Raw genomic sequence first — 144,179 nt, 5'->3', positions numbered from 1 at the left:
TTAAATTTGATTAATATTTTATTTTATACAGAATATAATTATCAGCTTCGCATGATCTTTCGAATTATTTTAATTCATTTCTACTTTTTAAGGCAGACGTAAAAATGCCTTTTGAAAATATACTTTTCATTTTTTTAAACATTTTATTCTTCCAAAAATATATCATTGTGTATCAAGATATCAACCACTGTATCAAGATATATCACAGAGTAAACAAAAAATAAATACAATTTAACATTCTTATAAACTTCATCATACTTATTTTTTTTCTACGTAGCGTTGATGAAAATAAAATATCAGTCAAATTAAGAAAAATGTAGGATCCTTCAATAACCAATAAACGGCAATTCCTAATATCGTTAAAATAATACAATCAGTTGTTTTAAGAAATGCATTGTGCTTTGTCATATTTGAAGCCTTATTTTGATCAAAATATTAAAATTGAATAAATTCATAATATATTGGGCAACCGTTGAATAAGATTGCTATATTTTATCTCATTGAAATGTAGTAATACAAATCAGATATTTACAATAAGTACTTTTCTCTATAAAAAGTATGAGTGATTTTTATTTTTTCTTCCTTTTCTTTACTGTTTGCATAAAAGAAAGCTATCTCTTAAGAATTGTTTAAACTTTCTTTTATGAAATTTTGCTGAATTTTCTTTTCCTTTCCTAGAATTAAAGTGTGAATGGCTTAATTTAAATCATTCTTTTTTAAAAATAAAATATTAATCTTTTTCCTGATTTCAGACCCTGAAATTGCATTTTTAAAAATTTATAATTTCAGCTGAATTTTACAAAAACATATATTACCTGTAATTAGAATCAATGAAAGAGCGATGCACGTTGTGGTCAAGATTCCGATAAAGCTTAACCAAAATGAAGAAATCTTGTACAGAAAGAAAATTTCACTATAATAAAAGAAATCTAGTTACTATACACGTAACATCTTGCTATCTGGTCAACAATTAGCACAAATATTGAATTGCTAATAATTATTTTATAGAGTTTGCTATTGCTTTCTGCAAGAATATTGCTTTTAATCTGTATGGTGAAAGTGGATATTATTTAATATATAATCCAATCTATCATAGTCCATATCTGACTTATAATCTATTATCTAATTATCTGTTTATAAAATTCTAAATTTACTTCTTCATTATTAAAATTAAATCTGAATCTAAGTTATCTGTTAAATTATCTTTAAAGTAATTCTAAATTATCTATTATATAATTTTAAATTAACTTTAAATATAATTTCTCCAAATTTTGCTTGAAAATACTGTGGGACATAAGAAAAGTATTAGTGAAAGTGTATGATAATTAATTAAATAGTTATTTTTTATTTGTTAAAAATTGATCAAAAATTAGGGCTATGAGCTTTAAGGTTTATGCGATAGAAATAACGATAATATTTGAAATAAATAAGTGAAAAAGTTTTAAAAATCTTTTTTAAATAAAAGATGGTTAGAAAAATTCTCAAGCAAAAGAATTATTATATGGGACTTAAATTTTTTAAAATAAAATTTCATAAAACTTAAACTTTTTAAAATAAATTCTTCCCCCGATAATCAATTAATGCATCGATAGTTTTATTTTTCATTCTGTTTTTACCTCTCAAGCTCATGTACGGCATATTTCCATTATTTTCTTTTCGCGGCAATCAAAGAAAATAATGGAAATATAATGGAATGCCGCTTTTTGAGAATGTGTTTTATCTCTTCCCCCCCCATATATATATATATATAATACACACACACACACACACACACACACACACACACACACACACACACACATATATATATATATATATATTATGGGTTTTATGAGATTTTTGTTAGATTTTAAAAATAGATGAGTTCAAAGAAATATTTTAAGCAGATGATAAAATGTGAGAAACTGTACATTTTATTTTCAATTTGAAGAAGATCTAGCGTAAAAATGTCAAAAATAATAAATTATTCAATAAAAATATTATAATTGGAAAAGGCATATATATATTACGAAAAAGAAGTCAATTAAGCAAAAAGACAGCCATATGTGCCTTTTAAGACGGAAAACAACCTCTGATTCCAAAATGAGACTTGCATGAAAGAAAGACTAAACACTCAAATTCATTACTCTTGAATATTTCTCAGAATGAATGTTTATGTCTGTCAGAGCTCTGGACGTTTCGTTAGATTTGTAAGTATTCATTAGAGCAATGAAATAGCGGCTAAACACTCTATTTTGTGATTCCGATTTTTTTTTCAAAAATCGGACTTTAATTACCCTTTTTTTAATTTCAACCTCCCTGAACTAATAGGAAACAACACAAGTTTGCCATACTTCCAGTTTTCCATCAACTCAATAATAATTTACAAGTTACAATTGTAAAAAAGATCTGTTGAGGTATTTTTAATATCGCTTGGACGAAACCATTTTGAGTAAAAAGTGTTTGTTGCCTTTATCCTTCGTTTGAAAATATTATGAAAAGTCTTATTTTGCTTTTCTATGTGTCTTTTTTTTGTTTTTCGGTTATTGCCGTTTTGGGCATAGAACTGATGAAAATTTTTATTTTCTTTAAAAGTCTTCCAGGAGGGCTGAGATATGAGGATGAGAAGTTTCCAAAATGGCAGTTGATTCTGGCCCCGCCTGAGTGGGTACATAAATGGTGTGGGGTCAAATATCCCCAATCGATGACGGGAAGTGCTTCTCATGGGAAGGGGTTGTACCGTGGCCGGTGATGATCCTTAGGCCACCCCAGATCGCCAGTGCTGTCGCGGCGACCTGGTCATTCAGATTTTTTCCGTGTGCCTCTGGGCGGGTATGAATAGTCAATACGTGATTTTCTTTAAAATTAATAATAAAATAGAGCATCGAATAGGCACAATTGATTTTCGAATAATTCCAAAAAAAAGTATATATAATCCTTAATAAATGAAATCGGCTTTTATAAATAATTATGGTTATTATTATTTAATGCATACCTTTCATAAGGCTTCTCAACTTTCTCTAGCAGGCAGCTTCCAACTTCTGCGCACGATGAATTCAGGCTACCGACCATTAGTATAGAAGAATTTGAGTGCAAACAACCAGATACTTCTAGAGGAAGTGGAGTACTTCTGTAACCACTGAAGAGTATGTTGAAACCTATCCACCCGGTTATAAGACTACCAATGACAATACTAGCTACAATGACCTAGAAGATGTGAAATGAAGCATAATTATGAATAAATTAATAGAATTTTACTTTAAATGTTGCTGAAGATATCAATATAATTTTTAGGAGTTAATATTATATTATTTAGGTAATTCTTTTTCACCGGAGGAATCGTATAAGAGTAAACTTCCTCTTCTGCGACTTACAAAAAGAAAAGAAATAAAATAAAAAAATAAACGGGGAAAAATGCGGATATATTTTTTCTTTGAGTTTCAAACCCAGTGAAGTATAAAATATCAAAATTCAGAAATTAAGGAAGTCAATTTTTTAATTTATATAATAGTTTGTATATATTTCATATATAATTGTAAAATTACAATTGATAATAATATAAATGCAAAAACATTTCATTGAACGAAATCAATTCTAATATTTTGAGATATGAAAATTTGATACACTGTGATGTAAAAGTTAACACAATGAAAAATTTCAAAATACTTTTTGTCAATTTTCCTAACATGATTTCAGTGTAATTTGATACATGTATATGCACAATATTAAGGCAAGAAAAATTGTAGTAAGCACGTTGCAAATTATTAAGAAATTTAAAACAAAATTAATAATTTCCCAAAAGTTTAGAGAAAAAGGAAGTTAAATTGAGATAAAGAGGATTAAAAAACCTGACTGAACATCCCTTTTTTTTTTTGCTGATAAATTCATAAACACGAGATTCCATCGCATAAACTAAATCTTGCATAGTTGGATACCATATATCCTGTCTGGAGCTGTTTTCATTTATAGAACTTTGTCTACCATTATTATAAACGTTGAGACTTATGATGCCCCAAAGACTCGCCATTGAGTTAAGATCTGGGCTCGATGCATATATCCTTTCTAGAGCTGTTTTCATTTACAGAACATTGCGTACCATTATTATAAACGTTGAGACTTATGATGCCCGAAGGACTCGCCATTGAGTTAAGATTTGGGCTTGATGCTGACCAACAGGGTGTCTTTATATTCTAAAGATTAAACTTGTGTGTTATTTGCAGGTTGGATCTAAGCACTATCTTGTTGAAATTCCACTTAGGTCCATCTACAAGCTCAAACAATGGCAGCTAGTTGTCTTCCAATTTCTTAATATAATGCTGTGTTTGGTGATCACTGGTAAAGTGCAGAGATCATTGTAGTAAAATGCTCATAATGAAGTCTTCACTGAGTCACTGTCTTCTCTGAGATTGAAAACAATCGCCAAGGTATTCCTCATCCTTCATCCAGGATTCCTCTTTCCTTTCATCGCTACCTATCCTTGTTTGCAATTTCGACCTGTATGATATATGATTTTGATACCAAAGTATTCATTGTGACCTATATTATGGCTTCAAAGTTGATTTTTTTTTCATTTTGTATTGGGCGATTACTCCTGTTTCCAAAATTCGTATCATATCCTTTGATACCGAGACCACCGGTGACCTTGGAATTTGACGAATAATTATTAGTTGGGCATTCGCCAGTCTTTGGATTTGACGATAACAATGCTTATTTGTCACCCTTGGCTTCATAAAACTGCTTTTTGCTTTTCGATAAAACTCGACATTGGATGCATCTCGAAATATTGTTTGATCGATTAATTATAGTTTAAATTTGCAAAACGAACATACTTTTAACTTGAAATTAATAAATTTTCCTAACCTCAGCATTTTGGATTTCTTTCAATCGTTGTATTTCGACTACTGCGATTGAAAAAAAAATTGTTTGCTGAACTTAAGTATTGAAAGTTTGTGATGCCATTTCCTTTAAATTTGTATATTTTAACAAAAAATAATCAAACTCGTAATCATGTCTAAATTTTGGAACAAGTAGATTTACGTTTACAATAATTTGTATTACAGCCAAATAAATAAGACTTTCAAAATCCTGATTTCACAGTTCTAAATTTTAAAGCTGAATGACGTTAGTGTTTTAACTTTTTCTCGGCTGTTTTATCATAGATAGACCTGAATAATCCCAAAAAAGATTGTTGATGTTGTGTTATAAAATTTTTGACTTGCTGTAACCCAATGTAGTTTTCGTAAGTGTTTCTATAAGAATGACTGGTTGCTAAGATTGGTATGATAGCTGGCTTCTCCAGTACAAAGTATTATCTTCAGTAATTAGTTCTTCAATAAGTTTGTTTAGAATTCTATTAAAAATTTTATTTCATATTAAATTAACTAAATCCAAAGGGCCAAACATAAACAATATAAAGACTTAGTAAAGGGCAACATTCAATTACGACCTTCACTTCAAAAGCATCCAATCTACACGCTGTCAATATTTGTTTCCCTTCTTTCATTATCCGTCCACCACCTGTCAATGTTTGTTCTTCGTCTGTCAATATTTATTCTTCACATCTCATTGATGGAATCCACGAACTGATAATGTTTGTTCCTCTTCTTTCATTGATGGCATCTTCCACCAGTGTTTTTATTTTTTCCTGGCGATTGTGTATTTCATTCAAATGCCAAAGCCAAATGCTTGCCAATAATGTAAAGGAATGTGTCCTTCATCCATCTGATTTTGTAGATTGGTTTATTCACTCTTCATCCAATTGGCCTGAATTATTATTCTCTTAGATATTTTCGAAAGAGTAACAACTGAACTATTGCTTGTGTTACTGGTTTTGATCTCTTATATATTATTTTTAAACCATTATCACGAATTATTTTTATTTAATTGTACGTGGTAAGTTGCATAATAAGTTATTGCTTTTGAGTCTGTGACTCAATGCCATGATTTAAATTTCCAAATACTTCGCTGTGATTACATAAAAGTCATCTAACAAGATAGAATTTATTATGACAGAGTTCAGCATGAAAAATGAAAGATTATTTTGTATGGAAGCAATACCCCAACCTTGTCAGAGGCCATGTGGGATACTTCATGGGGCCGGCGAAGAGCAACCCCACCTAGCATGAAGCAACAATTATACTAGACACTTGAAAATAATTAGAAAGAACACCCCCTTAGAAAGAACACCATATTGGTCTTTTTACATTAGGAGAGAACTAAAGACAAGAGCTTTGAAAAATTATCCGTAACAGAAGATTAAATGACTAGAAGTTTTAAGAGTTCTTCGATGTCAAGAGACATCCAAATACTTGGCCATCTGAATCTGTGTTTTCGCCATAGTGCACAGGTTTCGATCGCGAGATTTGTAGAGCTTCTTTTGGTGCCACTCTTACAAGTTGAACATTTGTCCAAAAAATTGCTTTGATGTGCAGAAAATATACCATGTCCAGTGTATACTTTGTTAAGGTAAAAAAAACCACCCTCACTTCGGTTAACAGAAACGTTTTTAAAATGATGATAGATAGTTCACTCCTTGATGGAATTATTCCATGTCTCCTGCCATTCCTTAATTATTAGTTTTTTAATCTCATTTCTGAATTTTTGAATTTGAATTTTGAATCATTGGATTTTTGGAATTTGAATTTTGGAATCATGGGAAATTATTTTATATAAATAATTTAACCTAAAAATTAATATTCGAGCTAAAGACAGGAATTTTAAGAAAGGTTATGCTTCAAAATATTGGAAAGGATTTATCTCAAATTGTCAAAAAAGAAAAGAGAAAGCCGAAAGACAAAATATGTTATGGTTTGACATATTTTCTATGTATTCAAAAGTGTACTATCTTGACTAAGTTGTCGTGTAACTAATTTATCAGTCCTAAATATTCCCGATAACAAAAAGTTGATGAATACTGAACATTGGAAATGACTACCTTATCAGAAGCTTTCCTTGTTAAAACTCCAATGAGGAAGATGGCTAAAATGGGTCCTTCAAAAATAGCATTAGAAAGCATCCCAGCTGCTAACATGCTGTCCATTTTGGATATAGATAAACTGAAGCTGATGAAGATGACGCCATATACAATTGCTAAACATAGAAGTATATTTCTATGACAACGTTGCACAAATTATTTAAGCCACTGAAAAAATTTTAAACATGTTTTTATAATAAATATTTTATTGTGGATTAACACAGAATAAGCAAGTAATGTGTTTATTTATTTTTGATAAAGAGATATCAGAATTTTATAAAATTTCTTTTATTAAAGTTAAAAGTCTATACTAGACAAAAGAGTAAATATTAAATAATCGAATTTAATATGTATTTTCAGATAATAAAATTTATGATAATTGATTTTTTAATTAAATGTGTGCGTCGGATGATGTATACACATTATGGGATCAAAAATATTATGGCAATTTTATATTCACGCATTTTTCTGAATACCTCTAGAAAAACTGGAACTTTTTAAAACTTCTGTTATGTAAACAATATACTTTTACTTATCTAAAAATTTGGTCACAAAGACATTTAGGGGAATGTCCAGAAATTTATAAGTAAAGAAAGTATTTGGACTCACTTCGTTTGATAGAAGGCAAATAATGGTATGAAGTTTGTGAAATTAGAAACAGTTTATTCAGTGTTTAAAATTAGTATTATATACTGGATGATATTATTACAAATCTGTAATTTTGCTATCCGACACGGCGTGCTGAGCTTGGCGACCGTTTGGCGAGTTGGTGATGAATTTGGCGAGTTTGGCGACTGAATGGATAACACCAGAAAGTTCGAGAAGTTTCATGATCCATCCAGTAATAACAGAGATACACCCAGGTACGCCCTGATTGGTCTGAAGTTTCTAGTCCCGCCTCCCGGAGCTATAAAAGACAGACCTCTGAAGCGAAGAAGAAGTCGTGTGTATCGTCAGAAGTTGTGTGGATAGTCAGAGGCGGTGTGTGGTGAGCAGTCGGAGTCGCCGACAAAATAAGGTATAGGAGGATTAGACAGCAAGAAAGCTGCTGAACTATAGCAATTAAATGTGCTGCGCTATTACAATTGATTAGCGATATTTTTTGTAGAAGAAAAATTTTGTAACAATATAAAGATTAGTTAACCAAAAATTCCAAATTTTTCCGCAAGTGTTTTGCTTATAAAATGCAGAGCTTATATTCAAATTATATGAAACTTGTATTGAAAACTTATGCGACAAAATATTATTTAAGAATTCTATTCAAATCTTAAATGAATCTTATTAATACACGAAAGCCCATGAATATTTTAGTAATTAAGCTGTAAGCGGCCATGCTCGAAATATAGATTATTTTTTTTTAATTTTAAGGCTAGTCATATATAGGCCAACTCACATAAGAATTGCTATCAAAATAATTAATGAAAATAGAGATATTACTGTTAAATTTCATTTGCTCTTGAATAGAAGCAAAGTTAAATACAAACTGATGTTCACACATTTTTTCACAAATTAATTCCATGGATTGGTAAAATCCTAGATGGGCCCACCTCTTGGCGACTTATTTGAAATCTCGCCAAGTTGACTACTAATTGAATATTTGCTTTTATTATTTTTCAATTAAAAAACGATACTTGAATAATTAAATATAATAAAAAATAAAATAAAAATAAATAAAACAAAAAACTCCATCTAGGTTGCCACACTGGCGACGTTATCGTCACTCGTTTGGCGAGAATTCAAAGAGACGCCAAGAGGTGGGCTGTGGTAGGATCCACCCGATGGATTTTTCACAAGTTGATATTTTTTAAACTTGAATTTTTGAAGAGCTGAAGTAGTTCTATAAAAGATTAGAAACATACTAAATATCCCTTCATACTTAAGATAATACCATAAATTGTAGTGAATTACGCATCATAAATAATAGAAGATTTTATTCTGTTATTCCTCTTTTTATTTGCACAAACATTATTCTAACTTTATGAACTTGACTTCGAATTTGAAATATCTTGGCATAATTGTGCTTTTTATTTCCTACAGATATATCAATTACTAATTTGAAGTGACAGCACCTATTGTTGCAATAACACATTGTTTGGTCTTCGAGGAAAGCTGTCCACTGGTATTTAGAATGTTTCTGCAAAAATTGCATTTATTCTAATAAAAGAAATGTCAGAAATATGAAAGTCGTAGTCTAGGTCGAAATTCCAATTCTTTCCACAGGCGTTGATGAATCTGATTCGCTGACCCAGAATAAGTATTTTAATTCAATAAAACACATGAGGGGTTAAGTAGAATGTCAAATTCGAGTTAGATAACGTCTCAAATCAGTGACAACGCTTTCCTGTTTTTTTTTATTTCAAAAATTATGGGCTGCTGTTGTGCAAAATACTTTTAATTGTGCTTTATATTTTTAATCAAAGTGCACCATGTCAGCAGTATAGTGTCTGTGAAAATAGTAGTAAATAAAGTTATAAAGTTTTCTGTCAATTAAGATGTGCAATTTTCAGCAATTTATAATATGTATTTAATTTATAGATATGATGAAGGAATATATATTATTTTTTAAAATCTTTTATAATATTAGTTTAAATATTCGAATTCGATTCATGTTTAAAGAATATTAAAATGTGAAAATCTCCTCATCATTTAACTTCTCTTTGAAAAGAACCGAAATGCAAGTCACTCTATAGTCTATGGCTTCCTGAATTTTAAGAGTATTGAACTCGAATTCTGATATAAACTGGCGCATATGTCTAGCTTTGAAATTTTTAAAAGAAAAGCATGCAGTATTTCATGTATGTATGGTTAAAATTTAATTGCTATGAAAAGAATATATAATTTTTTTCATCTTAAAGCCCTTCTTATATTATCAATTTTTAAGCAACTGATTTATTTTTAGCAAGACTTTAAGCATGGGACATCGTTGCCGAAATCGAGTATCTTCAATATTATGAAAGGATGATCCTATAAAAAAACATTTTCCATTTTTTTTTGCATTAAATTTTAGAATATTATTTTGAAATTACTATTATCATATCCTTAAATGATAACAAAAATTCACAGAATTCATTAGCGTCTAGCAATACAATTTTGTAAATTTCTAAATTTGCTTGTATTACTGATATTACAGTAATAAAAGCAAATTTGCTTGTATTACAAATGAATCAATGATTAAGGGTGATGTTTATAAGTTAATTTCATCTCTATTTTCTAATTTTATGTTGAATAAAAGATTTAATATGAAGATCTGATAATCATCAAACTAAAATCTGACATGAATCAATAAATTTTGAATAAAAATCTGACTCACCTAGAGCCTTGCCTATTAAAAGTGAGCTTTTCTCAGTCAGTTTTTCTGAAAAAAATGGTTGAATAAAATCGTAAAATGTAATCATTGCCAACGCATTTTGAGCTGAAGATATTGTGCTTAGAGCTCCACTGAATATACCAGCTATACAAATACCCGTTAATCCTGGGACTGAATGAAATCGTGTAATAATGAAATAAGGGACTAACTGAAAACAGAAAAAAAATGTACTTAAAATATCAATTGAAAAGTTTATCTTTAATGTTTAGATTTTTTGTTATATAATATACAAACTATTATATAATATATATATGTATATAATGATATATCTTAATTTAATTTAAATCTTATTTACTTTCCTAATTTTTATTTTAAATTAGCCCAAGTTACTTTATTCTAAAAGTTTCGCTTATTTCCTCATCCAAATCCTATTTTTTATTTAATTATTTCTAATACGCGCTTTAAAAAATTTTTGATTCTATATTTTCCACTTTACGATCAAAGGGATAAAAATCTATGAAAGAAATAAATTCCTTTTAAACATTCCTATGATTTCTTTTTCTAAGTCGAAATGTGTCAAAGTAATCCCTATCAGAATCTCTAAATAAAATCCTTAAGGGACAAAAAATTATATTTAATTTGCTCTTATATCGCTATGTAAACAGACGCATCTCTTTGTCGTCAATTTTCCCTGTTCTCAAATATGTCTGGTGATGTAAAATAATTTAATTCTATTCCAAAAGTACATTCTGTTTGCCACACATTTGCAAAATTATATTTACAATATTATATATACATCTATATTATATCATATATTATACTATCTTAAATTTAAAATAAAGTGCTAAGAGAGCTGCAGTTTCAGTGTGAATATGCATTTTTATGTTTTGTGTAAAAACTGTGCATTAAAAACATATATTGTAGCATTAGTTGCAAATGCACCATTGTTTGAGAAACCCTGATATAGAGAGCGATGCTTCTAGTTGAAATGGGCGAGTAACGATTTTTTTTATTGTCGATAATTATCTCCAAATATATATGCATTCCTTGATTAATTATTTACACAAAGCAGTTTTCCTTCCCTGAAATTTATCTAGAAGATTCTCGGAAACTATCAACAAATTATTTAGAAAATATTCATTTTTTTTTCAGATTTTGATCATTTTAGTGCTCTTTCCAGTATACCACAATCTTGAAATATAAGAAAAATCTTACTTGGTCATGCTTTTTTAAGCCTATTTGGGGGTCCAGTACAGGATCGCACAAATAGAAAACAGCGTATAAAGCAACACCAATCCAGGCACCAATAAATAAGCAAAAACCGACTGGAAGCATACTCCAAAGAAGTGTTCTAAAATGGTAAAAAAATATTATTATACTTTCTGCTGTACAACTACAAAAATTAACTACATTGTATTGGAAACTACAACAAAATATATATTTGATTAAACTAACGTAATTAAGATAAATTGTCCTCTTTGGTAACCAGTTGGTTTGTCAAAATTATTAAATGTGAAAAATTTCAATGGAATTTTTTAAGCACGGACAGATATAGAAGATAATCCTGCTAAATGGGATATAAACTCATGAAGTGGTTTAGAATACTATGAAAGTTTTATATGAATTACCAAAATTCTCGGTTTACTCATCAGTGAAGATGTTTTTTCTTCAAATTTCTGACTTCGCAACAAGTCTTATAATGAATTGAGTTTAGAATGCAATTAGGAATTTTTCACATTGAGCAACTAGTAATTTGCACTTAACTCTATTGTACAATAAGAAAAATGCAGAATATTTTTTTTTCATCCTTGCCGAAACTATGAAGAAGTGAGATGCAATAAGAAAAATCGAGCATGTAATTTTGACTTTTTCACTTTGACCGACTGGTAGCCGAGTTGTATAATACAATATTAAATACATTAAATGAATTAACAAATGTACTCAAATATTCAATTGGTATCATTAAAAAGTATTTTTTTAAATTTTGAAATGGCATAAAATTAATTTTTGAATGATAACATTTGCAGAAATTATAGTAGAAAAACTCTAAAATTCAGCTTAATTTTTAATTAATTGTAACTCTAATTAGAATTTCTAAAAAATTGCTCCCAGGCACACATTTTCACTCTCCAAATTTGGTAGCTATAGGCCGAACGGTTTGACCTGTTTTGCACCTTTCTTATTAGTAGAGATAACAGGAAATCATAACTTCATGTATATTTGTGCATCAAAGGTGTGACGGAGTTGAATTATATTAAAAGGTGAAATAAAAATTAATACACATTTTTTAAGTTACCTTTACTTATAATTATAACTTTACTTTACTTATAAATAAATTTAACTTAATTTGTACTTCACTTATAATTATAGAATTAAATTGCAACATTTTAAAGTTTATTACCTTTGCATACAATTCAAAGTTTTTAGGTACAGGCATTTCACTCCCTATTGAACCAATTCTTATTACATATGATATTTCAGTATAAGTTTACTGTAGAAAAGAACGTTCAACTGGATTAAAGCAGTTGAGAGATTAAATATTACAAGCAGTTGAAATAGAAATTATGAAAACCTTTTTTCAGTCAAGTAACTTTACTTACGATTGAGCTTTTTTCTTTTCACCCATGCAAAGAGATCTCTGGATAAAGACTTGACCAGTACCGTAAAATCCAAGGGCTATGCTGAAACCACTGATGAAGACATTCCACGTTGTGTATCTTTGAGTTAAATCGAAGCTGAAACTTTTAAAATTAGGGCGTTAGTTAAGGAAATAGTGAATAATCATAATGAAATTTATGATATTCACAATATAAATGCACACAGATTGAAGATTTGTAAATAAATACAAAGAAAACGTCATTCTGTGTAGGACCATTTTTCTGAATTATATAGGGAATAACGTATTATTTTACCCAATCTTTATTTTCGAAAACATCGGTCCTAGATATGTGCTTTTGATAAAAAAAAAAAAAAAAAAAACATTTTTAGCAAACATTTATGTTTTGGTATTTTTGAAAGTAAAAAAAAAATCACTTAAAAATATGAATTTTAACTTTTTATATAAATTTCTGTTACGATAGTGAAAAGAATAAAGAGAAAAAGGCGTACCTCCATAACTTGCTTATTTATTATTGCATCTTAACAAAAATGATGCCGATAATAGGCTTGTTTATATAGACAACTGATTATCCAAGTTAAATAACACAGATAATTAATTAGTATCTCAAAGTTTTTCCTTTACAGAATCGACTCATTTAGAACTGAAATCATCTGATCTGAAAATATCTTTAATATTTAGCCAATTGCGATATTACTACGGCCGTTAAAGCTATTTTTTCACAAATAGTGGATCGACAAATACAAATAAATTTAATATGCGGTCCTCTAAAAGACGGTGTTGCAGATCGGCTGTGGGAACTTTGCAATTTCTGCGGATATATCATAAACTGTTCGGGATATGCGCACAATTTTTTAGTTTCTTACATTTTAACATGTCACCTTACTTCCATGCAAAAATTTTGGTATATTGCAATTCACTTTTGTCCCATTTTCATGTTTAAAATAAAAAAATGTATTAAATTAGTATGTATGTGCATTTGTTTCGTGATTTAATGAAATGATAATTTTCTTTTGAGGAGTAAAAAGATTTTTGAGAAATACATACTAAAAATATTGTCGGAAGTTGTAAGATTAATTTAATATTGTATGCGCCATTTTTCAAAATTCTATAACTCGAAATATCAAAAGAATTCCATAAAAGTTGACTACAAGGTTAATTTCACGTCGACAAATTGATTCAGTAAAAAAAGTGGAATCTCGTGACAATAATAATAATATTTAATAACCCCTTCGCATACAATGACGTGTCTGACACGCTCATCGAATTATAGAATATTTAGTGTTATGTCTGCAATTAAATGACAATTTTAAATATTTTTAAAATGCAAAAAATCACTTAGAAACACTAAAATATCTCATACGCTCCTTATATTACTATGAGAATCAAAATAACAATGAATATTTAAAATAGGATATGTCTTCTAATTAAGAAATTCAATAAATTCGTATGTCAAAGGGAATTGGTATGTCATTAAATACATAGTATTTAATTAACAATGCTAATTAAATGCAACCTAGAAATATTAATTAGTTATCTAACTATGTTAATTAATTTTGTTAATTAACACGGTTAATTAATTTATCTATCAAACAATGCCTTCGACCATTGCATATACACCTACGTTGAGAAGATACGATAATAAAAAGCAAAGTTACAGAGGTATTCTTTTTTTATAACTTTACATATATTTATATGTAGTAAAAGTCTACATGGATCCTAAATAATAAAATATAAAACGTTTCTCTTTTACAGAAGAAAAATTGACATAGATATTTCAGAAAAAAATTTGAATTGACTCAATTTAAATTTAAAATTCCGATGTCCGATTTTATTTTGTGCATCAAAAATTTCAAATTTAATACTCAGCGACACTCTGAAAATAAAAAAATAAATAGGATACATCTATGACAGACAATTGAGAAAATAAAGGCAAAGTAAAGATAAATCGCTGCTCTCTATAGGAAATTCAAATATTATAAATATTTAAAGATGGATCCCTTTTCAAAAACATCTTATCGGGATAAAACCTTCCATTTAGTTCGTCTACCTTCATTTTATTTTTAAAGCTTACACATAGCTATGTAATAATGATTACATTGTTGCATTTAAATTGTAACAACTTATTTAAAAGTTAGATTCATAAACATATAAATGATACAGATATGCTAAAAACGCATTATGTTCCTTTTGAATAATTTTATTTTTAGCTAATATTGTAATATAACATTAACATTTGTACGCTCTGTAAAAATTTTGGAACGAAAACATCAGTAGATTGCAGTGAGGTTTTTGTAAATTGGATGAAGATTTTGGATCATTGGTTTTTCTGAAATGTTATACTCTTTAGAAACAGATAATTTTTTCATTAGACTAAAGTAAGCACTCAACTTGTATTGCTAAGGGAGTGTAATTTCTTGACTGTAATGACAAATTCTAATAATTCTTACCTGAAGAAATTTAATCTTCCACCAGCAAGAGTACGCGTATAGAATTCTCCTAACCCTATTTCGTGAATTCCAGTGAAGATTACAGCAAATATACAGAAAAATGCCAGTATTTGTTGAAAAACATCAGTCCACAGTACAGCTTTTAAACCTCCCTGGAAAAAGAAGAATAGCAGTGTAAATTTATCTAAAAGGAAAAAGAAAGATTTTTAACGGATGTTGAATAGATGCTGAATAGATGTTGAATAGAACCGAATTTGATGACTAACTTGGTTACAAAATGGAAGGCTCTCGAATAAATGAGAATTTTTGCGATATATCTATTGGGATTCGGGATTCGTAATTTCTTCTCGTACATTCGATACTCTGTCACAGATAGGGATTGCAATACCGGTATACCGGGATACCGAATACCGGTATTTTGAGCCATTTGTACAATTTCGTAATACCGGTATTCACAAGTTTAAATACCGGTTTTTCGGTATTTACTAGAAATTTTTTAAATTGTCTCCACTATATGTTCAGGTATCGCGAACATGGCAAAATAGTATACGTTTTTTGTTTTTATATCTCCATAACGGGCGAAATTAATTAGCTAATTAATGGCTTAATTAACTGCTTAAATCTAAATTAGCGAAACGTGGATTATCCCTGAAAGAAAATATTGTATCCATAACGACTGATGGGGCAACAATTATGAAAAAAGTTGGAAAGTTGATTGGTGCAAATCAGCAGTTGTGATATGCACATGGAATTCAATTAGGAGTAATAGATGTGTTATACCGAAAAAAAAAGAACAGAAGAATCCAAATAATGTGGATATAGAAATTTCGGATTCCAACTTTGAAAAGAGTAAGAGTGAGAGTGACATTGACAATGAAGATAATGACAATGTAATTGTGGAAGAAGATATTGCTAATGAGAATGAAATATTAACCTATCAAGAATTGCTTCCTATAATTTATAAAGTTCGAAAAATGGTTAAGATATTTAAACGTTCCCCTATAAAAAGGATATTTTACTAAAATATATACTAACTGAAAATAAAACAGAATATATGTTAATATTAGATTCTAAAACACGTTGGAATAGTTTACTACTAATGATGGAACGATTTTTGAAACTGAGAAATCCAATCCAAAAAGCAATAATCGACTTAAACCTGTAAATGAATTTTTCAGATAGTGAATTCGACTTAATATCCAGAACTATATCAGCTCTATTTCCAATAAAACTGACTATTGAGGCATTGTTTCGGAGAGATTCTAATTTATTAACAGCTAATGCAACAATAAATTTCATGTTGCAGTCACTGAAAGAACAGCACACATCACTATCTGAAGAATTATATATTACATTGAGAAATCGCTCAGAAAAAAGGCATACCGAAATTGAAAATGTCTTATGGTATTTACATAATTCTAATGATTTTAAAAATGAAAATGAAAAGAAGAAAAGAAAATAACGAATTCAAATCTGATTAATTTAGAGTACAGTTTCTTAAAAAATTTTTCCCACAAACCTATCCACATTTTGAATTCGGTTCAATTGTCGAAGATTATGATGTCACTACTGTCGATAGTGAAAAGGAATTGTCTCTTGAACAAAAATTAGAATTAGCGATAAATAAAAGAATTTCAACGAACCAAAATACAATACAGAAATCAGCTATATCCAAAACCATCCGACGAGAAATCGATTTATTTGAAGATGAGGGGTTTAGAGGTAAATACTTGGAAAAAGTACATCGCGCATTGCTAACAGTACCACCAACTAGCGTAGATTCCGAAAGAGCGTTTTCGACAGCTGGTAATTTTTACACAAAATTACTTTTCAAGCTTAATGGCAGTACAATTGATGCATTATGTTTTTTAAGATCACATTTCAAAAATTTGTAATAGTACCACAGACTGAATAGTGATATTTATACTTTTTTTGTGATTTAAATAAATAAGATGTTTCTTTACTTTTTTGTGAGTATATACTGTTATTATTTATAAGTTACAAATTATTTTTGTGATATTTACACTCTCTAACAAAACTGGCAAATAAAACAAAGAAACACATGTGTTTTCTTTCTTTTTCTAAAATTTCTAATACCGGTATTAAAACCGGTATCCCGGTATTAAGATTTAAAAAATACCGAATACCGGTATTGAAATTTTGGTCCGGTATTGCAATCCCTAGTCACAGAGTCTATAAAACTAAAGACAGCTACAGTCAAAGATAATTAGAGAATTCTGTCTTTAATATCACATAACTTCTCTCCAAGCACATGTACTGTTGTTGCCGTTACAAATAAAAAAAAAGACTGTTTGTGTTCTGTTGATTTTTGCAATAGCTATTTTTATTTACGCTTTGGCTATGTTTTTGTTTTGTTTTTTTGCCTGGAATTTCGTGCCGTTTTGTTTAATAAAACATCGTTATCCTCTATCGAACTTGTTAGATCTTGTTTATAAATAACATATTTAAAAGAAACAGTCGATATATCAAACAGAGAGGTAGTACCAGCCGCTCACTGAGATCATAAACAAAACTGCTTACTTTAAGTTTTAAATTCATAAAAAATGGAGTGAGATAAAATTGAAAAACATTTTTAGGACTTTCAGCTGAGCTACACCGAGGAAATTTGTCAAAAAAATAGAAAATTTTGATTAATTATGAAAACTATTACTTGTTTAATATTTAATATTTTTGTTTTATTTTCACATTTGATATTCTGCGTTTAATTTGACCTTGTTGAAGGAATTGGTTATTCGTTTTTGGATATTAACTTTACCTTTTGAGTTTGTTTAAGTTTTTATTGTTTCTTTTGTATAGCTTGTGTAATTCGATATTTGTGTAATGTTTTGTTTGTTTTGTAATTGTATTTTTGTATTCAAATTCCCCTCTTGCCATATCAGTGGCTTCTACCTGCTGGATAGATTTGTCAATGAAGTCAAATGAATAAATAAATTCAGACTTCCCATTTGAAGTATGACCATCTATAGTACGTTGATGGATGCTTATCTAAATATTTGAGTTGCCTTTTAATAATTGTTTCAAGTGCTTTCAAACAACTTAGTAAACATCAAATACTAGAAAAAAATTGAGTGAGTGTATTAGCACGAATCTGTCATTTTGCTTAACTGTGCAGTTTGTTGCATTCTAAGTAAGAGAATTATAATTAACAGATACAATGAATGTTGAATGAATCCGGTTTTGGTGAAGAATCTTGTGATAAAAATAGAGATACTCGAAAATACAAGAATTATGGCGATATATTTGTTAAAAATCTCCATCGAGATTTGGGTGTGATTTTTTTTTATTTTTAAATTTTTTGTTTACCAGTTAGAAAAACTATATAAGAAAGAGGTTAAAGCGAGTCTATTTTCTCTTTGCATTGTTCATCGCGAAAATTCTCTCTAACTACATTGTTTTAGTTATTACATTAGCGATGTGTTGCGTGCTTTATATATTTGATTACTGTCTTTGCTGTCTTTGCTTACATTTTTGCATTGTTTTGGCCTGCTGTGTTCTTGTGGAAAAAATAAAACTCGGTTGTTGAGCTCATTGGACCACTCTCGCGTATTCACTGGACGAATTTTACAATTAAATACTAAGTGATGAATACATTTTTATGATCATTCTAGAAAAATTACTTCATATTAAAGAAAAATATGTTTTTCTGTACTCACCAAAAAGCAATAGAAAGTGCAAACGCCTCCACATAAAATAATGGCTAATTCCACAGAGATATTGCTGACAGAATTTAAAACTAAAGCCGGACCATAAAGTATACAGGAAGAATACATTATCTTTTGAAAGAAAAAGAATGGCTATTTAACACATCATTCAATAATATATATATATATATATATATATATATATATATATATATATATATATATATATATATATAATATAAAATAATAATAATTCCATAATTAACTTCTTGCTTACCATTTTCATGCTGTACATAAAGGATACTGCATATCTCGTTAATTTGCCGAATCGCATTTCGAGATACTGAAAATGAAACATGTTAAGAGAAGCTGTTTTGTAAAATAAAATTTATCCAAGATACATTAACTGATTAGCTAATTTCAGGGAAGTTAGAACTAAAAATAAATTTTCATCCAATAAACTACTCTAAATGATGTAAAAAATAAGATTATTAAATATTTAAAGGGACAATATCTCTAAGCACTATTTCAAAATTTCGCTTAGTAAATAATTATAAGCTTCAAAATTTCTAGTATTATTTTTGCTGTTGAGTTCACGAGGGGGGGGGAGGTATTTTTAAATGATTAATATGAACGTTATCATCATAATTAAACTAAATTTTAATACAGTTTCGTCTGCATACTTTCAAAAGAAAGCGTTTTCACATGTGTGTGTAAAAGAGGTAAATATATGTTCAGTATACATGGAACCCAAAAATTAAACCCAACATTATTCTGCTGTGGAACGTAGTATGTGAAAAATAAAAACCTTTTAAAGAAAGTAAGTATACTAAAAGATGATGTGCTTAAAATGTTCCTAGGGAATTTTCTACATATTTACAATAGTACAAATTTTAAAATTTTCTATGGGACAGCTATTTTGCTATCATGAATAGATTTGCAAGGGAATGTGACTCAAAATATACATATTGAGTTGATATACCATAATTCATATAAAGAGAAATATTTGACATTTTCTGTTAAGGAGTTGTTTTCATATTTAGAAGTGTAATGTTTATATATTCTTTGGATATCGGCAATAGAATTTTGTTTTTGTGATAATTTAAAAGCATCTTTAATGTTTCAATCTACTAGTTTAAATCGTTTGGTACTTCAAGCATTATAAAATATTTGCAGCCGAAATTTCTGCTTGAAGTGGAGTCTTTTCTCCAAAAAATATTCAAGAGAATTGAAAGGTTTGCATAAATTCAATCTGAGCCAGAACATGCTTGTTTTGCCCATACATCAATGAGCTTTCGTTCATTGCTCTATGAGTGAAAGGGATAAAATTTCCACTGGTTTCGTTAGCAAGTAGAATGGGGTGCCCAACTATAGCAAGACATAGAAACAGAGCTTATATTTATTTAAATAAGATAATATAATCGTGTGTCTTCTAGTACTAAAAAAACTGATTAAAGTATTAAAGATTTATTTAAAAAATATATATTTAGAGTATATTTTTTTTTTATCTTTAAAGCTTTATAGATAATCTACCAGAAAAAGTAATTTTTCTCATTTAAAATTTCTTCATTGTCTTAAGTATCTTATAATATCAATAATAAATTGTATATGTCAATATCAAAAACTGAAACATGTAGAAATTTATCGACATTTAGAGAATTGAGTTTATAACCATACACAAATGAATTTATAGAAGGAGGACAACCTAAAATATAATTAATGGTTTCGTATATATTTAATATTTCGAGTATATGATTTTGTACTATTGCATCAATCTTCAATGAAAAATATCGCAAAGATTCTACAAAATTAACTCGGCCTTTTCTATTTCTATTTTTTAGGCAAACGTTAAGGAAAGATGATTACTTGATGAAAATATTACACTTTTTAAATTCAGCATTCTTAATTTTACATTTGTTTTAATTCAACATAATGTAAAGTAATGTTATTCATCAATCGAATTTTAATATTTAAAGTTTCGATGGATATGCATCTTATTAGTTCGAACTTATTAATTCACAAGATTATGTGCGTCTTCAGTTGTTAGAAGGATTTTGAACAAAATATTTGATAAACTTTTAAACTAGAAGATTGTTTTGTTTTCTCCCTATTACAAGCAAAAATAATTAAAAAAATCCATATTTCTTCCAATATCCACTTTTAGCTTTTTAACCTGCATATTATTGTTTCATTGTTGTTATAATATTTCAATCGTATTTGCATAAATATTTAAAAATACAATTATTTTATAACATTTCTCAAGATCTTATCTACATACTTTAAGCATGATATTAGTTAAAAATTGGACGTATCAAGATATAAAGTATGTATAAAGCTACTTTACCTCATAAACGCTTGAAATTTTACATTGGAAATACACAGGAACAAAAACGTAACACGCAGTAATCATTCCTAATATCCATGGGACAAATATTGTGCCCATTGAAGGTCCAAATTTGTAGGCTTCAGATGAGGTACCTAATATCAAAATGGACGATACTGTTGTAGCAGTTATGGACATTATAACAGGTATTTTAGTTGCAGATCTTCCCGCAAAAAAATATTCATCCATCGTTTTTTGACGACCTCTAGAAAATCGAAAAAAAATTCCTATGGCAGAAGGAATCAAAAGGGACATTATAATAATAATAGAGTCAGTAATTCCAAGATGTTGATCAAAGTTCATTTTCGTTTGAAATTCGAAGCGTGAATGAAAGCGTGAGAATGAAAAAAATTCTTAGTGATGTTGATGGCTATGCTTCTATCACACCATGTAATCAGAGCAATTATCGAAATTCATACAATGCTTATAAAAGGATGAGCTTTTAAGGAGGTCTTTGTTATTTTTAATGAACATGCCATAAATTGCTTATAATTGCTTGCATAAATTCTGAAGGATAAAGCCTTCATTTACTACGAAATAAATATGAGTTGCGTTTATACTCCCTCTTATTGAAGAAATAATGAGCATTCCTTGTTATATTTATGAAAAAAAAGTGTTTCAAGGGACTGCTTTATGGAAATGAGTTAAGATCTTACTCAATGCAACTGCATTATGTAACATCATAACTAAGTATTACATTTAATCTGAAAATTTGCAGTTGAATCTAATATCTGCAAAGTATCTATTTTTTGGAAATTGACTTTTTTTTGCATTTATCGTTTTTTTAATGACATTAATCACAAAATGAGGCAGAGTGTTTCCTAAGTTGACTCTTGAAAATTACAATCCAAAATATAACGACAATCCAAAATATAATTATCTCTTATCAGCATTAATCTTTGTACATAGAGAGTTTGAATAAACACGTATCCTTAATAAGACAAAAATAAAAAAATATATAATTAAAATTAAATTAATGAATTTTAAGCTAAATTAAGAATTTTTTCACTTGATCGTTATTACAAACTAGCAGCCTTTGGTGACCCAATGGATCACCGGGAGCGTTGGGTATATATTATTTCAATAAAATGATTTAGACACAACTTCATCTCCATAATTCCGACAAACTGTAATAAATTGTATGTCGTGTCGTTTTAATAACCATAACAAAATGGCATTATTAAAAAAATAACGATCCGATTCATCTATCGTATAATTTCCGCAATATTTTAACTTGATTCTTTCATTCGTCTTGTTAAGTAGACAAATATTCAAAGCAATTTTTCTCCCTTATCATTCAGCAATAGGAATAAAACTCGCGATTGAATTTAATGAAACAATGAAAATGGTTTGAATTTCTGGGGCAAAAATGTAATTAGTTGAAATTAGACTAGAAAATTATTTTAAAAATTTGCAAATTCTAGGAAAATTTGCCCTTTTCTTAAATTAATATCATTACAAAAATAATATTTCAAATTTTGGAATTGCATCAAATGTATTTTTATGCAATAATATTTTGGGAACGTATCACAGAACCCTTCCACTTCAAACCAGATTTATTTTTAATGAATTAAAAGTTTAAAAAAAATTGCTCCAAGGTAGATGGACATTTGTATCATCCAAGATATATACAGAGCAATTTTATTAATTGTGTGCTAAATGTTCTGGTCTGAAAAACGTGAACATGCATGCTCAATGAAAAGATAGCAGATAGTTATCAAATAAAAGTATTTTTTTAAATTCTTCTAAATTTGCAAACAGATGTTTTAAAATTCAGAGTTAATAAATATGTTGAAGTAAACAGATCGTTGCATTAAGAATTCTAAAGGAAACAACCTGCAACTGATATCAATCTACTTTTGAACAAAAATATTCTGTAGAGTATTTAGGAAAAAATTTCAATGTATTATTTCGTTCATTTTATTACGTTTAAACTTTTATTTGTTTAACAAGTCAAAATAAGCAGTGTTTAAACGATCCAATTATATTACGTTATATTTAAATAAGATAAAAAAAATATAAAAAAGAGACATAACTTATACAGATTTAATAAGGATTTCATTATATAAATAAGTAATAGTAAAAAACGTGAAACAAATAATTTTAATGTAACAAAAATGTAAGAAAGAAGCCACAATTTTTAATGCTATAATAGACTTTAAACAGAATGCAAAGAATTCTATAAAATATATTTTCGAACTACTAAATCCAGGAAAATAAGCAAAAAAGATAGTTTTCCTTCAGAATATTTTATTTACTATTTAGAATATTTATTGAATGATATAATTTACAATAATTTGTATATGAGATACATACAATTCAAAATGAGATTAATGATTTATGCAGATTTACAGAAAATTCACATCAATTTAAAACTCCAACAACTAAAATCTTCAAGTGACATTTACACAGACGAATTCGTGATGTTAAGACGTTTTGTTTTCTGTCAAATGTAAAATTTCTATTTCTGATGACTTTTTCATGAAGAAACGTGCAACAGGAGCTAGGCATTTGGAATCTGAAGGTATAACATTTTTATTCCATCCTGAAGTGTAAGACAAAATGAAATTTTTGAAAAAAAAAAAGAAACGGTAACTATTGATAGCATTGATTTTTTTGATAAATAAAAAAATTTGCTTATAAAATTATTCCTCATTTTTAAAAATATTTCTTAATAGGAAATGAAAATCAGATATTAAATATTTAGAGTTTTATCTGCTGAGAGAGTCATTTAGTTTTAAAGACAAATTAAATAACTATAATGAAATATATTTATCGGCATAATAAATAAGTACAGCTTTTTATAAGAATAACTTTCCATAAAAAATTACTTTTACAATAATTTTTTGAATTACTTATGCAATTACTTTTATAATTATTTTTAAAATTACTTATACAATTATTTTTGAATTAATTATACAATTACTTTTACAATTATTTCTTGAATTACTTATACAATTACTTTTAAAATTATTTTTTAATCACTTTTATTCAATTAATTTTACAATTATTTTTTAAATTACTTATACAATTTTTTTTGAATACTTCTATGCTCTTATTTCGGTTGCTTATTACTTGCTTAGATGCTAAGCCCATATGTCATCAACTTTCTTCCTCTCATCTAAAATCATTCTGTTAAATCGTAAAAAATATTTTTATTAGTAGATTTCTTTTGTTCTCAAACAAAAATAATGTTTAGCACGTTGTAATTTCATAAAGCAAATACTTTTTTGCATTCATTTCCATCGATATACAATTTCACATGCATATCGATAGAAATGAATTTGATTTTGTATTTGTTTTCAATTATTCAAATCATGTTTTTTCTTATTCCTCATATAAATTGCTCTTATAATAAACCGAATCTTCTTTCTCTAACTTTGAACACGGGAAGAAAACCACTTAATTTTATATCCGAAGAAATAATGAAAACACTCGAATTTCTTTGCTCAATAAAAAATAAAAAAATGTTGAAAAAAGTTGTGCAATAAATATTTTTAAAAACTGATAAAATTCAGAAAACATTTTTATGGTAAATGATTGGTGTTATTAAATAAAAAAAATCTGTAATTTTAAAATGGTGTAAAAAAGTTTTGTGTTCAGTAATGTGCAGCAGACTAAATTTTTTTCCAAAATTATGGAAATTCATTTTAACGTTCACAATTTAATGAATACATAAATAAGGAAAAGTGGTCTACGAAGATTAAATCTTTAATAATTGCTTATAGTTTATCAAAAACACTAACGCATTGGCAAAAGTAATTTTATTTTTATGTACTGTACTGGAAGACTTGAAAATTTATAATAGAGAAAAGAAATTTAAGGGATAAAAACATTGTATACATTTTAAAACAAACTTCATGATGTCTAATATAAAAGCAGGAATCATAAAATCATATACTTAGTAGAGTATGAATGCATAAAATCAGCAAATTATGAAAAGAAAGCGCAAGTTTAATCATTTACAAAATTATTAATTTTAATGATTTTTGTTTAATGAATACATTGATGAAAAAAAGGTAGATCGAAGATTAATTCTGTTTTTAGTTTTTAGAAAATTTCAACGCATTATTAAAATAATTTATTTTTTAAATAGTGTACTGGAAAATTTAAAAAATTATAATAGGAAAAAATTTTAAAAATAAAAAAATTGTGCACTTTTAAAAATAAATTTTCTGTTTCTAACATAATTGTAAGAAACATAAAATCTTTTACCTTCTATAACATAAATGCATATACTTTTAAAATCAACAAAAGGAGAAAAGAGAAAGCGGGCTTAATTTTTTCCAAAATTATTCAAATTCGTTTTAATATTTATTTTTTAATGAATATATCGATGAAAAAAAGCAGACCGAAGCTGAAACAATCCATAATTATTCTTTTTAGTTCACTTAGCTCTAATGCATTAGTAAAGCAATCTAGTTTTTAATATACTGTACGGGAGAGAACTAAAATTTCTCATAAGAAAAAAGAAAGTACAAGTATAAAAATATTGTATATATTGTAAAGAAAACCTTATAATGTCTAATAAAATTACAAAAACCACAAAATCATATATTTCGTACAATAAAAACACATATATATTTAAAATCAACAAAATATCAAAGGAAAACATAGGCTTGAAAATTTCCAAAGATATTTTAATTAGTTTTCTGTTCATTAGTTAATGAATATTAATGATATACTAATGCAAAAAAACTTTGATCTAAGACATATTAATTATCAAGGATTGTTTTTACTTTTAGCAAATATCCAACGACTTGACAAAGTAAATTATTCCAGATTAATAAAAAAAATTAAATAATTAATTTATATTATAAGTTAATATAAATTATTCCAGATCAATAAATTATTATTATTGTAGAAAGTTTTTATTTTTAATTTGACATATAAGTCAAGAATCTGTTGCATTAGTTATATTGTATAAATATTAAAATCAAATACACATTACCTTAAACAATATAACATTGTATGAGAGTTTAAATATAAAAAAGAAAAGTGTCAATGAGATTTTACATAGATGTACTCCATTCATCAAATTTGAAAACTTAGAAGAATGAAATAATTCCAGATCAGATATTTCTTTCTTTTTTTATACTCTTCGTTTAATCTACACATCCTGATTTTCACTCAGCTTTCTCAAGGTCAATTAACTCTTCTGATCAATGAACGACGCTATGTTCAACTTAGATAAACCAAACGAACTTCGAGGGTCCATTTCCTTTTTCGATAGCAATCAGTAGAAAAGTCTCTATCAGTTTTCAAATAAATCATAAGGTCTTCCATTTGTAGGAAATAAAAACGTGCATAGCAGTTATTGCAAATCACCATTATTTTTTATTAATTGAAAATAAATTACTTTATAATTCCTATTATATACAAAGTAAAAAAGTTGGAAGATTTTATTTAGTGAATAAATAAAAAAGAATAAAAATGAAAAAAAAAAAATCCGGCTTGAAGACTATTATGGGTTACTTTCAGAGGAGGATATAAATAAGAATTTTTTGTGTGTGTGTGTGCTGTCTTATTTTTTTTATTACCTTGAGTATTCTTGTGGAAAAATATATATACTTTAAATTGATCTAAACATTTTCTAAAAAAATTAAGTTTTTGTACTGTTGACAGTAAAAAATAAACATCACGTCACATGAAAAATGAGTTAACATACTTTGTTTTAAATTTCTGTGATAACTTTTGATTTAATTTTTGATATTTAATTTTTTTATTTGAAATGAAATATATATGGTAATCAAAAATTTAAATTACTCTAAACAAAAACGTTTTGTCAAAGTATATCTTCGTCTTCCGCTTCATTGATGGTATCTTTTTCCGATTCTTTATTTATACATTCCTTTTTATTCATCCAAAAACGAGTAACAGGACTAAGACATTTCGAATCATGAGGTATCACTGTTTTATTCCAACCTAAAATTAGATTTGAAATAATATAAGGACCATACGAAAATATGAATGTAATTATTAACACAACAATACAAAATTGAAATAAATAATTTCTTGAAAACATTTTATTTAACTAAATTTTATTTATAATTTGCTAGTTTGATTTTTCTCTCACTTATTGATTTTTACTTAATAATTTTGAAGTTTTTAATAGTTGAGTCTTTTTGATGACAGTGTAATTTTTAATATTTCCAAGATTTATTAAATTACATGCATAGAATTGATAGATTGATTTGAACACAATTTTAATTTTGGCAATAAATTTGAGTAAAAATTAATTAAAATATGAAGATAAAAAGTAAATAACAAAAAAATTAAAGTGTTTTAAAATAATATTTTTATTTGAAAACTAAAAATGATAAAATAATTTTTGTTTAATCAACATTTTTTTAAAGTCAAATCAAATTATATAAACATAAAACACTCTGAAAGGAACGAAAGAAATTACTTAATCTGAATAACCTTAAAGAAAGTTCTTTGAGAAAATCATTAAAAATAAGAACATATTTTAAATTTGATTAATATTTTATTTTATACAGAATATATTAATCAACTTTGCATGATCTTTCGAATTATTTTCATTCATTTTCTACTTTTTAATGCAGTAGTAAAAATGCCCTTTGAAAATATACTTTTCATTTTTTAAGCATTTTATTCTTCACAAGATATATCATTTAGAACACAGACTAAACAAAAAAAAAATGAAATTTAATATTCTTATAAACTTCATCAGTCTTATTTTTTTCTACGAAGCGTTGATGAAAATAAAAAAATAAAAAAATCAGTCGAATTAAGAAAAATGTAGAATCCTGCAATAAGCAATAAAAAGGAATTCCTAATAGTGTTAAAATAATACTAGCAGTTATTTTAAGTAATGCATTCTGCTTTGTACTATTTGAAGCATTATTTCGATCAAAATATTAAAATTGAATAAATTCATAATATATTGGGCAACCGTTAAATGAGACTGCTATATTTTAACTAATTTAACTCATTGAAATGTAGTAATACAAATCAGATATTTACTATAAATACTCTTGATTAAAAAATTATGAAAGATTTTTAATTATTTTTCATTTTCTTTACGGTTAACAAGAAAAAAAGCTATCTCTTAAGAATTGTTTAAGCTTTTTTTTTCATAAAATTTTGATAAATTTTCTTTTCTTTTCTTAGAATTAAAGTGTGAATGGCTTAATTTAAATAATTATTTTAAAAAATAAGATATTAATCTTTTTTAATGATTTCATGCCTTGAATTTATATTTAAAAAAATTATAATCTCAGCTGAATTTTACAAAAATATATATTACCTGTAATTAGAATCAATGAAAGAGCGATGCACGTTGTGGAAATGGTTCCTATAAAGCTTAACCAAAATGAAGAAATCTTGTACAGAAAGAAAATTTCACTATAATGAAAAAAATCTAGTTACTATACATGTAACATCTTGCTATCTGATCAATAATTAGCACAAATATTGAATTGCTAATAATTATTTTATAGAGTTTGCTATTGCTTTCTGCAAGAATATTGCTTTTAATCTATATGGTGAAAGTGGATATTATTTAATATATAATCTAATCTATTATAGTCCATATCTGACTTATAATCTATTATCTAATTATCTGTTTATATAATTTAATTTTACTTCTTCATTATTAAAATTAAATCTAAATCTAAGTTATCTGTTAAATTATCTTTAAGTTAATTCTAAATTATCTATTTATATAATTTTAAATTAACTTTAAATAAAATTTCTTCAAAGTTTGGTTGCATATACTGTGATGCATAAGAAAAGTATTAGTGAAAATGTATGATAATTAAATAGTTATTTTTTATTTGTTAAAAATGGATCAAAAATTATTTTATGCCTTTTGTGTAAAAATATTTTAGATATCGTCTCTCAAGAAATAAAACTGCTTATCTCCATTTGTCAAATTTTAAAAGAGCAATTGCAGGGAAATTAAATCTTCTCAAACGATAATGAATATTTCATATTTCTTTTTTCCCATTTGAGAAGAAACCATGGTCTAATGTTATTCTAGGTGTGAAATTTATCAGAAATATTTGCTACTGGCTCCCAAAAATGCAATTTTTTTAACTATTATAAAACTTTGAAAATTGAAATAAATGGTGTTGGTTATTAAGAAACAAAAATTTATATTATTTTATGTATTTCCTTTTGAGATACTTCTAACAATGCTTAGTTAATTTTTTTTATCATTTCTTAATAAATATTAACAAATTTTAGCTTTTGGTTGTTTATAATAATCTTTCATATTACTATAATTTTTTAAGAGGAAACATTTTAAAAATATTTAAAAATGTGAAGATGTTATAAAGTGGTTTTTACAGGAGTCGATTGTTTCCATGCTTTCAACCTAAAAAGTTTATATACATTTTGTAAAAACAACGGAACGAAAAATGTTGAATACAAAAATGCGTTCTAAATAATCTGTTTTAATATTAAAGTCACGATTTGCCATCTATTGATCTAGACAAAATATTTTCTCCTCAATCAAAGCTGCGTATATAAGCTAGAATAATATAAATTTAAGGACTATTTTATTTTTTTCTTTCTTTCTTATGTACAAAGTGTAGACGTAGTATTTAAATCGTTATATAATTCGAAGTTTTCGAAATCGATTCCGGCAAAATCTCGAGTTCGTTATAAAATTCGAACTACAGATTTTGCCGAATCTCCACATTTCAAACTTTCCTGAGTCCATAAATCTCATTTTTGAATTTGCCTATCTGTCTTTTTGTGAACATTCTAACTAAAAAAAAACGCTTTAAACTAGACGGTTGAAACGGTTTCATGGTTCGGTGAGACTGGTTTGTCCCATGTTAATTTCTTCCCCCGATAATCAATTAATGCATCGATAGTTTTATTTTTCATTCTGTTTTTACGTCTCATGCTCATGTACGGCGTATTTCCATTATTTTCTTTTCGTGGAAATCATGGAAACTAATGGAAATATAATGGAATGCCACTTTTTGAGAATGTGTTTTATCTCCTCCCCCCCATATATATATTTAATGATGTTTTAACTCTAATTTCAATTTAATTAATTTTCAAGATTTTATCTTAATTTAGCCCATAGTAACTTCATTCTAAAATATTTCCTTATTTCGTGATCCAATTCCACTGTCTCTACTTAATTAATTCAAGAGAAGCTTTGTTAAATTGTTGAATCAGCTAAAATCTAACTTTCCCACACTGCGCGTGAAGAGATAAAATACCGCTGATCAGGCAAATTCTTTTATAAAATCTCCCTGTGTTTCCCCTGCCTTCTCCGCGTGTGTAACGAAAATCCCTATCGAAATCTCGTAATACATTAGCACTGTAAAGAAATATTTTCCCTATCAAAATCATCGGTTATATAAGACAAGGGATAAAATGTTCAAGAGCTTTTTCCTCATTCCTTTTCTGTGTGTAAATCGCTTGTACATATGCCTGCTTCTTCAAAATGAAATAAAACGACGTCACGAAATTAAAAGTATCTTCACTGTCTTCAAACTGCATTCTGCTTCACATAAAATAATGCTTATATATATATATATATATATGGGTTTTACGAGATTTTTCAGATTTTTCTTAGATTTCAAAAATAGATGAGTTCAAAGAAATATTTTAAGCAGATGATAAAATGTGAGAAACTGTACATTTTTTTTTTCAATTTGAAGAAGATCTAGCGTAAAAATGTCAAAAATAATAAATTATTCCATAAAAATATTATAATTGGCCAAGGCATATATATATATATTACGAAAAAGAAATCAATTAAGCAAAAAGACAGCCATATGTGCCTTTTAAGATGGAAAACAACCTCTGAAATGAGACTTGCATGAAAGAAAGACGAAACACTCAAATTCATTAGTCTTGAATATTTCTCAGAATGAATGTTTATGTCTGTCAGAGCTCTGGACGTTTCGTTAGATTTGTAAATATTCATTAGAGCAATGAAATAGCGGCAAAACACTCTATTTTGTGATTCCGATTTTTATTTTCAAAAATCGGACTGTAATTACTCTCCTTTTAATTTCAATCTCCCAGAACTAATATAATTTATCACAAGTTTGCCATACTTTCAGTTTTCCATCAACTCAATAATAATTTACCTATTAAAAGTGTAAAAAATATCTGTTGAGGTATATTTAATAACGATTGGACGAAACCGTTTTGAGTAAAAAGTCTTTGTTTGCCTTTATTATTCGTTTGAAAATGTTATGAAAAGTCTTATTTTGCTTTTCTATGTGTCTTTTTTTTTCGGTTATTGCCCATTTGGACATAAAACTGATGAATTTTTTTATTTTCTTTAAAATTTTTCAACCACGGGAAGAAGGCTGAGATATGAGAATGAGAAGTTTCCAGAATAACAGTTGATTCTAGCCCCCCGAGTGGGTACATAAATGGTGTGGGGTTGAATATCCCCTACCGATGACGGAAATGCTTCTCACGGGAACCCATAGGCCACCCGAGATAGCCAGTGTTGTCGCGGCGGTCTGGTCATTTAGATTTTTTCCGTGTGCCTCTGGTTGTGTTGGAATAATCAATATGTGATTTTCTTTAAAATTAATAATAAAACATAGCATCGAATTGACTCAATTGATTTTCTAATAATTCCAAAAAAAGTATATATAATCCTTTCTGAATGAAATCAGCTTTTATATAAAATTATGTTTATTATTAATTAATGCATACCTTTCATATGGCTTCTCAACATTCTCTAGCAGGCAGTTTTCAACTTCTGCGCACGATGAATTCAGGCTACCGACCATTAGTATAGAAGAATTTGAGTGCAAACAACCAGATACTTCTAGAGGAAGTGGAGTACTTCTATAACCACTGAAGAGCATGTTGAAACCTATCCAGCCGGTTATAAGACTACCAATGACAATACTAGCTACAATGACCTAGAAGATGTGAAATAAAGCATAATTATGAATAAATTAATAGAATTTTACTTTAAATGTTGCCGAAGATATCAATATAATTTTGAGGAGTTAATATTATATTATTTAGGTAATTCTTTTTCACCGGAGGGATCGTATAAGAGTGGACTTCCTCTTCTGCAACTTAAAAAAAGAAAAGAAATAAAATAAAAAAATAAACGGGGAAAAATGCGGACATATTTTTTCTTTGGGTTTCAAACCCAGTGAAGTATAAAATATCAAAATTCAGAAATTAAGGAGGTCAATATTTAAATTTATATGATAGTTTGTATATATTTCATATATAATTGTAAAATTTCAGTTGATAATAATATAAATGCAAAAATATTACATTGAACGAAATCAATTCTAATATTTTGAGATATGAAAATTTGGTACACTGTGATGTAAAAGTTAATGAACAAAGAAATGAATAAATTCAAAAATTTCAAAATACTTTTTATCAATTTTCCTAACATGATTTCAGTGTAATTTGATACATATATATGCACAATATTAAGGCAAGAAAAATTGTAGTAAGCATGTTGCAAATTATTAAAGAATTTAAAACAAAATTAATAATTTGTCAAAACTTTAGAGAAAAAGGAAGTTAAATTGAAATAAAGAGGATTGAAAAACCTGACTGCACATCCTTTTTTTTTTGCTGATAAACTCATAAACACGAGATTCCATCGAATAAACTTGCATAGTTGGATACCATATATCTTGTCTAGAGTTGTTTTCATTTATAGAACATTGTGTACCATTATTATAAACGTTGAGACTTATGATGCCCCAAAGACTCGCCATTGAGTTAAGATCTGAGCTTGATGCTGACCAACAGATTGTCTTTATATTCTAAAAATTAAACGTGTTTTATTTGCAGGTTGAATCTAAGCACTATCTTGTTGAAATTCCATATAGGTCCATCTACAAGCTCAAACAACGGCAGCTAGTTGTCTTCCAATTTCTTAGTATAATGCTGTGCTTGGTGATCACTGGTAAAGTGAAGAGATAATTGTTATAAAATACTGATAATGATTGTTCTAAAAGATTTAAAACAATCACCAAGGGATTCCTCATCCTTCATCCAGGATTACTCTTTCCTTTCATCGTTAACTATCCTTGATTGCAATTTCGACCTGTATGATATATGATTTTGATCCCAAAGTATTCATTGTGACCTATATTATGGCTTCAGAGTTGATTTCTTTTTCATTTTGCATTGGGCGATTACTCCTGTTTCCAAAATTCGTATCATATCCTTTGATACCGAGAACACCGGTGACCTTGGAATTTGACGAATAATTATTAGTTGGGCATTCGCCAGTCTTTGGATTTGACGATAACAATGTTTATTTGACACACTTGGACTCATAAAACTGCCTTTTGCTTTTAGATAAAACTCGGTCGATTAATTATAGTTTAAATTTGCAAAACGAACATACCTTTAACTACCAATTAATAAATTTTCGTAACCTCAGCATTTGGATTTCTTTCAATCGTTATATTTCGACTACTGCGATTGAAAAAAATATTGTTTGCTGAACTTAAATATTCAAAGTTTGTGATGCCATTTCCTTTAAATTTGTATATTATAACAAAAAGTAATCAAACTCGTAATCATGTCTAAATTTTTGCAACAAATAAATTTACGTTTACAATAATTTGTATTACAGCAAATAAATAAGCATTTTTCAAAAGTTTTTCAATATATTTAAAGACTTGTAAAATCCGTATTTCACATTCTAAATTTTAAAGCTGAATGACGTCAGTGTTTTAGCTTTTTCTCGGCTGTTTTATCATAGATAGACCTGAATAATCCCAAAAAAGATTGTTGATGCTTCTGTTATAAAATGTATGTCTTGCTATATCCGAATGTAGTTTTCGTAAGTGTTTCTGTAAGAATGACTGGATGGTAAGATTGGTGTGATAGCTGGCCTCTCCAGTACAAAGCATTATCTTCAATAAATAGTTCTTCAATAAGTTTGTTTAGAATTCTATTAAAATTTTATTCTATATCAAATTAACTAAATTAAAAGACCCAAACATACATAATATAAACACTTAGTAAAGTGCAACATTCAATTACGACCCAATTCACTTGCTTCAAAAGCATCCAATCTACACTTTGTCAATATTTGTTTCCCTTCTTTCATTAATGCGTCCACCACCTGTTAACGTTTGTTCTTCGTCTGTCAATATTTATTCTTAACATCTCATTGACGGCATCCACGAACTGATAACATTTGTTCCTCTTCTTTCATTGATGGCATCTTACACCTGTGTTTTTATCCTTCGCTGACGATTGGGTATTTCATTTAAATACCAAAGCCAAATGCTTACCAATAATGTAAATGAATGTGTCCTTCATCCACTCTTTTTAGCAGATTGATTTATTCACTCTCCATCCAATTGGTGAGAATTATTATTCTCTTAAATATTTTTGAATGAATAACACCTAAACTATTACGTGTATTACTGGTTTGATCTCTTATATATTATTTTTAAACCATTATCACGAATTATTTTTATTTAATAGTACGTGGTAAGCTGCATAATAAGTTATTGCTTTTGAGTCTGTGACTCAATGCCATGATTTAAATTTCCAAATACTTCGCTGTGATTACATAAAAGTCATCTAACAAGATAGAATTAATTATGACAGAGTTCAGCATGAAAAATGAAAGAGTATTTTGTATGCAAGCAATACCCCAACCTTGTCAGAGGCCATGCGGGATACTTGATGGGGCTGGCGAAGAGCAACCCCACCTAGCATGAAGGAACAATTATATTAGACACTTGAGAATAACAAATGACCCACTTAGAGAGAACACCATATTGGTCTTTTTACATTAGGAGAGAACTAAAGTCAAGAGCTGATAAAAAATGTCCTTAACAAAAGATTTAATGACTAGAATTTTTAAGAGTTCTTCGACGTCAAGAGACATCCAGTTACTTGGCCATCTGAGTCTGTGTTTTCGCCATAGTGCACAGGTTTCAATCGCCTGATTTATAGAGTCTAATTCGGTGCCACACTGACAAGTTGAGCATTTGTCCACAAAAAAATGGCTTTGATGTGCAGAAAATATACCATGTCCAGTGTATACTTGGTTAAGATAAAACCACCCTCAATTCGGTTAACAGAAACTTTTTTTAAATGATGATAAATAGTTGTCCCCTTGATGGAATTATTCCATTTCTCCTGCCAATTCTTAATTATTATTTTTTTAGTTTCATTTCTGAGTTGAATTTTGGAATCATGGTAGAATATTTTATATATATAATTTAACCTAAAAATAAATATTCGTGCTAAAAACAGGAATTTCAAGAAAGGTTTTTCTTCAAAACATTGGAAAGGATTTCTCACAAATTGTGAAAGGAGAAAAACAGAAGGCAGAAAGACAAAATATGTTATAGTTTGATATATTTTATATGTATTCAAAATTGTACTATATTGACTAAGTTGTCGTGTAACTAATTTATCAGTTCTAAATATTTCCAATAACATAAATTGAAGAATACTGAACATTGGAAATCACTACCTTATCAGAAGCTTTCCTTGTTAAGACTCCAATCAAAAAGATGGCTAATATGGGACCTTCAAAAATAGCATTAGAAAGCATCCCAGCTGCTAACATGCTGTCCATTTTGGATATAGATAAACTGAAGCTGATGAAGATGACGCCATATACAATTGCTAAACATAGAAGTATATTTCTATGACAATGTTGCACAAATTATTTAATCCACTGAAAAAATTTCAAAAAATGTTTTTATAATAAATATTTTATCACGGAGTAACACAGAATCAGCAAGTAAAGGGTTCATTTTATTGTTCAAGAGATATCAGAATTTTATAAAATATCTTTTATTAATGTTAAAAGTCTTTGCTAGACAGAAGAGTAAATATTAAATAATCAAATTTAAATATTAAAAAAGATTTAATATGTATCTTCAAATAATAAAAGTAATGATAAATGCTTTTTAATTAAATGTGTACATCGGATAACACACATTATGTGGTCAAAAATATTCCTGGAATTTTATATTGAATCGAATTTGAAATATCCTGGCATCATCATGCTCTCTTTATCCTACAGATACTATATCAGTTACTAATTTGAAGTGACAGTACCTATTGTTGCAATAACGACTGTTGCTTTTTGAGGAAAGCTGTCCACTGGTGTTTGGAATGTGTCTGCAAGAATTGCATCTATTCTTATGAAAGAACCGGAAAGAAATGTTAGAAAAATGAAAGTCTTGGTCTAGGTTGAAATTCCAATTCTTTCCACGGGCATTGATGAGTCTGATTTGCTTACCCAGAATACGTATTTTAATTCAATAAAAACACATGAGGGGTTAATTAGAATGTCAAATTTGAGTTAGATAATAACGTCTCAAATCAGTGACAAGGCGTTCCTGTTTTTTTTTATTTCAAAAATTATGGGCTGCTGTTGTGCAAAATATTTTTAATTGTGCTTTATATTTTTAATCAAAGCGCACCATGTCAGGAGTATAGTGTCTGTGAAAATAATAGTGAAAAATATTATAAAGATTTCTGACAATTAAGATGTGCAATTTGTTGAAATTTATGATATGTATTTAATTTATAGACATGATGAAGGAATATATATTACTTTTTAAAATCTTTTATAATATTAGTTTAAACATTTGAATTCGATTCATGTTTAAAAAATATTAAAATGTGAAAAACTACTGATAATTTAATTTCTCTGGAAGTCCGAAATGCAAGTCACTCTATCGTCTATAGCTTCCTGAATTTTAACAGTATTGGACTAGAATTCTGATATAAATTGGCCCATATGTCTAGCTTTGAAATGTTAATAAGAAAAGCATGCAATATTTCACGTATGTGTGGTTAAAATTTAATTGCTATGAAAAGAATAAATATTTTTTTTTCATCTTAAAGCCCTTCTTATATTATCAATTTTTAGGCAACTGATTTATTTTTAGCAAGACTTTAAGCATGGGACATCGTTGCCGAAATCGAGTATCTTACATATTATGAAAGGATGATCCTATAAAAAAACATTTTCCATTTTTTTTTTGCATTAAATTTTAGAATATTATTTTGAAATTACTATTATCATATCCTTAAATGATAACAAAAATTCACAGAATTCATTAGCCTCTAGCAATACAATTTTGTAAATTTCTAAATTTGCTTGTATTACTGATATTACAGTAATAAAAGCAAATTTACTTGTATTACAAATGAATCAATGATTAAGGGGATGTTTATAAGTTATTTTCAGATCTATTTTCTAATTTTATGTTGAATAAAAGATTTAATATGAAGATCTGATAATCATCAAACTAAAATCTGACATGAATCAATAAATTTTGAATAAAAATCTGACTCACCTAGAGCCTTGCCTATTAAAAGCGAGATTTTCTCAGTCAGTTTTTCTGAAAAAAGGGGTTGAATAAAATCGAGAACTGTAATCATTGCCAACGCATTTTGAGCTGAAGATATTGTGCTTAGAGCTCCACCGAATATACCAGCTATACAAATCCCCGTTAATCCAGGTACTGAATGAAATCGTGTAATAATGAAATAAGGGACTAACTGAAAATAGAAAAAAAAAGTACTTAAAATGTCAATTGAAAAAGTTTTTCTTTAATGTTTAGATTTTTTGTTATATAACATACAAACTATTATATAATATATAAATGCATATAATGACATATCTTAATTTAAATTAAATCTTATTTAATTTCCTAATTTTTATTTTAAATTAGCCCAAGTTACTTTATTCTAAAAGTTTCGCTTATTTCCTCATACAAATACCGTTTTTTTATTTAATTATTTCTAATACGCACTTTAAAAAATTGTTGATTCTATATTTCCCATGCTACGATCAAATCATAAAAATCTATAAAACAAACACATTCCTTTCAAACATTCCTATGATTTCTTTTTCTAAGTTTAAATGAGTCAAAGAAATCCCTATCAGAATCTCTAAATAAAATTCTTAAGGTAAACAAAATTACATTTAATTTGCTCTTATATCGCTATGTAAACAGTCTCATCTCTTTGTCATCAATTTTCCCGTGTTTAAATATGTCTCCTGAGGTAAAATAATTGAATTCTATTTCAAAAGTACATTCGTTTTGGCCACTCATTTGCAAAATTATATTTACAATATTATATATACATCTATATTATATCATATATTATACTATCTTAAATTTAAAATAAAGTGCTAAGAGAGCTGCAGTTTCAGTGTGAATATGCATTTTTATGTTTTGTGTAAAAACTGTGCATTAAAAACATATATTGTAGCATTAGTTGCAAATGCACCATTGTTTGAGAAAAGCTGATATAGTGAGCGATGCTTTTAGTTGAAATGTTCGAGTAACGACTTTTTTTATTGTCCATAATTATCTCCAAATATATATGCATTCCTTGATTAATTATTTACACAAAGCAGTTTTCCTTCCCTGAAATTTATCTAGAAGATTCTCGGAAACTATCAATAAATTATTTGATAAATATTCAGTTTTTTTTTTTTCAGATTTTGATCATTTTAGTGCTCTTTCCATTATACCACAATCTAGAAATATAAGAAAAATCTTACTTGGTCATGCTTTTTTAAGCCTATTTGGGGGTCCAGTACAGGATCGCACAAATAGAAAACAGCATATAAAACAATACCAATCCAGGCACCAAGAAATAAGCAAAAACCGACTGGAAGCATACTCCAAAGAAGTGTTCTAAAATGGTAAAAAAATATTATTATATTTTCTGCTGTACAACTACAAAAATAAACTACATATTTTGTATTCGATAATACAACAAAATATATATTTGGTTAAACTAACGTAATTAAGATAAATTGTCCTCTTTGGCAACCAGTTGGTTTGTCAAAATTATTAAATGTGAAAATTTTCAATCGAAGTTTTTAAGCACGGACAGATAATCCTGCTAAATGGGATATAAACTCATGAAGTCATTCGGAATACTATGAAAGTTTTACCATTAGTTACCGAAATTCTCGGTTTACTAATCAGTGAAGATGTTTTCTCTTCAAATTTCTGAATTCGCAACAAGTCTTATAATGAATTGAGTTTAGAATGCAATTAGGAATTTTTCACATTGAGCAACTAGTAATTTGCACTTAACTCCATTGTACAATAAGAAAAATGCAGAATATTTTTTTCATCCTCACCGAAACTATGAAGAAGTTAGATGCAATAAGAAAAATCTAGTATGTAATTTTGACTTTTTCTCTTTGACCGACTGGTAGCTGAGTTGTGTACCTATGCAATATTAAATACATTAAATGAATTAACAAATGTACACAAATATTCAATTAGTATCATTAAAAAGTATTTTTTTTTAAATTTTGAAATAGCAAAAAATTAATTTTTGAACGATAATATTTGCAGAAATTATAGTAGAAAAACTCTAAAATTCAACTTAATTTTTAATTAATTGTAACTCTAATTAGAATTTCAAAAACATTTCTCCCAGGTACACATTTCCAGTCTCCAAATTTAGTAGCTATAGGCCAAACGGTCTGAACGGTTTTGCACCTTTCTTATTAGTAGAGATAACAGGAAATCATAACTTCATGTCTATTTGTGCATTAAAGGTGTTATGGAGTTAAATTATATTAAAAGGTGAAATAAAAATTAATACACATTTTTAAAGTTACCTTTATTTATAATTATAACTTTACTTTACTTATAAATAATTTTAACTTAATTTGAACTTCACTCATAATTATGGCAGTAAATTGCAACATTTTAAAGTTTACTACCTTTGCATACAATACAACGTTTTTACATACAGTCATTTCACTCGTTATTGAACCAATTGTTATTACATATGATATTGGAGTATAAGTTATTGTAGAAAAGAGCGTTCAACTGGACTAAAGCAGTTGTGGGATTAAATATTATAAGCAGTTGAAACAGAAATCATGAAAACTTTTTTTTTCAGTTAAGTAACTTTACTTACGATTGAGCTTTTGTCTTTTCACCCATGCAAACAGATCTCTGGATAAAGACTTGACCAGTACCGTAAAATCCAAGGGCCATGCTGAAGCCACGGAGGAAGACATTCCACGTTGTGTATCTTTGAGTTAAATCGAAGCTGAAACTTTTGAAATTAGGGCGTTAGTTAAGGAAATAGTGAATAATCATAATGAAATTTATGATATTCACAATATAAATGCACACAGATTGAAGATTTGTAAATAAATACAAAGAAAACGTCATTCTGTGGAGGACTATTTTTCTTAATTATATAGGGAATAACGTATTTTTTTACCCAATCTTTATTTTCGGAACCATCAGTCCTAGACATGTGCTTTTGATAACAAAAAAAAAAATGCCTTTGAGTAAACATTCATGTTTTGGTAAATTTGAAAGTAAAACAAAAAAAAATTACTTAAAAATTTGAATTTTAACTTTGTATATAATTTTCTGGTACGATAGTGAAAAAACAAGAAAAAGAAACATCTATATAACTGCTTTATTTATTATTGCATCTTCTCAAAAATGAGCATATAGAAATGGCATAGAGAAACAGGTTTGTTTAGATAAACTGATTAGTATCTCGTAGATTTTCCTTTACAGAACCGACTCATTTAAAACTGAAATCATCTGATCTGAAAACATCTTCAATATTTAGCCAATTGCGATATGACTATGGCCGTTAGAGCTATTTTTTCACAAATAGTGGATCGACAAATACAAATAAATTTAATATACGGTCCCTTGAAAAGTAAGTGTTGCAGATGGGCTGTAAAAATTATGCAATATTTACGAGTATTTCAGAAACTGTTTGGAATATGCGTGCAATTTTTTTTGAAATTCTTGCATTTTATCATATCAGCTTTGCTTCCATGCAAAAATTGTGGTATATTGCAACTCACTTTTGTCGCCCTTTTATGTTTAAAAATCAATTAAAAAATATTAAATTAGTGATATATGTGCATTTGTTTCGTAATTGAACGAAATGATAACTTCCTTTTGAGGAGTAAAAAGATTTTTGTGAAATACATGCTAAAAATATCGTCGGAAGTTCGTAAGATAAATTTAATATTGTATGCCGCATTTTTCAAAATTCTATAACTCTCGAAATATCCAAAGAATTCCATGAAAGTTTACTACAAGGTTAATTTCACGTAGACAAATTGATTCAGTAAAAAAAGTTGATGTCGTGTCAAAAAATAATAATAATAATTAATAACCCCTTCGCATACAATGACGTGTCTGACGCGCGTATCGAATTATAGAATTTTTAGTGCTAGGTCTGCAATTAAGTGACAAACTTAAATATTTTTAAAATGCAAAAAATCACTTAGAAACACTAAAATATCTCATACGCTCCTTATGAACAATGAATATTTAAAATAGGATGTGTCTTCTAATTAGGAAATTCAATAAATTCGTACGTCAAAGGGAATTGTTATGTCATTAAATACATATTATTTAATTAAAAATGCTAATTAAATACTACCTAGAAATATTAATGTATTAACTAACTATGTTCATTAATTTTGTTAATTAACTCGGTTAATTAATTTGTCTATCAAACAATCCCTTCAACCATTGCATATAAACCTACTTTGAGAATATACGATAAAAAATAATAGAAAACAGTTGTTTTCTTTTTTTATAACAGCATATATTTATATGTAGTAAAAGTCTACATGGAACATAAATAATATAACATAAAACGTTTCTCTTTTATAGCAGAAAAATGGACACAGATATTCACAAAAAAATTTGAATTGACTGAATTTAAATTTAAAATTCCGATGTCCGATTTTATTTTGAACATCGAAAATTTCAAATTTCATACTCAGCGATACTCTGAGAATAAAAAAATAAGTTGGATACATCTACGACAGACAATTGAGAAATTAAAGGCCAAATAAAGATAAATTTCTGCTCTCTATAGGAAATTTAAATATTATAAATATTTATAGATGGATCTCTATGTAAAAACATCTTATCGGGATAAAACCTTCCATTTTGTTCGTCTACCTTCATTTTATTTTTAAAGCTTACACATAGCTATGTAATAATGATTACATTGTTGCATTTAAATTGTAACAACTTATTTAAAAGTTAGATTCATAAACATATAAATGATACAGATATGCTAAAAACGCATTATGTTCCTTTTGAATAATTTTATTTTTAGCTAATATTGTTAAAATAACATTAACATTTGTACGCTCTGTAAAAATTTTGGAACGAAAACATCAGTAGAATGCAGTGAGGTTTCTGTAAATTGGATGAAGATTTTGGATCATTGGTTTTTCTGAAAAGTTGTATTCTTTAAAAACAGATCATTTTTTAATTAGACTAAATTAAGCACTCAACTTGTATTGCTAAGTGAGTGTAATTTCTTGATTTTAATGACCAATTATAAATAATTCTTACCTGAAGAAATTTAATCTTCCACCAGCAAGAGCACGCTTATAGAATTCTCCTAACCCTATTTCGTGAATTCCAGTGAAGATTACAGCAAAGATACAGAAAAATGCCAGTATTTGTTGAAAAACATCAGTCCACAGTACAGCTTTTAAACCTCCCTGGAAAAAGAAGAATGGCAGTTGAAATTTATCGAAAAGGAAAAAGAAAGTCATAATGCTGCTGGTCTACAATTGATAACTGTAATGCCATCTTCAGCTGGGAAATGACAATTTAAGGAAGGAGGGTATTGCCTGTTAATACTAATATTTCATTTCGATGTACTAAAAATTGGTTCTAAATACAGTAAGTATAAACCCTTAGAATATGTTTAATAAACAGGAACAACTCTTCAAAATATAAAATATTGTTATTATCTATATTATTCCTTGCCAGCGCAGTTGGTCTCATAGTAAGAAAGTTTCATAATTTCTAACGGATGTTGAATAGGTGCTGGATAAATGACCTGAATTTTGATGACAAACTTGGCTATAAAATGGAAAACTCTCGAATAGATGAGAATTTTGGCGATATATCTATTAGGATTCGAGATTCGTAGTTTCTTCTCGTAAATTCGATTCTCTGTCACAGAGCCTATAAAACTAAAGACAGCTATAGTCAAAAGGTAGTTAGAGAATTCTCTCTTTGATCTCAAACAACTTCTCTCCAAGCACTTTTGCTGCTTTTGCCATTTCATAAAAAAAAAGACTGCTTGTGTTTTGTTGATTTTTGCAATAGCTACTTTTGTGTACTCTTTGGCTATGTTTTTTTTGTCTGAGATTTCGTGCCGTCTTGTTTAATAAAACATCGTTATCCAACTTGTTAGCTCTTCGAATTGGGAGTGCATGGAGGAGGGTTGAAAGTAAAGAAATTTACATATATCATCTTTTAATAAGCCTCTATTAAAGAGATTGGAGTAAAAAGAGAGAGAGCATTTAAAGTATGATTAATGCCATGTCAAAATCTATGATCTAAAAAAATTGTGAAAATATAGAGAGAAGACACTGTTTTGGTTTGAAGTGAATGGTTATTAATAACTTATTTAAAAGAAATAGTCGATATATCAGACAGAGAGATAGTGCCAGCCACTTACTGAGATTATAAACAAAACTGCTTACTTTAAATTTAAATTCATAAAAAATAGGGCGAGATAAAATTGAAAAACATTTTTAGGACTTCCAGCTGAGCTACACTGAGGAAATTTGTCAAGAAAATAGAAAATTTCGAATAATTATGAAAACTATTACTTATTTAATATTTTATATTTTTAGAGTTTTATTTTCACGTTTGATATTTCTGCGTTTTAATTTGTCATTGTTGAAGGAATTGGGTATTCGGTTTTGGGTGTTAACTTTACCTTTTGAATTTGTTCAAGATTTTTGTTGTTTCTTTTGTATAGCTTAAGTAATTCGATATTTGTGTAATGTTTGGTTTGTTTTGTAATTGTATTTTTGTATTCAAATTCCCCTCTTGCCATGTCAGTGGCTTCTACCCATTGGATAGATAGTGTCAATGAAAACAAACAAATAAATCCAGACATCCCATTTGAGGTATGACCATCCATAGTACGTTGATGGACGCTTATCTAAATTTTTCAGTCGCCTTTATAATATTTGTTTCAAGTGCTTTCAAACACCCAAGTTAGTAAACATCGAATACTAGCAAATATTGAATGAGTATATTAGCACGAATCTGTAATTTTGCTTACCTGTGTAGTTTGTTGCATTCTAAGTAAGAGAATTATAATTAAAAGAATTATAATTAAAAGTTATAATAAATGTTGAATGAATCCGGTTTTGGTGAAGAATCTTGTGATAAAAATAGAGATTCTCGAAAATACAAGAATTAAGGCGATATATTTGTTAAAAATCTCTATAAAGATTTGGGTGTGATTTTTTTTTTTTAATTTTTTGTTTACCAGTTAGAAAAACTATATAAGAAAGAGGTTAAAGCGAGTCTATTTTCTCTTTGCATTGTTCATCGCGAAAATTCTCTCTAACTACATTGTTTTAGTTATTACATTAGCGATGTGTTGCTTGCTTTATATATGTGGTTACTGTAAGTGCTGTCTTTCCGTATGTTTTTGCATTGTATTTACCTTCTGTGTTCTTGCGGAAAAAATAAAACTCGGTTGTTGAGCGCATTGGACCACCCTCGTGTATTCACTGGACGAATTTTACAATTAAATACTAAGTGATGAATAAATTTTTATGATCATTCTAGAAAAATTACTTCATATTAAAGAAAAATATGTTTTTCTGTACTCACCAAAAAGCAATAGAAAGTGCAAACGCCTCCACATAAAATAATGGCTAATTCCACAGAGATATTGCTGACAGAGTTTAAAACTAAAGCCGGACCATAAAGTATACAGGAACAATACATTATCTTTTGAAAGAAAAAGAATGGCTATTTAACACATGATTCAATAATATATATATAATAATAATAATAATAATTCCATAATTAACTTCTTGCTTACCATTTGCATGCTATACATAAAGGATACTGCATATCTCGTTAATCTGCCGAATCGCATTTCGAGATACTGAAAAGGAAATATGTTAAGAAAGCTGTTTTGTAAAATAAAATTTATCTGGAATATCCACTTTAACTGATTAGCTAATTCCAAGGAAGTTAGAACTAAAAATAAATTTTCATCCAATAAACTACTCTAAATGATGTAAAAAAAGATATTTTTAGTTATAAATGTACTTCTGAGAAAGTTATGACATTCCGTTTTTTTACATAAACCTCTGATAATCTTAGTTACATTTAGCAAAATATTTTTGTTAAACGAAATTTCATTCATTGGCAATCAAGGTTTGAATAATTTTAAATAATACCATTTTAAACACATTGAGGGAGATTTATTAAATCAACGCACAGTTCTGCCCAAGTAAAGTCGCGATTGGCTTACAATTATTAAATTCTGAACTTCATAATTCAGATAGTTGATAAATGATATATTTTTTAGTACTACATTTATTGATTAAATATTTCAAGGGATAATATCTCTAAGCACTATTTCCAAATTTCGCTGAGTAAATAATTATAAGCTTCAAAATTTCTAGTATTAATTTTACTATCGAGTTCACGACGAGGGGGGGGGAGGCATTTTTAAATGATTAATACGCACGTTATCATCATAATTAAACTAAATTTTAATACAGTTTCGTCTGCATACTTTCAAAAGAAAGCTTTTTCACATGTGTGTGTAAAAGAGGAAAATAAATGTTCAGTATACACGGAACCCAAAAATGCAACCCAATATTATTCCGCTGTGGATCGTAATATGTGAAAAATAAAAACCTTTTAAAGATAGTAAATATTCTAAAAGATGATGTGCTTAAAATGTTCCTACGGAATTTTCTACAAATTTTAAAATTTTCTATGGGACATCTATTTTGCTATCATGAATAGATTTGCATAGGAAAGTGGCTCAAAATATACATATTGAGTTGATATACCATAGTTCATATATTGAGAAATATTTGACATTTTCTGTTAAGGAGTTGTTTCCATATTTAGAAGTGTAATGTTTATATATTCTTTGGATTTCGGCAATAGAATTTTTTTTTGTGATAATTTAAAAGCATCTTTAATGTTTCAATCTACTAGTTTAAATCGTTTGGTACTTCAAGCATTATAAAATATTTGCAGCCGAAATTTCTGCTTGAAGTGGAGTCTTTTCTCCAAAAAATATTCAAGAGAATTGAAAGGTTTGTATAAATTCAATCTGAGCCAGAACATGCTTGTTTCGCCTACACATCAATGAGCTTTCGTTCATTGCTCTATGAGTGAAAGGGATAAAATTTCCACTGGTTTGGTTAGCAAGTAGAACGGGGTGCCCAACTATAGCAAGACATACAAACAGAGCATACAGCAAGAAATATAATCCTGTGTCTTCTAGTACTAAAAAAACTGATTAAAATATTAAAGATTTATTTAAAATGAATATATTTCGAGTATATTTCTTTTATCTTTAAAGCTTTATAGATAATCTACCAGAAAAAGTAATTTTTCTCATTTAAAATTTCTTCATTGTCTTAAGTATCTTATAATATCAATAATAAATTGTATATGTCAATATCAAAAACTGAAACATGTAGAAATTTATCGACATTTAGAGAATTGAGTTTATAACCATACACAAATGAATTTATAGAAGGAGGACAACCTAAAATATCATTAATGGTTTCGTATATATTTAATATTTCGAGTATATGATTTTGTACTATTGCATCAATCTTAAATGATAAAAATCGCAAAGATTCTACGAAATTAAGTCGGCCTTTTCTATTTCTATTTTATAGGCAAACGTTAAGGAAAGTTGAATACTTGATGAAAATATTACCCTTTTTAAATTCAGAATTCTTAATTTTACATTTGTTTTAATACAACATGATGTAAAGTAATGTTATTTATCAATTGAATTTAAATAGTTAAAGTTTCAATGGATATGTATCTTATTAGTTCGGACTTATTAGTTCACAAGATTATGTGCTTCTTCAGTTGTTTGAAGGATTTTGAACAAAGTATTTGATAAACTTCTAAACTAAAAGATTGTTTTGTTTTCTCCCTATTACAAGCAAAAATAATTAAAAAAAATCCATATTTCTTCTAATATCCACTTTTAGCTTTTTAACATACATGTTATTGTTTCATTGTTGTTATAATATTTCAATCGTATTTGCATAAATATTTAAAAATACAATTATTTTATAACATTTTTCCAAGATCTTATCTTCATATTTTAAGCATGATATTAGTTAAAAATTGGATGTATCAAGATATAAAAAATGTATAAAGTTACTTTACCTCATAAACGCTTGAAATTTTACATTGGAAATACACAGGAAGAAAAACATAACACGCAGTTATCATTCCTAATATCCATGGGACCCATATTGTGCCCACGAAAGGTCCAAATTTGTAGGCTTCAGCTGAAGTACCTAATATCAAAATTGATGATACTGTTGTAGCAGTTATGGACATTATAACAGGTATTTTAGTTGCAGATCTTCCTGCAAAAAAATATTCATCCATCGTTTTTTGACGACCTCTAGAAAATCGAAAAAAAATTCCTATGGCAGAAGGAATCAGAAGGGACATTATTATAATAATAGAGTCAGTAATTCCAAGATGTTGATCAAAGTTCATTTTCGCTAAAAAGTGGAAGCGTGATATCTTCAGTGGAAATATAATGAAAAAAATTCTTAGTGATGTTGATGGCTATGCTTCTATCACACCATGTAATCAGAGCAATTATTGATATTCATACAATGCTTATAAAAGGATGAACCTTTGAGGAGGTCTTTGTTATTTTTAATGAACATGCCATAAATTGCTTAGTTCTGAAGGATAAAGCCTCATTTACTAAGAAATAACTGTGAGTTGCCTTTATACCCCCTCTTATTGAAGAAATAATGAGCATTCCTTACTAAATTTATGAAAAAAAAAGTGTTTGTGTTTCAAGGGACTGCTTTATGGAAGTGATTTATGATCTTACACACTGGAACTGTATTATGTAACATCATAACTAAGTATTGCATTCAATCTGAACATTTGCATTTGAATCTAATATCTTCAAAGTATCTATTTTTTTCAAATTGACTTTTTTTGCATTTATCGTTTTTTTAATGACATTAATCACAATATGAGGCAGAGTGTTTACTAAGTTGATCCTTGAAAATTAATTTTTCTACAGAAATATAGAAATCAGTGATTTATGTGATTTCTTTATATAGTAATTCAATTTTGCCTTGTGATAAAGATTTTAAAGTTTTGAAAAGATTAAAAAAAGTTAAACAAATCGTTCGCACTTGTGCTTTGAACAATATACTGAACTTAATTTCATCTAAAGGAAGGAGTGATTCAGTTCTGAATAATTTTTTTTTCGAAATTCAGAATTTCCAGGTTTTTATTGAGTTTCATTAACATAGTCGAATTTTATCTGGTTAGATTGAAAATTTCATTATGAACACGAAATTAGAATTTTTTTCTGACCTTTTTTCTGACAGAATTCGTTGCAACCGTAAAAAAAATAAATATTGAATGTTTGTTTTGCTACTCCCCTTTTTTTGTTATTACCAAAAAAGGCGCTGTTTGAAGAAAGTACTGTGAACTTGGCGACAAGATTTTACTCAATTAAATATCTATTTGGATCGGCATTGAAAAATTTAATATAATGTTCGAAATTTTGATTATCATCTTCCTAATAATTAAATTATTACAGATTTTATTAGAATAAATATATTTAGGAAATATATTACGGATTTTGACAAGGTCAACATGATAGGGAAAAAATTAAATGAATTCCCAAAGAAACATGAATTAAATGAATTCATCATATGCTAAATCGTTTGATAGTATGAATCCTGCTCAACATGGTAAAGCAACAAATTTCATTGCTTGATGAAATTGATAGATAATTTGTTAAAATAGTTTTGATTGATGAAAAGATGTTAGATTATGAAATAAAAAATCAAAATAAATAATTATTAAATACTTCTTCAAGTGTCTTAAACAAGAACTGAAAATCTGATGTTGTTAAACAATTGGGCCGAAGTTTCCAAATTAAAAGAAAATTCGAAAATGAATTAGAGTCAGGAAGCATAATTGGGAAGAAGAAATAAGTGGAAATGGTGATTAGAGTATAACTTGGTGAAGGCTTAGGGAACTGTGGAACTTTAGCCTTCTTTAAAGACACTTTAGAAGAAAGCGGAAATCACTTCCCTGCTTTTTACATTGTTATTTTTTTAATGTTTATGTACTTTGATTGAAACCGTGTTACAAAAGAGTGAAAGCAAAATTTTCTTCATTTATTTACTTCCTTCGTCTGTCCACAGGCATTTCCTCAAACACTTCGGAGTCTCATTCGACAATGCTATCCGGCTAAAACTTCTTCCATGTGGGTATATGGGTTCTCTTATAATAATCACTCAACATAGGCAAATATGATGTGACGTCACACTATCACGTGACCGTCCGTTCTGCGAAACATCGCTTGTTTAGCGAGTCAGTATTTTACATCTTGTTTTGTCTGTTATGCGAAGTGCCTGTTAAACGAGGTTGGGCACATACTTGATAATGTCTTCAGGTTATTCTTCTCTCTTGATAATAATGATGAATGTATGTTGATGTTCTATAATGCAAATCGTTTGACCTAGTTCTACCAGTATTGGCCAGGATATACTTTGGTGAGTGGAAAAGTGTATAGACCAGAGATATTTTTAAAAATTTTAATTAGATAATTCATTAAAAAAAATTCAGATTTGCGCAATTTTTTTGCAATAACTTCCAAAAATATTGTGACACAAAAATGTCGTTTGAATCATTTAAACGCATTCACTGCCGCGATTGACGCTGTCAATTTGGAACACCTATATAATTAGATTACCTCTTCTTAGCTATATCTGAAGTATAATAAAAAGAAATTGTATAAGCTGCTGCAAACATTTTAAAATTAATATGCCATTTTTAAATAATACCAATTTATTTAACGTACCATTTATTCTGAGTTTTTATGTTTTTTAAGTAATTTTTTTGCATCAGTTTCAACATTTGTTATCGTTATTGCACTGAAATTCAAATTTGTTTTCATTGTTTCATCAAACATTTAATCGCATGAATTTTTGCTATTGTTGAAAACTAAGGAAGAAAGATGCAAATAATAACCTTAGCAGTTTACATCAGAAAGTGAAATTATAGTGCTGCGGAAAACAACATAAAATCAGATTAATTATACTCTTATGTCATTTGTTTCAACTAGAAAGTTCATTTACACAATAGACAGAACAGGTGTAATTCTATTTTAAAATTTATTCCGCTCTTCATATTCAGTATCAAAGTTTAAAACTTGTCCATTTCAAATCTTGCTTTTCACAATTCTTGATATTACGTTTAAACTTTTGTTTGTTGAAACAAGTCAAAACAGGCAGTATTGAAACGATCCAATTATATTACGTTATATTTAAATAAGATTAAAAAACTATAAAAAAGAGACATAACTTATTCAAATTTAATAAGGATTTTATTATATAAATAAGTAATAGTAAAAAATGTGAAACAAATAATAGTAATGCAAAAATGTAAGAAAGAAGCCGCACTTTTTAATGCTATAATAGACTTTAAACAGAATGCAAAGAATTCTATAAAATATATTTTCGAATTACTAAATCCAGGAAAATAAGCAACAATGGTAGTTTTTCTTTAGAATATTTATTTTGCTATTTAGAATATTTATTGAATGATATGAATTACAATACTTTGTATATGAGATACATACAATTCAAAATGAGATTAATGATTTTATGCAGATTTACAGAACATTCACACAAATTTAAAAATCCAACAGCTAAAATCTTCAAGTGACATTCATACAGACGAATTCGTGATGTTAAGACGACGCTTTGTTTTCTGTCAAATGTAAAATTTCTATTTCTGATGACTTTTTCATGAAGTAACGTGCAACAGGAGCTAGACATTTGGAATCAGAAGCTATCACATTTTTATTCCACCCTGAAATGTAAGACAAAATGAAATTTTTTTTTAAAAAAAAAGAGACACTAACTATTGATAGCATTGATGTTTATGATAAGTAAAAAAAATTGCTTATAAAATTATTCTTCATTTTAAAAAAATATTTCTTAATAGGAAATGAAAATCAGATATTAAATATTTAGAGTTTTATCTGTTGAGAGAGTCATTTAGTTTTAAAGACAAATTAAATAACTATAATGAAATATATTTATTGGCATAATAAATTACAGCTTTTTAAAGAATAGCTTTCTATAAAAAAAGAAATCGTTTGCGCCAATAGAACGTTGCCAGTTGCAAAAGCAGAAAGATGAGTTGTTTTATTAAACGATTTAATTCTTGTGATTTTGGAATGAGTGCAATATTTTGTAACTACCATGATAGTGAAAAAAATAAATCATGCTGACACAAATCAAAAATGCTATATGAATATGTTTATCTGTCACTAATTATAAATTAATCTTATTTTCAGAAGGATTACTTTCTAATAAATTGATCCTTTTGTCTAATCAGATTTGATCAGATCATTCTAATTAAAACTTTTCATATCATGATGCAAATGTGTTGCAAATTATGATTCTTACCTGTTAATAAAACTGTAGCAAAGACTGCACACATGGTAAAAAGAAATGCAAACAGCGGAATCCATAAGTAGCTTATTCTGTATAATATAAATGCTGGACTGAAAGAGAAATATAAAATTAGGTACACAAATGTTATATTTTCCTAATGCTAAGCAATAAAATCAAGGTTCATCTTTCGAAATATTATTTCATTTAAATCATGCCTTTTTTTCAAAGACAAAAAAAAAATATATAAATTTGTGAACATTTATACCTAATAAGAAAAACTACACTTCCATTTAGCTTCTGTGAATAACAAATAGCAAATTAAAAAATAACGTGTTGCTTCGAAATAATTGATTGTTACGAAAATCTTCCAGTGGTTATATGATAAATAAACTCGATAATGGAAAACGACATTTTATTCCATATATATTTAAAAAACCATAAAGAACATATTAAAAAACCCGGCAAGATCTACAGTTAAATTGAATTGTCGCAGAATTATCAAAAGCGCTCTCCATCTACCATTTCACCATTTAGCACTACACAAAGCGTCAAAAAAATTCACAGAGTTTTGATTGGATATGTTTTTTTTTATTTTTCATGCAAAATGGGACTTTATTCTTCAATTAATGGTTGCTAATTGCCTGAAAATTGAGTAAAACGTAAATAGCGTGCAGAAATCGCTTGTGACTGGCGTGGAATATATTTTTTGTAACAGAAAAGCTGCAATGCAACAGCAGTACAATGCATCTAAAAATCATTACATAATTGCTCGATACACCCATACTCTCTACAAGAGGGATCTTACAGTGATGTGTTATTGCAATCTTATGTATACTTATATTTTTTGTTTTGGAAATGAAGTGTCATACTGATTCAACTAAAACCCATAAAATATTTGAAATGTGTATGTATTATGAGTCATTTTTGCATCGAATTGTACCATTTATGAATAATTTAATTTTACACTACAATTTTTAAAAAAATGAATAATTTGATACAGAAAGCATATATGAGCACCATATTTAAGGATTTAATATCCAGCGACCACAAGCTATAATTTCATTAAAACTACAAAACTGTAAAAAAGGGGCTTTCGTGGACTAATGAACAACAATATTAAACCTTGTTCTCCTGGAAAAATATTGCAAAATTTTATAATTCATATTTCTTCTCCATCATGTTGATAGTAGGGTTCATATCGGAAGAATTTGAATAGGCGGAACTATTCACAGAGAGAAACTTGTGTTTTGGAAATATACTAATATTCCTCCGCAATGGCTTAACCCTTTAAAGGGCCATTTTTTTCTAGTCATATTATGTTTAAATATTTTTAGGCTTGAAATTAGAATTAGAAAAGGGATTCATTTAGCTTATTAGATAGATTTAATTTGATTAATTAATTAATTTGGTTAATTAATAATTAAGTAACAAATCAAGACACATCATTTTGTGTGAGATAAAGAACTGAAGCATTTAAGTTTCTGTCTTTCTAAAAATATTTGTCAGAACTGATGCCAACCTACATAAATTCACACAAAGATTGATAAATTTGGTGGGAAGCATACTTCCCACGGCCTTAGAAAGTGTTAAATGAAACGATTTAATTGGCAAAATCTATGCTTAGAAGTATATCTACTGTCACCAAAACCAGAAGAGTTTTAAAACAATGAGTCTGTGTAGAAGAATTTTCTAATATTTTGGTCACTCAATATGATGAATTACAATAGCGAATGACACATAAAGAAATAATAAAAATATTGTAAATAAAATACTATTTGAAATAATATGCTTTGAAAATATATTCTCTGCATTTTAATTCTCTAATTTTTCATATATACATTCTGTAAGGATTCTTTAAATTTATTTCTTATATATTTTCAAATGATAATGTAGATTGAAATTGTAAGATGTCTATTTTACTGTATTTTTATGTAAACAATTTTAAAGGTCAAGTGAGAATTTAGAGTATTCTTAAAGATTTTTAACATATGTTTTTTTAACATATTTAATATTTTTTTTTTCCATTCTCGTATTTCCAATGATAAAAATTTCTTTTAAATTAATTTAAACGTTGTTAAATCTTTAAAACATGTTAATTCATTTCATACAAGTTGACATATATTATAAGATATCTGTGATTTTATTTCCTAAATTTCAGCTAATGGCGTCTTTAACAAAACATTAAATTTCCAGCACCCATCTTACAAATTAAAGGAATAAAATTAATTTTCATTTTTACTGAGAGAAATAATTTCATCCCACTTATGAAAACAAGAGGCATAAGCCTATCCTCATACTCCACCTCGACGAATCATCTGTTAGTAATGTGGTACATGAGTTGGTGGCAGAACATTCCGTCGTAGAGTTCTCGAAGAAATTTGTGATGTTGGTATAATTCGAACAGCCTGCTAAATCTAAGGGTAATGCTTCGCTTTTATGTCCTCCAAGAATGGTTCCTAAGCCAAGCCAACTGGAAAATGCAAATCCGATCACAAGTCCAAACATTATAATCTAGAAAAATAAATTTAAGAACAATTATTAACCGACTTAATATCTTGTTTCAATAAAAGGATCTGAATGTTTCAAAGAAAAAACTTCTTATCTAATATAAGCGGATCATTCTTTTATCATAACAATAATTTCTGCTAGTAATAAGGCTTTAATGATTATATGTTTGTATGCTATAACTCTACAGGACAAACCGCAGAGTTACCAAATTTATCACAGACATGCTTTTACTAAGGGAAATGGGCACATTAGAGCGATTTCTTTTGAAATGCTACTTAATGAGGAATAAATGAGATTTTGGGTGCACTTCTGTGGTAACTTTCAAAAATATTTTTTCCACAGCTGAAAGCTGCAAAAGAAATATTCTGTTTATTTCCTATGAAGTTTATATGAGGATAAAAAAGTAAAATTAAAGTATAGCTTAAGACAGCATTCAATTGCAAGATAAATTATTCAGACAATTTTAAGTTTATAATGGCACTGTTTTTGTTATTGGATTTGATTCCAGTAGGAAGGTATATGTATACAAGAATCTAAACCGATACAAGGATATTAAAATAACACTCTTTATCCTAATATAATATTCAAAATTACTTGGTTAAAGAAATCAGAGTCACTAAGTTGTGTAAAACAGATTTAATAGAAGTTGAATGTCATCCGTTTTTTTTTCGGTGAGTCAAGTAATGTAATGAGCAAAACGAGGAAACAGATGCACAATTTAATCGAAATTTCTGAATTGGAGAATAGTAATATTTTAATCTGAATCAAATCGAAATTACTGAATTGGAGAATAGCAATATTTTAATTGGAATCAAATCGAATTAATCTTCTAATCAAATCTGTTAACTAGGTTAAAAAAATTCAATTTCAAATAGTTTACATTTATTGAGAAAAAACGAAAACATACCCCTTTTTTTATGCATAGCAAAAAGACGGTTAACATCTGACTTCTACGTCGCAAGAAAGGGTAATTTTTTAAAATAACAGATGTAAGCTCAAGTAATTTAAATATTACATGCGAGTGAAAATTAAAAGGACAGTTGTTACAAAATAAAAATCATTCGTTTTTAACGTGTTTGACATATTTTTATTTCTTTTAAAATTTTGAATAAAATAGTTTTCTTCAAATAATCTATTGTAAAAAAAAGTAATGGATAAATAATTTTTTAAAAATTTAAATATTCCTAACACACAGACATAAAATGGGTGAAAATCTTTTAAAAATCATAAAATGTAGATATTATTTTTTATAATTATGATTAAAAAAAATATTTCTCAAAAGCAAACAGAAGCCCGATTAAGATTTTAAAAATGACAAGAAAAATCAAAATAATTATTCTTTTCATATAATCCATTAGCTTTTATTTTTTTCTTTTCTTTCAATAAAAGATTTTTTTACTTCTCAAAAGTAACAGGGATAAAAATAGTGTTTATTAGAAACATATTAAAACTTTCTACATTACTTGAATTATTTTTACTAGTTGTAACGAAATATTTGCTCAAATGATTGATCTGTGGAGATTTTAAAATTATCACCATATTTTAAGTCCAATATTAATCCTAGAAACAAAAATAATTAGCCATTACTTTATCTGTAGCCTTTCTAGTGAGGACCCCGATAAAGAAGATGGCAATTGTGGGCCCTTCCACCACGCTCAAGAATGTCAGCGTAATCTGGAGAACACTTTGAAATTTAGATATGAGGAAGCAAATACAAATGCAGAGAATGCCATAAAATAATGCTGCAATAACAAAAATCGAAAATCAAAGTGTATCTCAAATTTATTTATATATATAACGAATACATATTACAATAATATATAATGAAATATATTCAAAATATTTTTATATATAATTATAATATACCACAAATATATTCATATTTATAATTTAGATATTATTACATTTCATACAAATTGTAATAAATAGGAGAAATTTGCTAAATTTGGAAAATTATCAACAGTAATCAATAACTTAATTTCAATTCTATAAAATATTTTGATCGTAAAATATACAGCTGATGTTGCGACGACGTAAACGTGGTTTAGAGAATCATTCTTTAGAGAAAGCGCTTCATAGCGACAATTTATGAGTAACTGTTAATATATAGATATCATTTAAATTGTTTAGTAAAAATCTTAATCTAAATCTTCACAGTAATTATGTCGAAAGGTAACTATGTTTGTGTTTAAATCTCGATAACAAATTCATTTTCTCTCTTCTTATCGTTTTTTAAGACCTATTAGCTGAAAAATGGCCTCTTCGTATTATAAATATAGTATATTTCGTGAAAATCTTAATATACAGAGATAAAATGTTGGATTTCAAATGCTTATAACAGATATTCGTAACCTCAATTTTGTTAAATATTTAGGCATTAAAATAAGAACCTTATTACAACAATGTTAACATGATTTGTGGAATCATTCTTAAAAAAGTGCTATGCATTGACATTTGGTGACGAATTTTTGATATTTAAGTGTCATTATTCAATTATTTTTAACAAAAAAATAGTAATAATATCTTAAAGTAAGCTGTAAAATCTTGAAAGAAAAATTTAAAAAGAATGCTTGGAAGAATCAAAGGGGAAAGACTAAGTTAGGTGGTTAACCAAAGTGTACTGAGATTACTGTCTTACAACAGTTGTCTAAATTGGGTAATTTAATGAGGCTATTGTCTTGTACTAAAAGAACAGCTCAGAAAGTCGTTATAATCATCGCTATCTGTCATAAAGTAGAACAAATCAAATAAGAGACATAAAAGATTTAAATGTTGATTCAAAACTGATAAAAGTTTTAAGTTTTGCGGTTTTGAATTTTAATTGAAGATGCAAAGAAATAATGTAGAACATAAAATGTTCCATTTGAGATGTGACATACATTTTGAACTGATGTACGATAATAAAGAAATAGTTGTTTTAATTGATCTCAAAGAAATAATTGGTTTATTTTTAAGAAACCAGTTTCCTTAATTAGATTCAATTTATATGCTATTTTTTTCTGTTCTAAAATGTATTTTTTAAAATATTAATATATTTTAAAGATGAATAAACTACAAAAATTTTAATAACTTTTTTTTAAAAAATAAAATTACTTTTTTTCTACTCTATATTAAAAATCGTGGAAATGTTCCAAACTCGTCAACATTATTCTTATTTTCAATTATTTAAATCTGAAAACAAAACTATAAAAAACAAACATTCTTATTTCAACCAGTCTTCGTTTAAAAATATCCGAAGTGAAAATCGTTTCAGAAGTCCAGATAGGCGTTTCATGCGAGCAATGCTATAAGATGAAGCAACTTAGCAACAGTTCATTTTGAAAGGCGAGGGGGGGGGGGGGGAAGCGGCTTATTTCGGCGACTAGCGTTAAATCACTTTTGCAAATCAATACTCAAATTGTAAATTCCTTACAATTCTGGATGATTATGCCGTTCCCGATATGTAGGGATTATTTTTTTCCTGATAATTTTATTATTGAACGTCTACTATGACGGCAAATATTCTGTTGCTCATACCGAATGTGTTTAGGGATTGCCCTCAGAATATGGATTTTATGGCACAAACTTTGCCAGCAGAAATATTTGCTCTTAACCATTAAATAATTGCTCCCTATCCTCCCTAAACCTAAACGGTCCCAAACGTCTGTTAAATGAAATTACGGCCGGGATTTAAGAGAACAGAAAATCAAATTTAAATTTCTTCCCGCTTTTGTAAAGTATGATTGATGGAATACCTGTGGCGCGAGCTTTGTTTGCTAGAGAAATTCGTTCAAATAGATTTGAAGGGGCTGAGGTGCGAGAGGTTTTATGAGAACTCTCAAAGGTTGTCTAAACATACATATATTTGCTTACATCAGTTAAGCGAAGTCCTCTTTTACATAAGAAATCCTTAAGAGTACAAAGCTGTCATTGTGTGTTACGAAGGATAAGAAATTTTTTTTATCTTTGAGAGGGAAACTCGGTTGCTCCAGTATTCTGAGATATCTATGCTCGAATGATGTTAGGAATGAGAGAAATTAACCACCGAGTGGGATCCATTACTAAACAGCCGTCACCGTTCTTTGCACTTACTCTTTCCTCAATAAAGATACATCTCGTCATTCGAGATCCGATACTTGATCTCACATAATGCCACCTAACTTCTACTGACTGTAAACTATTTATTATGTATTAAGTGAAATGTACTCACACAATCCTTTAGCGATGAACACTAGCTTGGAATCGCTTAAATCAAAAGGATAAAGAGGTTCTAAAAAATCGACAACAGTCACTGTGGACAAAGAGTTCAGAGCAGAAGAAATAGTGCTGAGAGAACCGCTGAAAACTCCAGCGAAACTCAGACCAATGAGACCAGGAATTCCGTGCATTCTTGTAACAATGAAGTAAGGAACTAACTGAAAAAGCAATAAAAATTCGAAAATATAACAAAAAGTATTTTCAAAATTTTACTATCCATATAAATAACAACAACTGTCATATCTAAATAGTAATATTACTATAGTATTTTCCAAATGGTCTATTTTTTGACATATAAAACCAGCAGGAAGGTTTGCACGAAATTTTCCAGCATTCTCCCTAAAAAAAAATATGTTCTCTCATGTTTTCCTACTCCTTGCATTTAAAAAAAATGGCCTTGGACAAAGCCTTAAACACCACACGGACGCAAATTTTTTAAAAGTTCTTTTCAGTTTCGTAGTATAGTAAACATAACCGTCTACTCTGATCAGCCATTATGGCACGCAGATTTATATGACTGACCGGAATATTGCCACAGCAACACTGGCGGAAACTATGGTTGAGTCCTAAGGGGCATCACCGGCCACGGTACAACCTTTCCCGTAGAAAGCATGTCCCATCATTGATAGGAGGTAAGCCGGCCCCCACCATTTCTATACGCACTCAGGGGGCGAAAACCTAACGCTATACTGGAAGCTTTTCGTCTTCATTTCTGAGGTGTCCTCAGGTGGGAGTTTGCAGTATAGTTGAAATAACAGAGTATGCATTTAAACTTTTTTCTATCGTTTTAAATCAAAATTTGACTTATAAGTGAAATTTTAATAAAAGAATATCATACCAATTTCATTTATCGAAAATGCTGCATTTTTAAATCATCATGTTTGCATGCATTCCAATATATAGACCGACAAACAAACAGACAACTACCCATTCAAAGATTTGTTTCAAAATTTGATACATATCTTCATTTTAGATGCTGAAATTTTGAACCTAATTTTATTAATTTGGCTCTTTACATTTCGTAATTATTGAATTCACTTCCATTCGAACGGGCAGATTTTTTGAGAATGTAGTTCATTCAAAATTTGGCAGTAATCGACAACTTTGGCGACACGATCTTATTCTAAATTCCATCCTTCTAGTTAATAGAATTGATGAGCTATCATAATCAAAGACAGACAGATTTATCATTCAAAATGTGCTTTTTTAGATTCACGGAGTCTACACAGTAGAAATTCTTCCAAGTTTCATGTCCAATTTTATAATGATTACCATATATTTCTTATGCAAATTGGTAATAAAGTGCTTTTTTTAAAATTTTTATTTTTATTTTGCAAAAGCTGTCTTTCTTTCAAGTTATTTATCATTTTTATCACTTATTTAAAAGATTTCTATAAAATAAATATCTAAATATGCTTTTTTAAAAATATAAAAACATCTAAATGTTTTTTAAATATTCATTTACTTACTTGATCATATTTTTTTAATTCAGGCTCCACTGTTACCGGATCACACATGTAGAATACCGCATACAGGATTACTCCCAAGAGACTACATGTGACAAACAGAAGGATTACCGGAATAACACTCCATCGTAAAGCTCTATAGGATAAATGGTTTTATAAGTGTATAAGCCTTCAATATTTTCTTTTATTATTATAGTAATACTGGGCTTACACTCGGGCAGTTATAAGACAACGAGTAGGCAGCGCATGCGTAGAAAAGCTAAAAAGTGCTGTTCGGTCGTAATCACATGCCGCTGTATTGTATTATTCTCTTATTACGCACAAGTTTACAGAGTTTGACGGGATTTTTTTTTTTTGGCATGAAAAAATTGATCACTTATCATAGATTAATACCAACATTTTTTGCTCTTTGTTCTTTCTGATGCGAGGCTTGTTTTTTAAAATTTTATTTGCTTTTTTTCTATAGTTTTCCAAAATTAAGTATATTGGCCTTTTTTTTTATTTCACCATGTTTCTTTGTGTAAATATCCATCATTTTAATATGATACGCAGTGAAAAAGAAAAATTCAAGGACGTCAAAAAAAGTTATTTATAGCCAAGAACGGAATGCCTGAATCTATCTTATAAAATTGTGGCAAACATAAATCGGTCCCTTTCCACGCATGCGCTGCTTACTGGCAGAATGTAAACCCAGGATTCAGCTAAGTAAAAATAATTATTACAAATTTCATCCTTTTTTACCATTTAAAATAAATACCTTGCTTACTGAAATACCATTAATAAATTACCATTAATAAAAAAAGATGTATGCATTTGCTCGTGTATAGATATGTATGTTAATAATGGTGTGTTTGCAACAGCAAATATATATATATATATATATATATATATAAATCTAAAGAGCAAAAAATGGTATCACCTACGACTGAGCTTTTTGACATTTGCTCATACTCAGAGCTCTTTGAACTTCAATTTGACTCGTTCCATAGACTCCAATTCCAAAACTGAGTCCTCGAGCGAGAACATTCCAGAAAGTATATCTTGTCGTCAAATCGAATGTTGTGCTGAAATAAAATCAGAGTGCATTGTTAATATTAGTTATTTACTACAATTACATTGTTAAAATTAATAACACAAGTTCTATATACAAGTCTAATGTGAATTATTCGTATATTTAAGTAGCTCTCTTTGAAATATTGATTTCCTGAGTTACCCATTAGTGCTTCGCGTCCTTACGTTTGTTTAATAGCGATTTACTGCTTGTGTGCTATTATTATAAACAGTAACCGACAAGTTATAAAAGTAGATGCTATTAGACAATGCTGTAATATGGTAGCGTTGGATTACTCCAAAGAAACAGGCCGTTAAACCAAATTGGTTTATTTCTTTTTTGACACATAGGGACGATCACTACATTACACAACTTTAAAAAGACTAACATTTAAACATGAAACATTTTAAATTTTAATAAGCTATTCCTTCCGTTGTTCTTTTTTTCCTCACACCTCCTCGTTCCGCTCGACGCTTCTTTCTCCACGTGGCCACTCAGCACCAACCAAATTTAGTTTCCGACGCCATCTCACCAAAGCGTTTAGTCCTTCAGTACTTTACAATGCTTTACCACTGTGCATTCGTATTATGTATAGGATAAAGCGTCAATATTTCTTATTGGGCCTATTGAATTTTTTCACAGTAGATCCACCAAACAGATTTGGAATTTCAGTAATAATATTTATGCTTTATTTAAAATTTCTTCCACATTTGGGATTATTAAAATGTATAACAAAGCAGTTCTGTATTTCATCTGGTACAGCTACTATTAGACAGTAAAACTACCATATTTACTCAAATAATTTAATCCTGTCTCCCGTTTCAGCTCGTCTGACCACTTCACGTATTCCACCAACTTCGGTGATCCCGAAGGTATACACTATGATTATGTAGACGAACATCAGAATACCCTGGAAGACATCGGACCACAAGACAGCTTTCAGTCCTCCCTGTAACCGGAAATGATACTTCGGAATTATTTTTTCACTTTCTTGCATATGAAATATAAAAGGAGAAAAAAATGTAACTATCGAAAAATTCGGCATTGAGATCTTGAGGAATGTTTGCGACTTTTAAGACTACAATAGTCTTAGAGTTGTTAAATAAGCGAGAATGGTGTGGGATCTTGAATAAAAGTTCTATAATCACTGAATTTTAGCCGAAATGCAGCTATAACAGAAGCTCTAAAAGCATCCAATTCTCAATACATGAACGATAATAACTATGTAGTCTGTATTAGGATTATTCTACGCGACTTTCCAAAGAATGGAAACCAATTTTCTTTCTAAAATTAAGATTTTGTCAGTGGATCCCCACAACCTTTAGCTTATAAATAATCAATTAGTTATTTTAAAGAAAAACTTAATAAGTTAAATAAATTAACTGCATCAGATTAAAAATTAATTGCAAAATAATTCAGACAATACCATTCTCTTTAATTAAATTAAAACCTTTTGGTAAATATACGTCTATATAATACATAAATTATTAAAAATAAAAAAGGGCTTTAAAAATCATTAGAGATGATATTTCTTGACTATTGTCACGAACTAACTTAATTAAGAGGTTGTATTCTGGATATTTGTATACTGAAGTAGGAATTTGTTTCAATTATTGTCATCCAATAATGTGAAATGGTCCTAAATATTTCTCTGAAGCTCCTTATTAGCCTAAAGGCTCTTTGAATTTTCTTTTAACTAAAGAATTAAGAGCAGGAATGCTTAACCATTCATCCTCCGAAGCAATTTCCATATCCTGGTTGGCCAGCTCATTTTCTGGGGTTATATTATCATCCGTTTCTTTCGACCAATCTAACAAGCTTGTTTATCAATATCTTCACCTACCATACACTTGATTCATTGTATCTTTTCTTCAAGAATGCTGCTTAAAGCAGAATAAGATTCATCTTTTCCCTGAATTGAAGAGATTAGATTATATTCGTGAGACTAAACTTTCCAGAGTTATGAGGAGCCTCAAAAGAGCGTAATGGACCATCTCACATAAATGGCGGAAACGTTCTTTGAAGATGAAGTTTGGGAAATTTGATAATCGATATGAAAATTGCCTAAAATGTCATATCGATGTTAATTGTGCCCAAAAGTAATTATGCTTGTATGTAATTTATGGTAAAATATTCAATATATTCGCTATTCTTGTCTTTTTTGTAGTAAAGATAGAAGGCAAAAGATAATAGCCCTCCTGATATAAAATGCCAGATACTTTTGCTATATTTAAGACAAAAGCTCTCAAGATAGGCTTGAAAATTAAATATTTTTGAAACTGAAATGTACGATTTTTTTCTCTCAGGTTGTACTAAAAATCCGACGGTTATTGTACAAAAAACAGAACATTTTAAGCGCGAATGAATGATAAAAATTACATTACAGCCACAATATAATAGTTTTTAAGATTTTATTAAAATTAAAGAAAAATTGCATGAAAATAAAGTAGGAAATAATAAACTATATTTTGAATTTAGAAATGTTTCAAAAAAGTTCGTTAAATAATTATACTCTAAATATAGTAAAAAGGTAAAATTTCGATTAATTTATAATCAATTAAAATTTTTAATATTCTTTCTAAGAGAACATCATTTACTCAAGTAATCACATAATTACTCTGTAATTATATGACAAATGAATAATTGCACGTAATTACTCTGAGTAAACAACTAATTATTCTGTAATTACGTGAAAACGGTGTAATTGCATGTCCAATAGACTGTTTTTAAGAAAATTTTGAAATATCTTTACTTTGCGCATCACGGTGTTTACAACGTATAACTATCAACTAGATAAAATAGTTTTAAACAGCTCATAAATGACAAAATGTAATCTGAAATTTAATCACCATAAAGCAATAAAAGGTACAGGTCAGTCCACACACAGTAATGATTATTTCTGTAGATACGTCAGTAACGGCAGTCAAAGCCAGTACCGAAGCATATAGAACTGAAGACATATAGAGTACCTAAAAGAAATGAAACAAAAGTATTTCAACTCACTTCGCAGTTACATCAATTGATACGAAAAAGTAAAAAAAAAAAAAAAAAAAAAATCTTATAATACATACCATTTGAATGATGAATAAAGCCGAAACTGTGTATTTTGTGCATTTACCAAACCTCATTTCAAGAAACTGAAAGAAAAAAAAATGCAATGTTATATAAATAGAATTTGAATGTTCAAATGAGAAAACTAGTGTTTATTACTCGCTTCCGTTTTCTGAATGATAATAGTGTACCGGCATATTCAGGGGCTAGCTCTAGGGTGTAATAAAACATAGACTCGTTCCTGAGTGCGCCAAGAAACCAATGAGGTTTCGATTCGATAGAGGGGAGAGTGAGGTAATATGGACTAGTGTGTGTACATTCAAAAGTGAAATGATCTGCATCCCACAGACCACCGCAGATGCAGAATGGGCTGTTTATTATATTAAATCTATGCAAATAAAAAGGAAAAGCACCATGTCCAGAAACAAAATATAATAAATATTTATTATGTGTTAATAGATTAAAATCAACTCTGGGAATATACCCCCTGACTCTTATACTTTTGATTGAGCTATTCCAATATCGATGCCAATCATCCAAAAAAAAAACTATTTCAATTTTTTCTTTAAATGTGAATAAGGGGTCGGTATTGCTATTAATTCTTCCTTGGTTGTTGCAGACCTGGCATAATGATCGGCTAACTCATAACCCGGGACACCGGCATGTGCTTTCTTCCAGAACAAGCCTACCAACCCTTCAGATTTGATCCTGTTTAATTTAATATCATTAATAAATTTCGAATTGCATTTCTGTTTCTTTAAAATTTCAATTGATGAAAGGTTATCTGTAAAAATGTTAATTTTGACGCAATTTTCCAAAGCCCAGCTGGCCGCAAAATTAATTGCCACCAGTTAAGTCTAGAAAACAGAATTATAAGGGACCAATTTTAAATAATGTGCTCTAATTAGTGTATTATTTTTAAAATTGCACATCGCAGCCCCAACTTTGCCCATTGTTAGTGCTAAGTGATGTCATTGTTTACTATAAGCAGTTATTTCAATTCATTATCAGTTCATCGAGAGAATTATAACTACTCTAAACTAGACTGCCATCCATAAGATATCATTAAAACCAATAACAATCAATAGTATAATTAGTTAATCTGAGGCCCTGATAGGTATCTTATTAAGGCCCTATTTTTAATAAGATAGTTGATTTAGTTTCATATTTCGGCACATTTTTATTATAATAATAATTCATTATTGGCCAATACTTTTTTGAATTTATTGACATTGTGAAAATGTCTTTGCATTTATTAATTACTACTCCAAAATACAATAATCGAATAATTAAGTGATTACTAGGAAATATAAAAGAACCTGAACAATTTTACATTTTATACTCAATATTATTGAAGTAGACGATCAGTTTTATAAATATTGGAATAACTAAGTAATCATAATGAAACATAAAGTAACCTGAACAATTTTACTAGATAAAGAATTAACATTGTCCAGATATTTTTTCAATAATAAAGTTTGTATTTTTCACATAATACAACCATCTAGTGTAAATATTCGAATAACTGTTTACAAAGAAATATAAAAGAACTTGAGAAAATTTACTTGTTAAAGTGCTAATATTTCCTAATATTTTAACATTCATAGAATTTGTATTTTTTACAAAATATAATCATTTACTGTGAATATTCGAATAACTAATTGATTAATAGGAAATATAGAAGAATTTGAACAATTTTATTCGAAAAAGTGCTAATATTGTCTTCATACCTTTAATAGAATTTGAATTTTTTACTAACTTATTTGCATGGAATGCTTTAAAGATATTGTTCTTGAATTTGAGAAAGTATTAAAAGGTTTCAGAAGAAAGAGATAAAAACTGAATTTGAAGTTGCATATTGTCTTTATTATTAAGCCTGCAAGTATTTTATTTCTGAATTTTAACCTTGCAAACAACTATTTATTGTTTTTTAAGAATCAGCTGATACGAAATAAGATTTTTTTCCTTATTCAAATTTACTTTTCATCATCTTTCTTTTAAATCGATCGTCAAGATAACATTTTTTTAAACAATAGACGTTCAGAGTATAGTTAATTTTTGGTCCGCGAACTTTGATTTGATAAAGTAGCAGTGAAAGATTTTTCTGGCTGTCTTGTTTTCTTCAATAAAATCGAATATTTTACTAAATAATGTCGATATCGACAGGATTTTTTTCGGTTATTTTCTTCCATATAACATGTACTTAAGTAAAATGCCAAAAATTTCGATGAAATCAAAAATAAATAATCCCGAAAAATATGTTTTCAAATTCGTATGTGTTAAAAATTTTCTCCTGATTTAGTTAAGTTTTAACATCTATAACATCAAGTTTTGAGCGTATTTTCGATATCTACAGCGTTTTAATTTATAGTTTTTTCTACAGAGTAATGGCATATTATTTTATTCATTATCATTTTATTTGAATTTGCTTCTGATTGCGTCCAACTTTTAATTAATTAAAATTCTAATAAAATTTACAAAAAAAAAAAAAATGCTTTTTTTGCATGTACCGATCTTCCACGTATATTTGCACCAAGCCTGGAAATTTTAGGCAAAATGTCTAGCCTATAAAGAATCAACCAAACACACACATTTATCTTTATTATTAATAGAGATATATATTTTCAAAACAAATAAGACAAGAAAATTTTTAAAAACTTTGCTTGTTATGACATTACTATTACCCTTGAAGAAGAATTGATGATATTTTAAGAATGGAATGAGATTTTATGGCAATAGTAATTTAAAGCGTCTAATGCAATGTTGTGTACAATTTGTATGAATCGAAAAGCTATAATGAAAACCAAACGATTTGTTCTTTCAATAAATATTTTTAATTACCATCTCAATTCTCAAAATATAGCAATGCTACGAATGGCAAATGAGTTTTCATTGCAATGAATGAGATATATTCTGTTGAAAATGACATAAAATGAATACGAATAGGTGATATGAAACTTTAGATTTCATGTACCTAAAATTTCAAATATATGAAAAAGATAAAACTGTTATTAAATTGGCGTGATTAAAATAGATTAAAAAAGCATCTTTTAATATTTGTATCGAGCTTAAAACGATACAATATTAGCATCATGCAATATTTCCTTTTTAGTGCAGAAAGCGTCAACTATTCTATAACAAATATCCCTGTGACTGTTAGGATATTATGCCTAACAGTGCTGTAGTAAAACATTCATGATTATGTACGGCATTTCGAAAATTGAACATCATGAAGATATCCAGTCATACAACATTATTGTGATTGGGATAGTAATAAAAATGTTACTTTCCACATATAATTCATTTAAATGCTTATATCTTATATTCAAATCTGTAATTTAATGCATTATGTATTATTTAAAGCACTATAAATAATACATCAAATGATCATAAATTAGCATAACATTAATTTTTTTTTCTTCATTACCTATTTAAGATTTTTTTCATAGGACAATGTCGGAATCGTTTCATTTACATATAAATTCATTTTGTTGCAAATGCATTTGAATCTATTCTCAAATATTACATATAAATAGTAATTAAAATTAACAATGATTTCATGTTAAAAAGTAAAAATTTCCTTGAGGTTTTTAAGCATATACATATATATTCCTTTAGCAAACATTACCTAAGCAAAAATACTTTCTTAGTTAAGGTAAAGAATTCAGCATAAAACAGGCGATTTTCAGAAATATTTATAAAAAAACTTTGTTTACTTACTTCATAAATGCTCGTTACATTGCACTGGAAGTATACCGGTAAAAAGATATACGAGGATACAAGCATTCCTATAGCTGTTGCCAATCCAAGAATTGTATATTGCGAACCATAGCGATAAACCTCGGCTGGGACACCGACCATAAGAACTCCAGAGGTAAGCGAAACAGAAATGGACATTATAACTGGTAGCATGGGGGATGATTTCTCGGCCATTAGATACTCGTGTGTAGTTTTTTGGCGATTTCCTGTGAATCGGAATACAATTCCTGTGCCAATAGATATCAAAAGCATCATACCGATCATAACATAATCCAAAATTCCGAGATTCACTATCGCAACCATGACAGTAAAAGAAATTGTAGCTTTTAATCCCAGAAATCTGGAAAATTTCAAAAAATAACGATGTGTATTTCAGAGCGTTCTCAAAAACAAATCTTACTCCCGATTTGTAGCTTCCAGTCAAGGAAATCCATCAATCCTTTGCATTTACATATCTATCAATTAGCAGTTTAAGTGTAGCTACTTATCAGATAGCAAAGATATGAGGCAGAGAAATAAATAAGGAATGATTATTTATGTTGCGCGGAAGCTCTTTACTTTGTTGATGGTTTGAGATATAAATATTTATACTGAAAGATCTTAGGAAGATGACTTTTTTTTTCTTTTTCTTTTTCACCCCTATACATTGTGTTATGGTGAAACTAGAGAATATTTTTCTCTCTTTTGAGCTCAATGGAAAATCTTGCAAACCCATAATTTGTATTGACATGAACCGTTTTGAAGTATTATTAACTATTATTCTGTAGATTTATTTATACTCAAGCATCGCATTGGGAGTTTTCTCCCTTCATCTTTCTTCTTCTTCTTTTATCTATCTATATTAATAATAAAGATGAATGTGTATGTATGTGTTTGTGTTTGCTTATGTGTGCGTGTGCTGCGCTCTATAGGTCAGACCATTTGAATGTGCTAATGCAGAGGAGATTGGGAATGTTCTCCTCGAAATGATTTGTTTAAAATTTTTACTGATTAAAAATTAAGTGAAATTTTGGCGTCTCCCAGCGTTAACTTTTGAAAATATTACAGTATGAAATTAATTTTTTTCTTATTTTAGAATAGAAAGAAATTATTTTTTTATTTATATTAATTTACTAATTGTGCAATTTTTTCCAATTTTTTTAGCTATTTATCTTTTATTTATCTATCTATTTATTTATTTGCCTAATTCCCAATAATTTATTACATTAGTCTCCTTTGGCAACAAGCTTGTTCGCCGAGATTATTAACTTTTTGGGATATTAAATATTAATATGGAATGTGTATTTTACAAATCACATCTGATTATTTGAAAAACCGAACATACAAATTTAATTGAAGAAGTGAAAACAAATTTCAGCACATGAAAATTTAAAAGTGTACATATTACGAAAAGGAAAATTTTATTTCGGAATTAATGTCGAAAGAAAGATTTTTTTTTTCAGGAAATAATCTTCAAAGAAACCTTTTTTAAATGTTAATTTTAACATTGGCAAAAACAAGCGATTGAATGTTTTGATTAATGTGTTTGAATTTCATAATATTAAAAATTGTTTGTAAATTGTATATTACATTAAAAAAAATTTCTGGAAAATGAAGAAAGTATAGTTCAAAAATTGAACTGATGATTGAAAAAATAATTTGTTTTTAGTTTTAAAATGATGCAAAAAGCATTTTTGTGAGATTTCTTTTTTCAAAATGAAAATTGTCGATACCTATACAAAGTTGCAGTCTTCTAACAATATTTTACGTACACGTTATTCAGTTCTTCACATGTAAAATCAAGAGAAAGTTTTCAATTCGTTGATAAAGGTCTGTTGAGTCTGCAGAAGACATTTTATACACAGAAGAACGTAAACAACCATATAAAGGAAAGTCAAACGATGTCAAGTCAGATGATATAGGATAAAATTCTTAAGGTCCTCGTAAACCCATCCATCTATCAGGGAATTCAGTATTCAATAATTGTCTTATTGATGATGAAATATGATAAAAATGATTACCATCAATTTGCAATTACATCTTCAGAAAAACTGAAGAAAAACAAAAATTTCACGCACAATGGATAATTGAAGCATATCGATCACCATTCAATTGTACCAAATATGACCAACCAAAGCTTTTCTAAAATTGTCACACCACCTCATATGTATAGAAAAAAAATTTCTGGTGATGAATCTTTTGTATGAAGAATTGATTTTTTCCCTTTTGAACAGTAATCATACCGACATTTGATACTTCATTCTCGAATAAATAGTGTTTGGTCTGTCCAAATTGCTTTTCTGAGGAAAGAAAGATTTGAATCCAACTGTAGTGGGACCCAACTGCAAAATTGGAATGTAGTAAAACAATGGATTTTTACCATTCCAAAAATGATCGTTTTGATGTTTGACGTTTTCATCTGTCGTCTGTCCAAATTGTATTTCAGGAAAAATTTGGAGTAATTCTGATGAATAATTTTTTTTCAACAGAACTGACTAAAATTATAAAGTGGCGAACTTAGAAAAAAATAACAAAATATGCTACATTTGTAAATGCTTTTATTTTCTTTCTTTGTATCTTTTACATTACAACCTTAAAGTTGAACAAAATGATGTATAAATATTACTTATAATTTTAGAATGAATTCAATGAAATATCTTTAAATTTTTTACCGATATGAAATGAATAAATGCGTGCTTATGTGTGTTTAACAAATTTCATTCACATGATTTCTTTTTTATTTCATTCAGCTATTTAATTAATTTCTTTTTACTGTTTGCATAAAAATTGAATCAATTTAATTTTTGTTTAAAAATTTATGATCAATGCTATTCTTTAATTAATATTATAATTTTTTTCGAAGTTTAGGCTTTTAGATTTTTTTATATGCCGATTCGAATTCATTAAGTAATTTGTTGTATCCATAAAATACAACACAAAGATCGGTTGAGACAGGTCATTGTATTATAGGAAACTCACACAAATCTCTCAGAGAAAACGAACATAAAAAAGCGTAAATAGTTATCATTATGACCCTTCTCGAAATTCATGGACCAAATGACGTTATTGTAGCGGGAATGAACTTTAAATTTTACTCTAACAAATGTGTAATTGTCGCATCTATTTTTACTGATAAAAGGAAATATATTGATGGAAGGAAAAATGAATTCTTTTTCTGCTGCTAATTTACAGTTCATCATTATTTAATGAGCATTACTCCGAATGTAAAGAAGAAATAAAAAGAAGTTTCATTTTTCTTTCTTATTTTTCTGAGAGTCTTAGAAGTTATTAAAAATGATTGTCTGGATCTGTGTTTTGTTAATTCAGGTCTGATTTTGGAAAATCATTTTGATTCTTAAATACTGTTTTAATAACATAGTTATTATAATATTAAGAAATATAAGCGAAAGGCAAACATTTTAACAAAAATGATAATTTTATAAATAAGTGGAAAAAATTATGAGATTTTACTCAAAGCTCTATTTCATTTGTGATAAATGCAATATTTAGATAATTTCCTTTATTTAATGACAGTATTTTTGTACTGTTTGAATAATAATCATGTATTAGCAGATTCTAATTAATTAATTAATTATATGTAAATTTTGTATTTAGACCTCGAAGAATGTCAACATTTCGACTAATATATTATTCACCAAGAATGCTGGCTTTCAATTTTACTAAAAGCAGATATATTGGAGTATATACTCAGCAAGATAACTACCAAATACCTAGATTTTTGAGGTTTAATTTATTTATCTCAAAATTAAAGGAAAGTCGTTTTAATTTATTTAAAATGTGATTGAAGTTTGAAGATTTATACTATTAATATTTGTAGAAGAATTAATTAATTCTGCGGCGATTCATCATTGAAAAAGTAATATTTTGAAGGCTGATAGATTTTTTAAAAATATGAACAAATTTTCAAAATTTATTCTAAATTTTGATGTCCAAAAATTTTTACAATTTTAAAATCATTCAATTTTTTTTTAAATCTTGAAATCACATATTAAGACTTAAGAGATTTTATATTAAAAATATTGGAATATTCCACAAAATTATTCCAAAATAAATGTTCGTTTTCGTTTCGTTATCGTTTCAGAGTATGATAGATGCTCATATTCTCAATGTAGTACCTCCATTGATTTGAAATTTCTGTTTGTATCCTAAAATTATTAAAATTTTCATTATTCGGTATTTTAAATTGTGCAATGCATTCAATTGGCATACAATAATATTTCTAATATCTATATTTTCTTTGACCGTAGAAAATTAATGGAATTTTTATTGTTTGATAGTTCTTTTACTGAATGTTGAGCCTGACCAATCCTGAAACTCTATCAACTCCTTTATCATAGATCATTTTTATTATAATGATGACATAACTGCTGGGCTTTTTAAAACGTTGTTTTCATATCCTTATCTTTTTTATTTTCGTAATCTATCCCGAAATTATATCATAATCTCTAAAATATCTGACCTTCGATGCAATATCTTTGATTTACGAACTATTTATATCGATAATAAATATTGCTCGGAGATTGGAGCCAACAAATGAAGAATTCTATCAACTTTTTTTTCTCATAACATAGTTATATTACAATGGTGAAACGTTTTTAAAATTCATTTATTATTGATGTTACTTTAAAATCTGATACCGATACGTTAATAATGCTAACTTAAAATCTGTTTGATGGTTTTATAATCAAATTTGTAGAATTTCATAAAATTTTAAACATTCTATTCATGTTTATTTGTCTAGTTACCCGAGTACAAACGAACACGATAACCAGAAAACATAAACGCTAAATATTGTTGTTTGTTTGTTTGTTTCTTATGGCACTTGCCACTGACAAGCCCACTGTTACGAAGACAGCGATTTAAGCCTGAGGGAGAACGTCTCTTATTTTTTATAGCAGCGCCAACTAGGGCCAAGAGTACGACTTTGCCACTCACGCATCACTCATTCGCTTGCACAACCCCTTTTTACAGGAGGGCACATTCACACATCCCACAGATAGAACAACAGAAGAACAACCATGCCCAAACCGGGACTCGAACCCGGGACGCCCAGATCCCGGGGAAGACGCGTTACCCCTATGCCAGGACGCCGACAAACGCTAAATAAATAACATCTAACACACAGATATAACATCTAAAGTTCAGATCGAATAAATAGTGTTTGGTCTGTCCAAATTGCTTTTCTGAGGAAAGAAAGATTTGAATCCAACTGTAAAATTGCAATGTAGTAAAAACAATGGATTTTTACCATTCCAAAAATGATCGTTTTGATGTTTGACTTTTTCAACTATTGTCTGTCCAAATTGTATTTCAGGAAAAATTTGGTGTAATTCTGATGAATAATTTTTTTTTCAACGGAACTGACTAAATATATAAAGTGGCGAACTTAGGAAAAATAATAAAATATGCTACATTTATAAATGTTTTTATTTTGTTTCTTTGTATCTTTTTCATTACAGCCTTAAGGTTGAAGAAAATGATATATAAATATTACTTATAATTTTAGAATGAACTTCAGGGAAATATCTTTCAACTGTTTACCGTCAACTGTTTAACTGGAATGAAAAAATGCGTGTTTATGTGTGTTTAACAAATTTCATTAACATGATTTCTTTTTTATTTCATTCAGCTATTTAATTAATTTCTTTTTACTGTTTGCTTAAAAATTGAATCAATTTATTTTTTGTTTAAAAATTTGTGATCAATGCTATTCTTTAATTAATATTATAATTTTTTTCGAAGTTTAAGTTTTTTAGATTTTTTTCATATGCCGATTCGAATTCATTAAGTAATTTATTGTATCCGTAAAATACAACTCAAAGATCGGTTGAGATAATTCATTGTATTATAGGAAACTCACACAAATCTCTCAGAGAAAACGAACATAAAAAAGCGTAAATAATTATCGTTATGACCCTTCTCGAAATTCATGGACCAAATGACATTATTGTAGCGGGAATGTACTTTAAATTTTACTCTAACAAATATGTAATTGTCACATCTATTTTTACTGATAAAAGGAAATATATTGATGGAAGGAAAAATGAATTCTTTTTCTGCTGCTAATTTACAGTTCATCATTATTTAATGAGCATTACTCCGAATGAAAAGAAGAAATAGAAAGAAGTTTCATTTTTCTTTCTTATTTTTCGAGAGTCTTAGAAGTTATTAAAAATTATTGCCTGGATCTGTGTTTTGTTAATTCAGGTCTGATTTTGGAAAATCATTTTCAATTGATTCTTAAATACTGTTTTAATAACATTGTTATTATAATTTCTTTTATAATATTAAGAAGTATAAACAAAATGCAAACATTTTAACAAAACTGATAATTTTATAAATAAGCGGAAAATAACGAGATTTTACTCAAGGCTTTATTCCATTTGTAATAAATACAATATTTAGATAATTTCCTTGTTTTAATGGCATTATTTTTGTATTATTTGAATAATAATCATGTATTAACGAATTCTAATTAATTAATTAATTATATATGCATTTTGTATTTAGACCTCGAAGAATGTCAAAATAAAAAAATACTAATATACTAGTCACCAAGAATGCTGGTTTTTAATTTTACTAAAAGCCGATATATTGGACTATATGCTCAGCAAGATAACTACCAAATACCTATATTTTTTAGGGTTATTTTAATTTATTTGAAATGTGATTGAAGTTTGAAGATTTATACTATTTAATATTTGTAGAAAAATTAATTCTACGGCAATTTATCATTGAAAAAGTGATATTTTGAATGCTGATAGATTTTTTTAAATTTGAACAAATTTTCAAAATTCATTTTAAATTGTGATGTTCAAGAATTTTTACAATTTTAAAATCATTATTTTTTTTTAAATCTTGAAATCACATATTAAGACTTAAGAGATTTTATATTAAAAATATTCGAATATTCCTCAAAATTATTCCAAAATAAATTTTCGTTTTCGTTTCGTTATCGTTTCAGAGTATGATAGATGCTCATATTCTCAATGTAATACCTTTATGAAATTCCTGTTTGTATCCTAAAATTATTAAAATTTTCGTTATTCGGTATTTTAAATTGTGCAATGCATCAAATTGGTATCCAATAATCTTTCTAATATCTATCTTTTCTTTGACCGTAGAAAATTAATGGAATTTTTATTATTTGATAGTTCTTTTACTGAATGTTGAGCCTGCCCAATCCTAGAACTCTATCAACTCCTTTATCATAGATCATTTTTATTGTAATGATGACATAACTGCTGGGCTTTTTAAAACGTTGTTTTCATATCCTTATTTTTTTTATTTTCGTAATCTATCCCGAAATTATATCATAATCTCTAAAATATCTGACCTTCGATGCAATCTCTTTGATTTACGAACTATTTATATCGATAGTAAATATTGCTCGGAGATTGGGGCCAATAAATGAAGAATTCTATCAACTTTTTTTTCTCATAACATAGTTATATTACAATCGTGAAACGTTTTTAAAATTCATTTATTATTGATTTCACTTTAAAATCTGATAACGATACGCTAATAATGCTACCTTAAAATCTGTTTGATGGTTTTATCATCAAATTTATGGATTTTTTAATCAAATTTTTAACATTCTATTCATGTTTATTTGTCTAGTTACTCGATTACAAATGAATACGATAACCAGAAAACATAAAAAGCTAAATAAATAACATCTAACACACAGATGTAATATCCAAATTTCAGATCCATATCATTTTGGAATAAAATCCATCAAAGGATTAATCACCCTCTAATCTATATATACGCGTTTATACAAACGTTTAAAAAATTTGAAAAGGCATTGATTTTGATAAAAGAAATTTGGCACTTAGTTTTAAGATTTAAACTATAGATCTTTATCAAATTTGGAGCCAAATTCATCAAAGGGTTGAATACCTGTTAGTCAGTGCTTTCACGTGCATGTAAACACAGTAACCCCAAAATTAATTAAATAAATAAAATTATAAAAAATATAATTTTATTCATTTAGGTAATTAGATTTTTTATTAATTTATTTAAATTTATTTATAAATAAATAAAATTACAAAGATTACTTAAATAAATAAAATTTGACCAAAACTGTAATTTTGCATCAATTTTGGTTTTCATCGCCAGAATAAAAGATGTTTAGTGTTTTGATGTTTTAATAAATTGTAAAATACGCCCTCATATGCATAATTCTGAACACAAAAATGCGAGCATTCATGATATTAATGTCCTTGTTCAAAAATCACAATTTTATACTGGGCAAAGGAAATAAACCTTTATTAAACATTGTATAACAGTATGCGAGAAAGTTTCAAGGAGACTACGTCTGCTTGTTTTAAATAAAATCCTTCGATATCTTTTTTTTTTTTTTTTTTTGCAGTTCTATGTTTTATACTTTTGCTATATTTAATGTTTTTGATATTTTGATGGTAAACAACATTAATATGAATTGTATATATATAGTGAGAATAATACTAAGTTTAATTATGAAATAAATACTGAGCTTTGAGATACTGATGTTTCTTTATAAGATATTTTTGCTCTTGGATGCATAGTGCTGGCCTAAGCATGGTAATTTTAATTAGTAAATTAATTTATTTTATTGCAATACGTATTTTACGTTTTATGCTAAAATTCGATCCAAAATTACCTTAGCCCTCCATACTAGCCTGCAGGTTGAGTTATTATATTTGGAGAAAAAAATGAAAAAGCAAACAATGAAATGATCATATGAAACAATCATATGAAAGGCTATTAAAATTCCTGGCAAATAATGTGGTTATCAAAAGCGGCTGGTAAAAAAATGAGATGAAATTTTTACTGGAATTCTGTAGTATTTGTGCATGGAGATATAAGATTCGGATTGCAAAAAATATTATTTTTATTCTGTCATAGTTTATCTTCTTGGCTGATCGTACTAATCTTCTCTGATTCTGATTCGTTCATTCAAGAAATGTGAAAGATTGAGGAATTATTATCTGAGCTGAGGCATTTAGAATATTGCAATATCATGTTCCAATTGAAAAAAAGAATATATCCGATGTTATTTCTGTTTATTATTGTAGAATATTTTTGATTTGTTGAAAATGATAATGTTATAAAAGAAAGGTAATTTACATAACTCAATGAAGAGACATCCCAAATTAATCAGAATATTTCCTCATTTAGTCATTTCACCAATTTCTCTTGCAATGAAATGCCTTACAAATTAATATATTTTTAATTAGATATTCATCTTCAAAAACTATAGCTTCTAAAAAATATTGCTTTTGAATTTTTATTGCATTCTAAATACGGTCTGTCTACCGTAAACGATATAAAAGAATCAGCTTTGCATGAAATATTATAAAAATGTCATAAAAAAGTATTATTTGTGCCTCTTTATTTCATTTTATTAGTGATTTTTTAAAATGATTGCATGCTTAAGATTTTTGATAATAGATGGCAGCAGAATCGATAAGCGTTATTTGTAATTCTGAAAATATTTTATCTTAATAGACTTATTTTGTCATTCCTCTTTATTGTTACTTATTTACATATTTTTTATTAGTATAATTCTTTTCTTTTTTTTTATTCGATCTTATCTTTATTTTTTGGATAATTTAACTGTCATCTATCATCTATTTTAAAGTACGAAAATGAATATTTAATATTCTATATTTTTTTTAATTTTAAGTTGGCAACCCTCGTTTTGATTTCGATTTTTTTAATTGTTTTTATTCTAACAAGGTTTTTATCTGCATCATCTAAATTCTATGAAATTTGATTTCTGTTGATATTCTTCTGTAGGAACATAACTATTTAAGCTCTATAAATACATGATTCTAATTCGAAATGGAAATTATTTTATTAACCGCTTATATCAATGTAAATAAAATTATAAGATACAGTTTTGATTTATTTTTATACTGAATGTTACAAGTGAATTTGACTCACGTGTGAAATTTTTCGATTATACGATTAATCATTTACTCCGCTTCTTAGAGGGTAAGTGCATTTTTCATTTATATTTAAAGATTTATAAATTCGATTCAACTTAATAATTTTATTTCTGCATTTTGAATAAATCCTAGATTGATTTTTTAAAGTTTTAAGCACTTAAAAATTGAATCATTTTTTTAAAGGACTTTAATTATGTATAAAATATATTTTGTCTGTTGCAGTTATCCTTCCATAAACTTTTTTCTCTATAATTTAAATAAGTTTTCAGAAATAACTGTAGAATATTTTGTTACAATAATTGTCATTCATTGATTATTGGCTTTATATACAAGCATACTGTGACAACATTAAATGCATACATTGTGTGCACTTTATCGGTTCCATATAATTAAGAGTATATTTAAAAAATGAATTGAAGACAGGAGAATTGTTATGCATCCTAAAACATTATCGTGCTTCGATGTTTTGGAATTTAGATTCGAATCTCATGTGAGCTTTTATTTGGTGATTAGAATAGCCCGAATTTAAAACGCCAACATAAAATAACCGAAAAAACATTAACAGATGTTTAAAAGTAATTATTTTAATTGGAAATAATTTGTTTAATGTGCATATTCATTTTATTTTAACATTGTTGCATTTGTACATGGAAAAAGGATTTCCCGAATTCAGAGCTATGAAATATTTTTTGTCATAATTCATCTTCTTGGTTCATTGTGCAGATTGTATTTGATTTTGATTGCTTTATCTGAGAGGATTTAGACATCCACCAATAAGCAACCGGGCTGAGGCACTTAGAATCTGATGTTATTATGTTCCTATTGCGATCTGAAAAATAAGGAAATATTATTACACATTTGCATCACTACAAATTATTTATTTATTAGGAAATCCAGTTTGCATTTATAAAATAGAAATATTATATGCATGTATCAAGAAACAAGATATCCTGTATTAATCGGGACCTTTCCAAATTTCAAAATTTTGTCCTAGATTTTCCCAGTGTTTTCTTATAGGGAACAATTTATAAGCAAACAGTTAGAATTAATGTTAGACTGTAAATTCAATTAGTCATTACATTGTCTGCAACTGTTCGCTCTCTCATGAAGCCGCTTCCCAGTACCTTTCATACTATATCATACAAAAAATATAGTATCCACTATTGCAGAGCAATTTAATGTTTACTATGCTTGAAAAACAGAGTATTCTCTACGGCATTCCGATTTTTGCGGGAAATTCATCAACTATTTTTTTTACAAAATCATATTGTTTTAAACGAATTATCACGTCGACTATTAAAGCAGAAATAAAACTAAAAGCAGCTATTTCTCAGAAACTTTTACATTCTTTAATTTTGGTTCAAATAGTTAATATATATATTTCTAACTATTTCAAAATCAAATAGATATAACATGTGAAAAGAATCCCTCCCCCTTCTTCCGCTTACCAGGAGCTTTAGAATATAAAATATTGATCTCACTGGAACTTGTGTATCAATTTTAAAAACTTCATGACTCCACGATTTGTTTTTGCAATTAAGGGTCTAAGGTGAAAGAATTGAGAATGGAACATGCCTAATTTATGAACAAACAAATCAACACGTGTTAAACTCCTGGCCATTGTGTGCTGTGCATTCCGTATCCAATTTATTTGCTGAAAATAACCGAAAGAACACATTTGTTTGCTGATTTCTTTATGTTGTTATCTGCGTAATAATCGATAATACGATCTGTTCTTAAGGATCTATAAGCTCTGTGCCTTAAAAATTCCAAGAGCAGGAGAATAGTCGGTATTCAATGTACAAGAATTCATAGAAGCTACGCTACTTGATAGGATGTATGTCAAAATTAATCAATTCTAGTCTTAAAATTAACAATCAATGTTCACTATCTTAAACGCAAATTCTTGATTAATTTCTAATTAACTGTAAAAAGATAACATGGTTATTTTGGAATATAACCAAAGCTATAATATATAGCTTGTAGTTTCATAGTCTTCTCCATCCCTTTTAATAATGCATTCATTTGCAATACTTCTGATAGAACGGCCTCTTTCTAATTTTCCCATAATTCTTCTATTGGTGAAAGCATGAATTTTCTTTGATTCATGTCATTTGACTTACTTATATCATATGATTACTGTTCCGCTTAATGTATATCAGTAATCAATGTTTATATTCACATGCTTCACTTTTTAACTTATTGTGTGAGTTACGATAATTTAAAAGGTTACTATCGATGCTTCAAAATATTTGCATATTAATCACCCAATTATTAACATCCGTTTCTCGTGTTTGGAAAAGCCACTGTCTTTCGGCCACTCACATTTTATGTATCTGTGCGAAAGTTAGTAAATGTCTCTTAAATCATAGACACTGGTGCATCGGGCTTCATTCGTTAAGTAAAAATTGAATGGAATTGAATGGAATTGAAATCAAAACAAAGAATTAATACGAGGGTCGTTTCTTTTTCAAACTCCAGTGGACCATTAGAAAAGGTAGACATTGAGAATAAAATTAGTTTAGTACCAAGAATTGTGTAATTTATAATTAATTTTGATATAATTGCCTGGAAGATTTAGACATTTGTCCTATTGGTGATCAGGTTTTCGATCTTCTCTTCGAAAAACGTTGCCGCCAGTTTTTCATGTAATTTTGTTATTCGTAATTATCATTTTTGTGTAATTATTCATATATTAAATATGCTAATTAATGCTGTGAATAGATGGCGCTGCATTTACTCTCTAAACTATAGTTTGAGAGTGAGTGACGAGCACTTGTTTTTCGCACTTCAACGTGACTATTCTGTGTTAAAATGGTGCAAATAAACCCAGCTGGTTCGTTGTTAAGGCAATGTTAAATGCTATGAGTTCTCGTAAATGTTATATGAATTTCGTCTATGTATTGTGCGTGTGTGTGATATCGAAAGGCAAAAATAAATATACAAAAAGCAACCAAAAATTGTGCAGTGGATAAAAACTCACACACACAATTGCATCAGCAATGTGAGTTGTATCTTAGTGTTCTTTTGATATTCTTCGAGTTTTCTTGTAAGGAGAAAAAGTATGGATCTGGAATGTCTAAAATTCATTTTCGAAAGTCGCAACTTGGGCATGATGGTTAGCCAGATCATTAACTGGGATCCAAAGTTCCGCCATTTCTTTCGAGCGACTTGATTAATGTTTTGGGTAAAACATTTTGTTACCATTGTCCTGCGCCTTTGCCCGTCTTCATAGTTTAGTACAGAATAGTTACCATTTCTTTCCTGAATTGAAGAACTGGTTAGGATTCCAATATAATGAAAATCCTCAAAATAACTTTACGACCCATCTCACGTTACTGACAGCAACATGTTTTCGAAGATGGAATAGGAAATCTCTTCGGTTGATACGGCAAATGCCTTAATTTCCACAGCGATTATGTTGTAAGTTAACCATAATTGTTAATATTTTGGAAATAAATTAATTTTGTTTTCTGCCCTAGTCTTTTTTATAGTCCATCAGATCTCGAGCTGTAGTAGTTTATTACTTATTGCATAAATCTCATGATTTAGAATTAACACTTACCAATTAGAAGGCTTGTTGTTAGTAATACGACAAGTCCAATAAAAGTTCCAATGCCTGGGATCCAACCAGCAGCTATTTTATACAGAACGAATGTGTCCCTACAACAAAAAAGAATATTTTATAAAATTTAGTTAATAAAATAAAGCTATGTTCATTATTTTTTATTTTATGAACTAACCAATGTTTTCTTAATACAAGAATTTTAAGTATCAATATTTTTCTCTTTCATTGACCATATATAATGTTTGCCATTAAACGAAGTTTACTGTATCTTTAAAATGAAATCTAATTCTATTAAATTATGAATAGTAAAATTGTTAATTAAACGACGGATTTTAAAGATTGTTAGCAGCTAATGGTATGTTTTTTTAATTAAAGGAGATGTAAGACCTGAAAATTTATAAAAATCTCATGGCCAATTTTACCATGCTAGTGAATTTGGTGCATATATTCATTGAAATGTAAAACTGTACACCTCAGAACGATTTTTTAAAAATTTAATTAAGTCAAAATTAAGAGAAACTTTCGCGTTTCCCCACAATAACTTCCTAAAACATTACAGCATCAAAATGGTTTTTACATCAATTTAAAATTTAAGAAATTATCTTTTCAATAAAATAACATTTTGCTGTATAATTCTTTTTTATTTTTTTCTACTTGAAACGTATTTTCGAACAATACATTTTATTGGTGCAAACTCAAATCGTTTTCATTGCTGCTACTAATATTTCATTTTGGATTTTTTTTTTCAATTGTTGTTCTGTAGATTTGAAGGTTTTTTTTATTTTTTTTTTTTTTATGTTGAATAAATTTCAGTGCATCGCAGAATTTAAAGAAAATTTTGAAATTTTGTTGTGCTGGTAATTAACTCATTACTTCAGAATTAAAAAATGTTTAAAAGCATTTTAAAATGCACCTATTTTTAAACACTGCTGCTTATTCTTGTCATACAGTTTTCTAAAGGATATAGACAGAAATGCATTGGAAAGTAAAAAGAAGTGATGCCAGTCCTTTACAGTAATGTATGTCTATTAAAATTTGTGTAAAATGTTTCGGTGAGAAAACCATTAAGTTCAAGTTACATGAAATATTTTGCAGCCATCAATCATGCAAACCAATTAGCCACCAAATATGCTTAATACTTAATAAATGAGAAAATAAAAATCCATTACGAATCTATTATATAAATTTTAATATTGCTCATTAAATTTTTCTTTTCTCGTACATAAAACCTCCTGGAAGAACAGAGTCGCAACTAAAAAAATATGTCTCAGGGTAAAACAAACAGTAAATAAGCTTAAATTAACTAAACAAATCCAAAAACATTTGTATCCCGTAGCAGAAAATATTACAAAAATATTAATGGCATTATTGACTTCAACAGACCTCGACTAAAAATGCTTTTTAAATGTGATTGTTTTTACACAATTTAGAAATTCCTTCGTTACACAAGCGGCCTCCTTTATGTTTTCTCAAGAAATGTAATGTCCGTGCGCATATGTTTGAGTAATGTAACATGTTTTCTTTCTTGTATATGTAACTTTTTCCGTAATATATTTTCTTAATATATTACCAAAAAAGTTCCAAAATTGCATTGCTTTGAAATAAATCCGCTTTATAGATAGTTTGTGAAGCTCATTTAGTTTTGCATAATAAGATACTCATTTGTAGATATAGTTTCAAACAAATTTAGAAAATTAGAATTGAGTTTTATAAACGTATTATGTCCATTAGAGTCGATTTTAATGAAATCCTGTCGACTTATAAGGCATGAAAATTAATCTGATATATAAATAAAAATAATTAATACAATAATTCAAAAAGACGTCAATGCAACTTATATTAATCTAATAATGATAACATATGGAATAATATTATAGTATTGAAAAATTGAAAAATGTTAAATAATTAATTAAAATTAAAAGAAAAAAACTTTAGAAATCTAAAGTAAAATATAGAATTATATTACTCAAACCATCTGGAGTAATCTCCCAGAAATTTTCTTGCATGCTCTCTAATAAGTATTTTATCTCTTTTCTCCTGTATAAAACTGTCGACCTTGAATAAAAATTCGAATGCCTTACATGAAATTAGTGAACGATAGTTCTGAATCTTTGATGTGAATCTAACATTTTTATGGAATCTGTGGCAAAAATATATTTTTTTCGACACAACCAATTGACACCAAAATTTGACACAAACCTGTTATTATAATCACAAGAAAACAACAAATTTCATTGATTTTATGTCTATTGCGTTTACTTGAATGTGAAAGAACAAACCGAAAGATGATCAACTCTTCAGTCAATTTGATTCAAAACGGACAAGAATCTATATTTTAGATGCTACATCTCTACCTAAATTTTTACGTATATGGAGTTGTTGAGTTCACTTGTAATCGAACAGCTAGACAGGCAGATATTTTATGAATGGTTTTCATTCAAAATTTGATGGGAATCTAAACATTTAATTGTTAGTCTATATACCAAATTTCATTCATCTTCCCAAATCGTGTTTGTATTACCGTATTTACAAGCAAAGAGATGTAGTGCCAAAAATGTGTTTTCAGAATTCAAGGAGACCTGAATGTGGAGATGCGTCAAAATTTCAAATATGAATTTTTCAAAAATTATGATACTTCCTCTATACTTCATATGCCATATTTTAAAAATATAAAGAAAAAAAATCGGCAATTGTTTGAAAAATAGCAGTTTATGTTCTTAAAAAAATTGCGAGTTACTCAATGTATTCCGAATTTTAACGTGCGCTATTTTAACTCCAAAGGAATATCCGGATTCCTATATGACAATACGTTATGAAAGGAAATAACTATTTTATTTAATAAAAGACATAATTTACTTTATATTTCCTGATGAAACTGGTGAAGTGCAATTATTAAAGTTAGAGCAATACTTTGTTGAATTAAAATATGAAACATCAGTAGAATTCAATACATAAGAGCAGTTACTGGTCTCCAGTGGCAATGAGGGAGAACTATAACCACTAAATGTAGAACCAATCCCTATCCATCCTATTAAAGCCATCCCAAGTAAAAGTCTAATCGTTGCACTCTATAAAAAGAAATTGTAAAATTATTATTTCAATTCTAGAATAATCCTGCATTGATTTTTTTTTTTTTCATATTGGTGAAATTAAAATCAATTGCCTTTTATATAATTTACGGATGAAACATTTGTATATAATTAAAGAAACGTTCAAAAAACTCTATTGTATTTTCAGACAAAAATGTAGATTGCAATAAAAAAGCATGAGGAATTCATCAAAAGATAATATTTCGAAGAACATATTTATTATATTCTTCAGAATGTATTCCTAAGAATTATATCGTCTCTTTAATTCATTTTTTGTTTCAGGGCAAGCCTTTTCCAACATGAACATACTCCATAGACACCTTACATAAGATTCTTCTGTTTCACGAATTATCCTTTTTTCATTTATTATTTCTTTATTAAATAAAAAATGATATGCTAAAAAATAAATTTCTAAGCTTCTTACTAAAGCATCTAAACTTATTGCCTTCCTCCTATAAGTCTTAGAATATCCATGGGCGACATATCTTATTTAGAAATGTGATTTACTCAAAATGTGTTAGAAATCTACATATTTGGTGTAAAGACCGCGTACCAAATTTCATTATCCTAGCTCAAAGGAAAGCGGATGGACAAACAGACAGACAGTTTCTAAAATTGTGTTTTCCGAACTCAGGGAGGTCTAAAACTGTCTATACTTCGCAATCAATAAAGTAAATAAAATCATAGAATGAAAATATACAAAAATAATACAATGCGCTTATATTGACAAAATGAGCAGGAGAAAGTTACTTTGTCTGACACTTTTCTTGTCAGTACTCCAATCAGGAACACGGTGAGAACTGGACCTTCCGCTAAACTCATAAAGGCTGTCCCTGCCTGGAATATGCTATCAATATTGGATATGGTGAAAGTGATTCCAATGATCGCTATCCCATATACCAAAGCTGTAAAATAATAACAAAATTCTTTAATAAAAATTTGAATAAATAATAAATAAATGAATAAAAATTTTAAATTACTTCATTGGCAGAATTCGATTTTCTACCACTAATACAGCGTTAATTCAAGCGAACAAATATTTTATATTTCACATGTAATTAGAATAAAATGACAATTTTATTAAGAATAAATATTACAATGGATGTGTATAATAATTTTATTAATAATTTTTCTATTATTCTCTCCATTTTATAAGAAACTTAACTACAGGATGAAATAAAAAAAAGAAAAGAAAAAATATAGAAGTATGTAAAATTTTAAATCAATTGAATTATTCACTATGTGGTACATAAGCAGTTCTCAAATTGTAACAAAGTAAGAGAAAGGGTTTTACATTTCATTTTTTTCTTAACTAATATTTTGTTTCTTTATTTCCATGATAACAATACTTGTTGTAAAATTAACACGCATTGTCTTCCCTACTCTTTCTCTACAATTCCCTTAAAATCTTCGTTTATTGGAATTATTTCATTAATTTAAAGATATGAAAATCTTTCTTCGATACATTTGATGATTTAGCAGGAATTTTCATAAAAGATGTTGAATTAATATCGATTTGTTGTTTAATTTTTAAAATAATTAGTGCAGATTTAGATATAAGGGCTTTTATTTTGTCTTGATGCAGCTCCATTCCTTCACGGGAGTGTAAATATGGACATAGTATTCCTTCCTTGCATATCTCTGCTTATAATAAAGATGAATGTACGAGTGTATAAGTGCTCTACATGTCAGGCCATTTGACATTCTAAAACTACCAAACTTGGCTCATATTGACTCTGAAGATGTATCACGGAGGGATATTTTTGAAATTTTAATTAATTATAAATTAAGCGAAATGCCGATGTTTGTTCGCAACAGCTTCTGAAAGAAAATATTACAGAACAAAAGTTGTTTTTACATCATCTTAAAAGGAAAAAAAAAATTAATGATATCAGATTTTCGATGTATAGTTTGTGCAAATGTTATTTCATTATTGAAAGGAAACTCAAACCGTTCTCACTGTAACATAAATATTTTATTCCGACGATTTTTTTAAATTTTTGATAATCAAGATATGAAGTATTGGATCCATATTAAGTAGGTTTCAGTATATTTTAAGCTTTAATCAGATTTTTGAAATTTTGTTGTATATGCAATTAAGATTTAAGTTCAAAATTAAGCAACTGTAAAATGCGTCCTTTTTTAAATGCTGCTTCTGTTCCCAGTTATATAACTGGATAATTTATATAGACAGTAAATTAGATAAATTGAATATAATAGACTGAATAGAATGTCGCAAGTCTTCTAAAATAGTTTGAGTCCATCAAAACTTAAAATTTCGTAATGAATTGCTAGGGAGACCATTGATAGAAAGTTACACAAAATATTTTTTTAAAATTTGCAGCATTTATTACTCTCGCAAACCAACTTGTCGAAAAGAAACAGCTAGTTGGTAATATATTATTTTTGGTTATATCTGGTATTGATTTTTTTCATACTTTTCTTATCTTATTATTTTTAATTTGCATTATGTATGCAAAATCAGCAACGGTTTTTACAGTGGTGTGAATTTACAGCTTTGTTGAATAAGCAACATAGATATATTTTTCTTTGTTACATAATAACATTTTTTTACATTGCTTACTTAAACATGCCATTTTGTAATCGACGAATTGTTTTTAATATCATGTGAGGATTTAAAATCTGACCAATGAATTCTTGAAAAATAACTTTTTAAAGTAAACGACTGCTTTCTTGAAAAAGAACTTTTTAAAGTAAATGACTGCTTATATGTATATTTATAAAAAGTATTTAATGTTAAGAACTTCTTTGATGGATTTTTTTTCAAAATGTTTTATATATTAAACTGTTATAAAAATAAAAAAAGCACCAGGTTTATTAAATTCAGGATTTCTAATCAAATGTTAGCAAGTGATCGGACTAAATTTATAGAGTCTGGTATCCTGGATTATTTAAATAGGACTAGAAAATAGAATCAACCTAACCAAAATTCTGAATTTTTAATTTCAGAAATTTCTGTAATTCATATAATTTTATGAATTTACTATATTCTTTGCAATAAGTGTTAAAAGAGGTTAAATATCTTCGGGTTGACCAGCAAAAATTAAAGCGACCATATCATCAAAAACTGTTTTTTGAATACCAGTAAAACAATGAAATATCCGGTTGAAATACTATTTTATTGTGTCTACTCGTATCGGCAAACATGCCAAAATAGCATGTGCTCAAATGAATAAGGCGCATACATACAAAAAAATATTAAATAAATCAGCTATAGGCTACTAGAAAAACAATTATGTTACTTATTAGGGTTACTATTTTGACGAAAAATTCAAAGAATATATTAGAGCTTATTTCAATCCAACAATGTCCTCTGATGATTCATTAGAATCACGCTATTTTGTCGCGCGTTTTATATTATAAATAATCCAATAATTTTTTCTAATATTTCATGTTATTATTAGTTGTTATCCAACTAATAATAACTGAAATAATTAGCAATTAATTGAGTAAGTTATAGGAGTCGATAGCATATTAAGTAATAAAATATGTCAGATTACTTGAGAACTTGCATGAAGTTATGTGACGATGCTATCTCGCTAATTTGAGTCATCAGCCATTTTCATTCATAATACATTCAATTACAGCAAGGAAAGAATACATAAAATAACACGCTAAACTACTAAAAAACATATTCAAACATATTTCAACAAACATATTGCTTTTGATACGTTAAGTTAGAATATGTTTATTAATTTATAAAAAAGTAAGAATCAATCGAATTTATTCTGGGTGTAGAGGCTACATGTCGTTAATCCCAAATGTATTTGAATATTTCAAAATTTCCTTCAATTTCCGTTCAGAACAAAATCTCCCATGATATTTTTAACAATCACGTTTGAGTGTTTGTTTAATAATTAATTCAGTGTAACTTTAATAAAATTTCTATAGATTTAATTATTTTTATTTCATTTCTGACTGTCAATCATATGAAAATATATCTAAAACATTTTCGATAGATAAATATGTAAAAAAAAAATTACTAAATAACAAATTTATACTATGGGTTCAGCTTAGAAATATTTTAAACTTTTTATTATAGATTTCACAGAAGCCAAAGTGTTTTTATATAATTCCCATATCATCAAGCATAATGAAATTTTGTAAGTGGAAGTATATGTTCTAATTGCAGTATTTGGGGAAATAAAACTCTTGATTTTTTCATTGGATCATCTTTTATATGTCTAAATTTTTTTCTATATTATCTTTGTACTTCTATTAATTTCCCTTTTTAATTTTTCTGCCTGTGTCAAAAGCTGTATCCAACTTCATCCATTTTTTCAGTGTTCGTATATCTATAATGAATATATATGTAGATGAATATTAGCTGATAAAATAACATTTAGTACATTAAGTTTGTATTATAATTCTTTGGTGTAAAACATTTAAAAGTAACTTGATACTGATAACAAGTAACGCTAAGTAAAAAAAAATGAAAAAATAAATAACTTCAACATACACAATACTTTCGCTATCAAAACAAGCATTCTTTGACTCAGTTGGCTAGGAAACGAAGGCATCACGAAATCGATAACTGAGACAGTCGACATCGAATTAATAGCTGACGAAATGCTGCTAAGACTTCCGCTGAAAATTCCGGCAATACACAAGCCAGTAAGTCCAGGAAAAGATTTCAGTCTGGTGATGATGAAGTAAGGAAGTAACTATAAATCAAAGGAAAAAAACAATATAAGAAAAAAACAATCTAATATTATCTAATGTTATTTGATATAATTAATTGGGTGCGGAATGTGTATATAAGCAATCGGTATATATTAAACTCCAAAAATGAGCTACATATTCTTATTACTAAATTATTTTAATCCAAATTATCCATTCAATGCTTGGAAAATGTCTGAAAGAAATTTTTAAAAATGTCTAACAACTATTATTCAGAAAATAAATATTCGTTTAAAAAATACCGTTTATATTATGAAAATATTAATTTCAAAATATATTAAAAATCCCTTCAGTTAACGAACTAATTAATGAAATGGCATAATTGTTACCTTTTTAAACATTTGGGCCCACATTATCAAAGTTAACTGACATTTTAATTATATTTATGATTTATTTTTAATTTTTAATGAATACATGGAAATATTTTTTAAATGACAATGTTTCTTTTACAGCCTTTTTTTAAAAACCTTTTTCTGAAATTGACTACGAGAGAGTACATTTCATACGGAATCAAAATTGAATTAAATTTAATGAATTAACAAATAAACAAATTTTGATGTTTAACAAAGTGTTAAATGTCAGAAATCAAATTAAAAATCGATTACAAAATATTGCTCTTACAGATATGATGAATTAAACGATAGCTCATTGTATTAATATTACTAATTAGACTTCGTAAAACTTTTATTTTTAACTCAAGGATTAAGATAAGCTTATTTTAAATTATATATATATATATATATATAGTATGTATACAGATAATTTTTTAATAAAAGAATTTTTTTCTTTTAAAAACGTTTGCTGTAAGTAAACTAAATTAAACATGGTATGAATTATAAACTTTTACATTTATTTATACCCCTATCATTCATATTGCTTACAAATTTTTTTTTGGAAACGTAAGTATGGAAAAAGGAATTTTTTTAAAAATTAACATCAGGCCATATATATCTAATTGTGATGCCGAAGCATTAAATAAACAAATTTTCCAAATGATGAATTAAAATTGGATTATTAAAAGACATTTTAATAATATAAATATGATCTATAATCCATAACCTCTCAAATATCTCATAAGGTTTTAGTTAAGTGAATACAAAGCCTTTCTAAAATGGAAATTAAAACCTAATCAATTAATAGAATCTGCGCAATAAAAAGACAGAGAGGGAAAACAATAGAGTTAATATATTGTATCAATTCGTTCTAAAACTATCTTATATCATAATTAATACCAGTAACTCCCGTCCTTATCAAGAATTCTGAAAAATTTTATGTTCCGAAATTAATCGTTTTTTAAGAATTCAAAAAGTTTATTTACTTTCCCTTCACTTACTTGATCATATTTAGTTAAACCAGTGTGTTCACTAAACTTAATAGGGTCGCACAAATAAAATACTGCATAGAGAACTATCCCAGCATAACAAGTCATGTTATAGACAATAGCAATTGTTATTGAACTCCAACGAAGAGTTCTGAAAATTATAAATTCCACTAATAAACATGTAAAAAGAATTCAGTGTTTACATTTTAATCCATTTATATGAATAAAATAAAGATTTCTCAATAAATGGCAAACGAAATTAACTGATTGAATTTAAAATTATTTGGTTTATAAACAAATGAATAATAATTTATTTTTAAAATAGATTTAATAATACAGCTTGCATTTTTTTAATATCTGAGATTAATTTTAAACACGTTTTCTTTAATTATTAATTTTAAACACGTAATTTAAAATGATAAATCTCTTTGTATTAATTAAATTAGAATTACAAAATAATTCATATACTTCTTAAATTTACCTTCCGTCTTCTCATTTTATTTCTCTTTCTCCTTTATTTATACGCACTATAAAAGTTATATAAAATTATACGCACTATAACTTTAAGTGTAGATAAATAAGAAAAAGGTTAAATTAACTTAACAAAAATATAATTGAGATACATTTTTTTTATTTAATGCATTCTTTTAATAAATTAATTTATTTAAAATAAATATAAATTTAGCGACAATGATTTTTATTATATAGAATTTTATTTAATAGGCTTTGAATGAATCTTTTCATATATCCTATGATATGAAATTAAATGTAAATCACATTTAATAAGAAAAAATATTAAATAAATGTTACTAATTTATATTTTAACCTTGATAATACTTTCATAATGCATTTTATAGCAACAGTATACTTGACAATGTTATTTATTTATTAGAATTAAAATTTTCCTTCTTAAATATTAATAACGGCTAATACCTTTTATATGGCATTTTCATTAAGAAAGATATAATAGTAAATAGTAATGCAATGCTTCAAAATGATTCTCCATTTCTTCTATTTTTCAAATTAACATGGTTTTTCAAAAAAAATTATTAAATAACAATACTTGCAATGTCATTTTATTACAAAAGTAATGACATCCGGAGGCTTTAAAACATAGATTTAAAGCACTTCAATAACCTATGGTAAATTGACAATGGAAAACAGCAAATGATTTAAGAACCAGGAAGAAAGGTATGCATTAGAAACTAATAATGATAAGTTAATGAGATGAATCATTGTTGTCAAAAGACACCATATTTTTTCATTAAATATTCGATCGTACAAAATGAAATGTATCCGCTTCATATCATCTGTTCCTTCAGAAAGCACCAGATCAGCTAACGATGACCCATCGTGAAGCATGTGATCATAAAGTTTGAGATTCTTATGACTTGTAATCATCAACGAACAACCGATCACAGTGGCTATAGGCATGAATAAAAGATTTGGCTTCTTAATAGACAATGAACAGACAACGATAAAATCAACATCATCGTGATTATTTTGATATATCACTTTAAAAACTATAGTACTAAATAACCCTTAAAATCGATAAAAATCTATTGTCAATCAAATTTTCTTACATACCATTGGAAAATTTCAGATTCATTTGGAAGCTTTAAAGCGTCCATTTTTGAAGCTACAAGATAGTTATTATGAGGACAAAAAGACTATAGAAGGCTTCATTAAAGCAAATCATTAGTTAAAGGCACCCAATAACAAAAATTTAACTCTGAAAATCAAGTACGATAATTTAAAACAGAAATTGGAAGAGAAAAAAATAGTTCTCCGATTAGAGAAATTCCTTCTCTGAATGGAAGAAAATATTGTTTATATAAGTTATTTAATAAAATGGCGTACGTAAGAAAGGAAAAGTGAACTCCTTCCTCTTATTCAAGCTGAGCAATTGCATATTGTAATAGAGTTTTGAAGTTAAAGCCTTTCTGCCATAAATGGTAAAATTATTATAAGAAATAGCAAGATATTCCATAGATTAGTGTCTCCGCAAAAGGAGAACAAATTCAACATTATAATGCAGGTTTATTGAGGACCATGTGGAATCGGCATCACTTCATTAATGCTTTTAATCTGTAATGAAAGGTGCATAGACATTATCTTGTGGTATATCAATGATTAAAATTCTGCTAAGATATACTTCTGAGAAGCATTTTGACAGGGACATGATATTTTTAAAATTGCATCAAAACTATAAATAGCTTTAAGTAATGAATTATTTAGATAATATTATGAATTTGCATTGTTATATTGAAAATAACCTAAAATTACAATTAGTTACATATAAGAAAAATATGCTTTCTATGAATATTCTCTTAAGAGAAAATTTAATAAAGTGGAATTTTCGTGCAATAAGTATTCAAACATCTAATATTTATGCCCTCAAATATGTGCATAATTCTTTTTGAAATAAATGAATCTATGAAAAGCTTCCATTTTGATCTGCTTTATTGAATATCAAAATAATTAACTTCAAATCTCTTAAACAGATAATAATGGCTTTTATTTACTTACCTTTGCGCCTTCTTACAATCACTCATACAAAGGCTTCGTTGCACTTCTACCTGATTGGCGCCATAATGATAAATGCCTAAAATGAAACCTCTAGACCACATATTCCAAAAGGTGGCTCTGCTAGTGAAATCAAACTGCATGCTGTTGAAAAGTGTTCATGAATTAATTGCCATTTTATAAAATATCAATATTATTTTGTTAATATATATATTTCCCCCTCATAATTCAGGTTTAATTATGTTAGATATTCAATCCAGTATTAGATGACTGTAAGATACTAGTCGAGAAGACAAAATCTTGTTTTATTGATTATGATGTACATATGAAAACAATGATCAAAAATAATGAAACTAATTCAATTTACTCATCGCTTCAGTCCTTGCTGAAGCGATGAGATGTACAAGATGTGCTTATTTCTTTTGATCTAGCATACGATTCCATGAATCAAGAATTCATCATAAAAGGAAGTGTCATATCTCCTCATAACTAAAGCAGCCTTGGAGAATTGCAGACAAAATTTTTAGTTCCAACGTATGAAGATAGATTACATTCCTTGATAACTTTCAAAGGCCCAGCGGCAGACATCAATTAACTTCTAAAGACCATGTCATTCGGCAATTTTTTGTGTTATATAATTATATTTAAGAGCAAATCCAAGAAGTGGAACACATCGCTTCTACTTTAGATTCTTGTTTCTTAGACATACCGTATCATACTAAATCAGTGGTGAATGAGTGGTAATTTTTTTTCTATATTATTATTATTAATTTAGGAATGTCGGGCAAAACGCTTTACGCATTTTTATTAATTAAGCAAAGTTAAATCGAGTTTCTATCTGTACATACTCGTATTTGTTAGATTCTTTATATGTCTTTGTTCTCTTTAAGAATGAAAGTACTTTACGAAAGAAAGGCATAAATTATAACTAACGAAATACTTTACTACTATTCAATTAATAATGTGTCGTCCATTGTATTTAATTCAATCTTTATCATTTCTTACAGAAAATTATATGTTCTTCCGCGACACATGCACATCTGTCGTATTAAAAGTGAGCTATTGAATTACTATGAGTCAGTTTTATTAGTATTTCTTTTAGCCCTTTAAGACACTGCCACAAATAATTCGCAAACAAGAGAAAAAAAAAATCCATACTTGTTTTTGCTTTTGTTTTTTTTCAGAAATCTTTTTAAAATGATGGAAACATCGTTTATTGTTGAACGATCTTGTACTTAATCAATCAGTTTGTTTTGTCTATTCCATCACTCGTCCCATTCTATAACTATAGAATGGGACAAGCGTTGTCAGCGTTAAATAAAATATCTCTTGCATTGTTAGCTCTAGTTTTCAATAACCGATCACAAATTTCGTGTATATGAATATTTTACAAAAACTACAGATATTAATATTGATTTCATCATTAATGTTTATTGCATTGCATATTTGTGGAAGGTATTTATAATTTTCGACTATTTACCAATAGTTTTTTTCTCATTCATAATCTAGATGCCAATAGGTGTTTTATGAGCTATGCTATATATTTTCAGAGTACTTCAATCCAAAGTTTAACTTTAAACGAATTTTTTTGTAGTATTAGGAAGTTTTATTTTAATAAACTTCTTTGTTCCAAAGCATATTTTATAAGAAAATGACTACATTTTTTCAATGAAAAAATGTGAATGAAATGTATACAACCCTATTTTTTCAGAAAAATTTAAAATAAACTTGACATCATCAGGAATGGTAGAAAATAAAATTTTGTGTCGCTCATAAAATTCTTGTTTGGTTATTTTTTTGTTTGTTTGTTTGTTTAGTAAACAGACTCAAATAAGGATTTTAGCAATTCACAAAATACAGTGAATAGTGCTCATTTTTACATAGTTCATTTATTACAAAAAAGGTTTTCCCTCATTTATTTCCAATAATTGTTTTATTTTAAAGGACATAAAGTCATAGAATAATATAATAAAAGCTATTCATCCTCCCTTTTTTTCTGAAAATCATAGTAGAATATGATTCTCAGAAATAAGCTCAGTGATATAAGATTGATTGCATCTCTCATTTTTAACGGGATATTTAGAGAAAAAAAATACAGTCATGTAATCTATTGGAGCATTCAGAAATCTTCAAGTTTTGATTTATACTTTATGATTCAATGAACATTTTGAAAATTTTTTCATATAATTGTTCTTCAAAACCTTAATAAAAATTATAAAATTAATTCGCAAAGTACATTGTATTTTGTACTGAAAAAGATGGGATGATAGTAAAATTTCTAGTTATATTTCTAGAAATCATATTTGAAAGCTTTACTTACTCAAAATATTGCAATCGATTCCCAGCAGCTGCTATTCTGAAGACTTTTCCAATTCCTCCAACTTCAGCAATGCCGACAACAAAAACGATAAACAAGCACAAAAACATGAGTACAGTTTGAAATAAATCAGTCCACAAAACAGCTTTAAGTCCTCCCTTTGCAAAATAGATTGCACTACAGATTATATATAAGTTTATAGAAATAATGTTTTTTTTTACAAAATTATCCACACATATTTTAAATACGGTTTTCGTTTTTTTGTATGTTAGTTTTTGTTAACTGACTTACCATGAAGTGTTATTTTATTGCTTCTATTGCTCGCTATTCTATTCCCACCCCTTTTCCAGTCGGTATAAATAGCTTTGAAAATATAAATGGTATTCAGCCATCGTATTTTTTCTTAGCCTGCTTTATATTGCGCGTTAAAAAGTGATATAATTAAACCATCATTTTGTTCTTATATCCTTAACCTTATAAGCCAGGGTTTACACCAAATCGCTTCGTTCGACAAAATCCTGACTGCAGTGCTTTTTGACAAATAGCTAAAATGTAAGGATGAAGGATAATTCGCACCCGGTTGCGCATATGCAAAAGATTATTCTGTTCTGTTTTCGTGCATGAAAAATTACTCCAGGTTTTGTGGACTGTAATTACCCGACTGACGAGTCCAACCTTAAGAGTAATCTTAGAGTTAAGATTACTCACCGCGGCTTTCTTTCTTGTCTCCCATTCACTATGCCAATGAAATTGGCATGAGTATGTTTTTAACTTGGAATTTTCGTTATTTGCAGACAGAGAAAGTTACTACGTACGTTCTGCGGAACTGCAACGTTCCCATTTTTTTTCAATGTACAAATTTAATTACTAATTTGCTTAACACTAATCAATAGGATGAAATATATAATAACATTCCTGTTAGAGCTTTCAATATTAATGAGAAACCCTGTAAAATGTGCCTTTGTTCGGCTGAACACTTTGTGAAAGAAAAGGGACAATGTCCGAAGTACAGCACCCTTCTTCTTTTTCAGAGGCGGTAAAAGCTCTGTATTAATCATTTTTCTGGTGCATAGACTTTTGATAGCCTGAAACGCAAATGTAGTTTATAACAAATGAAATTTGACTAATGTTAAATGGAAATTAGTTCAAAATACTATACATTTTTGTTTGTAAGTGAAAAACGAATCTCGTTACATACGTAACTATTTTAACTTAATATTTTCTTGACTTTCTTTCATATTCCGAAACTGTTGAGCAAATCTTTATAAACAGGGATAGATGGTGTTAGAAAAAATGATCGAAATTTTTTTTGAAGATTCATTTTTAAACAATAAGTTTAAAAAGAAAGAAAGTCAAGAAACTAATAACTAAGAAATTAATACTTTCTAAATTACTGTTAATTTTGAAATTTATCAGCATCGAAATAAATTCGCCTTATTTTTGTTGATGGATATTTAAAGTATTCAAATTAGAAAAGGCAAGATCTAAATTACACTGCACTGTGTGATGTGGAATCCCCACGCCTTGGTTACAGCTTTATAGAAAAATGTTGAGATGCATGGTTATCATTTTTTTGTATTTAGGTATTCTGACCCAGCTTTTGGCATGTATGCATGAACAGCTTATTGTAATTCGCCTTCAAATTTCATTTTTCATGGATATCGGCGAGTAATTACACAGTGATTAAAAGCATGAAAGATTTTGGCACATTTCACAAACAAATCAATGATGCATTTTCCTACCAGTATCATAACAAAGAAATTTATTCCTTTTTATTTTTCAAATTACACATCATATAATTTGAAAACTTTATCGTATAATATATCCTAAGTATGGCTTAATCAGATTAGATTAAAGTGATATTTTAAAGCAACTCGAGGTGCATTCCGGAAAATTCCTCTTCATAATAAAATTGTTTTGTAAAAATTATTTTTAAATGATATAAATAAATGCGTTTTCTATTTTTAAATGTCAGTTTTCGATTATTTTGAACCGAGGGCGAGTGATGAAGGCGCCTCCTGAATGGACCCTTATCTCCAAATTTTATCCAAAATATCAAGAAAACAACGATCTTCCTGGGCGGACTTATGATGGATAATTCAAAACAATTGCGTTGATTACACATGATTATGACTTCTTAGAAACGACGATGGGAAGACATAATTTAACACAATACAGAAGAATACTTAGTGTTTTCTGGCGTGCGTAATTATTATCTTATGTGGTTTTCTTTCGTCACCTGGGTAGCATTTAAATGGTAGTCTATTTCATATCATGTATCACGAAACATGCTCGTGGAAACTAAGATATTTACTATGCCTACATGCAGCCAAATTTTTTGAAAGTATATGTCGTGCCTTCATTTGGATTATCTTCGGTTCTATCTAAATTCCCTTGCGTGTACAGTAGTCAAATAACTGAAGATACACATTTACAAGATTTCATATGGTTAAAAAATAGATTACTTCTTCAAAAGTGCTTTTTTGGCCAAAGGATAATTAAAACAAACAGTTATTATGTAAAGAAATATGAAAATCCATTCCCAGTCCAACTCAAAGCCAAATGAGGAAAAAAAAAAAAGTTGTTTCGAAAAAAACCCATATAAAAAAAAGTACAAGGAAATAAAGTGCAAAACTGAGGATTGATAGCCATATCATTCGTATTAACTATTTTCTGAATTCAAAACAATAGATTTAAATATTAAATAGTAAAAAAAAAAAAAAAAAAAAAAAAACCACTCCTACGCAAGTCGAATTTTAAGCTTCCTCTGTATTCAAATTTTTCTACCTTTCTTTGTTTACAATCAAATTATGCCCCTTATAATTTTTGCAATTGTCTTGAATTATTCTAAATATCGATCAATGTTTCTTACCACCAAACAATAGAACGTGCATACAGATCCACAAAGATGATTCCCATCTCAAGAGGTATATTTGTCACTGCATTCAGCGCCAGTACTGGTGCGTACAGAACCGTTGCACTATATAAAATCTTTGAAGAAAACAACAAAATTATTTATAAAATTATAGTATATCATTTTCAGATTTTAATAATAAAGATTCATAAATTTGAAATTAAAAATGAATTTCCCATTAATAAAGGAACATAGAAATATGATTTGGCCGAGAAATTGCTTTTTTTGCCTTGAAACTAAAATGTATTGGCAATACAGTTTAAATTATCAATTTGTGGGCAAATGTGTTTTATTAACACTGAAATTTAAAAATACTCCATGTGCCATCGTCTAAATAGGACATCAGCTGCCACACAAAGAGCCAGAACCGATCATATGGAAAAACATATGCAACATAATTGTTGTTTAAAGGTTGCGAAAAAATCTGGCAGCTAGACTTCTGAAGGAGTAACGTTATATTAAATAGGATTAAGCTATTGCACCAATTGAAGTTTTATCACGTGCAAAACATATTTCGAACTGCACAAATACTTGATGATTTAAATTACAAAGTATGCAACCATAGATATGAATATACGGTTTTAAAAAGTTAGATTTCCTTTCCATTCTTTCTAGAAAAATGCTGTCGTGCTGTATTTTTACTTGCTTAGTATTGATTTGTTTTTGATTTGCTCTAAAATTTCAAAACTTCTTATAAATATATAAATTTTGAAATTTACCTTAATTTTTTTAAAATTAAGGTAAATTTCAACAGGTGTTTAATATCCTTTTAAATTAATATTAAACACCTGTTTAAATTAATTTAGTTTAATATCCTTTAATTTAGTTTAAGAACCTTTAAAATTAAGGTTCTGTGTACTTACCATATGTAGAAGAAACACAACGGAAGTTGTATACCTAGTAACTCTTACAAATCGCATTTCAAGGAACTGGAAATATATTGTATATTACATTCTATTGATAAATGGGGAAAGGTAAATATTCATTATTTTATTTCTTCATTTTTTTTCAAAATATTTTTACTTTACACAATCGATCGTTTAAGTTTGTCTATTCACGATAAATAATTTCATTGGAGACTATATAGTTTACGAATTATATCTAGGACGGTTTTGTCACAAAATACATTTAAGTATCAAAAATGCAGTTTCAGTTTAGTTAAAATTTAAATTACCAGTGTATTAAAATTAGCAATCACTATAAAAGAATATATAATAATTTTTTAAGTCTACATGTTTGTTGTTGGAAACTCGAGAATCTTTTTAAGTTGAGTATCTATTTTATTTTAACCAAGGTAAAAAAAATGGGATTTTACTGAAAAGATTAATTTTAGTAAACAAAAGTTTAGAATGCTAATTAAACAGTTTTTTTATTTATAGTTAACTGCCCTGTCAGTACAAATATTACTTAACTTTAAATGTATAAATCTCCCGAACCTTACAAAATGCTTACGGAAATCCTTATGAAATGCTAGAAACTCTTGGTGACAATTGGTTCTATTAGATCAATGCTCGCTAAAATTTCAATTTACTATTTCGTATAACTTGATCTTAATGAATTCTGCAGTAAAATATTTTTAAGCTTCAAAATTATATATTCTTTTTATTATATATTCTTCATTATATATTCTTTTTATTATATATTCTTCATTATATATTCTTTCTTCAAATTATATATTCAAAATTATATTTTTTAAATATTAGTACAGAAAATAGAATCATTCAACATTGGAGTCTTATGTACATTGCAATATGTATATTTTTATATTTTATGCATGTACATGTACATAAACATGTACATGTACAGAAACATGTACATAATAAGCAGAGCATACGTAAAAAGCAATTAAAATTATACGACTTTAATGTCTGATAAGTTGGCAAATTCATGGACATGAAGTTATATCGATATGATTTAGCAAAAATTAGATATAGCCAATTTTCCATAATAATCTCTATTATTGAAGTATTAATTAAACATAAAACCTTGCTTACTACAGTTAAAAAGCAATTTTAAAATGATAATATCGATAATATATTCTTTTACATTCAATTATATTACAGAAAAGAATATAAATCTTTCAAAAGAAACAAATTTTAAGAAACTTTCTTTACTGCTTACTTGTGAAGTTAAACCTTATTTGCAAGTGCAACAAAATTTCAAAAAGGATATTCATCACTTGCTTTAAACAAAAGCCTATTCAACGAGGAAAATAAAATTTCATACCTTCGTCTTATTAAATATACGTAAAGTAATTTTAAATAAATTTAAAAAATATAAAAAAGTTTAACTACAATTAAACTGGATCTTTAAAAGACAATTTTTTAAATCTGAAGATGATGTAAAAATCGACTTGTTAAATTATGCTGTAATAATTTCGGAAGTAATTGCGTAAAAACTTCAATATTTCATGTAATTTTTAATATATAGACTTTGTAGTTTTTTCGTATTTCTAAGAACTATATTTGTATATTTTTCCAACGGATAATTTTGGATATACTACATAATAATGATCATAATATTTCAATAATGTACCAAAAAAAGAAACATTATTTGTTAAATCTATACTGATAATAAAGATGTGTGTGTGCGTATGCGTGCTCTCTACAGGCCAGATTGCTTGACTTGCAGCTACTAAATATGGCACATGTATACCTTGGAGGTGGGAAATGCATACCTCGGAGCAATTTTTTTTAATTTTAATTATTTAAAAACTAATTTGATATTTGGCTTTTCCCCGCTATAATTTCAGAAAATATAATATCAAAAAAATAAATTTTACACCATTTCAAAATTTAAAAAATTAGCTTTTTCATGATACCAATTTAACAGTCATGCAAATTTTTTCAATATTTTTAAAAATGTATTTTTGCCTGATTTCCAACATTAGATTGCATTGTTGCCCTGAAATGCAAACCTCTTTCATTGTTTCATAAACTATCTGATCCTTGAATTTTTTTTTTTTTTTTTTTTTTGAATTGTTGAAAGCTAAAGAACAAATTTTCTGTTTAATATATGCCCAATTTATGAATCGTATAATAAATGAAGTTACAATATCGCGAAATATAGAATATTGTAGAAATATAGAATTATTTGTATCTTTAATAGCGCCATGATGTCATAGGACTCCATTAGAAAGAATCATGCACATAATAAGCAGAGCATACGTAAAAAGTAATTAAAATTATACGACTTTAATGTCTGATAAGTTGTAAAATTCATGGACATGAAGTTATATCCATATGATTTAGCAAAAATTAGATGTAGCAATTTTTCATTGAACAAACTGGTCCTTAAAGAACTTTTAAATAAAAAGGAATATCTGTTTTATTGCTACTAAAACTGAGTGAGGTATGAAAATTTGAATATTGCTATTAAGAAACGCGTGGTTTAAACCACGTCACCGTCTCAAGGCAGATATATCAAGGAGTTCTAAAATTTAATAGCTGAAACTTCATAAATCATTCACGTGTGGTCGCAGGAAAAAGAAACTTAAAAAAAAAAGCTTGAGTGTCAAGAATATTTCGCAGATATGATTTCTTAGGGCCAAAGGATTGAATAAAATGTAAATTTTTTTACCGATACATTTTTTATTTTTATATTTTTTTACCGACACAAATAAAATATTATTATTTACGTCATTTCAATCCTTTTGAAAGTAAAACTAAAAACAATTTCATAATGAATCAGAGATATATTTGAATAATTCTTTTAAATATTACATAAATTATAAAAATTATTCTGTAGTGCACGTAATATTTCAATGCCGAACGATTTTGTTTTCTGTTCTCATTTTTTTAAAAAAAAACTTTCTTGGTTTTCTGTAATAAATGTTTTTGTATTAATTGAATTTTAAACCTATACAATTTAATTCAAAGTTCAGACTTTAAGGGAGCTGAAAAGAAAATAGGTGTGATGCATAGTAAATTGAGCAGAATGGCTTAAGGCTTCTATAACAATATGAGTTATATGGTTATCCAAATGTAAACCTAGACGAATTTTGCTGTAAAAACTACTTTTAAGAGACCAAGTTACAGAAAGTAATGAATTAAATTTTAGAATGCATTGAATGAATCGACGAACCAGCTGGTCATGAAAGACGGCTAGTAAAATAATAAAAGTAATAATATCTAAACGTTTCGCAATAAAATACAAAAAAATGATTAAAATTTTGACTTATTTTATTAAATTTCCTGTCTGAATTCCGTTTCCATATTATACAGTACATTAAAAACATAAAGCAAATATCAGCAACTTACCTCATATATGCTATCGACTTTCAGTTCAAAGTATGCTGGTGTAAATATAATAGATGCTAAAAAGATACCGACAAAAATACCAAAAGCAAGCACAGCGACATGAATTCCATATCGATAAACTTCTGCAGGCGAACCAAGCATAGATATTGCTGATAATAGTGTAGCTGTTGTAGAACTAATAATAAGAATTATTGGAGCCTTTTTATCAGCTAAAAAGTATTCTTTAGTAGTTTTTTGCTTACCACCCGTCAGCTTGGCTCCTATACCTACTAAAGCAGATAGTAAGAGGAAAATCAGTATGATAGCATAATCTGCTGTGCTAAGAACTTGCTTTGCACTCATTTTGAGCAATGGTATTTTTAACTTTGACCAACAGCTTTCGTGGTTGAAAAAATTTATCCCTTGTTTTCTTTTCTTTCTTCTTGTCTTATCCCTGTTTTTTAATTATAAGTGAAATCTTTTGTGAAGTTTCTGAATCGGTGAATAATTGCTAATTATGTTAGAATAGAAGTATTTGTTCTTTAAATGGAGAAATACTGCTTTGATTACTGGGTGAAATCATTAGTTTTTTTAATGAGGAGGTCAATTATCCGGGCATTTGAAGGCAATGGAATTTGCTATGAATTGCTTTTAATGAATTATTTTTTCATCTTAACTGAGGTTTTTTTTTATAAAAATGTAAATGTGAAATGATGTTTAAAGTAGATTTTAAAAAATTATTATTAAATATTAATTATTATATTTAATTATTTATTATTATTCATTATATTTAATTGGTATTTTATTATTATTAAATATATATTTTTATTATTTTTAATATTATCATCCATTTCTTTCCTTTTTTTCAGCTTCCACATTGGATGTAATTTATAAACTGTTAACGAAAATGATTTTTGTATAATTTCTGTTAAATGATACTGAATTAAATGTTCTAAGTTAATATCATAAAAATTAACAAAAATAAGATTTTATACTGACGGATTCATACTTTTTTTTACATCTTTAATTTTGATTATTTCCTATGTTTTTCAAACAATGGTTACTATGGTAGTCTAATACTAAGAAAATAATTTAGAACAAAAAAAAATTGGTTCAAAAATTTAAGTCTATGAGCTGATACATGTATATTGATTTTCGCGCCATTTGAAAAAATTCATTTTTAATTCAGTAATAAGTAGACAAATAAAAGTCTTAAATAATTTCACTGGGTTTAATCACAAGGCTCTATTTAATAAACACAGAAGTTAAAAATATATTTTGCATTTTCACTTGCTTTCTATTTTAATGGACCATAACATTTTAATATATTCTCATGCTCATATTCATATATTATCATATTTAATATTATATCATACAATATATATTATTAAACATCATATTTTATATGCATTTATATTTCCTTTTAGGATAGGGGATAAAACATAATGGATTTCATCCAACAATGAAAAAAAAAGTAATATAGAAAAAATATCTTTTCAAAAAAAATATTTTAAGAAGTCCATCCTATTAGAAAGATTAAACAGTAAATTTTATCAGTCTTTCGAGTTATATTTCACATGCAATCTTATGTTGACATATCAGACGCACAGTTATAATTTTAGTATGAAAATCACATGCTAATTTTGTTAGAAGCTAATTTTGTTTCAGAATTATATTCTTTGCTTATATATTCTAGAATAGATAGACATAATTTGAAAAATATGTTTTGGACTTCCAGACGTCTTAAAATGCGAATTGATTAGAATTTTGATTTAAGGAAATGAATTAAAAATATAGAATGTAGTGCAGTATTTCTTTTTAACATTTTGTGATGATTGAAAGTGGTTGTGTATCAATGCAAGAATGAACTGATAGTTCAAAATCATAATTGTAGTTACCAAAAAATTAAGATAATTCTAATTATTATAGAGAGAAAATCACTCTTATTTAATATTGATATATATATACTTTTTACTCGGATGTCCACTTTAATAGGGGTCCAATTATCAATTTTAAAATCATTAGAGATCCAATTATCATTAGAGACAGATATGTATTTCTAATTGGGAAAAATGCTCTAAATAGCTTAAAGAATTTTGTTTAATGATACTTCAATCAATACACTACTGAAAAAAATCACGAAATTTTAATATGTAGAAATTCTTCTTGTTCATTTAGTTATATATCAAAAAATATTCCAAACAAATTAACATTTTCAACAAAGAAAATTTCATTCTGATACAATTAAAATTAACAGACTCATAACGCATTCAAATTGGTTATCTTTGGTAATTCAAAGATCCCCCTTCGAAGAAAGTTTGTGGTGTAATGGTTGATCTTCAACGTGGTCATGGAAATGGTTTTGAAATTCTCTGAAACATCTCTACTTTCTGACAATTATTTTTCATAATGCTATTAAAAATTAATTTAAAGCCAGCTTCATTTCAAAATATGCTTTTAGTTAACTAGTGTAAAATAGCTGTTAAACAAAGCTTGAACGTTGTTCTATTCGAATAATTTGAAATAAAAAGAAAATTGATTAGATTGTCACATTAGGAAGATCTGCACATACGGAGTCAGAGGTAAATTACGCGCTTAGGAAGCACAAGGGTGGGGGTTCGAATCCCAGCAAAGTCGTTATTAATTTAAAGGTTGAATTTTAATTTTAATTTCTTATTATTCATTTTTTAATGTTCTAGAAGCTTCTAGAACTTACTATAACCTTCTTTATAATTCTAGATTATCCTGTAAAGGTATACATTCTGAGTTTCACAAGCAGTGAAATCAATTCTTCGCCTACATGTTACGAGTTGCTTAAAGCTAATAAACTTGATATAGTATTACTTTGTGACAATATATAATTATATCTTATACACAAAACTTTAACATTAAGTTCCGTGGTGATCTTTCTTCATATTTTTGCTCTTAATTACACTTTCAAGCTTTATTTGTATGGGAAACATATTTTTCTAAGATAATTTGTAGGAATTATGTAATAAAAATAAAATAACGCGGTTGCTCTGAATTCGATTTATTCTAGAAGCTCCTAATTTGCTCAATTTGATTTCAAAATATTCCGCGGTCTTCATATTTCTGTCATCTAGGAAACAGAATGGTTTACAAACTGCTCAACGTTGAGCCAAGAATTCCTTTTTATTATGTTACCCTTTTTTATTTTCCACACAAATTACTTTTTCGTAGTCGTGTTCCAGTAGTAATATAACATCAAATTAACTCCGATTAGCCCACTTAGTGAGAAGAGTCTCATAAATAAGAATATAATACCAAATTACATGACTAAAGAGAAGAGTATTACAAGAATCATATCGATAAATTGCATAAATACTTGTGATTTCGAACTTTCCTATCCTCTCAAAACTTTCAACTGGAATTAGATATAAAAGAAAAAAAAACTTACGGCGAAGTATTTATTTCTAATGCTGTTCCTAAGCCTATTTATTAAGGCAAAAGAACTAATATTAAAACTGATTATATTATTTAGCATTTCAGGACATTGTAGTAGTCATTTTAGAAGCAGGACTTTTTTGTAATAAATCATGTGACCATAGTTTCTATTGTTATTAATTGAAAAATAGAAAAAAAAATAGATTCAGTTATAAAGAAAAGCAGATACCTCCTACAAAAACCGAATCCGATATCCCAAGCTATCGATCGGACTTATTTTTCAACTAAAATTCAAATTAAACAATTGAACAGAAAGGAAGTATGGAAAATCGCAATTTCAATTGATAACCCCTCATTCTGATTAATTATCTTATCCTTTTCTTAATATTTATTGCGACTGCTTTGAAGAATTTCGATATCATCGGTTTTTATCATTTTTATTGAAGTTTATTTTTCTTATTTTATAGAAGTTTATTTTTCGCATTTTATTGTCATTTTTATTGAAGTTATTTTTATTTTTCTGAAGATTCAATGTCTTTTTTTTTTCATTAAGAAATAATCATGTCTTTGGTCATTTTTTTCTTTTTTTGAGTGGTAAAAAAATTAAGATCATTACAAGAAACTCCAAAGTGTTCCCAAAATTCCCAACAAATTATTCTGAATATATCTAGTTCCAAACTATGATTTATTTATTATTCAAATCTGAAATATTATAAATGATTTTTTTGTGTGATTTTAAAAGATTTTTAAAAATATATTTCATTTATGGTTTTGTAGCCGACCAATACTTCAATGATAACACAAGAGAAGAAACATTTGAAAAAATATGAGAACTTAAGAATAATAATCAATTAAATAAAATAGCTGTCCAAAATCTTAGAGATTATTCTGATATGTTAGCTATTAAATTAGATTTCTCATGCTCCACTAGAATACTTACAGGAATTTAACTAATTTATAGACTTTTATTTTTTGTACATTTTATGTGTATAATTTTATTAATTATTATTTGTTTTCTTTTGTTTTTAACATGTCTTTTTTTAGAAACCAAAATTTATAGCGTTTTTATAGCAATGAATAGCATAGCTCAGGATTCATTCTTTTTATAGTAAACTAATGAAACTGTGCGTCCGCTTATATTTTTAATCGCAAATATATACTTTTATTCGAGGAATGCATCAAATACAATCTAAATATTAAAATCTACTGTCAAACACTTTACTTAAAAAAAAACAAATAATTTGCTTACTTTAAAATTTTCATATGAAAAATAAGAAATTACTACAATTCACTATAATAATATTAACATTTTTAAAATAATAATTTTACAAAATACTTTTTAAAGATAAGGGTCGCTTGTCAAAAGATTTCAAAAATCAAATTTTCTCACAAGTTAACTGGATCAAAAGGGTTTGCAATAATAAAAATTCCTCTATTGAAACATCAAACAACCTCATTAAAAATTTAATAAAAAATGAATTTCCTAGAAATTACTGTAATGTCAATTTTTTAATTAAACAAGGTATGGTTTGGGATCAATCCTTTGGCTTAAAAAAAATAGAACTTTCCTTGCATATTAGATCACTCAATAGATGGCGCTGGGAGCCTTCAATTTTTTGCCTAATTTACCGTTAGTGTTTTTAAAAGGCGCGAATCACAATCGATAGCTTAAAATTTACTTGACTGCTGATGATATGGGCTTGCCTTTTCGTTTTTAGTTTAGTGCTATTTTTGTTTTTATTGTTATTGTATTTTTACTTAGTAGTGGTTATTTTCTTCTAATTTGTTGTTTTGTATTTTCCTTTCTGTTAAAATGGTATATCTCTTGGGCCTAATTTCAAGGGATTTTCGGGTCACGAGGAATCATTATTAGACTAATGTCTGCATTTCCTTCACAGAAAAAATCCATTTCTTTGAATCCCTGCCTGAGGGTGACCCTTGAAAAAGTCTTCAGGCTGGATTCTTTTTTATATATATTTTTGGTTTAATTTTTATTTGTTTTTTTTCCTATTAACTTGATTTTAATACTTTTGTATCAGTTCATCTGTGTTTTAGAAGTAGCTGCAGTTGCGCTCTCTAAATACCATGAAGTGTTTTTCCTTTTCCTTTTTTGGTTTTAGTTTGAATAGGTAATAATTTTTAGTTGCGATTTCAAAACTGTTTTGTTTTGTTTTCATTTTAGTTTCGTTTTCAAACTATTTCTTACTTTATATTGGTTACTTATATATATATATATATATATATATATATATATATATATATTACCGTTTTATATACATATATTTTGAAGGAAATTCAATGAAGAATTTTATCCAATTGGTTGCCTGAATACAGTTGGACAAGGTAATTATTAAGCATAAAGAGCTCTATAGATTAAATCTGATGCACATATTTAGCCCTTAAAGTATAGATCAGCTTTAAATTTGCAACTAAATATTTCATGGAATAGTCCGCCTGTCAGTCTGTATGTAGCGTGAATCCGCAATCTTCGACGAAGCGAGTAACAACTCAACTCCGGATTGAAACAACAACAACTTGGAAAAACTTGAAAAACGGATCAGCGTTGTGATCAGCAGCTGAAAAGATACTGAACTGTTTACTTTCGGAAATGCAGTCATTTAAACTTAATATGTATATAGAATAGCTTGTCTTGTCGTAGAAATAAATGTTATAGTTATTTTTTCAAGGAGAGTAGTTTTTTTCAATCACAGTAAAAGAACCCGTGTACCATAGGCGAGTACACGACATGGCGTCCGCGACAGGACTGTGATTTGAAATCAACGATTCGAAAGGCAAGTGAATTTTTTTGACGATAAATTATTTGTTATTAGAAATTTGTCGATACTTTGAAGAATAACTGTTTCAGAAAAAATTATGGAAGCTTTAAAGCTTAAACGAAAAACAGTTAGATCTGCATTTACTAGATTGTTTAATCATTTACATGAGTCAGCGAAAACGGAAGTAAACATTGCAGATGATTTAGATTGTGTGGCAACTTTCCAGCTGCTTGGCGAGAAAAATAATGAACTTTTGCAATTAAATGAAGATATTTTGAATCGTTTGTTGATGTCTGAAGAAATAAATGAAGACGATATTGAAAAAGAATCTCGTTCAGCAGATGAGTATTCACTCAATTTTAAAAGGATGAGTTTATTAGTGGATCGAAAAACTAATCCCACTGTTAACGCGGATACATTATCTTCAGTTGGCGGTGAAAAGCGGAAATTCAAGCTGCCTCGTTTGGAACTGAAGAAATTTGGCGGGGAAATTAAAGATTGGCTGCCGTTTTGGGGACAATTCGTAAAAATTGATGAAGACAACGATATCGATGAAACCGACAAGTTTCAATACTTAGTCCAAGCAACTATCCCGAATTCCAGAGCGAGGGAATTAGTTGAAAGTTTTCCCCCTACCTCCGGAAATTATTGCAAGGCGATTGATTGTCTGAAATCTAGATTCGGCAGAGATGATTTATTGGTTGAATATTACGTTAGAGAATTGTTAAAATTGACACTCGCATTTAATCTAAAAGAGAAACATGTTGAATTATCAACTGTTTATGATCGACTTGAAACCCAGCTGAGATCATTAGAAACTCTTGGCGTTACAACAGCAAAGTACGCGGCCATGTTGTTTCCCTTGGTTGAGTCTTGTTTAAGTGAAGAAGTTTTAAGAGCCTGGCGGAGAAATGATAGAGGATTGGATGAAAAAGATGACACAAAAGAATCTCGATTGGAAAGTTTGATGAAATTTTTGAAGAACGAAGTTAAAAATGAGGACAGGATAGCTCTTGCTGTGGAAGGCTTCTCTTTGAAAGAAAATAACAAAAATATAAAGATTAAAAGAGACTTGCCGACAGCTGCGGGAGTTTTTTCAGGAAACCAAAAATCTGTTTTGAAGTGTGCATTTTGTGACAAGAACAATCATGAATCCAAAGAATGTCATGTTGCTCGAAATTTGGATTTAAGTGAGAAAATGAACCGATTGAAGAAAAGAGGTTGCTGTTTCAGATGTCTAAGTAACGGTCACGTGTCAAAGCTATGCAGGGTCCAAGTGAATTGTGGAATTTGTGGTCAAAGACATCATGCTGTGATGTGCCCTGATAGAAAGACCGTTGAGTCTTCTAACTCTCAAGAAGCAACGGAAAGTTCAATCAATTTTGGACAGTTCAATACATTGACCAATCCCACATGTTCTACAAGTGTGTTTCTACAAACCCTGGTCGTGGTTCTTCGAGGAGAAACACAGGAATTTGCTGTGAGGGCCCTCATAGACACTGGAAGCCAGAAATCTTATATTACGAAAGAAGCTGCTAAGAAAATGAAGTATCCTGCATTAAAAGAAACAACTCTTATTCATACTTTGTTTGGAGGGATGCAAAATCCTCAGAAACATTCAGAATACAAGATTTTTGTAAGTGATTTTAACAAAAATTATCATTGCACTTTTAACGCATTTGACCAAGAGAAAATCTGTGCCGAAATTTGTCAGATACCAACCGGATTTTGGTCAAAGGAACTAGAGGATAATGGAATCCATCTAATGGATCAAGAATGTTTACCATCTTGTTCTTCATCAACAATCCATTTGCTTATTGGTGCTGACATAGCAGGAAAATTGATGACTGGAAAAATCCTCAATTTAACTTGTGGATTAACTGCCACTAAGACTTTGCTTGGTTGGACACTTATGGGAAGAGCACCAAGCAGTTCAGACTCTATAAGCATGACAGTGACAAACTTACTTATAAAAGATTGTAATATAAGTGACTTACGTAAGTTAGAAGCCATTGGAATTACTGATCCTACTGAATCGAAAAAGAAGACTGAAATGCATCAAGGTACTTCAGATTATTTTCGAAACACTGTGACGATTGATGAGGAAGGGAGGTACGAAGTCGCCTTACCTTGGGTGTTAGAATCATCCCGGCTCCCTGAGAACAGACAAATGGCCGAGAAACAACTTTCTTCTGTTTATAAAATACTTGTAGAATCCGAGAGAGTTGGAGTATATGCAGATATCTTTAAAAAATGGATTGCTGACGGTGTCATTGAAGAAATCGAAGATAAAAAGGAATTGAATGTATACTATCTCCCGCACAGGCCTGTATTTAAAGAGAACAGCATTACTAAGAAAGTGAGGCCAGTTTTCGATGCATCCGTACTTATAAAGGGTACACCCTCACTGAATGCCTGCTTAGAAAGCGGTCCTAATTTAATTGAACTTGTTCCTCCCCTACTAAATCGTTTCCGGAAATTTCCTGTTGGAATAACATCAGACATTGAGAAGGCATTTCTCCAGATCAGAATCAGAGAGAGGTACAAGGATTATCTGCGATTTTTATGGAAAACCAAAGACAAGGGAATGAAAATCTACAGACTTCGTAGAGTTGTGTTTGGTGTCACCTGCAGTCCATTCCTTTTAGCGGCAACTTTGAATTGCCATCTGGAAAAAGGCCCTGAAGAGCTCTGTGCGAAAATTTTGAAGAATTCATTTTATGTGGATAATTGCGTCTGCAGTTTGAAGAATATAGATGAAGCAGATAAATTTATAGTTGAATCGCAAGCGTTGATGTCTTTAGGAAAATTCAATCTACGAGCCAGGCAATCAAATGCTTCACTTGAAATTATCGATCAACCCGATAAACACCAAGCTGTATGTTCCGACCTGTCACTGTGCTGCCCTCTTGCGGCAAAGGGAAAAACACTTCAGTGTATCGTGTAGCGTGTAGCGTTAGCGAGTGTGTGTGCGGTAGCAAGGCTGCGCCTGCTAACCAATGATGGCCAGAATAAAGGAAAAAAGAGTCCAAAATTATTCTTGTGTTGTGATTTTTGAATAATGTGAGAGCTATCGACATAAATTTAGTGCTTGTGTAATCATATGGTCCGTCTCGGAGGAGTCGAAATAGCGATCAGCGATGGATTACGTTTTTTTTTTGTGTGTGAAAATATGCGAAGTGGATTAGCGTAGGCTTAGGAAACGAAACTTGTGCTTGAGTGGTGTTTTCTGTTTCTGTTCTCTGTGTTTTCGCGTATTCTCTCGTCCCAATTCTCAAGGATAATTATTGTTGGTAAGTGTTCAATTACTTAAATTTTCATTATGTCTTTGTCTAGTTTGAAGAAAGACGAATTAAAGAGTTTGTGTACGGAATTAAATATTAAATTTGCATCTTCCGCTAAAGTTGTAGATTTGATAAGTATAATTGAGAATAGTGACATTTATAAGCAAAGAATTGAGGTTGTGAAAAATTTAATTAAAGAGATTTCAGACGAAAGAAGTAAAAATTCGGATCAAGCCGAAAACGAAAGGCGTTCATTAGAACAAAAATTGGAGATTGAAAGGCTTTCGCTTTTGCGTGTAGAGAAAGAAATAGAGCTTTTAAAGCTCAAATCCTCATCGTGTGAGCTTAGCGATAATGAACAGAGTTTTAGTTTAGAGAATTTAATTAAGAGTATCAAAGTTTTGACGATTCCTGTTCCCAAAAATGCTGAATGTTTTAATCTCTTTTTCAATTCGCTCGAAAAAGCTTTCAAAACAAAAGCAGTTAGTGATAAATTTAAAGCGGAAATTCTATTAAATCTTTTAGGGGATAGAATTGGCAATTTAATGGTTTATATCAAAGAAGAAGAGTTGAGTGACTATGAAAAAATTAAATCTATTGTCTTAAAACAATTTCAACCAACTTATCAAGAATGTCTAAAACAATTTAAAAGTGCAGTAAAATTGCCAACAGAAAATTATGTGCAATTTGCTTCAAGAGTTAGATCTGTTTTTGAGTATTACATTCAACTTCGTAATGTGAATGATTTTTCTAAATTGTGTGAGTTAATGGTTTCTGATCAGATTTTTAGCACTCTTCCTCAAGATTTAAAAAGTCATATCAGTATTAAACAAGGAGAATCTGTTTTTAATGTGCAGGAATTAAGTAGAGAATGTGATTTATTTGTGGCTTCTAAAACCGGAACCAAAACTGAGTTTTCCCGCGCATTCGTTACGAATAGAAATGAGCAAAGGAATTTCGGTAAAGGAAATTTTGAGAATCGTAATAGAAATGTTTCTAAAGTGTTCTTATCGAATACTAATTCTAAATGCGTTATGTGCCAGAACAACCACTCAATATTTAAATGTCAGGAATTTCAAAAACTTTCTGTTAGTGGTAGAGTTGCATTTGTGAAATCCCAAAACTTATGTTTTAAATGCCTCTCACCAATATGCAATGTGAAAAAGTGTTCTGCAAGAAATTGCTTTTGTAATAAACCTCATAATAGGTTACTTCATTATCCCAGAGAGTTTGATCATTTCAGTGGGAGTGGTAAAACCGAAACTAGTACCATAGTTAATAAAAGGGAAAGTTCAACTTTAAACCCGGAAGTTAATTCCTTTTATCCAACTTCTTGCGCAACTAATGAAAATGTGCAATCGACATTTTCAGCTACGAGTACGGTTGAAAATAAACAAATGAGAACTGTATTGTTAAGCACGGCTAAATTTTATATTCGAGATAAATTTGGGAATCTGCAATGTGTTAGAGGGTTGCTGGATGTAGGAAGTCAGTCCGATATTATGACTTCGGAGTGTGCAAACAGATTAGGGTTAAAACAAGAAAAAATAAATGTAACAATTTCATGTTTAAATAATTCCTCAATGACTGTTACCAAATTTATTAAAGCTGAAATTTCAAATGCTGATAAGAGCTTTAAGCAAAATTTTGAGTTTCTTGTTGTAGATAAAATCACTGAGTTAACACCAGTTAAATATTTAAGTGTTAAAGAACAAATTCCTTCTAATATTAATTTGGCTGATAATTTTATGGTTCCCCAAAAAGTTGATTGTCTCCTAGGTGCTAAATCGTTCTATCATTTGTTGAGGCCAGAAAAGATCTACTCATCAAATGCAGAGTTGTTTTTTCAAAATAGTGTTTTTGGATTTTTGGCTTGCGGTAGTGTAATGGAATTTGATTCCCCAAAAATTCATTGTGGGTTAATTATTGATGAAAATTTAAACAATACCATGAAAAAATTCTGGGAACTAGAAACTGTTGAGTTAGAGACCCCTAAATCCCATGAGGCAAAAATCGCTGAGGAACATTTTGTTAAAACTCATTACAGAGAGCCTAGTGGAAAATATGTAGTCACAATCCCACTTAAAGAGGAACCTAGTCGTTTAGGCGAGTCTAAAAGTATAGCATTAAAAAGATTAAATTCACTTTGGAGTAAACTATCTAGTGATAAAACTTATTTAAAATTGTATGAAGACTTTATTAATGAGTATGAAAAGTTGGGACATATGAGAGACGTGACGCATGAGACAGAACCAGAAACAGTGTATTACATGCCCCATCATGGAGTATATAGACCAGAGAAAATGACCACTAAGTTCGTGTAGTATTTAATGCCTCTAGTGCAACCACGAATGGAACATCATTCAATAGCTTACAATTTAATGGGGGAATTGTGCAGGAGGACTTAATTTCAATTATGATGCGATTCCGCAAACATCCATATGCATTTATTGCGGACATTGAAAAAATGTATAGGATGATTTACATTCATCCCAGGCAGCGAAACCTACAAAGAATACTTTGGAAGGACAGTGAGTTTGGTTCAGTGAAAACGTTTGAACTGTCGACAATTACTTACGGTACTACTAGTGCCCCATTTTTAGCTACTCGAACGCTAATTCAAATTGCAAGGGATGAGGGACACAATTTTCCTCTTGCAGCACCCGTTGTTGAGAAAGATTTTTATGTGGACGATGTGCTATCTGGTGCTAAGACTTTACCCGTATGCATAGAGATGCAACAGCAGCTCACTTCCATGTTAAAACGAGCTGGCATGAACTTGCATAAATGGCGAGGCAATCATCCTCAGTTGTCTACTACTTCTGGATGCAACTACGACTTTGCAGACTGTGATAACAAAACTTTAGGTGTCACGTGGGACCATACTAATGACTGTTTTTGTTTTAAGGTGTCCATAACTTCAACGGATGTTCATACTTAACGAACAGTTCTATCCACAATAGCCAAGTTGTTTGACCCTCTGGGCCTCCTTGGTCCTGTGATTTCACTAGCGAAAATCTTTCTACAAAAATTGTGGCTTCTGAATCTTCAATGGGATGATCAGCTTCCTCCTGAAAATCATAGTGAATGGGAGAAGTTTTCAACCGAGTTACAGTGCATTAACAACATCAAGGTGAGCAGATGTATTCTTCCATTTTCCGACGTCGAAGCTATAGAGCTTCATGGTTTCAGCGACGCTTCGGAAGCTGCTTTTGGAGCTGTTGTGTACTGCAAATCCCAAACACCTGCTGGTGAGGTTGTTGTCAAGATGGTGGCCAGTAAATCCAGAGTGGCTCCACTGAAGAAGCTCACGATCCCGAGATTGGAGCTCTGCGCTGCTGTGCTGCTGGTGAAATTGATGCAGCGTATCCAGTCGGCTCTTCGACTGAAAGTGTCCAATATCTATTACTGCAGCGATAGTATGATTGTGCTGTCATGGATTAAAAAAGAGACGTCCCAGTTAAAAACCTTCGTGGCAAACCGTGTAGCCACACTTCAAGACCTTTCGTGTCAGGAGCAGTGGAGACATGTTTCGTCAGGAGATAATCCAGCTGATCTTATCAGTCGTGGTGTAAATCCGTCCAAAATGCTCGAGAGTCACTTGTGGTGGGAAGGCCCTGCCTTTCTAAAAAACTGTGATTATCCGTGCAGAGAAATCTCTGACTCTGTGATAAAGGACGATGTAGACTGTGAACTCAAAAAGTTGACTGTGAAAGTGTTTTAGTTACTACATTGAACAATTCATGTGTTACTGATATTCTTAATTGTAGTAATAGTTATACTAAAATATTGCATGTAATAAGTTATGTTTTCAGATTTCTCCACAACTTTAGGTGTCCAACTGAAAGGAGACTGGTTCCCTTGAAAACAGAGGAAATTAGGAAGGCTGAAACCTTCATAATAAAGGAAATCCAGAGTAGGGAATTTTCAGAAGAGTTTAGGTGTTTAAATAAAAATAAACCTGTTCTTGGCAAAAGTATGTCATCAGATGAAAGATTTAATATTATTATGGATTGATGAAAATTGTACAACTTTCGATTCTGTTTCACTATTATGGTAATGTGATAGAACTGCTGTTTTATGGAAATTATTCTGTTATAGCAATTTTGTGAAACTTTTATATATTAACTGTTGAACTGCTTCATAGTATTGCATAAGAAATTGTGGTTTAAATTAATGCAGCTATTTATATCAAACTCATGTGAAAATTGAATATGAGATTAATATCTGTTAGTAATATATAGAAAAAAAATATTTTGTTATGCATATTACTTACTTTATTAAATATTTTCTATTCTCTAGCTTTGTCCAAGTGGAAGGTAGAAAAAGATAATGTAAAAATCAATGAGTTAGTGCTTCTTAAAGATGAAAACCTACCCCCTCAAAAATGGGCATTAGGTAGAATAATTGAATGTTATCTGGGTGAAGATAAAAGGGTCAGAGTTCTAAAAGTTAAAACTCAATCTGGAGTTTATAAAAGAGCCATTTCAAAAATTTGTATTTTACCTATTGATGTGTAATCTTATATCAGTGTTCTTTATTGTGTGATTAATGTTATTACCTTGTAATGTGTAGTGTTTAAAATCTGAATTTGTGTGTTTTTATTCAGCATTGTGCATTGAATTGTGATATTTCATAGTTTTTCCTTGTGTGTGTGTGTTGACAACATTATGTCAAGGCGGGCGGTATGTTCCGACCTGTCACTGTGCTGCCCTCTTGCGGCAAAGGGAAAAACACTTCAGTGTATCGTGTAGCGTGTAGCGTTAGCGAGTGTGTGTGCGGTAGCAAGGCTGCGCCTGCTAACCAATGATGGCCAGAATAAAGGAAAAAGAGTCCAAAATTATTCTTGTGTTGTGATTTTTGAATAATGTGAGAGCTATCGACATAAATTTAGTGCTTGTGTAATCACTGTACCCTTATTGGGCTTAAACTGGAATCTAAAACAAGATTCTCCGTCTTGCTGTCCGAAAGATGAAAACCTGGTTCTTACTAAAAGAGATCTGCTTTCTTTGGCTCAGAGTATATTTGACCCTTTGGATATATCTTCTCCCGTAACCATCATTCCAAAGTTTATGCTTCAAGAATTCTGGAATCTTGGACTTAAATGGGATGGCCTGCCAGAAGGTCTATCCAAACTATTTTGGAACTGGCTGAAGGGTATAAAGAATCTTTCAGAGGTCAAAATACCTCGATGGATGAAGCTGAGTCAAGGTGAAGAAGAAAGGAAAAAGAAGGAAAATATTTGGAAATTTATACCACCATCAGCTCCATGGTTTAAGCGCCTTATTGACCTAGTAAAAGACCTTCTGAAGAAAGTTCTAGGCCGAGCATGCCTGAGTTACGAAGAATTGAATACGATTCTATGCGATTTTGAAGACATCGTAAATTCAAGACCCAATACCTATGTTTCTGAACACGATGATTTGGAACCTATAACAGCATCTTCATTCTTCAGAGAACGTAGGAAAAATGGAATTCCAGATCTTGACCACTTGGAATTATCTCCTGAGTATTTTCGCAAGCTGCGACTGTATAGGTGTAAACTGCAAGAAGATCTCAGAAATCGATTCCGACTGGAATACTTGTGGCATCTGAGGCAACAAACTAAGAAAATGATAAAAATCCACGATTTCAAGGTGGGAGAAGTGGTTATTGTCGAAGTAACCAATCAAAAACGTCTGAATTGGCCTCTGGGGAAAATAACAGAAATATTCCCTGGTAAGGACGGTTCAGTTCGCCTTGTGAAAGTAAAAACAAAGAAAGGCGAATTTCTGAGACCTGTACAGCGTCTCTACGCACTTGAAGTTCAAACGCCTTCAGTAGAGAATCTACTAGAGAAGAGAGCATGTGGAGTTGAAGTTGAGAAAGAAGAGGCAGTACAACAGCAATATGTTGAACATCCTGAGCTACCAGAATCGGACGAAACGTCTCTGCCAAATCTAAATACCATGAAAACCCGTTTCGGCCGAGAGATTCAAGTTCCCAATCGGCTGGACCTGTGAACTGTTTGGACTAAAGAACATTTTGAGTTTTCTTGAAAAGAAAAACCCAAAAGGTGGGAGTGTAGCGTGAATCCGCAATCTTCGACGAAGCGAGTAACAACTCAACTCCGTATTGAAACAACAACAACTTGGAAAAACTTGAAAAACGGATCAGCGTTGTGATCAGCAGCTGAAAAGATACTGGACTGTTTACTTTCGGAAATGCAGTCATTTAAACTTAATATGTATATAGAATAGCTTGTCTTGTCGTAGAAATAAATGTTATAGTTATTTTTTCAAGGAGAGTAGTTTTTTTCAATCACAGTAAAAGAACCCGTGTACCATAGGTGAGTACACGACACTGTACTTACGCAGATATGTATGCGCTATAACCAAAAAATGCCAATTTAGATACATGAAGATTATTGTGTGATCTTGTTACTATGATTGTTTTATGAACAACTCTGGTTTTAGTCTATCGAAAAAAAATTATTCAGAAACTATTCTTGCCTTCTTCACTATACAACGTAGCACAAATCTCTCATGTGCCTAACTCTGAAAATAACCAGAGGAAGTAATCTCCTCGAAACTTTCTTGTATACTTTCTAATAAATGTACTTTTGAATTATTAGCCGTTTGCCTTACGTAAGAACCTTACGAAAGAACCCATTAGAGAGTGATTTTTGGTGATTCTTTTGGGCGATTAATCGCTGAGATGCAATTAATAAACAAGTACCTGAAAATGAATGTGCATTTCGAGCGCTTTTTTTTTCCAACCGATTAAAATCAAAATGGTGCAATAGAACTACAATTACATTCACAAACTTATATATTTAAATCATTGCATTTTAGAGTAATTATATTTACATGTTTGAGTATACAGGTTGATGAATGGTTAAAAACCTTACGGATTTAAATCTAAATTTGATACATATCTTTGATTTTAAATCTGTTTACCATCCTTTTAATTTCACACCTGTCGTGTATTCGGATAACCAGAGACATAGAACACCAAAACCCTTCTAAATGTATTTTGTTCCAAGTTTTATAAAAAGTCTACAAATTTAATCTACAGTTTAAAGGATAAATGCCAAATTTCATCAATCTAGCTCAAAGTGATTCTGAGTTATGTTGTTCACAGACAAAAATACTTCCGAAATTGTTATGATTCAATGAAGTCTAAATCATGGAGATTCTTAAAAATCTCGAACTCGAATTTTTGGAAGATTACAATATTTCCTCTCTTTTTACTTTGCATTCGAGAAAGTAAAAATTACTTACATCATATAATTTCCTTATTATTTTCTATACATGTTATAAAATTTTTGAAAGTATCTACGTTTTGTTTCTATTCTGGAATCTAGAAAATATTATTATGTTCTAACATCGCACCTTTAGTTTTCAATATCTAAAACATAAGTTTTATACCAGAAGTAAATTCAGGTTGATTAAATACTCTTTGAATAGTAAATAATTCTTGTATCTAAAAAAGTGAATTTTACAAGTTGATTGCCCTAATTCAAACTTCTTTCTTCAAAAGCCACATTATTGTCAAGAAGAAAAGAAGATTAGGTTTATGATTCATGAGATATCTGACCTTAATAAATAGGGAAGATTTTCTAATATCTTATCTTCTGCATATTTTTCTTACTTGCTCTTAATGATAAAAAAAATATCTTTTCTTATTTAAAAAGAATATCTTTTTGTGTTTTATGTTTAAGTACATAATTAATTTATGGAATAAAGTATAAATAACTTTTTTCCCGAACCAAATGTGAAGAATAAGAAATACAATTTTTTGTTCCATGGCTTTTACGATATATCCCAATTATTAAAAAAGATTGATTGAATCTGTGTTATATTAATGCATTTCTTATTCTAGAACGAAGTCATTTCTTTCTATTTTCATTCGTGTCTTAGAGTTTTTTAACTACCAATTTGGTCTTCTGATATAAAAACAAAGTGGAAACTATTCAATAAAAATAATTATTTTCTTGAAATATAGGTTTTTTTTTCCCTTAGTGTATTTTAGATCTTTATTATAATATTATCATTGTTTTCCTTTTTGAAATAGTAATCATATTTAAGTATAATTATAGACTAATTTATGAATTTTAGATGTTTTAATAGAATCATTATTCGCTAAGATATAGAGTATCTTTCTGATAAACAATGAATTTAAAAATATTTATCATGTTCACAATTAGTTGCATATATTTTGTATATAATTTTTAAATTTTCGGTCCTGAGAGAAATAATATTCCATTTAATTAAATATAGGATCACAAAGGTCACATCAAAAATTTAGAATTATGTTGACATCGCTACTAGTGGGCAAGGTGCATAGATGCTCCAGGCGCCAATTTTTAAGGTGCCATGAAGATACATTGGTTCATTATGCCATTTTTTGAAAAAGAAATATCACGAGGAGATACAATAAATAATATCCTGCCATTGATATCAGTTATTCTTATTATACCAAATCGGGGCAAAAAACTGTATTGTGTTCCAAGCTTTACTTACCCACGCTACGTCACTAAAGTGCTTTTTAAAATATGAAATTCGCTGAGCATTTTATAAGAGTAAAAAGATTGTAACGCCACAATTCAGCTCAAGACGTCGTGCAATTAGACAAAGTCATATTGCACTTACATTTGCTATATCACTTCCTCTGACATGCTGCATTACAAACGTAATACATATGTGCCAATAAATTGATGATACGTTGATAAGTAAACAGCAAATTTTTTATTGCTTAATATTGTATTTGTCCCTATTCGTATAATATCCTCAGCAATATTGTAATGATATTTTCTCGATATTATCGGGTATCCAAAATATTGAACAATATAGTGGAGATATCGTACAAAATCCTCCATAAATGCAATAAAATTCATTGTTGCTATTTATGATCATATATTTAAATTCTTCACGAAAATATAAATAGTGATTTCATTTTTTTCTACTCTTTTATCACAAAAAAATTAGAAAAAACAAGGTCAATGTTAAAAATTCAGTTGCAAGAAAGTAATTTTTCTTTTATTTCTGGAAAAACCTTAACTTTATCAAACAAGTTATGATGTGTTTTTTTTCTAATCCTATATACGAAATTCAAAAACATTCTCAGAAATACGTGTTTTTAATTTTTCGATAATTTTTTTAGTACTTTCGTACATCTATCATCACAAAATGCCCAACCATAGTGTTACAATATCTTCATGATGTTGTTCGGCATTCAAAATATTGAAAAACATCGTGAATACGCTGAATAATATCTCGTGTTAAATGTTAACAAAGAAAATATAACAAACTTTAGTAAAGGGACAAAATTCTTAAAACAATTTAAAAAATAAATGATGCTCAGCTCAATAATAGGCTTGTCATTTCTTATCATTATCTAATGAAGCACAAAAATTATAGCCTTAAAGTATGCTGTGATAACCTACAGAATAAATTGAGATGTATCTGACGTTAAAAGATTAGATGCTATCAGTAGCAATTTGTTGTATTAAAAACGTGATTGGCAATTTTCACTCGGTATAAAAATAAATTTTCTACTATTCTGTTTTTTTATTTAAATACATTTTTGTATCTTCGGAATGGATCTGCATCTACAATAATATTATAGTAAAAATAATCCCTCCTTTCTTTTATTACTGAAAAATTATTTTCTCATTTGGAGATAATATTTAACTGAATGCTCTTCAATTCTGATTAAAGTCGAATTTACGAAATAGCCTCTGAATTCAAGCCTGAAAAATAATATACACTTCTAATATTCGAATTATATGTACATGTGCATGTAATTTTTAGAATAGCGGCTATCGCTCCATTTCAGAAAGAGTTAACGAGATCTGCTGATAGTGCCATCTAGTAACAATATTTAAACATTCAATTTAAGAATTTTTTAAATATCCATAGAATTTTGTTGCCATCTATTCACAGGGTTATCAAATTTATGATGAAAAATTATGTTTTTGTAGATTCTTAAAAAAGTTATATTTAAATAAAGTATTCAATAAGTAAATCGAGTGGTTCGATTATTAAAAATATATAACAATTAAATATTAACAAATTAGGAAAGTAAAGGGAGATAAACAAGATGAATTAATATTAAAATTTGCATTAATATAAAAATGGCACATTTGAACACATGTTAATTTAATTGGAATACTTTGATCGGCATTGGAACTTTTCGGTATACATTTTTAAATTAAAAAAAGTTAAAAATATTTGTTAAATATAAACTATTACATTAAAAAATATCATAACTTTGTTCCTTTTATTGCCAGTCCAAAACCTAGTTCTGCTCTATTAAACAAAAGATTTTTCTTAAACACAAAAATACAACACAAAATATCGTCGATAAAATAGAATTAAAATTTGTGATTAAAAGGAAATCAGATTCTTATTTATTTCTTTTCACTCACAGTTAATTATTCAACTCATTTTGCATTTTATCATTATCATAAATGACAGAATGGCATCAAATAATTTTCAACTGCATCTACACTTTCAGATAGAAGATGTTGAAATCGGTAAGCTGATGTAAAAGGACCAAACCATTAAAATTAGGAAAAGTAAAAAGTTTATAAATTATATCGATCTAAATAGCATATTATATTCAATGGATAGAATATATAATTCGATAGATAGAATATATAATTCGATAGATAGAATATATAATTCGATAGATAGAATATGTAATTCGATAGATAGAATATGTAATTCGATAGATAGAATATATAATTCGATAGATAATAATCGATCTAATTCGATAGATAATAATCGATCTAATTCGATAGATCTAATTCGATCGATAGATAGAATTCAGTCTAAATAGCATTTCGATAGAATATTGTATCTGCTTCGCTGCAATTCAGGTGCTACATATTTATGCGCATTTATTTAACAATGAAGAAATATTTAAAAGAACCGATTGTGTTTTGTTACATTTATTAACATTTCCAGATTAAAAAAAAGATACAGCCAGTTTTAACTCCTTAATTAGCAAGCCTTTGCGTCATACGGACATCGAAAAATCGCTTTAAAAACTTACAAATTAAATTAAAACTATTCTCAGGAACTCTATTTCGATACAAAAAATAAAATAATTAACAGACATAGTAGAATCAATAAAACCAACAGTTTTTACATAAAAGAGTTTTATTTATGGTTCTGCATATTTTTTGAATTACATGAATTTCGAGAGTATTTATATGAAATACGTAGAATTCAAAATGAAATGAATGAATTGATGCTTATTTACAGAAAATTCATGCTGTAATCAGTTAAGAAATTTGAAAAACTAAGGTCTTCCAGTGGCATTTATATAGACGAAATCATGTTGCTACGATGACATTGTGTTTTCTTTCAGATCAAAGATTTCATTTTCTGGTGATTTCTTCATGAAATAACGCGCAACAGGAGCCAGGTATTTAGAATCTGAAGGAATTACATTCTTGTTCCATCCTGAAACATAAAACACGTTGAAATTTATGAAAAAGGACGTAAAAACTACTGATGATATTAATGATTAAGATATCTTTTGTTTACAAATTATTTTTCAATTTTTAAGCCTTTTTTTATTTGAAATGGAAATCAAAAATTTAATTTTTATTTTCTGAAAGATATATTTAGCTTTAAGAGTAAATTAAGGCCTTAAAATGAAATATTATTTTGTAGTACAATAAATATCGTTTTTCATTTATTATTATACACTTTTATGTTACTTTATTTGTTTTATGTTTTTAATGGAATATTTCTCTGATAATTTCTGTTATTACTTTTTTAATATTTTCTGTTAGTCAAATCTTTTCTTTTGCAATAAAGTCGGCAACGGTTAACGGTAATTTGCTATGGCAACTGTTTTTTTCTGTAGCCATTTAATATGCAAAACATTGTTAACTTCACAGTATCGTTTCATGAAATTCATTCATGTCCTATTCGGAACAAATTGAGTGTCCATGATGAAACCTGGATCGATATTTTTATTTATTATTATATAATAATCAATTTGGCGGGGCATGGCCAAATCTATCCCTTGCGCCATGAAACACAAACTCACTCGCTAGCTTCAATAATCGACTTATAGTGCAGAGGATTTATACCCTATTAAAATCAAGACTTTGAAATTGCTTTATGATGTTTCTTTTACAAACACTATATCAAAAGATATTTTTAATTATTGTCCTGGCTTTCACTCTTTAAAATAATTTTTAACTTCTTTTTATACAAAGAAATGTCTGTACCCATTACAGAAACAAAAAGATGCATTTTTCCTTAAATTAATGAAAATTAATTTTAATTATTATTTTCCGGAGTGTTATATATTAAGGCACTTTGAATTGTTTTCATTTGTTTATATTACAACCATGATGACATAAAACAAATATATATATATATATATATATATATATATATATATATATATATATATATATATATATATATATATATATATATATATATATACATATATACATATATATATTTATCTTCTTCTAATTATAAACAAATATTTTTTACAAATGAAATAGTTTTCCATTATTTAATTTTTTTGCTTAATTTTATTCTCACTCTTACCAATCAAAAATTATTTAATTACTAATACACTGAAAATTATGCTTCTTACCTGTTATTAAAACTGTAGCAAAGACTACACACACGGTGAAAAGAAAAGCAAACAATGGAATCCATAAGTAGCTTATTCTGAATAATATAAATGTTGAACTGAAAAATAAATATAAAATTAATTAAAAAAAGATTATATTTTGATAATGCCAAGCTATAAAATCATGAAGGATTTTTCTAAATATTGCTGATTTTTAAACTTGCCATCGATTGATTGAAAAAATAATTGGTTTAATAGAAATCGTAACAAAATAATGTAATTAATAATTTAGAGCTGCATTATTACAAAACTCATTGTGGGTGTAAAATGAATGTAACCCGACAAATTGGAAAATAAAAGACGACGTTATATACAATGCTATATTCCAAAAAACACGAAATACAAATAATAAAATTATTACCACGTACGCAAAGGGCAGCATTTAAAGAAACTTACAGATCAAGCATACAGCAAATAATTAATTACATAACAGTAGCAGTTCTAACATTAGTCAAACTAAAGGGTCGAAATAAATGCCAACCCGCTGTACGAACAAACCACAGACAGCATCTGAGATATTTTTGACTTTGCAATAGTGCAAGATACCACATCGAATTCTTCAGAAGACACTCCAGATCTGGATCCATAATAGAGATAGGGTCATAATTTTTGAATTTTCCCGAATCCTCATTTTGTTCTCCTAGCGCCAAATTCCCAGGTTGTTGGCTTGGCAACCATTAAGAACTTGGTAATGTTCTCTTTCTTAACAGGGCAAAGAAATGGTATTACAGAAAAATAAGTCAGGTACACAAGAAAATGTCATTTTTTTTAAGTGGAACATGGGCTGCTAGTGCAAATGTCCTCCGCTAAAATGGAAGATTTAATAATAAATTAAATAAAAGGATACTTCAGATAAGGTATATGAAACAACTTTAGTGATGTACTTATTTATTGTAGTACATCAACATGCCATAGTACAACAAGGCAGTTCCATGAACAATAGTTTTCGTTGTACACAGCATGGCTCATAAAAATAAGATGGTATTGCAACGTCAAATATGGGGTGTATTTGAAATCAGTTTTCCAATTATTGTCTTTACTGAAGTCTTACATTCATCGCATGTTATTATATAAGCAAATGTGTTATTTTTCTACTGCAATAATTTCACTTAGATTAACGCCTCATTTTGGAACCACAAAAAATTACTAAGAAACGATTGTTCTTGAACCATGCACAGAAAATGAATATGGAATCAATACCTGAAATCTCTTTTGTTAAAATTATGTCATATTGGAGTAATCTATCTATGACCAACCATCCTCTAGCTCCAAGTCAGTTTTGAATGGAATTGTCGTGTCTATGAACAACTTCATTGTAGGCTATAAGTTTCCAAAGATGAAGATTCAATACAGAAAACATATTTGAGCACCACATTGAAGAGGTTAATAGCTGGTGACAAAAAACAGGTAATTTAGTTAAGTTTCAAAATTAAAAAGGGAGAGGTTGTTGTTAAGTATTGAACAATCGTATTGGAGATTTGAAGAGTGGAAAAATGTTGCCTGGTCTAATAGTCCAGATTTCATTTCCTTCTAATGCTGATAGCAGTCTGTAAGTGATGCATTTTATTGATGAAAAGATAGCCTGGTGTTTTCTGGATAGTCCAGATATCTTCAGTATTATACAGATGGTAAGCTAACAGGTGATGCATTGAAGAAAACGAAATGAGAAGATCGGTTAATTTCTACAAAATACTATCATGCGACATGGGGAAATATTTTAGCATTTTGTTGATATGGTAATGATTTCTCTTAAAGACTTAAATGGCTTTAAAATATATATCTAGAAAAATATCTGCAGTCATCAAAACCAATAGAGTTTCAACGTGATTAATACTACTTCGAATCATGTTACTAACATTTTGATCATTCAATATAATAAGAATAATGACCGAGAACGATAAGCAGTGGATATAAGATGATTACAAATACACTGCTGATTGAAATAATATATTTTGAAAAATTCAAATATTTAGTTTATGTATATAAATTAAATATATAACTACTGTTATGTGTGTGTATGTGTATTCCATGAAGATAATTTAGATTTTTTTTCATACATGTTTTCAGAGAGTAATAAGGATTCAAATTCTGCAATTTCTATTGTACAGTGATTTCGGGGAAATAGTTTGAAATGTTAATCGATGATTTAGTGCATTTTATCAAATTTCTCTATAATGTGCTAATAATAGAAAATTTTCTTTTCTTTCCTGGATTTTATAAGTTCAAACTGTTTATTCAAAACAATTTAAATATTGCTAAATCGTTAAAACATTTCTTTCATTTCCTGCCAGTCCACACACATCATGAAATGCCAGAATTTTCTAACCTTCAGCTAAATGCGTGACAAAAGATTTATTTTCCAGAAACAATATTAAAGTATAAAATAAATTTTTATTTTTAATGATATAAATAATTAGTTTTCACTAGAAAGAAAGAAACAAAAACTATCCTTATATTCTACCTCATCGAATTATCTGTCAGTAACATTGGACACATGTTAGCGCTAGAACATTCCGTAGGTAGAACATTCGTAGAGTTTCGGAAGAAATCTGTAACTTTAGTATAATTAGAACAGCTTGCGGATTCTAGAGGCAGTGCTTCAGTTTTATGCCCACTAAAAATGGACCCTAAGCCAATCCAAAGGGAAAATACAAATCCACTCATAAGTCCAAACATAATAATCTAGAAAAAAATTCCAAGCATAACTATACAGATAATTAACATATTTAAATAATATCATATATGTTTTTAATGAAGACACTTCTTTTTATCTAATGTTAGATTATTATACTTTTATCCTAACCATAATTTCTATTGATAACAAGCGTCTGGAATGTGTATATATGCATTGATACTCGACATGACGTGCATGCTGTTTGACCTAGAATTACAAATTTATCACAGATATACTCTGGATGGTTGAAACATTCGAACGTTTTTCAATTTTATTTAACAAATAAAGTGTAAATTTAATGATTTTCAACGATAACTTCCAAATTATTAATGCATAAAAATGGTTAACACCATTATAAAATTAAAAATCTTACACCATTATTTTTTTAAGATAACAAGTTGGTCGTAATGCAGCCTTTCTCTGAATTTTGATAAATTTTATAACATTATTTTTTATAATTTTCAATAAAAAATGTCATTGCTGCAATGACATTCATATATTTTTTATAGATTCACCAGGTATTACATGGTGTGCTATTTTTCCATCCAAAACTAAACAAGAAAGATTCGATTTATTATCTGAACAGTTTACATGAGGTTAAGAAGCTGAAATTTAAATATCATAAAAAACAGTGTAAAATTTCAAAATATAGTAGTTGGTAAATTTTCTAATGGCTCCATTAGCAAGCTATATGTACATAATAATCTGAATAAATGTAAGGCCATAAAAATAATCGTTTTTACTGTCCCACGATCATGAAATCAGCTTTTTAAATATTTAATGGAACAATAAAAGCGCTTTGAGTTTCATTAGAGCAATATAATCCGCTGAAAATATACCAAAAAAATTTAATTGTTAAAATTCTTGAGAAACTTTTAAGACAAATAAAATGACAACTTTAAATCCTCAACTGATCTAATTTCTCTGCAGTCTAATTAGGAGACATCTTTTATTTTGGAATTTTTTTGTCATTATGATTCATGTGAAAATACGTTGAATTCTTGAGACATTTGAGTACGTGACTTTTATTCGAATCATAGCATTTATGAATGGATTGATTGTTATTTAAAAGTATGAAAAGGCCGAAAATAGACTAACGTCTATAAAAAAAAAGAAGAAAATGGCTTATTTCTAGAGATTGTGAAAAGATTATTTACCTCTGATTTCGATGTCAAAATAAAAGGTATATTTTTATACTGAATGCTGTTTCCGGTTCAGACAAAAATTCCACCAATAAAAGATTTTAAAAATTATAAAACATCAATGTTGTTTCTTGTATAATCATGTTTCTTTTTAAATTATTTCTCAAAACAAATAGAAATGAAAATAATTTAAGAAAGAGTAGAGAAATTAGACCAATAATTATTTTCATATAATTCATTATTTTTGAATTTTTTTTTTCATTTTCATTTTTCTATAATTAAAACAAATACTCTTATAACTCGAAAATTACCTAAATACTTTCCATTCGATTTCATAACATAAACATATTTAAACTTTCATCGTAATTTAAATTTGCTATTGCAAAGTGGAACGGAATATTTTTTCAGTTTTGTCCTAAAAACTGGCCATTATATGTTTTAAACACATTGCTTTATTTTATGTTCTATCCTAATAATTAAAGTCAAAGAAAATTAGCTATCACTTTATCTGTAGCCTTTCTTGTGAGGACTCCAATGAGGAAGATGGCAACAGTTGGACCTTCCACCACACTTAAGAATATGTGCGTAATTTGGAGAATGCTTTGGAACTGAGATATGAGGAAGCATACACAAATGCAGAGAATGCCATAAAACAAAGCTGTAAAGAAATCGGAAGTCAAAGTTAGGTGCAAATTTTGATATATTGCAATAATATATAATGGAATATTTTATAATAATTTATAAAATATTATGTATAAAATATGAAACATATATTTATATATATGTATATTAAATTAGCTCATATTAACTTCATTCTAAAATATTTTCTTATCTCCTGATCCAATTCCTAATTTTCCTTTCATTATTTTAAACATACTCTCTATGAACTGATGATATATATATATATATATATATATATATATATATATATATATATATATATATATATATATATATATATATATATATATATATTATCAGTTCCAAAGCCCCGAGAGAAGAGATAGAAATTTCTAACACTTGCACTTATCTTTCAAAGATAGCTAATAGACACGTGGCAAAGAAATCCAATTCAGAATTTAATATGAAAAGTTTAGCCATTTTGCTTTTATATCGCGATGTAGACTGACGCATCTCTTATAGCTTTTTCTCGGTGGCTAATAATATGGCTCCCGTGCTAAAATAAATCGAAGCTATAACTCCAAAAGTTTCATCTTTTCGGCCAAGCGCTGTTAAAATATGTTTACTCACACTCTCTCACCCACTCACTCGCGCACACATGCACGCACGCACACACACACAAATCTTTTTTATTCCATATAAGCAAATCTCAATATATTGGAAGTAACTTCTGATATTTCAAAATTTTCTTTCATTAATCTATAACCTAATCTCAATTATATAAAATATTTCGACTGTGAAACAGGAAAATTACGTTGCAACAACATTAACGTGGTTTCCGAAATCATTCCTTTTACAAAGCGCTATATATCTATAGTTAATGAACAGCGATTAATGTTAAAAGATAATCGTTTAAATATGAGGGCCATTCTTTTTCAAGATAAGACGAACCATAAAAAAAAGAATATAAGAGCAAAGACAAATTCACAAGGGAAAAACAGTCAAAATTAGGGTTTGAAAATCATTTTTTTAGCCTCTAACTTCTGAGTTATTGCAATTATCGAAAAACTTTGAACGCAGAAGTTGTTCGTCTTCCTAAATTGTTTTCATTTCTAGCAACATAGTCCAAGCCAGTTAAAAACAAACAAAATTACTCTAGTAACCTATTCACAAGATAACATGGACAAAGCATTAAACATATATATATAATTTGTAACATTACATACATTTTCTTTTTCTGTTTTCTCTTCATGTTAGTAGTTTGTGTCTGTTACTGAGCGGTAACCAATTTTCACTGGATGCATCACTTGGAATTTTCTGAGGGACTTTAAATTTTTAATTATTGTACAGTATCTAAGTATATTTCTCTTTTAAATATGGTACGAGACTTCTTAATGATATATACTTCGGCGGGAACATTGAACTATAGATGATTATCCTAGAAGCTATGTGTTTTTCGAGGACAGGTGCATCTGGAAGAAAGTTTTCTTCTCTTCTGGTAGAAAGTCCGAAAGGAAGTTATAAATATTTCTCGACCATCGAAGAGAAAACAGAATAAAAGGATGAAGAATCTGGAAAAGGAAGAAAGATTTGGCTTGTCGTGAGAGTCACATGTGCCCTTTCCATGGTCAGCGCAGAAGTACAAATAACGCAAAAAAGCCAATTTTTGATTCCAAAATCCAGTGCTTGACTGTCAGTAATTCAATTCCTGAGATTTATCTTGTATGAAAAATGTCTTTCCGAATTATTCTGATTCTGAGACTCTATTTTTGATTGAAGGAGGACCGAGACCCACTTATGGCTGAGCCCTGCTTGAAGTTCTTGCTCCGTGTCTGAAACTGTACTAATGATAAAAAGATGTCCATATCTCTGATCCCGTAGCCTTACCCATGTTTCCGAAGAAGAAAATGATTGTTCTTCCATTGTCTGTTCCCTTCCCGGAACAAAACTAATAAGCTGCCTCTGAGGATAAGTATACAATTTTCTTTTCTCTAAATACAAGTAAGCAATTTTCTTTTCTTCTAGACTTCATCGATCGCAACTTCCTTATTTTGAATTGTTAACTTGATCCAATTTGAAGTTATTCCTAAGATATGTGTCTCAAATTACTGTTTCTAAACAAAAAGTTACGTTGATTGGGAAATAATAGTAATGATCTATTTTCCTGTATTAATGTTAGAATTCAGGAATCGAGAATCTTATTTAGAATTCAAGATATCTAGTATGATCATGCATTTATTATATTTTTTTAGATCTCAACATTTTTTTTTTCGTCATTATAAGTAATGATACATATTATGAGAGACATGTTATATATTTCTTTTGGTGTTTTTGATAAATGCAGTTCTTGATTATTTCATGTCAAATTTTGAAGACCTTAAGTTACGGCAAAATCAACTAATGGATTATTGTTTACATAATATTAAAAATTATTATTTAATTTGATAATTTATCAAATAATTTTATTACTTTTTAAGAAAATGGGAATTTTTAAATTTATATGGTAAATAAATGGCTCAATTAAAAATATGACATTACTAATAAGCCATCATCGATCAATATTACCTATCCTGATATAGTCATCGGAAGTGCTTGATCTCACATGCTACCACTTAAGTTGTCATTGATTATAAAACCTGTTATATACTAAGTAAAATGTACTCACACAACCCTTTAGCAATGAACACTAGCTTGGAATCGCTTAGATCAAAAGGACAGACAGGTTGCAAGAAATCGACAACAGTCACTGTGGACAAAGAGTTGAGTGCAGAAGAAATGCTGCTAAGAGAACCACTGAAAACTCCAGCGAAGCTCAAACCAACTAGACCAGGAATGCCGTGCATCCTTGTAACAATAAAGTAAGGAACTAGCTGAAAAGCAAAAACATAATGAAACCCGTTTTTAAAATTTTATCATCCATGTACTCAATACTACCAATCATATCCGAACGATAGTATTACTCTAATATTTTCATAATATTCTACTTTATAAATATTGATATATTTTTTATTGATATTATAAATGTAGCATTTTAGACTTTCTTTTACTGTTTGAAACCAAATTATGCCATAGAACTATAATCTTAATGAAGGATTGTATGCTAAATTTCATTTATCTAAAAAGTTAGATTTTTCGTTATCGACTTTTCAAGCAACTATCTGCACAATAATAAAAATAGAAAAATGCAATGAAACTTTTTTTTAGAATTTCGTCGCCCATGTTTATAATATTAGTAGTCATATCTGAGCAATAGTATTACGATAATATTTTTGTAATTTATTGATACATATAAAACCATCGAGGGTCTTCCCCCTTGCCCTCCTTAACTTTCTTGTATACTCTTAAATAAAAATGTTAACCCTTTCTAGGGCCGTGGGAAGTATGCTTCCCACCTAATTTATCAATCTTTGTATGAAATTATATAGGTTGGCATAAGTTCTGACAATTTTTTTTAGAAAAACAGAAACGTTGATGCTTCAGTTCTTTATCTCACACAAAATGATCTGTCTTGATTTGTACTTAATTATTAATTAAGTACACATCTTACTTATTATTAATAAGTACAATTATTAATAATAAGTAAGATTACTTATTATTAATAGTACTTAATTATTAATTAAGTACAATTTTGCAAATTAATTAATCAAATTAAATTTGTCTAATAAATTAAATGAACCCCTTTCCTTATTCTAATTTCAAGCCTAAAAATATTTTACCATAATATGACTAGAAAAAAATGGCCCTTTAAAGGGTTAATGTAGTGAAAGCTATGTATGTTCAAAGTTACATGAGCACTTTGAGCACTCAAGGTGTATTTAAAAAAATTGAGTATGCATTTTGAATACCTTTTTTTTACCGATTTTTTGAAACGAAAATATAACACAAAATTATAATTCGAATGAAAAAATTGTACGCTAAATATCATTTATCTAAAACTTTGCATCTTTGAGTTGTTGTGTTTAAATGCATTTTATTGTGCAAACCGACAGAGGATCAACCCGTTCATGGAATTGTTTAAAAAATTAATGAAAATTTGCATTTTAGATGTTGAAATTTTGTGTTTATTTTTTTTAATTTATAATTTATTAATCGAACTCTACATTTTATAGCTTTTTCTTTACTTGCATTTAAAAGAGAGAGATGAACTTGTGAAAGAATTTTGAAGTGAATGACAAAATCAAATAGAAAACTTGGTAGAAATTTACAAATCTACAAACAGTATGATACAAAACTATACATCAAATTTCATAATTTGTTTGTTCAAAACATATTTCACTTATCGTTTTCACAGAAGGAAATACAGACATAACGCAGAAATTTGTTTTTCGAACCTGGGGGGGGGGGTTCTTAAACATAGAAATTTGTTAAAATTTTTAAGGACAAATTTTTTGTCGATTGCCATACTTTCTCTTTACATATTTCGCTATAAGCTAATAAAAATGAGCCGTTTTTCCTATATTTTGTTATTTACAAAGAGTGTTTCAACAAAATTATTTAATCAGGTTTCACTGCATATTTAAAAGATTTAATGTCTAAACATGTATTTTTTTAAAAAATAGAAATGTCTGGAATTTCAAATAATTCATTCACTTACTTGATCATGTTTCGTTAACCCAGGTTCCACTGAAACCGGGTCACACTTGTAGAAAACGGAATATAAGAGTACTCCCAAAAAACTACAAGTTACAAACAGAAGGATCACTGGAATAACACTCCATCTTAAGGCTCTATAGGATAAATGTATTGTAAGGTTTTAGCTCTCTAAATTTTCTTTTATAATTGCGGAATCTAAATAACAGTAATCATCACAAAGTTCATTCCTTCTTTTCTGTTTAATACAAATTACAAGTTTTCATGTTTATATTTCTGATACAGAAAGGAAAAAAAACTCTTTTTAAGGGGTTATAGGACCTTTAAATCTTTAATTTTTCTAATTTTCTAATGATTTCATGTGATAGCTGAAACTCTTCTGAACATTTTTTGGTATTGCACATGTGTGCGCGTTAATTAGTTTAAAAGATATAGTAAAAAACGCAAACGTCACTGTTGACTTTCCAATCAGAAGCGTTTTCTTTAAAGTCATTTTTCTCAATACTACATTTTCACACTTCCATGCAAGATTAAACAAAAATGGTTCATTTATCAATATGAAATTTTTCATTATGCTTGTGCACAAATAATAAAGAAGTTTTATTAAGTATCTTTTACATGAATTTATTTTCATTATTCTTCTAAAAAATGCTATATTTAAAGCCTTAAACCTATTCTATTTATTGTAAACATTAACCTTTCGCATGGTTCACATAAATCCTAGTGTTATTTAAGTGTCTATGGTTAGTTCACACTTATATTCTTATTTGCTCTATACTGTTACAACGCTTTCTAATTCCCTGTGCAAACTACATAGATAATAAGCAGAATATTTTGCTTTTAACAATGAAACAAATTAAACTATTATATAGTCGAGAAAATAAGAATGATTTGAATTTCAGTGCAGCAATTAAAAGTCTTATTAAAAATTACATAAAAATTATTTTTAAAAATTTTTAATTCAAGCAGAAACTGCACTTTCAAGTCATTGGCATCATTAAAAATACATTTTTTTTATTTTAAAATCATGAAATAAATTTTGGTAGTAATATTTTAAAAGATTATTGTAGGGGGAAAACTCCAAAATTCTGCTTAATTTTTAATTAATAAAATTATAATCAAAATTTCAAAAAAATTCATTCGATTTAAATAGAAGTTTTAACCGAGCGTGAAAATAGGCTTAACTTAACTTAAAACGCTGGACCTTCGCTATCTACCTGTAGTTTATCATTTATATCCTCCAAAGCATATCCGGGCCAATTTTGCTATCCTATGTCAAGAGCACCATCACACATAATCATGCATAAGTTCTCCTTAGTTATTCGTAGAGATGGTTAATTATAAATTGCTTTTTGTTTGGCTCTTTAATTTCTAGTTTAATACACTTCTTTGGTTTTGATTTTTTTCCTTTTGTTATGAAATATTCACCAAAATAAAAAAATAAATAAATCTTTATTCCAAGGAGAGGAAATGGAAATGATCTGGAAAGCCTTTCAGACTCATCGGAATGTAAAATTAACGACACATGGAAAAGAGCAGCTAATTAAAAATACATGTTGCAGAAATGTTTCAGTCGTCTAGAGATAATTTTCTTTTAATTTTACTAAAATGAACAAACATCGAAAGAGCATCGAACAAACATCGAAACATCGGACAAACATCGTTTTTTATTTATTTATTTAAACTAAGTTTAGAAAGTTTATCATTTGGAATTGAATATAACAATTTTATAAAACATAAAAAAAAGCTTTCATGATATTTGTATTGAAATCATTTGCAGCAAAACTCGTTCCGAAATTTTGATGACCCACTTTTTTATATCCGCTGATTTTAAATGTAAAGTCGTATTCTGTCTAGTAATTTGTTACTCTTGAATAAAATCTTTTGATTCCATTTATTTCATTAAGACTGCAAACAAAACCAAAAATTATCAAAATTTAAATAGCAGAAAATGGTATCACCTACGACTGAGCTTTTTGACATTTGCTCATACTGAGAGCTCTTTGAACTTCAATTTGGCTTGTCCCATAGACGCCGATTCCAATGCTGAGTCCTCTCGCTATAACATTCCAGAAAGTATATCTTGCCGTAAAATCAAATGTTGTACTGAAATAAAACTCAAAGTATATCGATAGAATTATTTATTTATTATAATTACATCATTAAAATTATTACTTAAGTAAAATGCTGCAAGTGTTATATGAATTCTTCGTTTTTTGAAGAGTTTTTTTCGATCATTGGAATTTCTTGTTAGCATCGTATCAAAATTTCATTTATAATTCAAATTTACTTTTTCTAAAAAATTATTCAAAAGTTAAATATATTTTTATTTCTGAATTACTTCAGCAAAGGAAAAATATGTCAACGTTTTGTGTTTTTAGTAATTGTAAGAGAATAATTTTTTGAAGCATTTAATTCATTTAGGACTTAACTATTCTTTAATGTTTTAAAATCAAATAAAACATTCGAAACCACTCACTTTATTAAAAACAAGCTTCTGACACTTTAAATATCAGCTATAATGTTTATTCAAAAGTTTTATTATATAATTGTTGCATGGCATATAATTGTAAAATGTTAATGATGTATATATTGCATATTTTTTAAAATCATTAATTTTTTAACTAAAATCATTATTGCAAGTTCATTAAAAGGCCTTATTGTTTATTTGTGAGTAACTTATAAAGCCATTGTGAGTAACTTATATAACCATTCCATTAAATATTAAAATATATCCATATTCCATTTTTTAGTTTAAAAAATTATCGTTTTTGTTTTAGTCTCAAACTAATTTTCTTAATTTGAATTCTTTTGATACATTGAATTTTTATTATTGCACCATTACCTTGGAATTAATGTAGTATCATTGTAGAAAAACTTAATCGAAATCAATTAATTTACATTTTGATTGTAAAGAATATCAAGTTTATTCTAATAATCAAATAATTTATATCAAATTTACTCTAAAAATCAAACAGTTTATATCAAATTTACTTTAATAATGAAATGCATTATATTAAATTTCCTTTACTAATCAAATAATTTATATGAAATTTGCTCTAAAAACAAACAGTTATATCAAATTTACTCTAATAATCAAATTCGTTATATTAAATTTCCTTTAATAATCAAATAATTTATATCAAATTTACTCCACTAACAAACAGTTATATCAAATTTCCTTTAATAATCAAATGGTTTATATCGAATTTCCTTTAATAATCAAATGGTTTCTATCAAATTTCTTTTAATAATCAAATAGTGTATATCAAGGTTACTCTAAAAATCAAATTTTCTTTAATAATAAAATGTTTTATATCAAATTTACTCTACTAATCAAATAGCTTATACCATATTTACTGTATTAATTTATAATCAGAATTAATACCCTTATTAGAATGAATGTTAGTAGAGCTATCCTTATGAAATATTTATGATTTATTTTACAATTTCCATCATTAAAATGTATTAAATTTTGTAAAGAAGCGTTCCAGTATCATTTGCTACATTTAAAACTGTAAAATAATTAAAGCTGTCATATTTACTCAAACAATTTAATCCTATCTCCAGTTTCAGCCCGTCTGATCACTTCTCCTATTCCCCCAACTTCGGTCATCCCGAAAGTATATATTATGATTATGGAGACGAACATCAGAATCCCTTGAAAGAGATCAGACCACAAGACAGCTTTTAAACCACCCTGTAAATAGAAAATGTACATTTGATTTAATTTTTTACTTTTTCGTATGTTTAAATAAGAATGTCAAAAAATTCACGTTAGAGGGGTTAGTAAATCTTATTTCAAACTTACTTTAATCCGAAACACACATTTCTAGAATTATATCTGCCTGTCTGTCTGTAAATATTATAATTCAAAAATGCTTCAGGTTGATATAAATTTTTTCGTTGCTATTAAACTAATCAGCAATATGCATTATTTAATTGCTATTAAGCTAATCAGCAATATAAAAAACAGTTATCTCTGTGAGTAATTTATTAAGCAGAATTTAATCGTCATCATGTTTTGGCAATTAATCCCTGGCATGCGGTAATAATATCCAAAAATCGAATTTATGCTTTAGACACGTTTTTCTTAATAGAATGAAACAAAGATTTGACACAATATTGCACTTTTAGTCTCAAAATACCTAATCTGATATATTTAAGCCATTGCGTTTTTTTAATTATCGCGTTAACATGTTTTTGAAAGTACAGACCGATAGACAGTCAACCCGCCAATGGATTTAGCTCAAAATTCGACAGGTGTCTACACTATAGATGTTAAATCTGTGTACCGAATCTCATCTATCTAGCTTTCTTCGTTTTGTAATTATAGTGTTACAATATATTATTCGAACAGTCCGACAGACGGACTTCTTCTGAACAGATTTTGCTTATATTTGATGAAAATCTGCAAATTTGGCGTAAATGTATATCAAATTTCATCCGTCTATCTCAGAGCGGTTTTGGGTTTTCTTTGTCCCAGACAGACAGACAAACGGACATTTTCCAAAAATGCGTCTTTCTAACCCAGGAAGGTCTAAAACGCGAATATTCATTCAAAATATCGCGCTCGAATTTTTTTTATTACTATACTTTCTCTTTACTACGTATTCGAAAAAGTAAAGGGTATTTCAAACCTCTATATAAATAAAACATAATAACTTTTATGTACTAATTATATAGTATATTTTGCCCATATTGATCGTTAAATTAGAAATGCCAGGAATACAAACCTTTTTATTAGAAAGGGCATCTAAAAAAATGCGAGTTTTTTATTTAAAACCAATTATAGCATGATGCTGTTACCATGTTGAAAGCTCTTGTTATTTTGTCGTCAGCATCTTTAGAATACTACTAGCCAATATTTCAAAATAATAAAATTTTATCTTAATAATACAAAATGTCTGATAATTTTATTAGATTTAAGTAAACGTTATAAATCTTGAAAATTGATATTTTTTGGAAATAGAAATTTATAATTTCTTTTTATTTTGAATCTATACGAAGAAAGCTACTAAATGATTAAATAGGTAACCGAGCATTTCAGTAGTAATTGAATTTTGCAAAAAAAAATTGTATTAGCCATAGCATAATAAACTTTGAAATTTTATTGTGTAATGGCTGAAATTGCACGGAAAAAAATAATAAATCTGAAAAACTTTTTTTTTTCAATTTTAAGTATTTTTTTTAATTTTTTTCATGTAATAATACGCTTTATATAGAGGGAAAAAGTTAACATTTTAATTAATTTTTCATAAATTAAAATCTAATTTAATTTTTGGAAACATTTTTTAAGAAATTATCAAGTACTTAAGAAATAACTATGTACTAAATCCGATGCCTCTACTTCAACAATTTGCCCTGCTACAAGTTTTCAATGATTTTTACACCGAGTATCTCGCATTTTTCAAATAGTATGATAACCTAAAAGTATTATGATGTTAAAATAAATATATAATAGAAAATTTCAATCACCAGAACGCAATAAAAGGTACAGGTCAGTCCACACACAATAATGATTATTTCTGTAGATACGTCAGTAACGGCAGTCAAAGCCAGTACGGAAGCATATAGAACTGAAGACATGTAGAGTACCTAAAAGAAATTGGAGAAAAGCATTTCAACTCTTCTCAGTTATATAATTGATTTAGGAAAGTAAAAAAAGAATCTTATAATGCATACATACCATTTGAATGATGAATAAAGCGGAAACTGTGTATTTTGTGCATTTACCAAACCTCATTTCAAGAAACTGAAAGAAAAAAAAATGCAATGTTATGTTAAATATAAATAAATTTGCAGGTTTGCAATTTATCACTAAATGATAATTATGTCCAAAAGTATTCTGATATTATACGGCATTCATTATATTGAACAACATCGCAAAGATATTACACATTATCTTGTAATAATAGGGATATTAATAAGCATATCAATTTTCATATAATTTATTGAAATACGTATATTCTTAAACTTATAATGCATTAATATATTATTTAAAGCACTATGAGCAATATATCATATGTTTCAAAATCAACACACTTTTCTTAAAAAAGTCACTTTCATTATTCATTCCTTATTTTAACTGGATTGCCTCTGACAATGTAAAAACCGTTTCATATATATATATATAAATATGTATTTGAATTTTTTTGCAAATAGTATGAAGCAAAAATACTACTTTAGCAAAAAAAATACCTGAACAAAAAAATACTTTAGAAAAAATTACCTTAGCAACAATACAACTTGAGCAAAAATTACCTAAGCAAAAATACTCCTTTAGCAAAAATTACCTAAGCAACAATACTTCTTTAGCAAAAATTACCTTACCAACAATACAACTTGAGCAAAAATTACCTAAGCAAAAATACTCCTTTAGCAAAAATTACCTAAGCAACAATACTTCTTTAGCAAAAATTACCTTACCAACAATACTACTTTAGCCAAAATTACCTCAGCCAAAAATACTACTTTAGCCAAAATTACCTCAGCCAAAAATACTACTTTAGCCAAAATTACCTCAGCCAAAAATACTACTTTAGCAAAAATTACCTAAGCAGCAATACATTGTTAATTGAGGCAACGTATTCAACCCGACACAAGCGATTTTTATAAATATTTATAAGATATAATTTTATTTACTTACTTCATAGATGCTCGTTACATTGCACTGGAAGTATACCGGCAAGAAGATATATGAAGATACAAGCATTCCTATACCTACTGCCAGTCCAATAATTATATATTGTGAACCATAACGGTAAATCTCGGCTGGGACGCCGACCATAAGAACACCAGAGGTAAGCGAGACAGAAATGGACATTATAACTGGTAGCATGGGGGATGATTTCTCGGCCATTAGATACTCGTGTGTAGTTTTCTGACGATTTCCTGTGAATCGGAACACAATTCCTGTGCTAACAGATATCAAAAGCATCATACCGATCACAATATAATCCAAAATACCGAGATTCACTATAGAAGCCATTGTACTATTTAAAAAAAAGCACAGAAGTAATGCGTGTAATTTCAGATCATTGGAAAATGGTAGAAAGTATGCCGAGACCGTTTTTCTAGAAAAAACATTTATGCCCATCAGCATATTCAAACCGAGGTTGTTCCTTTACGTTTGCAATTATGTGCAATTAGCAATTTATGTACAGTTACAACTCAGACAGAGAAAAAGGAGACAGACTAATAGATTATAAATGATTATTTATGGTGAGCGGAAGTTCTATGTTGATGTTTTGAGATATAAATATGTAGATTGGAAGATGGTATTTTTTTTATGGCATCTTACTTCTTTTTATGGAATAAATGTTGTGAAAATGGAGTTCACTTTTTTCTCGCTTTAGATCCTCGTGCGAATCGACAATTTATACTGACACAAGGATTTGGCAAATAGGCTTTCTCTAAATGGATTGCATTCAAAATTTGATAGAAATCAGAAAATTCTATGAAAAAAAAACATTATACCAAATTTCATCCGTCAATCTCAAAATGTCTTTTAATTATCTTTGTCACAGACAGATAAGCACAATGCAAAAAATGAAACTTTCGAATTCAGAGAGAATTTGGAAAACTGGATAGAATTCCAATCAAAATATTTGGGTCGAAATTTTCGACGATTATAAAATACATTCTCTGTAATTCGTTTACGAAAAACTAAAAGAGCATACAGCAGGAAAATTGCAGACAAAATTTGGTTCAGATAAAGAAGAATAGGGATTTTTGCTGGTTTTTAAGAAAGGAATTTCAATTATAGAATGAAGAGAAAGACTTACTTAAGCAAAATATTATCTTAGATGAATTGCCTTTTGATAAGTGGCGTGCCTAAGAGGCCACGCCACTTAATATTATAAAATTGCTTTCTAAATTACTTCTTTAATCCCCGTTAATTTTTAATCAGTTTGTTTTATTTGAATTTTTGCATTAATTTTGTTCAGTGACTAGAAAAGATAAAATCTTAATTTTGAACATTAATTAAATAATCACTTCAAAACTGAAATATGTATATTGTCAGTTCTAATTTTATTATATTGTCGTTTTTATTGTCATTGCTATGTTATTCGTCTATTTCTTCTCTAAGTAATTTTCTCATTTTCTGATTACTTTTTTTATTACTATAACTTACTTATAAATTATTATCATTAAAATTCTTTTTATTATATTCATTTCATCATTTTGTATTCTACATCATAACCGTATAAATAAATTTAGATTTGTAAGAATGTCTTTCCATTCTATAAAGTGTATATGTATTCTGTGTAGGGAATTGAATAAACTGTAATTATTTGTCCAACATCCCATATGTAATGCAATAATTAATTTTACAAAAATGCAATATTAAAATATTTTCAACAAAGTTTTAAGAAAACAACACTATTCATGATTCAACAAATTCTCTTTCGTTCCAATTAATCTGTTATATAAAGAATTCACCGCTTTTAAATTTTTTTAAATTAAATTTGCTCGCTTCTTATTGGTAAAAGATCAACAAAATACTTAATAGATGTAAGTAATGGGGATATATCTGTCTCAGCAATGAACAATACGGGTTTCCTATTTTTATATTTAGATTAGCCGCCTTTGGCGACCAGTTGGTTAACCGGAAAATTCATTGTGTTTAATATCAGTAAATTTAGTGTGCAAAATTTTCTAATTTTAGATTAAGATCACTTAAATAGAAGAATTGCTGCCTATCTGTCTCTTTGAATGCATACTAACTCAAAAAAAGCAATAAACTAAATGAGCGAAATTTAATGCGCAGATTATCAGCCCAATTTGCAACTATAAATTTGTATAAAATTTGGAACCCAGTAGCCAATGCAAAAAGGCTCAAAATCTTTATGAAATAATCTTCTACGAAGTTAACGAAGAAAACTTCATATATATTTATATAGTTCCTTAATACTCTTTACTCTTTTTGATAGTTAGAAAATAGATAACTTTTTTTAGCTGTTATCAGGGGTTTTTTTTCCTCAAAACTATGACGAGCACAAAGTAGGAAGGCAGAAAACAAGAAAATAGACCGAGGGAAAGCATTTTGAACTTATAAGGTTTCAGAATGGAATTTGCAGACACAGAGTTTTGGCTCTGTGGAAAAAAATATAGCCTGTGAAAGAGGCTATTAGAATTATGGGATATATATATATGAGAGAAATTCAAAGAGAGAATGCTTCCACTTTTTGTCTTACATTTCGGTTTTAAACTTGCTGAAATTGAAAATAAATCACTTCAAAAATAGATATCCAATTCATGATTTTAGTTTTGTTTGTTTCGTTGAAATATTTGTCTTATTTCTTTTCAGATTTTAAACTTGGAAATTTTACATCGCTTTTAAAAAAATTTTGATTCAAAATCTACCGTCAATATTGTATCTAAATTACTAATGGGAGCTTCTATTTTCGAAACTGAAACTTTTAATTTCGTTTCGAATACGAATTCGAACTCGTTACATAATTTGTTTCCTCTATAAAGTACATTTATTGGTTGAGCGGCTTCACATTATATTAAACGAAAAGCAAAAGGGAAGGAAATGTAAATAGTGGTTATTTTGATCCTTCACGAAAATTCAAGAGTCAAATGACGTAAATTCAGAGTAAATATTCTCCAGAATCAACTCTTACGAAGGTATAATTGTCACACTTATTTTTGGTGATGGAAAGAACAAACAAAGGTCTCTTTCTTCTGTTGATTTGCAGGTCAAAATCATTTAATGAGCATTTCCCCGAATATTACAAGAACCTTCATTCTTTTCATATCCGTCTATTTTGAAGTAAATAACCGCAGGAGTGTTCTTGCCAAAACTTTCTCGCATTCTCTCTAGCAAAAATGGTATCTCTGTCTTAGACATAAAACTGTGCACTTTGGGTAAAGCTATGATACCTTCCATGGCATTGGCGAAGAATTGTAAATTTTTGGCACGAATCTAGCATTTTTATTGAATTTATCGTGTGATCTTTAGTGAGTCTTTTGATCATCAATCTATGTCTTGTAAATAATACACAAGTACCCGAAAATTGAATTTGTATTTTGGACGCCATTTTCCCAACCGATTAAATCCAAAATTTGGCATGGAGGTACAATTGCATTCAATAGATTACATATCAAATTTTATACGTGTTTGAATTATTGTATTTACATGCTTGCGAAAGTACCGACTGACAGATGGTCAATTTTCTGATAGATTTGATATAAAATTGAAAAAAAAAATCCGAATTTTAGAAGTTAAATTTATGAACCGACTTTTATTTACCTCGCTGTTACGTTTTGTATTTTTGTATTCTCTTCTACTTGCATAACTGGACATATTAGACTCCCTCCGAATAGATTTCGTTCAAATTTGACAGCAATTTACAGATGTGATATAAAATCTGTATTCCAAATTTCATTCATCTAGTTAAAAGACTTTTTGAATTATCGTGTTCGCAGACAGATAGACAAACACGTAATGCTAAAAATGTGTTCATCGAATTCAGAGAGGTTGGAAATTCATCAACGTCAAAATTC

General features: G+C 28.4%; 4 protein-coding genes across 4 annotated transcripts in view; all 4 read right to left on the bottom strand.

Moving 5' to 3' along the window:
• Positions 1-40,336, bottom strand: part of LOC129980649 (sodium-coupled monocarboxylate transporter 1-like) — a 41,028-nt gene extending 692 nt beyond the window's left edge. The window contains exons 1-14 of the mRNA XM_056091028.1: positions 40,257-40,336; positions 38,872-39,007; positions 37,655-37,859; positions 34,980-35,038; positions 32,037-32,248; positions 21,333-21,576; positions 19,001-19,120; positions 15,327-15,478; positions 12,860-13,000; positions 11,475-11,610; positions 10,263-10,467; positions 6,914-7,068; positions 2,975-3,186; positions 816-871 (exon numbers count right to left, since the gene is read on the bottom strand). Coding sequence (XP_055947003.1) covers positions 816-871; positions 2,975-3,186; positions 6,914-7,068; positions 10,263-10,467; positions 11,475-11,610; positions 12,860-13,000; positions 15,327-15,478; positions 19,001-19,120; positions 21,333-21,576; positions 32,037-32,248; positions 34,980-35,038; positions 37,655-37,859; positions 38,872-39,007; positions 40,257-40,336 — 2,113 coding nt within the window. The remainder of the gene's footprint in view (positions 1-815; positions 872-2,974; positions 3,187-6,913; positions 7,069-10,262; positions 10,468-11,474; positions 11,611-12,859; positions 13,001-15,326; positions 15,479-19,000; positions 19,121-21,332; positions 21,577-32,036; positions 32,249-34,979; positions 35,039-37,654; positions 37,860-38,871; positions 39,008-40,256) is intronic.
• Positions 40,337-50,913: 10,577 nt separating this feature from the next.
• LOC129981716 (sodium-coupled monocarboxylate transporter 1-like) lies at positions 50,914-68,344 on the bottom strand. The gene is made up of 11 exons (XM_056092669.1): positions 67,870-68,344; positions 64,170-64,235; positions 63,948-64,067; positions 61,893-62,047; positions 60,971-61,111; positions 60,051-60,183; positions 58,535-58,739; positions 55,933-56,087; positions 54,140-54,348; positions 51,850-51,947; positions 50,914-51,247 (listed from the first exon to the last, which is right to left on the bottom strand). The coding sequence occupies exons 1-11, from the start codon at positions 68,209-68,211 to the stop codon at positions 51,126-51,128; spliced, it is 1,746 nt and encodes a 581-aa protein (XP_055948644.1). The 5' UTR covers positions 68,212-68,344; the 3' UTR covers positions 50,914-51,125.
• Positions 68,345-78,535: 10,191 nt separating this feature from the next.
• On the bottom strand, positions 78,536-102,880 carry LOC129980648 (sodium-dependent multivitamin transporter-like). The gene is made up of 10 exons (XM_056091027.1): positions 102,539-102,880; positions 98,238-98,356; positions 95,369-95,542; positions 93,052-93,192; positions 90,535-90,673; positions 88,981-89,185; positions 85,251-85,405; positions 83,384-83,466; positions 81,409-81,506; positions 78,536-78,672 (listed from the first exon to the last, which is right to left on the bottom strand). The coding sequence occupies exons 1-10, from the start codon at positions 102,878-102,880 to the stop codon at positions 78,536-78,538; spliced, it is 1,593 nt and encodes a 530-aa protein (XP_055947002.1).
• A 24,214-nt stretch (positions 102,881-127,094) lies between these two features.
• Positions 127,095-140,655, bottom strand: LOC129980646 (putative sodium-dependent multivitamin transporter). Its single transcript, XM_056091026.1, has 9 exons — positions 140,314-140,655; positions 139,354-139,419; positions 139,143-139,262; positions 137,210-137,364; positions 135,630-135,770; positions 133,669-133,801; positions 131,740-131,944; positions 128,957-129,111; positions 127,095-127,319 (listed from the first exon to the last, which is right to left on the bottom strand). Exons 1-9 carry the CDS (start codon positions 140,653-140,655, stop codon positions 127,095-127,097), a joined length of 1,542 nt encoding a protein of 513 aa, XP_055947001.1.
• Positions 140,656-144,179: the final 3,524 nt, after the last annotated feature.

This window comes from Argiope bruennichi, chromosome 8 (assembly GCF_947563725.1).
Source record: "Argiope bruennichi chromosome 8, qqArgBrue1.1, whole genome shotgun sequence".
Classification (NCBI taxonomy): domain Eukaryota; kingdom Metazoa; phylum Arthropoda; class Arachnida; order Araneae; family Araneidae; genus Argiope; species Argiope bruennichi.
Note: the sequence above shows the minus strand (reverse complement) of the source record. Positions and strands in the feature narration are given on the sequence as shown.

What these genes read in the sequence shown, in the direction of transcription:
- LOC129981716 (XM_056092669.1), bottom strand. Translation starts at nt 68,211, where the DNA reads ATGGTTGCGATAGTGAATCTCGGAATTTTGGATTATGTTATGATCGGT. An exon ending in CTTTATTCATCATTCAAATG is followed by an intron (nt 64,068 to 64,169) that starts GTATGTATTATA and finishes CATTTCTTTTAG; the next exon opens with GTACTCTATATGTCTTCAGT. An exon ending in GTTCATCGCTAAAGGATTGT is followed by an intron (nt 56,088 to 58,534) that starts GTGAGTACATTT and finishes TTGTTATTGCAG; the next exon opens with CATTATTTTATGGCATTCTC.
- LOC129980646 (XM_056091026.1), bottom strand. Translation starts at nt 140,655, where the DNA reads ATGGCTTCTATAGTGAATCTCGGTATTTTGGATTATATTGTGATCGGT. An exon ending in GTACCTTTTATTGCGTTCTG is followed by an intron (nt 137,365 to 139,142) that starts GTGATTGAAATT and finishes TTCTATTTACAG; the next exon opens with GGTGGTTTAAAAGCTGTCTT. An exon ending in GTTCATTGCTAAAGGGTTGT is followed by an intron (nt 129,112 to 131,739) that starts GTGAGTACATTT and finishes ATTTCTTTACAG; the next exon opens with CTTTGTTTTATGGCATTCTC.
- LOC129980648 (XM_056091027.1), bottom strand. Translation starts at nt 102,880, where the DNA reads ATGAGTGCAAAGCAAGTTCTTAGCACAGCAGATTATGCTATCATACTG. An exon ending in GCACGTTCTATTGTTTGGTG is followed by an intron (nt 95,543 to 98,237) that starts GTAAGAAACATT and finishes TATAATCTGTAG; the next exon opens with TGCAATCTATTTTGCAAAGG. An exon ending in GTTTAACTAAATATGATCAA is followed by an intron (nt 89,186 to 90,534) that starts GTAAGTGAAGGG and finishes TTTGATTTATAG; the next exon opens with TTACTTCCTTACTTCATCAT.